At 44.2% G+C, this 144,179-nt stretch overlaps 3 protein-coding genes across 7 annotated transcripts; 2 read left to right on the forward strand and 1 right to left on the reverse strand.

The window, feature by feature from the left end:
• Nucleotides 1-7,104: 7,104 nt before the first annotated feature.
• Nucleotides 7,105-12,084, forward strand: PTMA (prothymosin alpha). 2 transcript variants are annotated; one of them, XM_080669601.1, is made up of 5 exons: nt 7,105-7,638; nt 10,200-10,271; nt 10,504-10,597; nt 11,090-11,163; nt 11,345-12,084. In XM_080669601.1, exons 1-5 carry the CDS (start codon nt 7,594-7,596, stop codon nt 11,390-11,392), a joined length of 333 nt encoding a protein of 110 aa, XP_080525727.1. In that variant the 5' UTR covers nt 7,105-7,593; the 3' UTR covers nt 11,393-12,084. The 2 variants fall into 2 exon arrangements, with proteins under 2 accessions (XP_080525727.1, XP_080525726.1); XM_080669600.1 differs by having other exon boundaries at nt 7,414-7,638; nt 10,501-10,597.
• An 11,705-nt stretch (nt 12,085-23,789) lies between these two features.
• Nucleotides 23,790-76,577, reverse strand: PDE6D (phosphodiesterase 6D). Its single transcript, XM_080669602.1, has 5 exons — nt 76,352-76,577; nt 28,442-28,530; nt 27,734-27,859; nt 26,926-27,031; nt 23,790-25,153 (listed from the first exon to the last, which is right to left on the reverse strand). The coding sequence occupies exons 1-5, from the start codon at nt 76,399-76,401 to the stop codon at nt 25,072-25,074; spliced, it is 453 nt and encodes a 150-aa protein (XP_080525728.1). The 5' UTR covers nt 76,402-76,577; the 3' UTR covers nt 23,790-25,071.
• A 399-nt stretch (nt 76,578-76,976) lies between these two features.
• On the forward strand, nt 76,977-103,545 carry COPS7B (COP9 signalosome subunit 7B). 4 transcript variants are annotated; one of them, XM_080669010.1, is made up of 7 exons: nt 76,977-77,168; nt 83,962-84,139; nt 88,832-88,907; nt 92,306-92,394; nt 94,588-94,790; nt 99,109-99,214; nt 102,351-103,545. In XM_080669010.1, the coding sequence occupies exons 2-7, from the start codon at nt 83,978-83,980 to the stop codon at nt 102,507-102,509; spliced, it is 795 nt and encodes a 264-aa protein (XP_080525136.1). In that variant the 5' UTR covers nt 76,977-77,168; nt 83,962-83,977; the 3' UTR covers nt 102,510-103,545. The 4 variants fall into 4 exon arrangements, with proteins under 4 accessions (XP_080525136.1, XP_080525138.1, XP_080525137.1 ...); XM_080669011.1 differs by lacking the exon at nt 76,977-77,168 and adding an exon at nt 82,175-82,305; XM_080669012.1 differs by lacking the exon at nt 83,962-84,139.
• Nucleotides 103,546-144,179: the final 40,634 nt, after the last annotated feature.

The raw sequence follows: 144,179 nt of genomic DNA on the forward strand, positions 1-144,179 counted from the left end.
AAGGGAGAGGGAGTGAGAGATAGAAATATTAATGATGAGAGAGAATCACTGATTGGCTGCCTCCTGCACGCCCCCTACTGGGGACCAAGCCCGCAACCCAGGCATGTGCCTTTGACAGGAAATGAACCTGGAACCCTTCAGTCAGCAGGCCAACACTCTATCCACTGAGCCAAACCGGCTAGGGCTAAGGAAATTTTTTAATGCTTGTCCCTCCCTGGTTTGAGCTGTTTCATGTTGGCTCACTTATTAATATTAATTATTCTTTTCTAATTGGCCTTTTATCTGTTTCTGCAAGTATTCATGAAAGCCCCTGAATGCAGACGCAGCCTTGTTTAATAGTAGTGGTGACTTCTGAAGAACATTTGGGAATATATTATCCTGACAATCTTAATTGAGGAAATCTCCAACATACCACATATGGCCCAAGAGGGGGTCTCAAAACCAGGTCTTGCACCTCAGAGTGCTGTGGCCCTATGAGCAGCCCAGGACAGAGCAGGTACAGGCAGCCATATTGTTCTCTCCCTGGGAGACAATATTCTTTTTTTTTTTTTTTTTTAATATATTTTATTGATATTTCACAGAGAGAAAGGGAGAGGGATAGAGAGCCAGAAACATCGATGAGAGAGAAACATCGATCAGCTGCCTCCTGCACACCTCCCACTGAGGATGTGCCCGCAACCAAGGTACATGCCCCTGACCGGAATCGAACCCGGGACCTTTCAGTCCACAGGCCGACGCTCTATCCACTGAGCCAAACCGGTTTCGGCAGGGAGACAATATTCTTATCTCCATTCAGCAAGTGGGAAAACTGAGACTTACCAGCAGCCCAGTGGATGGGGAGGTCTCTGGCCCATGGTTTTTTGTTTTTTTTTAGTTTTTTTAAAAATATATTTTATTGATTTCCACAGAGAAGAAGGGAGAAGGATAGAGAGTTAGAAACATCAATCAGCTGCCTCCTGCACACCCCCTACAGGGGATGTGCCCGCAACCAAGGTACATGCCCTTGACCGGAATCGAACCTGGGACCCTTCAGTCTGCAGGCCGACGCTCTATCCATTGAGCCAAACCAGTTAGTGCTCTGGCCCATGCTTTTAAGTAACACTCTTTTTTTTTTTTTTTTTTTTTAAATATATTTTATTGATTTTTTACAGAGAGGAAGGAAGAGGGATAGACAGTCAGAAACATCGATGAGAGAGAAACATCGATCAGCTGCCTCTTGCACACCTCCTACTGGGGATGTGCCCGCAACCAAGTTACATGCCCTTGACCGGAATCGAACCTGGGACCCTTCAGTCCGCAGGCTGACGCTCTATCCATTGAGCCAAACCGGTTTTGGCTTAAGTAACACTCTTAAAGCACCTAGTGGCAAGAGTGGCCTAGAGAAAGCTGCTGAGAGCCAGTCATGGTCACGATCAAGACCTGGCCGGCCATGAGGTAGCACGTTGAGATCAATGAGATACCTGAGCTCGAGTTCTCCTCTCAGACTTTAAATGCATGGAGCTCACACGTCCCTGGAAAAGGTTTGAATTCTGAGGTAATTTTATATCCCATTTTGAGATTTTCCTATCGAATCATTCAACTGAGAGCTGCACTATTTTCCCCCTGTGAGCGTCTCAGAAAACCTCTTAGAAGGAGAACATTTTTCAAAGGAGCCCAAGGGATCTCCTCCCCCAGTTCTAGAGACTCTTCCTCCCACCTGGATCTAGAAACTAAGACTCGCATGTTTACAGTCGTCACCGCATGTGGCAGGTGTCACCACACATGGCAGGTGAGAGCCCGCCGGAGGGTGTGGGGCCACTCATGCCCGCACTGCCAGCTTGCTCTGTGATTTTGCTAAGCCCTTCAATCCCTCTGCTCTGCCCTGTGCAAACCAAATGCTGTCCGCATCACCCTGGGTTCTCCACGGCAAAGAGAAGCAGAATCTAAGTGAGAGGCCGTCTTTGGCCTGAGGGTCACAGGTGACAGGTGACAGCCTTGTGGTGGCTATAGATTTCTTCAGAAATGCCATTCTTACTAGCATGTGAATAAGGACTGGACAGTGTGCCTGGGAGTTTCCTGGTTGTAGCACTGGGAGCTCTCCCTCCAGGAACAACCCGGACAGTTGGTCACCCTGGCTGTACTCCCCTTTGGGGTGAGAGTGAATAAATCCTGGCTGGGCATGTGTTCTCCTGCCCTTATACCTTCTCCCCCCAAACAGGACTGGGGGTGGCTTCTCTGCTTGGGGTGACAAGAAGGTAGAAAAGACCCATTTGAGATTAAAAGAGAAGAGGAAAGAGGAAGCTCCGAGATATCAAAGAACCTGCCTCTCCTCAAATTCAAGCTTACCTGGGCAAACAGATCCTCAGCTAGGGCCCATTTGAGGCTCCTGTCTCTTGGGTTCTCCTGTGAGGCCAGGTGGCAGGAGGTGACAGGTGTGCAGGTGCCCAGTTAAATGCCTCCTGACAGTCACAAACAGGTGTTTAACATTTCCTGGGGCACACTGCTCTCACAGGCGAGGAGACTGGGTGTGTGCCTGCACACGTGCTCCCCCAACTGGCACCCTCACCTGCCTCCGTGCTGCTGGGCCCACGCACTCCTGAACGGGTAACCAGAGCTTAAGCAAAACACCCACGGAGTTCGAACTATGCAAATAGACACTCACACACTCAGATGGATGCAGGGAAGGGGAGGGAGGCTGGGAAATGGCAGAGGAGGCAGAAGATTCCTGGGGATACGGCATGGGGCGTGTGTGCAGGGAGTCCAGAGGTGGCGCCTCTGCTCAGGGGCCGGTGGTGGCCGTGTACACAGTACACACACTTCCCCCAGGCTCCTTTCCCTGTCTCCAGTTGGGCTCCAGTTTGGCATTAGTTTTGGGGCAGGCCCTGAATGTCAGGAGATGCCCCCACCCTCTCCCTGCCAAGCAGGGGTAGCCAGACCTGTGTGGGTACCAGGGCCTCTGGCACAGCTTCCCGGGAGACCGGGCAGGCCCGGGCGTGATGCACAAGGGAGTAGGTGTATGGGGGTGGCTCTGAAAAAAGCCTAGCTGGGCTCGGCAGGGCGGGAGAGTTGAAAGGCCCCTGGCAGCTCCCCAAGCTCTTGTGCCTGGGCAAGGAAAGCACAGCCTGAAACTCCTGGTTTCTGAAGGGTGGGAAGGCGGGATTTTTTGAGGCCTGCTCCATTCAGGCTGCCTCCCAGATTCTGTCATTCCTCTGAGGCCAGAGGGGCTGCCAAGCATGTCGGGCACCGAATCATAGGCTTCCAGACTCAGCTAGGCTGGTGCCCTCATTTCCCACCGAATATGGGAAGAATTTGCTGAAGACATTGTTCCTTTGACCAGGGTTCTACAAACACTGTGAAATGAATCCTCTTAGGTACAGACAGCAGCTGGAAATGGGGTCCTAAGAACACTGATGGTTTTCCTGGAGGTGCCAGACACTATTTTAAGCACTTTCTGGATATTAACCCCTTCAGATCCCACCATACCCCTAGAAAGTAGGAACCATTATTGTCGTCTCCGTCTTTTAGAAATGAGAAAGTAACTTGCCCAAATTCACACAGCTAGCATGTGGCAGGGCTGGGATTTGAACCTAGGACACTTTAAATTCTTTCTGTTTCTTTGGGAATCAAGCAGACAACCATTTAGGAATAGGCTGGAAATGGCTTAGGAGTAAGTATTGCAAACTTGAGTGACTACAAGGCCAGGCAGGTGAAATAAATGTGTGACTCAGGCTGGACAGGGAGGCCTGTGCTCCAACTGGAGAGTGTATAGGCAACCAGAGGTGTCCCTATGCAAATTCCCTAAAAACAAAACTTGCCTGAGGCCATTTTGTGGCTAGCTTAGAGAAGCTCTAACCTAAACCCAGTGCACTTGGGGCTGAAAACAGACCCCAGCCAGGAAAATGTGGCCTACCAGGGCATACCACTTGTTTTGGGGGATGGTTTGAAAGGCTACAGAAGCAGCAAAGGGTAGAGATGGATCAATGACTTAAAGTAGGGAGTTGCCTGTCACTGGAGGAACAAGGCTCATGTTAGCCTAAGTCCGTGGTCGGCAAACTGCGGCTCTCGAGCCACATGCGGCTCTTTGGCCCCTTGAGTGTGGCTCTTCCACAAAATACCACGGTCTGGGCGAGTCTATTTTGAAGAAGTGGCGTTAGAAGTTTAAATTTAAAAAATTTGGCTCTCAAAAGAAATGTCAATCGTTGTACTGTTGATATTTGGCTCTGTTGACTAATGAGTTTGCCCACCACTGGCCTAAGTCAAATGCCACACTCCTATGGCTAGGAGGAGGAGGTCCAAGGAGGATACTCCAGCTCCAGGGCTCATCTAGCACATGGATCCCTCCATTCTAGGATTTTAGCTTCAGCCCAGTCACTCTAAGTTCCTTGCTATAATCCTTTGATCTGCTTTTCTGACCTGTTAAAAGGAGAGTGATAGCCCTGACTAGTTTGGCTCAATGGATAGAGCGTCGGCCTGCGGACTGAGAGGTCCCAGGTTTGATTCCGGTCAAGGGCATGTACCTTGGTTGCAGGCATTATCCCCAGTATGAGGTGTGCAAGAGGCAGCTGGTCGATGTTTCTCTCATCAATGTTTCTAACTCTCTATCCCTCTCCCTTCCTCTCTGTAAAAAAAATCAATAAAATATATTTTTTAAAAAAGAGAGTGATATCATATTAGAGGCCGAATCTATACATGTGCTGATTTTCAGTTGGTTTTGACCTACAAAAACATCAGTTTCTTACGATTCAACCCTGTAATTGTCCTACCTACCTTGCAAGGTGCAGAGAATAAAGGAAAATGCTTAAAGCCAAAGGCTCACTGCCATGTACATAGCAGGTGCTCAGTGAGTGCTTGGTGAATGTAAATGCTGGTTCCAGAACCAGGTGGGCATAGCCTTCCTTCCTCACTTCTAGCCAAAGCCAACTTGATGCAGACAAGTCAGGCAAAGCAGTTCTTTGAGGGAAATTCACATCCATACAGCTCCTCCTGGATACTCCCACCCCCCCTCCCCACCATAACAGCCAGAATTCAGAACAGTCATCATAGCCAGTTTTCAGCTGTAGACAGAGACAACCGCCCCAGGCCACCAGACAGGGAAGACGATTCAGTCGCTTAGATGTGGCACAGACCAAGCTCACGCTGCATCAGGTTTTGCGGACTACACGATCCCCTCGAGTGTAGCTAGAGCTTAATGGATGCGCTCCAGGTAGAAGGCGCTCTCCGGCGCTATTGACCATGCCGCACAAACGCCTTGGAGAATGTGGCACAAAGGAGGGGGTGGTGGCGGCTACGGCCAAGGAACTCCTTTCTCCTGAGACGAAGAGTGGCCCCAGGCCCGCGCCTCAATAAAGACAGCTGGCGGTGGTACCGAGGGGACCGAACAACAGTGGGGACGCGTGGTTCCTCGGGGACACCATTGTGAGTGCCACGGATTGGCGCGCGCCCACCTTGAGAGAATCCCACCGTCAGCCATTGGGACTCCTTGGACAGGGCGGAGACGTGGCGAGCGTTCCCTCCGCCGCCGGGAGGGGATGGTAACCGCCGGCCAGCGGGAGGTGGCGTGGTTCCCCCTCCCTGTTCAGAACCAGCCCACGTTTCTACCGGCCAAAGGACAGGGAGGGCGGACCTCGCTCCCCCAATTCTGTCGGGAAAGCCCCACAGGACAGCGAGCAGGCTGGCAGATATGATCGGGATGAGGGACTGACGCGTGCGGGACAGGGTGAATGGGAGGGGGCTCAGAGCCGGCAGGCGCCCAAGCCTTTTCCCGGCCAGGTAGCGGAGTCGGAGGCCCGTGGGGGCAGCCGGGAGAGTGCGTGGTAAGCTCAGAAAATGGGTTTCGCGGTGGAAATGGGGCCAGCTGGCCCCTGACCTAGGAAAACCAAGAAGGGAGACTCAGTCTCTCCTCTGCACCAGACTTACAGCTCTACAGAACTTGGCAACCTTCCCTCTTCTACGATCCCAGACTCCGGGTTTTCTCCATTCCCAAATCGGCGGCCCCAAGAGACAGACAGTGGAACCTGCCAATGGAAGGACGCAAAGCGTCAACTTTGTGTTCGCCCGCCACTCTCAGCCAGTGTGCGCTCGTTTCTCCGGAGTCCCGCCTTCCGTGTGGGGCGCCCCCTTCTGGCAACACAGGGATGAACCCTATCTGTCGCCATGTTGTGTGTGGCAAAGATATTTTTCTGGAACATACTTGCACCTCTTCTAATCTTTCCTCCCACACAGCTGGTTTCTTAAATCGACAGCCAAGTGAGGTGGCGATAAAGAGGGTGCAGCCTACGGTTTTACGATCCTCTGCTTGGGTTGGATCGACACGTCACGCTACGCTCGCGGAGCCCAACGCCATTTTGAGTGTGGCGGCTTGATGGTTCCCTTCTCCGGGCTCCGCGTGGACCCCTACAGGGCGCCCCAAACTTCAAGGAGCCCCCCAAGGATTAACCCATCTGGTCTAAGGGATGATTATTGCCCCCTTATACTCCCTCGCATTCATGTGTCCCTCGCAGCCCCTTAAGTGGGAGGGGAGACTAGATGGCCGGGCTCTGGAGGAAAGCTCCCTGAGGCTGTCGCGACGGCAGTGACCGTCGGGGCAGGCGCTATCTAGAACCCTGAGACAACGCCCGTGGGCTGCCCAGCTCGGATAGTAGCCCGCACCGGTCCTCCAGGCCCTTCGATGTATGAAACACCGAGTGTGTGTGCTTGGCATGGAGCCCGCTCATCGGCTGTTTTAGGGGGTGCACGCAGGGGCAAGTGGTGGGTAAAGGTGGTGACATCCCCAAAGATTCGGAGCCCCCGCGGCTGGGCAGAGGGGGTGAACAAAGTAAGAGAGTCATGCGGGCAGCCCAGGTGCGCGGGTCTTGGCCTCGCAGCCATCAACGCTTGTCGTGGGACCTATGCCCACTTGCACTGGAGCAATTCTTGGTCGAAGGTACCCAGGCGTGTGGGGCAGGGATCTCTGCGGGCACTGCGCAGGCACCGCCCGGGGTGAGCGCAGCCCAGCACCCAGTCTTCCCCTCCCCCTCGCTGGCAGCCGTCGTACGCGCAGGCCGCCACCTCCTCTGCCCTCCCCCACCTTCCGCGGGGAGGGGTGAAGGGGGGCTGGGCGGGCAACTTTGCCGCGCTTTGGCTTTTGGCGTCGGCTGCTCCAGCAAAACAGCGGCGAGAGCGCGCGCCCTAAGGTCGCGCGCGCGAGCCCTTCCCCCGCGGCTTCGGCGCCGCTCAGACCCAGCAAACGCAGGATCTGAATGACGAGCGACCGGCGATTGCGCAGCGCGGGACGCACCGAGGCACTGCCGCTTTAAGCACGCTTGCCCATTGTTCAGATTGGAGCCAATGAACGAGCGCCCGCTCCCTAAGCTCAACCAATAGCATTTGGGTAAGGGAGGCCGGGCGCCGCCCACTAATCTATATTAAAGGTTCTGGCGCCGCGTGAGTTCCCCACTGGCTGCTCTGAAAAGCCATCTTTGCATTGTTCCTGTGGCTTCCTCTCCGCTCGCTGCAACCACCTCCGCCGCGCGACTCCTCCACCGCCGCGGACTCCGGCAGCTTCTTAGCCAGAGTCCTCCAACTCTCGCTTTTTTTAAAAAAATCCTCTGCATAGGATCACCGGCGTGCCCCACCATGTCAGACACGGCCGTGGACACCAGCTCCGAGATCACCACCAAGGTGAGCTGGACGCCGCCCGCCCCTTCGGGGTCCGCGCGCTGTCGTCGCCGGAGCGGTGTTTGGCACGCGGCGGTTGGGCTTTCCTGAACCCGCTGTTGCTCTCTCCCGCGGACAGCTCGGCCTAGGCCCTCGAGGCAGCCCACTCTTTGTGTGTGCGGGGGAGGGGGCGGGAAGTGCTGCGGACAGACGTGATGCCGGTCGTGGAGTGGGCCGGGCACCCTCGGAGACTCGGGGAGGGCCAGAGCGGAGGCTGAGGGGCTCGAGGAAAGACTGCTCCTCGGCTCTGGAAACTTGCTTCACTCTCCTGAGCGGTGGCGGGAGGAGAGGGGCCCAGCTAGGGGGTCGTCGGCCAGGCGGGCGCACGGAAATAACTTTGAAACTCCAGTGCGTTTGGAATCGGAAGTGTTGGGGGGGCGCGTATGCGGGCTGGCTGCGGGAAGTGGCAGCTCTGCGGTGAGCGCCCGCCGGCGGCGCTGCTCTTTGTTTGGCGTTAGGTTGCCTCGTTTCGCGCCATGCAGTGGGACCGAGGTTTATCTGCGCAGAGCTCTGATAAGTGGAGTGGGAGGCGGGCCGTCCGCGACGTCAGTTTTCTCCGTGGAGATGTTAAGGTCTTATCCTCCCTAGGTGTTGGGAGGCGGGGGTGGGCGTCCTCCCGGGGGCAGTGCGCCGGGAGCAACCGCCCAGTTTTATTAGTACACCAGCGGAGCCGGGCTTGGCGGAGGAGAGAGCCCACGCGCCAGAGGGAGGAAACAGAAAGTGAAGGAGCTGCGCCCCGGGGCGACCATGGGCGCCCCCCGCGGCTGCCGAGAAAGACGGTGCGCTCAGCTCCTCCCGGGGAGACGCGGACGAACAAAAGCTGCGGCCGCAGGTAGCCCGCTGTGGGGTCGTGCGGGGCGCCAGGGTAGTCGGGATCATTGCCGCCCTCAGTTTTGAGGTCCACGCGTTTGGCGCAGCTGGGCTTCTGCGCGCCGCGTCGGTCCCTTTTCCGGCCCTGGGAGTGTCTCCGTCGTCGGCGGGAGCGCGACACTTTAAAGCGGACCAGGTTTTTTAGCCCTCGGCTCTTGGCCTCGTCTCTTAACGGCCCCGAGTCACCTTGGCGTCTCCTTAACCCTAGTGCCCCTGGCGTCATCTCTGGCTCTCACCCAGGGGCGACTCTCCAGGCAAACGCGGGCTTGCGACCGGCTTTCTGAAGAGGCTCCCTCCGAACCGCTCTGGGCACAGCCAGAGTCTAATTTAGATGGGAAGATTGTTCCTCCCCCGTGCGGGCGTACGCGCTTGCTTTCCTCCAGGGTGATTTCCCACTAGGGGCAATAAATAGCCGGGTGGAGCGCGTCCCCGACGGCCTCGGGGCTGCGATACCGAAAAAGCCCGGCAGACTTTGGGGCGGCCTCCCGCGGGACTTTGCCCGCCAAATGCAGAGGCGCAAAACCCCGCGTTTCTAGGACTGCGGGGTGGGGGTGTTGCGCAGTCGTCCGGAGCCCGGAAGGACTGGTGCACACCTCAAGTGCTCGGCGGGGCCAGCGCAGCCCGCCGGCTACGGGTCTCCAGGGTCAGGGGCACACTCGGCGGCCCCGGGCCACGTGCTCTGCGCGCGCGGTGCGTGCAGAGCCCGCGCGCAAAGCTCGCCGGGCGGGGGCTTTGCGCCTGCGCAGTGCGGCCTCCCCGCCCCCACTCGTTCCCTAGGGCTTCAGCCGCCAGGGGGCGGGAGTGGGCAGCGCCCAGTCGGGTCTGAGTGGGGCGGGCCGGGGCAAACCGGGCCGACAGGTGCCCCGAGGCCACTTTCTGGACGTCGCCCGGGGCAGCTCGATGCCTGTCTGTTGGCGGTTGGCCCAGCCGCACTATATGGAAAAAATTACGGGGCTTCAGGGCGTCCGCAGCGGCACTGCCCTTTGGAATGCCGGCCGTCTTAGCTCCCTGAGGTGCGCGGGAGGGCTAGAGGCATTTGGGGCCTAGGCACTGGTTACCTTAGCCCGAACACGTTTCCAGACAACGATTTGCAGCCCCCTGGGATAGCTGTCAGATATGGGGAGGTTGGTGGAATTTGGATTTTTTTCAAAGGCCTGAGCTTGCCAGGTCCTAGACTGGTGGGCTTGGGGCTGGAGCTCTGCTGCAAGGACTCTGGCTGGTGAGGCGGCCTCCCCAGTTCTGCCTGTTAGCTCCTTCCCTTCCTGGGTTAGTCCACCCACGGGAACTCCCGAAGTGTTAGGGTCCTCCCTCTGCCTTATTTATGGCGCATACCTGCTGCCTTCCCAGAAGGACTTGTGAGAGGCGGAGCTTCCTCTGGTTGGAAACAAGTCCGATGAGTGTGTGAGAGAGTTCCCCGGGCTCGTCCACCCAGTCAGACGGGTTTGGGGCTGTGGTGCCACATGGCCTTTTAAGTGTGTTTCTCAAGGGCTGAAAAATCGGACGACAACCTGACCACAGACACTGTATTTGTGGCCTTTTCTTCCACTGGGTCCACGTGTTAAGTGCGGCGCTTTTAACTTGGGCATCCGATTAGCACTGTATAATACCTGGAGTCTAGGGCCCCTTAAAAGACTTTTTCTCCTTCCTCTTTGAAGGACTTAAAGGAGAAGAAGGAAGTTGTGGAGGAGGCAGAGAATGGAAGAGATGCACCTGCGAATGGAAATGCTGTGAGTGTCCACCTTGCTCAATACCTCCTAGCTGCTCCTGGCGCGAAAGTTCTCTTCCTGGGCTTAGTCCAGGGTCGGGGAGGAGGCTGGGCAGTGTTGTGTCAAGGTCACCTGGTGTCTCTTCAGGGGTCTAAGGCTGTAGAAGTGTATTGGGCAGGGTTTGGGGCAAGGGATGGGGGCAGCAGTGATGTTCTGTCCTAGGTAATAACTTGGTATGTTTTCTGTCGAGGAGAATGAGGAAAATGGGGAGCAGGAGGCTGACAATGAGGTAGATGAAGAAGAGGAAGAAGGAGGGGAGGAGGAGGAGGAGGAAGAGGAAGGTGATGGTGAGTAGCCTTGTCTGCCTCCTCTTTTGGGGGTACCTTTCCCTGGCTTGTGTCACAGGGGGAGGAGTTGGCTCTCAGGGTTGGGGCCAATGGACTACCTACAACTGGGTTTGTACCTGTGGAGTGAGGGCCTGCCTTGTTTTAGATTAAAGCTGTGCCTCACACTGTCTCACCCGATGGAGAGTTCCCTCCACCCACTGATCTGTGGGTCTGGCCTCTCTTAGGTGCAGCTGCTTGCACCTATGGGTCCTCTTTCTCCCATCTGAAGACAAGTGCCTGCATGAGTGGTGTGGGTACCCCAGCCGCCCTGTCAGACAGCAGGGACATTACACCTGGCAAATCTGTTACTGGGAGATTCTTAAGGAATGCAGTCCAGTTTTCCTGCTCCTTTCCCCCAAGTTTTGGGTCCCACTAGGTGGAAGGGGAGCCAAGACCCTCCCTGGTTGGTTGGTTCCTGAAGGGTTGTGGTTCACCTGGGGTTTGATTGTCCAGGTGAGGAAGAGGATGGAGATGAAGATGAGGAGGCTGAGGCAGCTACAGGCAAACGGGCAGCTGAAGATGATGAGGTGGGTTCTGGCTTTTGAGGGACAGGGTTGGGGGCTGAGGGGACTCAGTTGTATTTGGGGTGCTGGGTATTTCTGAGTTGCTCTAAAGGCCTCTGGAACTATCAGCAGGAGCTGAGGGCAGTTGGTGGGAGGTGGGCCCAGTGGGGTTGAAACGGACCTTAACAATATTTTTCCTGCTCAGGATGACGATGTTGACACCAAGAAGCAGAAGACTGATGAGGATGACTAGACAGCAAAAAAAGGAAAAGTTAAAGGCCTCCGTGACCTATTCACCCTCCACTTCCCGTCTCAGAATCTAAACGTGGTCACCTTCGAGTAGAGACTCCCGCCCGCCTGCCCACCCACCCACCTCGGGCAGTGCCACCTGCAGATGACACGCGCTCTTCACCACCCAACCAAAACCACAACGTGAATTTGCAACAGGGGAGAAAAAAAGAACCAAAACTTCCAAGGCCCTGCTTTTTTTCTTAAAAGTACTTTAAAAAGGAAAATTTGTTTGTATTTTTTATTTACATTTTATATTTTTGTACATATTGTTAGGGGTCAGCCATTTTTAATGATCTTGGGATGACCAAACCAGCCTTTGGAGCATTCTCTGTCCTACTTCTGACTTTACTTGTGGTGTGACCATGTTCATTATAATCTCAAAGGAGAAAAAAAACCTTGTAAAAAAAGCAAAAACAACAACAAAAAAACAATCTTATTCCGAGCATTCCAGTAACTTTGTGTATGTACTTAGCTGTACTATAAGTAGTTGGTTTGTATGAGATGGTTAAAAAGGCCAAAGATAAAAAGGTTTCTTTTTTCCCTTTTTTTGTCTATGAAATTGCTGTTTATTTTTTTTGGCCTGTTTGATGTATGTGTGAAACAATGTTGTCCACAATAAACGGGAATTTTATTTTGCTGAGTTGTTCTAACAAAGCTCTGTCTCAAGCCTGTTTTTTCTTGTTTTGGTTTATTAAAACCTGGGGAGGGGCAAAAAGAGATGGGAGATGATCTTGAACTCAGCTCCAGCTCTTGACTGGGTAGGGATAGGGGTTGAAGTCTGGGAGGAGACGGTTGTGTCTTTTGGGCATCAGCGTCTGGTGGGGAGGGGCACTGGAGTTAGGAGCTGAGGGGAGCTGCTTACCAGGTTTGTCTCCTGGTGGTACCAAAAACCTTTTCCTGGGACCACATTATTGGATGCCAAGTGAACCTGCGTGCCCTGGAAGGTGTCTAGGGCCTCAGACGAGGCACAGGCCAGGCGTGTAGCAGCCATTCTGTGGATGCACTCTTCCAGTGGGACAGCTGGCCTTTCCCTGTACAGGCCTCACTGGATTCAGTTGTCTGCTGAGCGGCTCCCCCTGATGGTGGTAGGTGGCACCTTGTCCCTTAGGACTTAATTTCCAGGGCAGTGATACAGCCTTGTCCTCATTCTGCAAGCTCTGGCCTCCTACTAGAAAACAAGTTCCTTGGTTAGTCTGGCAGGCCATCCTGCCCCTTGAGCATAGCTGAAGATAATAGGTGGGCCAGTTTTGACTAACTGGAGGAAGTGTGGTGCGACCTCAAGTTCCAGGCCTCGGAGGAAAGGTGACGGTTAAGAGCCCACTAAGAACCTTCTGGGGCCTGTTTCCTAGGCTGGGGTCCACAGGTGAGCTTTATAGGCAGAAGCCTCCTGTAATCTAGTGAGGGAGGTTTGACAACCCAGCTGTAGAGGTACAGGGAACGGGCTGATGATGCCAAGGTGGAGGCTGCAGGATACTGTCAGAACTAAACATTGATCCTGCTTTCATCTGTGCCTCCTTTGTCTCTCCTGAATAGTCTTAAACACATCTCTGGTGTCTTGGGGTACAAGTGAAATACTTGTTTTGGGTGAAAGAAAAGTGGGGTTTGCCCTAACGGGTTTGGTTCAGTGGATAGAGCGTCAGCCTGCGGACTGAAGGGTCCCAGGTTCGATTCCGGTCAAGGGCATGTACCTTGGTTGTGGGCACATCCCCAGTAGGGGGTGTGCAGGAGGCAGCTGATGTTTCTCATCGATGTTTCTAACTCTCCCTCTCCCTCTGTAAAAAAACAAATATATTTTTTAAAAAAGTGGGGTTGAGGGTGGGGGACACGACCCCCCCCCACACACACACTTTATAGCCTGGAGTTCTGACTATAGGGCTGGGTGTGTACAAAGATGGGTGGGGACTGAAAAGTCATGCACCCTCCCTACCCACCCTGCCCCTTCTAACACTGTCTATGTGTGGGTTCCTTTTCTCACCTTGGAGTGGGGGCACACTGCTTTATCACAAAAGAGTCTCTGGGACCCCAGCCCCTTCTAATGGGAGACATTGGGGGGTATTTCATCCACACCTCACACCACTGGCACCTGGGTTAAGGGGAGATGCTGGGAGGGAGAGAAGCAGGCACACTTAAGACATCACCTAGGGTAAAGCATCATGATTCAGTGATCGATTGGATGTTGGAGGCAGTTCCCATGGAGGATCCCCCAGGCTTTGGCCTGAGCCCTTGAGCACAAGAAGGAGCCATTTACCACAGGGAAGGGGCCAGAGATGAAGGTCTGGAGGGCAGGAGAGAGACCAGGGCTGCATCAGACTAACTGAGGCCTAGGTGTGAATAAGGCAAGCCAGGGCGAGGGCACAGCTCAAGAAGAGACAAGGCTCAAGTCACACACCAGGGACCATACCAAGCTGGGCACTGCCCCTCCTGGTAAAGAAAAACAGACCAGGACCCCCTCTTGCTCTTGCCTATCCTGTGCCTCACCTCCCTTGCTCACCAGCCAAATCAGCCTCTTGTGTCCACAGCAATCTTGGTCCTCCTTTATAGCCTTTGCACTTGCTGTTCCTGCTACAGGTATGTCTGACTTCCAGACTTCTCATGACTCTCTCCATGTTAGGTCTCAGTGCCAATGTTATCTTCCCAGACGCCTTCCCTGGTCCCCAGTTTAAGAAGGCCCTTCCCAGTTCTGGCCCTCCGTTGCAGAGCAGTTCTCACAATGTGAGATTATATATTTACCTGCTTGTGTGTTTTGGCCCACTGAGGTCAAGGGCCACTTCTTTAAAGAAAAAAATTTTTTATACACACACACACACTGAGTGGCCAGATTATTATGACCACCTGACGTTTGTAGGCAAATTAGCCATACACTGCATCGTATGGGATATGGAAGCCGAAGGCCTGTTTGAATACCTTTGCTGTCTGCAGTTACCAAGATAAAATGTCTCCAATTTGCACAGGAACACAAGGATTGGACAGTCGAGCATTGGAAAAAAGTCATGTGGTCTGATGAATCACGTTTCCAGTTGCATCATGCAGATGGCAGAGTGAGAATTTCACGGAAACAGCATGAAAGCATGCACCCCACATGCATGAGTACAACCCTTCAAGCTGGTGGGGGCAGTGTTATGTTTTGGGGCATGTTTTCCTGGCATTATTTGGGCCCTTTAATTCGTGTGGAACAATGTCTGAATAGCACAACATACCTAAGTATCGTTGCTGATCAAGTTCATCCTACATGTTGATGGCGTCTCCCAATGGAGATGGCTTCTTCCAACAAGACAATGCATCATGCTACTGTGCTCGTATTGTGCAGGAGTGGTTTCAAGAACATGAGGGAGACTTTACCTTGCTTAGGTGGCCCCCACAATCACCAGATCTCAATCCAATTGAGCATTTGTGGGACGAAGTTAAAAGAGCCATCAGGCAGCTGGTTCCACATCCATCAAATCTCACAGAACTGGACAGTGCTATTCATCAGGCATGGTGTCAGATTCCTCGCATCACCTTTCAACATCTCGTGGAGTTAATGCCAAGAAGAATCGCTGCAGTATTGAAGGCAAAAGGTGGCCCAACGAAGTACTGATGGGGTGGTCATAATAATCTGGCCACTCAGTGTATATATACAGTATATATATTTCAGAGAAGAAGGGAGAGAGAGATAGAAACCAGTGATGAGAATCATTGATTGGCTGCTTCCACTGGGGATCGAGCCTGCAACCCAGGCATGTGCCCTGACCAGGAATTGAATCATGATCTGGTTCATAGGTCAATGCTCAACCACTGAGCCAAATGGCCAGGCCACTTTTTTTCTTTTTAAAATGTTTTTATTGATTTTAGAGAGACAGGAAGGGAGAGGGACAAAGAGATAGGAACATCAATGAGAAACATTGATTGGCTGCCTCCTGCACGACCCCTACTGGGGATCCAGCCCGCAACCTGGGCATGTGCCCTGACCAGGATTCGAACTGGTGATCTCTTGGTTCATTCAACCACTGAGTCACTTTTGGGGACAACTGGCTGCTGACTTTTCAAAGTAAGACTGGCCAGCTGGGCTAGGGGCCACTTCTTATTCAACACTTTCTCCCCACATGGTAAGTATTCTGTCCATTCCATTCATTTGTTCATTCATTCATTAGTTCGCATATATACCCAATGCTTTCTGTGCTAGACATTATTATAGCCTCCAGAAATAAAGAAAAGAACAAGAGAGACAAGCCCTCCTCATCATGACATGACTGGTGGGATACCACCTGTCTCCACCACATTTGTGGTTTCTCCGGATGCCCAAATTCTGGGAAGGCCTCACCCCTTCACAGGGGCTAGAGCTTAGCTGTCTTCAGTGGGTCACTCAGGCCCCAGAATTCCCATTCCCCCATTGAATTGTTCCCAAACTGCTGCCAGGGTCAGGGTTAGATAAAGGCTTTGTAGGAGGGACCTTAGACCCTGTGTGACCACCTTACACCCTTGCACAAGTTGGGCTGCTGACTTTTCAAGGTAAGACTGGCCAGCTGCTCTCTGTCCTGCTGCCCAGGGCAGCACAGTCTTGCTAATGTTCCCAGGGCCTGGAGCCCAGGGGGACCTTAAGGCAGAAGAAGGGGGTTAGGAAAGCCACATAGCAGGCAACGTGAAGGGCTGGGGTCAGGTCTAACCCAGCTCCCTCAGGCTGTGGCCCTGCTCTGCTCAGAGCTACTACTCCGCAACTCCCCAGAAAAGAGGTGAGAAGCTGCCCCATACACAGACATGGCAGTTAATATGGGGCAAATAACTGAACCTTACTGAGTCTTCATCTGTTCCTCTGCACAATGAGAACAATAGCATGAGGCATGAGTCAGGGTCCAGGGCTGCCTCTCTTGGGGTCCTACATTTGCACTGAGCTCCCTGTTGTACCCTTTGTCCAAGCACCCCTTCACTCCACCAAAAGTTTGGCCTGGAATAGTCCTTGCTGACTCCAGCAGAACGCACTTTCCTCTTGTCCTGAGCCTGGCACATCACATGATTAAACACTGCCTGGGAACCTGTCCTCAGGGTCCAGGTCACCTCCATCCTACTTCCAAAGTCTCCTCCGACAGCAAGGACAGATTGGAAGATTCGTGAGAGATGGGCGCCCTCTCGTGGCCACAGAGGAACTACAGGGGGCTCCCCTGAGTTCTGCTCAGTCCAGGAAAAAGCCCTTCAGTGGGCCCTGGGCCCTGGGCCCAGGGGCAGCTCATCGAACAGGCCACCGCCCCACAACATCTTCCTCCATCTCTGTTGCTAAAACCTCAGTCAGACATGAGAGCCAGTGGTCATTTCCCAAGCCTTCCTGGGCATCTAAGGGTCCAATAAGGCACGATCCTTTTCCTAGGACAGTGGTCGGCAAACTCATTAGTCAACAGAGCCAAATATCAACAGTACAACGATTGAAATTTCTTTTGAGAGCCGAAAACCGACTTCTGCACATGGACCACTAAGTTTCAATCGCACTGTACGTGCGCGCCCGCACGTGGTATTTTGTGGAAGAGCCACACTCAAGGGGCCAAAGAGCTGCATGTGGCTTGCGAGCCGCAGTTTGCCAACCACTGTCCTAGGAGACCCCAGGCTTCCTCAGAGCTGAGGCCACAGTTGGCTCCTCCAAGGTCAGCAGCCATCTCTGGGTTTCACCCCCTGGGCTCCTCTTGTTTAGCTCCATTAAATTGCTTGCTGTGCAAAGCACCGTCCTCAGGAAGGCCCATCTCTTAGTCATTTCTGGGCCCTGTTGTAGGACTCCTCACAGTGGCCGCTGTTCTGATACAGCTGCAGGCCCCTAGGCTGCTTGGAATTGGGGTTTGGCTTTGGCGGCCAGAGGCACCCAGCTGCACTACCTGGCATTTTCTGAGCTTCCTGCCAGGCTACCCCAGGTCTGAGAGCCAGGATCTGGTGTCACCTCTCCTCCACTGTCAGCGCTGGCACAGGGTCCAAAGGCCTCCTATATCTTAGTCTCCCCAAGGCCCCAATGCCCCACCTGCTTCTACCAGCATCTGCTGTGGCCTCCTGTGTTCTGGACGCAGGCCATTCCATGGTCCCTTCCTGGTGGAAGCTGCTTCATGGGGATGGAAACCCTGGTCCCAGCTTTACTCAGGGTACTCCAATTTTGCATGTGGCTGCTTATCTCCTCCTCGCCCCAAACCCAAGACCAGGCCAGCCAGGGAAGTGGCAAGGTTGTCCCCAGGCCCTTCCCTCCAGGGACATCAGCCTATGCTCACAGGGTCTGATCTGAGAACAAAGGTGATGGAAGCTCAAATTAGGAAACATTCTAAGACCACCTGGGGCATTAACCTTATGTACTGGGTGAATGGTATGCATTATTTATGGAGAAAGCCTAGCAACCAGTGGCTGGTGTGAATTCTGTGAATGGACCCAGCTTGGAGGGTGCGTGCGCTCATGGGCTCTCTGTCAAGTCTGCTGCCTGTAGCAACATGAAGGGCCAGGTGGTCACTTGAAACAACCTCATTTCACATGCATCCATACATCCTTGCAGGAAGGAGCTGCTGGTGAGGATTCCAGAAGGTACCAGGAGACAGCTGTTGTTTTTGACACCAGCAGCCATCTCTTTACCCTGCTTTGGCAATAATCCCCTGAAACAGTATCCAGTTTTCCTTCAGGAGAACTTCCCCTCCCCAACTCTCAATCAAAGCGGAGAGGAGGGCAGAGCATGTGACTTGGTCCTGGCCAATAAATGCCCTGAGGCCATCTGGCCATACTGATTGGATAGAAGTTGACACATGACCTAGTTGATCCAGTAAGAGTGAGCCCTGGGATTTTTTTTTTAATTTATTTTTTAATCCTCACCTAAGGACATGTTCGTTGAGAGTGGGGGAGAGAAAGGAGGGGAGAGAAACATTGATGTGCGAGAAACATGAATTGGTTGCCTTCTGCATGCACACTGATTGGGGTCGGGGATGGAACCTGCAACCTAGGTATGTGCCCTGACTGGGAATTGAACCCACAACGTTTTGGTATACAGGACCATGCTCCAACTAACTGAGCCACTCTGGCCAGGGCCACCCTGGGATTTTTTATTGCGTTTCTGGGAAGGGAGGAAACATTTTTGTCCCTTTTGGAGACTTGAATTTAGGCAGCTGAGAGGCTGAGGCTGCAGCCCACACAGATAGGGAGCAGAGTTGAGTTATGAGGTTTTCTGTTATCTATAATTGAGTTATATCAGTAAACAGGAGAACACAGGGCTCCAGGTTTCAAGGCCAACCAGGCCTCCGTGAACAAAGACAGTTTGAAAGAGATGAACACAGAAGTGTGGGGGATCTCTTCTGTGGTGTGGTCTCCAGGTTAAACAGAGAGGTGAATCGGCCTCAGAAGGGGTTGTGATGCTCATGATCCATCTCTCAACAGGATCAAAGATTACTGCTTCAATCATTCCCAGCCAGGTTGGGGGGAATGGCCCAGGCTAATCTGAGCTGCCCATCATCATCCCTCTTTTCCAGCCCTCAGTGATAGCTGGTCCTCTGACCTCTCAGGGACACACTGAATTTCCAGTGTTTCCACCCATGCCTCATAGTCAAACAGTCCCACTGAACTAACTCAATTGCTCTGTGAAGTCCTGGATAAGGGACGAGACCCCCATCTTCATGCAGCCTGGCACCTCCTAACTCTCTCTGCCTGAAGGTATGCCTAAGAGATGAGATCCATCTTGTTTGGAAGAGTGCTAAGGTAAGCAATGTTAAAAGGGCTTTCTTTCTGTGTACTCACTGGGTTTTTAACATACCAAGGAGTCTCCAAGAGGAAGGTTTAACATGCAGCTTGTCCCAAATTTATTTATTTTTTAAATATATATTTTTATTGATTTCATAGAGGAAGGGAGAGGGATAGAAATATCAATGATGAATCACTGATTGGCTGCCTCCTGCACGCCCCCTGCTGGGGATTGAGCCCACAACCTGAGCATGTGCCCTTGACCCAAATAGAACCTGGGACCCTTCAGAATGCAGGCCGACACTCTATCCACTTAGCCAAACCAGCTAGGGCTGTCCCAAATTTATTTTACTTGGATTTTTTTTTTAAAGAAAGACTTATAATATTGAAGGATATTAGTGCCCAGAAAAAAGCTGATCTGGCACCAGGACCCTCACCAAGGTTCAGGGAATATTTGCTGAACTAAACAGATGACCGGAAAGGATTCCTTTGGGAACTGCTGGCCAGAATGGTGATGTATGCTTCTAACTCTCTGAAAGGCATATTTTAAAACCAAGGGCTTACCAGAGGTTCCCAAACATTCTCTGCTCACTATATTTTTAGGGTCTCAGTAATTTTTGCAGTTACTTTATTTAGGCAAAAAACCAAACTAATAATTCCCTTTATTAAACACTTAGGTCCAAATGACTTCAGTATTTATGTCCTAACACTGGCTGCCATATTATTTCTTGTGGAAAAAAAAAAAGCCATAAAATTGAGAGAAAAAATATTTTTATTTCATTTATAACCACAATGACCTCCTAATGTGTGTGCCTGTTGGGCACGGCACAGCTTCTTAATCTTTGGAATCAGACTGGACACCACCATCCTTATTTTCTAGTCACATTATTTTTGAAGGGTAGTAGTTGCTTCTTATCACAAAAACCTTCAAAAACCTGGTTTACCAAAGATACCTCATAAAAAAAGAACATAGTGTGTTCTACTGTTGAAACTGAACTATCTCGAGCTAATAGTTTGAGCAATATATGACAGATGTCTTGTATCACTGTATTTCCTTTGAAAATTAAAAGATCCTGCAGCACCTCTGTGAGTTTGCTGCAGAGCTACAGGGTGCCTTTGTGTACAGTTTGGGAATCAAATGTATTCACCAAATCTCTGCTTTTCACTCCACTCCATTCTGCGCCTCAATTTATTCAAAGCTACAGTCAAAGCTGCTCAGTTTCAGACCAAATAAAAGCACCAAAAAGAATTGCAAAGCCAGATGATGTCTTCACTTTGAGGACCATTTTAACAGGGCACTCTGAAAGCCACAAAACAACAACCAGGTCACTAAGCCAGAAGTTCTAAAAATAACTTGGTAATACAAAGGGATTGACTGTCAGATACACATCTTGGGGCTCTCTCTGGTTGTGAAGGATAAATCAGAAGGGGAGGCAATGCCATCAGCTGGACCAGCCCCAGATGGTTATAGGAACTGCAGAGGGGGGAAGGGGGAAGGTGGACAATGGGGGACATGTTTAGGAAGAAAAGTCAATAGGCCTGGACCACTGCGTTGTGGGACAGCTCATCCTTCCCCACGAACTTTCTGAAGTTCTCATCTTTCCCCCACACCTGGGCAGATATTTCTATTCACCCCTCCCACCCATGGCTGGGGGTGGAGAACAAGGACGTCACCTCTTTGTCCTGCTTCCTCATTTCTCCTCCCCATCCTACACCAGGCTGGAAGGGGCAGGCTTCTCTTTCTCGCACAGGGCAGGGCCTTTCCTATCATATTCTGTTCTTTGTGGGAAACTAGACAATTAAGTGTGCACACCTGGTTCCTGCTTTGTTGATGATAGTTTAAGGGTTTTAAAAAAATATTTTCTTTCTAGTAGAGCCTGGCTTTCCAGGCTGTTAGCTTGGTGGGGACTGGTCAACCGTTTTGGTGGTCAAAAGCTAAACGCCAACTACTTCCTGTTTCATCACCTGCTTACTCCAGGCGGATAGTGTCATTGCTCTGTCCTGTTTTCTTCAGAGCCCTGGTTACTATCTGAAATTATTTGCCTTCTGTCTCCTCACATTAGAATCTAATGGTAGGGACACACTCATCTTGTCTAGTAAATATCTCCATCATTTAGAACAGTGTCTGCTATATAAAAAGTGCTCATTAAATATGTGTGGAGTGAATGTATTATGTGTAATGCTTAAAGAATGCACACATAAGGCCCTGGCGGGGTAGCTCAGTTGGTTAGAGCATTGTCCCGATACATGAGATTGTGAGGTCAGGGCACATATGAGAATCAACTAGTGAATGCATGAATAAGTGGAACAACAAATAGATGTCTCTCTTTCTCCCTTCCTCTCTCAATCAATAATAATAATAAAAAAAAGAATGTGCATGTAACAAGTTCTCAATAGGCAATAGTTAAAAAAAATAAAAATAAAAAAGCTACCAACAAACATTTTAGGGACAAGGTAGCTATAAAAAAATGAAGATCCTCAAAGGAGCAAGGAGCAGGACACCCAGGAGAAGGGCTCCTAGAATCCAAGAAGAGAATTTCCAGGAGATAAAAAAAAAAAAGAAGCCATGTAGCAGATAAAGCAAGAAGGACTGGAAGGGGGCAGTGAGTCAGTGGAGTTCATTGATGCAGCAAAGGAGAGGAGGCCACTGACTGAAGCCAGACCTCAGTGGGTTGAGGACTAACAGAGGTAGGGAATGGAAAGAATGAGTGAAAAGACTTCTAAAAGCTTGAATCTGTAGGGAAAGAGAAAGATGGTGCAGGAGCTGAAGGTGATGCAGGATTGACAAAAAGCCTTACTTTAAAAAACTAGAGGTCCAGTGCATGAATTCGTGCACAGGTGCGGTCCCTTGGAGTGGCCTGCAGGGATTGGGCTGAAACCGGCAGTTCAATGCCGCCTGCCACTCCTGCCTGCAGCTTCCGCTCATCTCGGCCCCGCTGCGCCTGCCGTGGGCTCACGCCCAGTCAGTCCTGATTGGGAGAGGCTCGCGCCACCATAGCAGCACTTGCCAGCTGTGAGCTCTGCACCTGGCACCTATCCTGAGGGGGTCGGGGGGGATCTGGGGCATAATTGGCCCTCCAGGCAGGCAGTGAGAAGCCCTTGCCCGCCTGGGATCCGGATCCATCCTGCTGACGTTCAAGCCGGTTGTCGGGAGCCAACTGGCAGCTGCTTTTATATTGTTTCTTCCTTGTGGAGCGTCTAGGGAGGGGAAGTGGACCTGGTGCCTGAGGCCAACTTCCAGGAGGCCAGTGGCGCTGTTGGAATCGTGCCAGCAGCACTGTTAAGATCGTGCCAGTGGTGCCAATCCATCGGTGCCTGGCCCGTTCTCCGGAGACTGCAGGACTACTGAGGGAGTGAGTGGCTGCTGTCGTGCTGGTGGGCTGCCAGGAGGGGTTGGTCAGCTGAGCGGCACTCCTGCTGTGGGAGCGCACTGACCACCAGGGGGCAGCTCCTGCGTTAAGCATCTGCCCCCTGGTGGTCAGTGTGCGTCATAGCATGGTCATTCAGTCACTTAGGCTTTTATATATATAGATTATTTATTTGGGGGGATGACTGGAATATGTTTTGTAGGCTGAGAGTTGAAGGATCAAAGAGAGAGGGCTTTCCTGATTATTCTGAATTGTGTATAATCTCTTCTTTTAAACTCCTTTATGCCAGGCATTTATAATTACTTATCATATCCCTCTAATTAGAGACAAAGCTCAGCAGAGGCAGACCTGTGCTTCACATGACATCTCATTGATACATACAGTAGGCCTTTGTGGCCTGGATGTGGCTATACCCCCTTTGGTAGATTTTGCTTCCTCCAACCCCCTCACACCAAATTGGCCAGACTCAGTGCTTCACCACATGGAGTCAATACTCAAAACACTGGCAAGTCATGCAGATGGGGAGATGGATGAGAGGGTTTACTGTTCATCACACAGTAAACCTTACCAAAATCCTCTAAGTAGAAATCTACACTCGGAAGAGTCTCTAAGTTCTCTCAAGTCTTCCAAAGCTGTGCTGCCTGGGATTCTTCTCTTCCCCACAGACTCGATGGGTCCTATTGATTGCACTGAGCAACGGAATGCTTCCCCTCAGCCTGCCCAGGTCAGACTGGAACCACTCTTGTTCCTTAAGCATGCTGCTCAAATAACTGGGCCATAATTCATTTTGTTTTTCTCATAGAAGATAGCAAAGAAGGGTATCCCTGACAGTTCTGGCTGGCTGAGTGACTGGAGAAGGGCAGTGAAGGAGGCTCTAAGTAGATGGAAAAGCATTCCCTGGGAAGTCCTTTCTCCACTGGAATGTGTCCAGGCCCCTGAGAGCCCTGCCTGTTGGAATTCTGGGAGCAGACATGGTTCAGGAAAAGGAAAGGGTATGAGTTCACTCTGAGAACAGATGGCATTTTCAGAAAGCAAAAGGAAAACTTCACTCATTTTTACCTTATCTTATCCAACCTTTGATAATTAAAAATTAGCTTTTAAGACAATAGATCTACTATGAGGGACAGAACTGTTCCTGAAAGATGGCAATATACTAAAAATGTACAGCTCCTCCCCTCCACCAATGCAAACAGCCCCTTCAGCAACAGAGCAGGGACTACGGCAGAGGGCAGGTCTCTGAGTGTATTCTCCTCGCCCCGGGCCTTACTACCGTGGTAACCCGAAAACTTTTAATTGGTATTTTATATTTATTGATTTTTTTTTCTTAGAGAGAAAGTGAGGGAGTGAGCAAGAAAGAAACATTGATTTGCTGTTCCCCTTATTTATGCATTCATTTGTTGATTCTTGTATGTGCCCTGACCGAGCATTGAACCTGCAACCTTGGTATATCGGGACGATGAGCTACCTGGCCAGGGACTAATTTTTGGTATTTTATAAAGGATAGTGGAGGCTACTGGTAACTCAGAGGAAAGATCCTAAAAAAAAACCCTTTTAAATGTTCTCTCTCACATCAGACTGGAAAACACTATAGATGTATAATCACTTCTCTCCCACATGAACTTCTCTGACTGATTTTCGCAGCCTCCCAGCATCCCACAGCATCCCAGGTGCTTTCCCAGTGTTCTCCAGTCAACTTCAGGAAGATCTTTTCTTCATTCTGTAACTTATTCTCTCATTTAGGAATATGAGTCCCTACCCTACCAACTTAGAACAGCTACTCTTTCTGGAAACCTCTTAAACAAATGAACATTATAAAGAAATAGAAAACGTTAAAAACAACAAACCAATAAAGACAGGGTGCATGTATGCTGTGAAAGAGAACCACTAAGTATAATGTCTAAAAGACAAGTATTAAGGTAATAGGTCTTGCTATTCTTGGAAATCAGCAACTGAAGCACTCATGAACCGTAAGATCTATCAGCCAGTCTCTGGAGTAAAACAGAATTGTGATCCTATGGTCTGATAAATGTCATTTTCTCATCATGGAGCCAAGTTTGTATTCCAGAAAAAGGAGAGATGAAAGCAGTGCCATGTTAAAGACTAAGAATATTTTAATTCATATTTCAATTCATTACATAATAATATCACAGTCTATTTTACAAGTTAAATGTATGAGAATGTATGAAATAGAAAAGGTAGGAAAAGACTAAATATGGGTCAAGAACATGAATTTTTTCAAAGCCAGGGGCCAAAAGAAGATGTGTGCCCTGTAGGACCCAAGGAGGAGGCAGGGAGGGTGACAGGAACAGCATCGGCTCCTGCACTGGCTCCTGGTGTGTGTCTGTCCCATGTTTACCCTGGGAAAGAGTCGAGGCTTGCCCTCTGCCCTGGTTTGAGGTGGGGAGTTAGCCTGGTCAGTGGAAGATGGCAGCTTGAGGGAAAAAAGCCATCTGGTTACCTATGCAGAGCTGGTCCCCTTGTGGCCGCAGGTGGGTTTTGTTGTAGAGGGAATTAGGGGTGGAAGGTCAAAAATCAAATGTGTGGAGGAAAAAAGTAAACAGTTTCCTCCGTTCCCCCCAAAACCCAAATTCTTGAAATGCAATACATTCTTCTCTCAAACGTAGAAAAGTCTCACTCTGGATGTGCTTACGAGAAGATCGTCGTCAAAAAACTTTGTCTCTATGATAACATTCCCACTGTGAGTAAGAAGAGATGGCAAAAGAGTGATGTGTTAGGCAACAGATTTCATTTCCAGAAAGTGATTTCAATCTGGGTTTGACGGGCCCCTGGACATATACCCACATAGCACCTTGGCTTGGGGATATTCAAATCTGTGTCTACATGGGATTAGAAGTCTAATATGACATTTAACTTATGTGACAAGGTTTGTCTTCCTCAAGTTCAGAAATCAGAAGAGAGCATTTCTTAATCCTTGGTACACTTCAGGCCCTTAGTAGAGTGCTCTGCACAAAGGGTGCTTATAAATATGACTGATTTTCTGATACACAGAGGTGGTATCTTTCCCTACAACACTGCTGTGGGTTGGTCTGTCCTTCACTATTCTCCTCACTTCGGGTAATAGCACTTTGCTCTTCTTTTGGGGAACCACCCACCTCCAGTCCAAGGGTCCATCAAGTGGCTCCTCCCTCTCCTGGCAAAAGGGTGGACAAAGGATGTAATTTGGGCCAATCAGGCTCTCTCCCTTCCCTATGGCTGCTCCTTGAAGAAAACATCCACAGATTTTTGCCACCTGCATTGTTCAAGTTGCCCAGAGCTCAGCCCTTTCAACTCTATCATGTTAGCCAGGGTCAATTTCTATGGCGGGCAACGAAAGAACCCCAAATGATAGATCTGTGTTGGGAACCGAGTTAAGGGCAACAGAGGTACTGTTTTGGGGTTCTAAAAAGTAATATATGACTTCAATAACCTAAATATATTATCAAAGACTTACTGGTTCTAGTACCTAAAAGAAATCAGGCCTGGCCAAGAAGTCAGATTATGGTTAATAAAATCTAAAAAATGCCCTTTTACATACTATGCTGTATTTTCCCAGGGCAATTAATAGCCAGAAGATACATTTTTGCTGATAATTAATTATAAGATAGGTAAATAAGCAATTCAAGATCTGACTGGTTTATAGAATATAAAAATACCTACTGTTGTAATAAAAAAAAAAAACTACTAAAGACTTATATATAACTTCTATTTACAAATTCAACATGGCTTTCATAAAGGGCCTGTTTAGAGGGATGATCCAACATTACACAATTACCTGTGTGAATAACTCATTACTAGGCACTTTACTAAAACCTTTGAAAGACAAATATCTTTTCCTAAGATAAAATGGTGGGTGGGTAGTTATTGACAGTGTTTTTGGACAAAGGACAAAGTGATTATTCTTTGAGTAGGAAGCACAGCTATTAATATGGTAAGGTATAATGAAAAACTGAAACCAAACATTTCCTCTAAAACAGAATTAGGACTTTACCAGATTCTGTTAAAGGCCATTCAAACAAAGTACAGAGTATCAGAAGTTTGGTAGTCAGGAAAGGGAGGAAATTAGCATGGATTTAATATAGTATATATTATATGTCAGCTTCCTTCCATGGCATCTCACTTTATTCTCACTACACCTCTGTGAGAATTATTAATTCTATATTTAGAGAGAAGAATAAGGACCAGAGAGGTAAAACAGATTGTCCAAGATTACATAACTAGTCAAGTTTAATCAGGAATTTACTCTAAAGGTCTAAAGTTTTCTATCCTTTCCATTTGATCACACTGCCTTTTTCATATGACAAAAGTCAGTACCTGTAAACTCAGTACCTGTAAACTCAGATACCCCTGGATACTCTTTTAGCCTCTTTTTAAAGTAGGTTGCCTGCCCACTGAACAGGACCATGAGTCCCACCTGTCTGGAATGCCTGATTCTAGACACATCCACAGTTCCTGAGGCCTGCTCACTCACGTTAGCACGCTGGCGGTCATCATCTGGGACTCGGGTGCTGCCTCTATCAGGGACTGCCAGGTGTTTGTGGAGTTTGGGATCACAAAGCCAAACTCGAAGGACCACTCTGCGGGAAGAAGGAAAATTGGATCAGTGGGCATCCCAGATAGAGTCTCAGGGCTCCTTGTCCCCCTCCTTTAGAGCGAGCCTCTTTTTTTACCTTGAGAACCAATGAAGCCATCAGAAACCTCCCAGCACAGAGGCATAAAAACGGACTCCCTTAGGCTGTCCTCTGAACCACACCAGAGGCCTAGTCCCTATGCTCTTGAGTCTAAAGAACTAGGACCAGTGGGTGAATACAGGATAAGCAAAGTTTTCTTAGAAGTAAGGCTGGATGTAAATAGAAGTACAGAACAGAAGTATAAAATAGGCCTTTTCACTTGGAATTTTAGCTCAAGGACACATATGTGCACTCATACTTCATGGTGAAAACTCAATGCTGAGTGGCCCTGCCAGTCAAATCTGTGAGACTGTGTGGAGAGCATTGTACCAGGCCCTAATCAGCAGCTTCCCTGTGACCGTCAAAGCAGGCACCAATGCCTGGCCCATAGTGTCAGAAACCTTTGGTTGAGCTCAAAGCCCCTTATAGTGCCAGCTTTGTTTCTGATTATTCTCACTGGGGGTCCCCAATCTTGCAGGGTGTAGGAATCCTGTTACAAACTGAGTTGCAAAATGAATGTTATCAAAGCAGTGTTTTATAGTTCATTGGGTCTTGCCTTTTGTCCCTGTCACCCTAAGCCTGGATTTCAGGCACGGAGCAGCAGAATACCTTCTAGGCATTGCCCTTTGAAGTAAACTTTTTGTTCCAGGCGGAATTTTTCCATTTGTTCTGCTGAAGAGAAGTTCAATTCTCGAGACACTGCCTTGCACTTGAGAATTTTCTTCGGAACACGGGCTGGTAAAGAAAAAGAAATATTGAAGCCATTCTAAATTAAAGCACGTTACTATGGTGCTTCAAGTTTCTGGAAACTGATTTAAATTTTCTATGTTAAATTTCAGAGAATGCCTTGGTAACAGAATTACACTTTTTAATTAAAGAGGTCCCCAATTGGCAAAGTGTATTTGACTGAAAGATCATTAAGGCACATCAGATTTAGTGTGTTTAAAGGCCTTACCTAGCTACTGTCATCAGGAAAGGGGCTGAATGGGCACCTTCTCTCTACTCTGTTCTATTGGTTTTAACCCCTTAGTTTTTCTTTTTATTTAAGGGAGATGAAAATGCAAATTTTACTTGGGGAAAAAAAGTTGAGTCTTAGTTTATATCTTTAGGTATATTCTAATGATAAAATTTCAACACAAAGTGGTTCTGGGAAGTGCGAGACAGAAACAAGAAAGAAACTAGAAATCTCAGTAACATGTAGATTAATGTGCTGTGCCTCCAGGGCTCACCCTCCTATTAGGTCTGCATTGACTTAACTCTATAATGCTTAGGCCCTGCTCCCCAATCATCAAGAGCTCTGCAGACAAAGGAAAGTACCTTCATGCTCCACTCCAGGGACTGATAGGTCTTCTGTTCCTTGCCAGAGTATCTTCCCTGTCTCAGCATCCCGGAGGTTCATCCAATTTCTGATCAAATATATTGAGGAAAAATAAGGCACCAAAAGTGACTTCTCCTTTGTACTTGGCCTAACTGCTAAGTGCCATCCAAGCAAATAAGTTTGTGTAGGCGAGTCCATAAGACATGTAAAGGAAGAAGCATGAAACCTGGAGGAGATATTTTCTTCTACAACATAAGAACCAAAGATTGCACACATCTAGAAAGAGGTAAAAAATGAACAGTGCAGCTCCGCCGGTGTGGCTCAGTGGTTGAGCATCGACCTATGAGCCAGGAGGTTATGGTTCAATTCCTGGTCAGGGCACATGCTGGGGTGTTGGGTTCGATCCCCAGTGGGGGGCATACAGGAGGCAGCTGATTAATGATTGTCTCTCATCACTGAAGTTTCTATCTCTCTGTCTTCCCTTCCTCTCTGAAATCAATTAAAAAAATGTTAAAAAAGGATACTCAGAGAACAAAAAAAGAAATCTAGAAAAACATACATTTTGATAGCAGAACCAAACAGTTCAAATGGAAACAAAGGTTTTTTGTTGTTGTTTAGTTTTTAAAAACTATGGACAAATCATTAAAGGAAAAGAAAATTAATATTATCCATGCATGGAGGCTAAGTTTGAGAAAGATAGTTAATATGGCTAAGTATGAGAAAGATGGTTAATATTTGTAAAGAAATTGAGCTTCAATTCAAATAGTTTATATAGCTTATGTCTTTTTTTTTTTTTGCTGTCTAGCAACCAAATCCTCTTCCCAACAGCACACTGCAGCCTCCCTTCCCCAATGGGAGGCAGTGACTGCTTTGCACTATAGCAACTAGAAGATCCAGAACCTTTTTTCCTGGTCCCGGTGCTGCTGGAGGCAAGGACATAACTAGGCTCAGACACCTGGGTACTTCATTCTGGGGTTCTGAAACTGTAGTCACACAGGACTTGAGGAAAAGCCAGCAGTTCTTCGGGGCGGGGGTGGGGACGGGGGGACAGCAGGTAGTGCCAACCTGGCCATTCCTGCAGTGTGACCACTGCTATGGGCCCTGGTCCTCCACTGCCAGTCAGTTTTCACAGCTCCAGAGAGCCTTTGAGCCTTTCCCACTGTTTGGGTAGTTTGCAGTTGACAACCCTGAACAACACAGGGATAGAGAGTTAGAAACATCGATGAGAGAGAAACATCGATCAGCTGCCTCCTGCATACCCCCTACTGGGGACGTGCCCGCAACCAAGGTACATGCCCTTGACCGGAATCGAACCTGGGACCTTTCAGTCCACAGGCCGACGCTCTATCCACTGAGCCAAACCGGTTTCGGCACCATTGATTTCTTTTAGAGAGAGTGGAAGGGAGGGGTAGAAACACACAGAGAGGTTTTGATCCAAGATGGCGGCATAGGTAAACACCTAAACTGCTGCCTCGCACAACAATTTCAAAACTACAACTAAAAGACAAAATGTCTATCACCCAGAACCACGGGAAAGCTGGCTGAGTGGAAGTTCTACAACTAGAAGGAAAGAGAAAAGAGCAGTGAGACGTGCACAAGCGCTGAAAAGCTGAGGTACGGAGGCACGAGAATCGGGCTGGCGGCGGTCGACTGGGAGCGCTGCTTTTTTCAACCCGAAGGGGGACAGGCTCCCGATTACTCCGAACTCCAGTTTCTGGGGAGACGCGGGGAACCCAAACTCCACGGGGAGAAGCTGGACTGTCTGCCACTGGGTCGGAAAGTGAGGGTGGCTTGCTTGCAGGGCTGCGCACAGGAATAATTGTTTATTGCGCTGGGGCACTGGACGTGGAGACGCCGTCGGAGACTCAGAGCCAGCTAACTGGCAGCAATTGCTATTTGCCACGCCCTAGCCTCGTGATGCCCTGAGACCCCGCCCTGCACAACCTACAAACCCACCCAAGCTCCAAGCAGCGGCTTTAGCATATAAATGGCCTGCCCTATCGCAGCTTAACCTAGCAAACTTGCAGCCCGGGTCAGACAGCTCCAAAACCTCCAAACCCCAAGCAAAGAGGAGAAAACAGTAGTTCTCGCTGTAGTGCCTGCTAGGTGGCCTCAGACAGTAGCTGACCTGCACCCCATTGGAGATCCAGAAGCCAGTGTACCTAGTGGTCAGTGTGAGACACCAGATTTCAACTCCTCACATCCATAAGAGACACATTCAAGAGGCAGACTCAGTGAGCACCAAAGCCCCACTGAGACAAGTCCTGCACCATAAGCGTGTCTCCAGCGCAGCAGTTCTTCCATTATAGACACAGTGGGTCCTCACAGCCAATTGGCCTGGAGGTCAATTCCTCCCAGTGTACCAACAGCAATCAAGGCTTAACTACACCAAGACTTTGCACTCAGCCCATAAAGGGGTGTACCAAAGGCGTCCACCTCAGGTGATTGGGGAGGCTGAGCTACTGGCCCCTATAGGTCACCTACCACACAAAGCCACTCCATCAACACAGGGTAGCAGCAAAATGCGGAGACAAAGAAACATGTCATGAATGAAAGAAATGGAGGAAAGCAAACTGGACGACATAGAGTTCAGAACCACATTTATAAAGTTACTCAAGAATCTTCTAAAAACTGCTGAGGAACTTAGTGAGACCTTTAAGGATCTTAATGAGAATGCCAAAAAAATGGAAAAGGACCAGTCAGAAATTAAGCATACACTGTCTAAAATAAAGAATATACAGAAACTCAACTGTAGAGCAACGTACCCCAAGAATCAAACCAAAGATCTGAAATATGAGGAAACCAAAAACACCCAACCAGAAAAACAAAAAGAAAAAAGAATCCAAAAATATGAAGATAGTGTAAGGAGCCTCTGGGACAACTTTAAGCGTACCAACATCCGAATTTTTGGAGTGCCAGAAGAAGAGAGAGAGCAAAATATTGAAAACCTATTTGAAGAAATAATGACAGAAAACTTTCCCTACCTGGTGAAAGAAATAGACTTACAAGTCCAGGAAGTGCACAGAACCCCATACAAGAGGAATCCAAAGAGGACCACACCAAGACACATCATAATTAAAATGCCAAGGGCAAAAGACAAAGAGAATCTTGAAAGCAGCAAGAGAAAAACGGTTAGTTACCTACTAGGGAGTACCCATACGACTGTCAGCTAATTTCTCGGCAGAAACTATGCAGGCCAGAAGGGAGTGGCAAGAAATATTCAAAGTGATGAACAGCAAGAATCTACAACCAAGATTACTCTCCCCAGCAAAGCTATCATTCAGAATTGAAGGTCAGATAAAGAGCTTCACAGACAAGAAAAAGCTAAAGGAGTTCATCACCACCAAACCAGGATTACATGAAATGCTGAAGGGTATTCTTTAAGAAGAGGAGGAAGAAGAAGAAGGTAAAGATAAAAATTATGAACAACAAAATGACATCAAATACATACCTACCAACAAGTGAATCTAAAAATCAAGTGAATAAAAAATCTGAAGAACAGAATGGACTGGTGAATATAATAGAATCAGGGACATAGAAAGGGAGTGGACTGACAATTCTCAGGGGGAGGGGGGTATGAGGGGTGTGGGAAGAGATTGGACAAAAATCTTACACCTATGGATGAAGACAGTGGCGGGGGGTAAGAGAATGGGGTGGGGTAGGGAATCAGGTGGAGGGGAGCTATGGGGGGGAAAAAAAGAGTAACACCTGTAATAATCTGAACAATAAAGATTTATTTAAAAAAAATAAAGTAAAAAAAAAAAAAAAGAAACACACAGAGAGAAACATTGATGTGAGACAGACACACATTGATTGGTTGCCTCCTACCCTCTTTCCCTCCCCCTCCCCAATTGGGGCTGTGAATCAAGCCTGCAACCACGTTACGTGTCCTTGACTGAAACAGAACCAAGGCTCTAAATGTGGCTAGTAGGTCTAACACGGTTTTTTAGGATCATTATGTATGTAATGGTACTACATTTAACTCATTGGAAAGATTATTTCTACATTTTGCTGTTGTATAAGAAAAGTTACAAAAGATAACTAAAGGTTACCCAGCAGAGTGCCTTGAATGTGATGGGTATACTAGCTTCCTGTGCCCTCCACCTGCTTGTGAACCCACCCCTCCTCCACACACACACACAAACCCACTGCTTTGAAGTTGTGTTGGCTGTGCTACTCTCCGCCTGGAGTGCATTCCTAACAAGGTCTCCTGTGCTCATTACATTGCCAGGTACTGCTGCTCTTCTATATCTAGGTGGTTTTCTCTCTGCTTCATATTTCTAAACTCCACTTTTTTTTAAACAACTAAATTAAAAAGCAAGTCAAAAGTATACATACTTATTTAGGTCATGTCTTACAGTTCTAATGACTACAAATGTTTACCCATTTTGGGGTCTCTTTTGGGGTTAAGAGAAAGCTTCCCCAACTGGAGAAATAAAACAATAGATAGTACTGCTCTAGCAAGTCCATTCTGAGCTCAGATCTAAACAGAATGGCGTTAGCCTTAGTTTGTTTGGCTCAGTGGATAGAGCGTTGGCCTGCAGACTAAAGGGTCCCGGGCACATGCCCAGGTTGCGGGCTCGACATGCAGCTGATCAATGATTCTCTTTCATCACTGATGTTTCTCTCTCCCCCTCTCTGAAATCAATAAAAATATATTTAAAAAATAAACTGAATGGCCTTAGACATTTAAGCCTAAGGTTTTCAGAAGACACACAACTCATTCGACCTCCTTTCTGCATGCTTTTCATTCTTCCTCTACAGAGACTCTCTTATGTACCAATTCAGCCACAGTGGACACCAGACTTTCTTAAATAACAAAAATAAAATTACTTCTAAAGTTCCAGGCTCATATTGAAGTGGGAGCAAGACTACTGAAATAAGGGGCTCCCCTCACAAAGCAACAACTGGATCAGACCTAGCAGCTTCCAGAAAAGCATTATTGCCATTGGCCCAGGTCAGCAAAGAAAAGCCTTAATAAGTAATTCAAAATTAAAGAAATAAAAACAGAGCTCCATCCAACGATGATGGGCTTGAGGCCACTTAGAGCCCCTCCACGTTCTGTAGGTTTAAGGGTGAAAAGGAAGGCTCTGAGTTCATGGTGGAGATGCAGCCATTTGGGAACAGCTTTATAAATATTAAAAATACAAATCCATGATAGCCTACTAGTAAAAAGAAAAAAAAAAATTGAGGTAGGTGTCTTAGAAAAATAATAAGAAAAGCTGGTCCTCTAAAGAGGGAGCATATTTGGCTAAAAATGTTGGAAATGAAAGGTAAGCTTTGATGGCTGGTCATCATCTGGCTGAAAACATTTTTGTTATGACAGCTTTTTGCCAACCAGATTTTTCAGAGAATTTAAGACTCAAACGGCAAGTCACTTCCAATCTTGAGAGAGGAGAGGATTAGGTGGACAAGCTTTAAGGAGAGGGCCAGGAGGACTATTTATAAATACCACCTTCTGGGTCAGCCAGGTCTTACATGACCAGACTACCTGGCATCCATCACCCAGACCGCCTGACATCCAACTGATAAGTGTCTTGGACCAACTAAGAATACAGAACTGATTAGTCTCTATAAGAACTTATAACTTTCCTTTCTTCTTCAGTACACTTCTGTGTTTTTGTCTAATTGTGTTTTCAAACTCTAAGACCCTTGAATATATCTTTGTTGTTTATTTCTTAAAAAAAAAAAAAAAAAAAAAAAGCTCCCTGTGATTTGTGCACAGGACAAGCACAATGGAACATTCCTCGACTGGGATGCCATGGCTCAGGGGAAAGCTGTCCTTGGTGGCCTTTTATTTGCAACTAGACAGACAAAAGAAGCACTCTCATATGTAAAAGTAAGAGCATCTTTAAAATAAGCTTCAGAGCCAAAACAATACACTTCAGAGCAAAATCAATAGTTTGTAAAGTGTCAAGCCTTAGGAAAGATTAAAAAAAAAAGTAAATGAAGATAAACATTATGGAAGAAAAAGAGACTTGGCTCACCACAGAAGGTAATATAAGTCATCTTATGTTAAAGAATAGATATGATCTGGTATGACTTCAGTCCAGAGCAGGAGCTGGGGACAGATCTGAGGTAGGAAAGGCATTCATGGAGGTGGTGGCAGAGTGGGAGGGGAAGGCTTGGGGTTTGGAAGAAACCAGTTAGATGAATGGGGTACTAGGTAAATTTCCTCTAGAGATGTGAATGCAGGGACTGGAATAAAGAATTTAAAATATTTTGAAACAACCATCTAAAAGCATTTTGGAATGATACACTGCCTCTTGGAGCTTTAATTAGTTTTAAATGAAAATGGTTCACATCTGTTTTTATATATTAAACAGAACAGAGCCACTGTGCATGCCACTACCTCACTGGCCAGTTGAGGGAAGAGGGAGCAATGAGGGAGATTAGGGGAGGGGAAGATAGTAGAGAGAAGGAACAGGGAAGGCAAAGATGGGAAAAAGGAAGGAAACACAGAACACACACAAACAGAGGGAAAGGCATAAGAGTGAGAGTGAGAGAAAAAAAGTTACTCAGAAAAAGAGACAGAGTGAAGAGACAGCACCAAGACAGAGGGGAACAAAATAGAAGAGCTCAGCAAGTTGAGGATAAGACTCGTTTTTCCTACTTTAACATAACACTGGCTTATAGGAGTTGTCTTGGTTACTGCCTTTCACAGAACGATTTGGAATTGATGGGAAGAGGAGGAAGACTGCACAACTGTTCAGCCCCTCTGAAAATGTTAATTGGCTGATTCACAGTTTCTTGTAATTTACCATCCAAACTGTGGTACTTTCCAGAGAAGGAAAGAGGGTGCTAACTGGATAGCAAAGTTATATGAGTTGTTCATGTAAAGTGTTTAGAACAGTGCTCGGTGCATTATACTATTATTATTTCTTTATCATCTTTCTATCAGCCTGCTGATGGTTTTCCTTGCTTCTATTTTTACTTCCTCCTCTAATCCATTCTCCTCACAGAAGGAAGTCGTTTGTTTCTTTTTTTTTTTTTTTTAAATATATTTTTTTTATTGATTTTTTACAGAGAGGAAGGAAGAGTGATAGATAGTCAGAAACATCGATGAGAGAGAAACATCGATCAGCTGCCTCTTGCACACCTCCTACTGGGGATGTGCCCGCAACCAAGTTACATGCCCTTGACTGAAATCGAACCTGGGACCTTTCAGTCCGCAGGCTGATGCTCTATCCACTGAGCCAAACCGGTTTTGGCGGAAGTCGTTTCTTAAAATTGTAAAATAGATGTCAATCCCTGTTTTCCTTTGTACTTAAAACAATTTTGAGTTCTTTGCACAGTTTACAAGGCCCGCTCAGTCACAATGCTTTAGCCACAATGGACTCCTTTCTTTTTCTCCAACGCACTACTACAGAGTCTCTTCTGCCTGAGGTGCCCACACAAGTGCTCTTCCCCTTAACTCTTCAGACCCGCAGGTCCTGGCTTGTGGCACCTCCTCAGACTCTTGGGACTACTCAGTCTACAGTGGTCTCTGAAACCAGATCTGCCTGACTCCTAAGAAAATCACTGGAAAACAATGATTTTTTCCCCCTACTATTTGCACTTGCCGTTAAGCTATATCTCTTAAGGCATTTTCTCTCTTTTATATTGTTGATATAATGATCTTCCAACTAATTTCTCTCCTTCAATCTCTAGCCCACTGTTTTGCAAAGTATAGTTTGATGATCTTGTTAAAAATGTTGTTTCTTCAAAACAACGAGGTACCATCTGACACCTGTCAGAATGGCTATCATCAACAAATCAACAAACGACAAGTGCTGGAGAGGATGTGGAGAAAAAGGAATCCTCGTGTACTGCTGGTGGGAATGCAGACTGGTGCAGCCACTGTAGAAAATAGTATGGAGATTCTCCAAAAAGTTAAAAATGAAACTCCCATTTGACCCAGTAATCACACTTCTGGGAATATATCCCAAGAAACCAGAAACACAAATCAGAAAGGACATATGCACTCCTATGTTCATAGCAGCACAATTTACAATAGCTAAGATTTGGAAACAGCCTAAGTGCCCATCAGCAGATGAGTGGATTAGAAAACTGTGGTACATCTACACAATGGAATACTACGCTGCTGTAAAAAAGAAGGAACTTTTACCATTTGCAAAAGCATGGATGGACCTGGAGAGCATTATGCTAAGTGAAATAAGCCAGTCGGACAAAGATAAATATCACATGATCTCACTCATATGTGAGATATAATGAACAACATAAACTGATGAACAAAAATAGATCCAGAGACAAAGAAACACTGACAGAATGTCCAACCTCAGATAGAAGGCAGGGGAGGTGGGGATAAGAGATCAACCAAAGGACTTGTATGCATGCACATTAGCATAACCAATGGACATGGACCCTGGGGCAGTGGGGGGCGGGTATGACGGGGGTGGGTCAATCGGGGAAAAAGGAGACATGTAATACTTTAAATAATAAAAAAATGTTGTTTCTTAGGCCTCATATCAGACCTATTTAATTAGAATCTCTCTAGAGGCCTGGGAATGCTCATTTTGAAAAGCAATTCTTACATGCAATAAAGTTGAAGTATCACTTGTCTAGTCTTTATAATCTAACTAGAGGCCCAGTGCATGAAATTTGTGCACTGGTAGGGTCCCTAGTGGCTGCCGGCCAGGGCCTCCCTTCCTTCCCCCCACCGGCCACGCCCCCTTGTCAAACTCCCAGACGAACTCCAGGTCAAGGGGACAATTTGCATACTACGCTTTCATTATATAGGATACACTCTGACTAGAATTACATCCCTAAAATACAAGCTGGATCATATCATCACTTCAGAGAACATTTCCTAGCTTCTTAGTTTAGCACTTAAAGTTATTTACTCTGTGGCACAAACATCTCTCCAGTCTCCCTTTCCATTTCATACCCTCATAATACGCCCCACTCTCATCTAGGCACAGTGACTTCACCATGCACTCATGCACCTCTCTGTGCTCCACTTGGACACTTGTTTGAAGTCTCTCCCCAGAAGAGACAGCAAAATCAAAAGAGTTGACCCAATCAAGTGTTATAATCACCACAAGGCTACATCAGACAAGCTGATTAAAGGAGGTGTGAAGAAAACTTTCTTTACCTTAAGGGGACCCCTGTGGAGGCAACTGTGACAGAGGGAAATGGGACTAACAATGACATGGTAATTATCATTGGCAGAAGCTGGGTATAATTTTCCCAGATGTACCAACTGCAGAGAAAAGCCATCCATATCACTCCAAGAAAATCTCTAAAATATATCAAGTGTGACTAGTTCACTTCTACCACTGAGAGAAGAAAAATACCTTTGCCATAAACACTGTGCAGCAAAACTTGTTCCAAAAAGTAGCACAGTTTCTCATTGTGTGATGAGACTAAGAGAAAAGCAATAATGCAGATGTTAAGTGCCCTAAAAAGTTACACAGCCCAGGATTTGGAGTGATGGTCAGACTGTGAAGCTCAAGCTTTTCCCTCTGTCCCCTGTTGCCTCCTTCTCATGATAAGGAATAAAGCAACAATAAAACAACCATCTTATTCTTGGTGCTCTACCGTAATCTTTCTTATCCTTTCCTCCAAAGATTAAAGTTCACTCTTGTTTCTATTGCCACTTTTAAAAAATTACCGTGTCTTTTTCTTAATGAAATGAAAAACAACTTATTTGTAAAAAGACACAGAAAACTAAGTCTTAAGCACTTCTATAAACATCCAACTGCTCAAACCAATGGCAACTCTGATTTCATTCAGTCTCATGAAAGTGATTCACAGGTAAAATATAGCTTTTAATCCTTTCAACCATTAGCACAGTTCAGTCTCCCTTAGTATGCTTATTCTTGTATATCCTGAGTTTTATCGTCATTGGCTGGTGTAGAGTTAAAGATGAATATTAGGTGATGGAAGAGGAATATAAGTGTTTAACAATGGATTAAAAGAAACATTTTGTATTCAGGGAAGAAAAGGAGTCAAGAAATATTGAGCCAGGAGAATAAAGGTGCTATGTGTAAAGTAAGTCATGATTCATGCTTACTGGTAAGGAGAGATCAACCAAAGGACTTGTATGCATGCATATAAGCCTAACCAGTGGTCATGGACAACAGGGGGGTGGGGGCATGCGTGGGGAGGGGTTTGGGATGGGAATGGGGGGATGAGGACAAATATGTGATACCTTAATCAATAAAGAAATTAAAAAAACAAACAAACAAACAAACAACCAAAAAAACCCAAAAAACACAATCATAGGGAATTTAGTACATGCTAATAGGGACATTTTAAATTGGTGGCAAAATAATGAACTATTAATTAAATAGTGTTGAAACAAAAGGATAGCCATATAGAGAAATTAAATTAAATCTCTATCTCATTCCTTCCATTCAAATGTATTTCAGATAGATCAAGATTTTAAAAATGAAGAAAGGAAAGGAGGGAGAGAGGGAAGGAGGGAGAGATACAAGGAGAAAGAGAAAGGCAGGTGGGAGGGAGGAGAAAAATACTAAGGGAAAATGTGAGAATCTTTTTCATAATCTGGGATGGGAAAGATCTAATCTGACAAATAAATCCAGAAGCCTTTGGAGTCGCTTCCTTCTCTGACCAAACATGCAGACTGCCAGAAGTCTTACTTCAGAGCTACTGTGTCATTGTCTTATTCCTCCCACTTAAAGCCTACTTCTTTTAATACACAATTTATTCCTCAATCTGATTTAAAACCAAACAAACACACTCAGCTTTTAAACTAAAATAAACTTTTTTTTGCAGGGGCGGAGGGGTACTTAGTTTTCACTGTGTAACTTTTTATAGTGTTTGAAATTTTTAAAAATCCGTCCATTAACTAAAAATAAAAGCATAAATAACTAATAAAAATTACTTTTTTGGGGGAGATTAATCCTCACACGAGGATATTTTTTTCCCATTGATTTTTAGAGAGAGTGGAAGGAATGGGTAGAGACAGAGAAAGAGAAACACTGTTGTGAAAGATCCACATCAAGCCTGCAACCAAGGTATGTGCCCTTGACCAGAATCAAACCCATGATCTTTCAGTCTGCAGGCAGACACTCTAACCACTGAGAAACTGGCTAGGGCTAAAAATTACTTCTTAATTATTAACCAAAGACAGACCTAATTTTTCATATTTTAGGTTACTTGAATTTCTTTCTCTCATTGGAAGCTTTTCTCTAATGATGATTCGATCTCATTACTCTAATATACAGTAACTTCTCGCTGAAGGAGAGGACTCTAGTAAGGTCTGTTGAATTTGATTAGATTAATCTTTGCCACAGCTCTGTCATACCAACTTTGGCATTGTTGGTTTTATTTCACTAAAGGCAGAGGCGTGAGGCTTCTTTAAACACAGGGGCAGAATTACCAGGTCTCATATTTGTACCTCCTGGCTAAAACAGAGACTATAATCCTACCTCCCTAAAAGAATTAACATTTAAAAAATCAGTTCCCACTAGCCAAATGGCCCCACCCCCAATGCCTATTTCTTGTCTTCTTCCTGTCTGATTTTCTAGTACTGCTCCCCATAAAACTTCCCCTTATTCTTAACTCTCACAGTGCTTTTAGCAGGCATTTTGTGTACTAGTTACTGCCTCCCTAATTTGATTATAGGCTTCTTGAGGGTAGAGGTGTTACCTTTCATTAAGTTGATAGCAAAAGGAGGAAATTTTTGGCTGTGAGTTCCTGGCATTTGGTCGTGTCAGTCAGTAACTTTTCCATTGTACCAAAAGGACTTAGCAAAGATTTTTCTCTTTCTTTTGGGTAATATGGGTAAGAAGGATGAACAGTTATTAGAAATTATTAGGTTTGAGGTACTCTACATAAGGACAGTCAATGTTAATTTTTTATAGAATATATTTTCTTAGGAATAATTTTCATTTTAGAATTGTTTGAATTAAGGCAAAAAAAAGGGACTAATTTTTTTTATCCTCACCTGAGGATATGTTTATCTTATTTATATAAAGAATAGTTTATTGATTTTTAGAGAGAGAGGAAGAGAGAGGAAGAGAGAGAAACATCAATGTGAGAGAGCAATACTGATCAGCTGCCTTCTGCACACTCCCTACTGGGGATTGAGCCCAAAACCTGGGCATGTGCCCTGACCAGAATCAAATCGGTAACCTTCTGGTGCACAACCATCTGAGCCACACTGGCCAGAGCCTGTTTATTGATTTTAGAGAGAGGAAGGGGGAGGGAGGGAGGGAGAGGGGAGAGGGAGAGAGAGAGAGAGAGAGAGAGAGAGAGAGAGAGAGAGAGAGAGAGAAATCAATTGGTTGCTTCCCATTTGCACCCTGACAGGGGATGGAACCACCACCTAGATATGTGCCCTGACTGGGAATTGAACCTGCAACCTTTTGGGATATGGGTCGACACTCCAACCAACTGAGCCACTCTGCCAGGTGGGACTAATTTTTTAATCAATATTGTTTTTTATTCTACTTTGTAAAGTCCATTTATCTTGTTTTCATGGCACTTATTAACAGTATCTTAGAGCAGTGATTTTCAACCAGTATGTTGCAAAAATGTTTACTTTGTTTTTTAAATTTTATTTTACATTTTTCCCCCCAAGAATTTTTAAAACCTGCGATACCTGACTATTTAGTCAGAGGCACTGACCTCTTCTCCATTAGAATGTCAAATAAAAAAAAATGACAACAGGCAACACAATAACCAGCCAGTGTGAATGAATCAAAATTATACCTAGTTGTTTTTTTTTGTCAGATTGGCAAAAAATATATTTTTTTGTGTGTCACTGAATTTAATAATTAGTTTATGTGTGCCATGAGATGAAAAAGGTTGAAAATCACTGCCATAGAGTTATTATACAGTTCTTATTTTTTAGCACTTGATTCTTATTTTTAGTCTATTTAAATATAATCAGCCGAAACCGGTTTAGCTCAGTGGATAGAGTGTCAGCCTGCGGACTGAAAGGTCCCAGGTTCGATTCCGGTCAAGGGCACGTACCTTGGTTGCGGGCACATCCCCAGTAGGAGGTGTGCAAGAGGCAGCTGATCGATGTTTCTCTCTCATTGATGTTTCTAACTCTATCCCTCTCCCTTCCTCTCTGTAAAAAATCAATAAAATATATATTAAAAATATTAATGGAGTTACAAACTGAAAATTCCTCAAAATATGTAATTTGGGGGGGTCTGAATGTATAATATTGTGAAAAGTGAAAAGAGCAAATTAAATAAGAAAATAAATTTATAAAAAATATATATATATAATCAATTTCTACAAATAATCCTTTCCTACCATTTTCAGAACAGTTTAGAATTATAAACTTTGGAAAATAGAAATCACTAAACTTTGGAAAACAGAAATCACTACAAATTCAAAATGGGGGCACATTCCTAAAGCTGTGCCAGAGAAGCCAAGATCATTAGCTCTATTATCATGAAACTTGAGCAGGTGCAAATGTATCATTTTAAAGTGGGATATTATCTATACATATAAAGAAGTAATATGCTAATTGTCCGTTACGGTGTCCCAGTAACGACCAATTTGCATGTTGACAGACCAGCAGGAGGATGCACACGCAGCAGGGGGCGGGCGGCTGGAGCCAAGTTCCTGGGGGTCTGAGGAGAGTGCCTGACAGAAGCCCGGACTGCAAAGAAGGAAGAGGAAGCGGCCACAGGGAGCTCTTCCAATCCCCCTGCACAGACACCCTACCCCAGCCCCCACAACCCCAGGGGGATGGACAGACACCCTACTCCAGCCCCTGTACAGCCGGGGGGATGGGGACACTGACTGGACAGGGAGAAGACCCTCAGGAGTAGCTGCAGCCCACAACTCTAACTCTGGATCTCTTCCCCTGCCACCCCCGCCAGGGGCGCCCATAACAATAGCACGCAGGTGACCACCAGTTAGCAGCCCCGAGGCACCTGGGGCCCTCAGCCTGCTGCTGCCAGGCCCCCTCTGCTGGGGCCGGGCATACCTCTCCTCCCTACAACTCCAGACCCGGGTGGAGGCAGGCCTGAGTGGCTCCCCCAGGTCAGACCCTTCCCCCAGACAGCAGCAGCGCCGTCTCTGCAGCTGAACCTCACTGGGGGTACAGCTAAACCCGCCCTCCTAGCCCACCTGGCTCCCCCCTGGCCTGGCCCCCACCCCGCTCCAGGAGATTGGAGCCCTGCCCTGAGTAGGTACAGCTGAGAAACAGCCACGTACAATTTAAAGAATGGCGCCAAGTGGGAAGGTTTGACAGTTACTCCCCATTCAGCCTCGCTGCCCCTAGCGCCCCCCTAATGCCCAGCCCCGCAACAGCACCTCCAGAGATGACCACCATTACAGGGCTGCTGGCCAGAGCCCGCCCCGCTGAATCCTCTGCAAAGCTTCCATAGCTACAGTTCCAGGAAACAATCATGCCCTCCTCTCCTAATCAGCAACTGCTACCTGTGAGGGTACCCGTGGACTTAAAAATAACCCCTTCCCATTTAGACATCACTTACTTGAAGAAACATTTCTAGGTTTATTAGCTCAGAACCTTCTCATGACAACCCAGTGAGGTAGGTGAAGAAGAAATTACAATTCCCATGGTATATGCTTATGTATTCAGAAATGAAGTTCAGAGAGGAAAAATGTCAAGCCCAGGGGTTCCCAAGGTGCAGCACACGCCCCACGAGGGAGGGGGCAATTTGATTTTAAGTGGGGGCAATTCGAGAATGAGTTAAGTGATTTTTTTTTGCATTTCTTATGGTTCTAGGGGCCTCATCTACAGTGTATCTTAATAAAAGGCTAATATGCAAATGACCGAATGGTGGAATGACTGGTCACTATGATGCATGCTGACCACCAGGGGGCAGACACTCAATGCAGGAGCTGACCCCTGGTAGTTAGTGTGCTCCCACAGGGGGAGCGCCACTCAGCCAGAATCCGGGCTAATGGCTGGCGAGCACAGCAGCAGTGGTGGGAGCCTCTCCTGCCTCCATGGCAATACTAAGGATGTCTGACTGACTTAGGCCTACTAAGCCGTCAGTCGGACATCCCTCCAGGGCTCCTGGACTGCGAGAGGGCGCAGGCTAGGCTGAGGGACAACCCCCCCCAAGTGCACAAATTTTGTGCACCAGGCCTCTAGTTATAAATAAACTAGTAGCCCTGCGTATGAATCCATGCGCCAGGAGGTCGCTGTCGCCCTCCTGTAGCTCTCCACCCGCTGCCCTGCCCTCTTGTAGCTCCCCCTACTCCCCCCATAGCTTGCTGCCCTGCCCCCTCCTGTAGCTCTCTGCCTCCCACTTGCTTGCTGCCCTGCCCCCTCCTGTTGTCTCTGCCTCCCACTTGCTTGCTGCCCTGCCCCCTCCTGTTGCTCTCTGCAACCCCACTCCTGCAGATCCGTGATCCGGTCATTACACGGTCGGTCGTTATGCCTCAGGGTGTAACAGATAATTAGCATATTCCTCTATTATATAGGGTAGCAGAATCAGCCTCCTTTATATTTTCATATAATTTTTAGAAAATTGCTAGCTTTTAAAAACGAATAAGTATAGCCCGGCCAGTGTGGCTCAGCAGTTGAGCATTGACCTAGGAACCAAGAGGTTGCCAGTTTGATTCCTGGTCAGGGCAATTGCAGGGTCAATCCCCAGTGGGGGTGTGTTCAGGAGGCAGCTGATCAATGATGTTCCTCTCTCAGTGATGTTTCTATCTCTGTATTCCTCTTTAAAAATCAATAAAAACATATTTTTAAAGAAATTAATGAGTATATCTGTTTGCTGCTCATCTGAATGTACACATTTAGCTAGAAAAAGGTGTTACATCTAAGATTCTGTGAGATGCCCTAATGTAAGAGCCCAGACAGAATACTTTTCTATGCAGGTGCATTTAATTTTAGCAATTTAAAACAGTCATGTGAAAATAAGGATTTTTTTGGTAAATTAAATGATTTACAAAGCTTTGTAGGAATTTACTGTTTTAAAGGTACTAAATGAATTGTTTTATGAATGGAGTAACTTTTCTTTGATAAAGCCCTAATTTGAGAGTTGTAAGTGAATTTCTATTCCTGTGATTTCCTAAGGCCATGATAAGTCTTCATTGTGATAGGGAATAATTCCAGTCATGTTAGATGATAATTTTTAAAGATTATACCCCATTTAGACACACACACATTTCAGATACTGAACCCCCTAAAAAGCCAGAACTTAATTTGTCACACCACCATAATATATCTTTACCTACATCACAATACCTCTCTCTTTAAAAAACGTATTTTATTGATTTTTTTTTTTTTTTTTTTTTACAGAGAGGAAGGGATAGGGATAGAGTTAGAAACATCGAAGAGAGAGAAACATCCATCAGCTGCCTCCTGCATACACCCCACTGGGGATGTGTCCGCAACCAAGGTACATGCCCTCACTGCAATCAAACCCGGAACCCTTCAGACCGCAGGCCAACGCTCTATCCACTGAGCAAAACCGGTTTAGGGCAATACCTCTCTCTTTAAAAAAAATTCCTTTCATGTCTTTATAAAATTCCTTTTTTCCTTCTTTAAAATCCGAAGACCCTGAAATGCATCACTGTAATATCAATGACACCTTATAATAACTTTCAATATTGCCTCAAGCAAGGATCAAGATCAAACTATCTACCGCAAACTTTTAAGGCAGCACTAACTTTGACCAAGAGAACCTGAAACTGCTATATTAGTAACTGCTGGCAGGGATGGCTGCTGTCAATTTGCTCCTGTTACATTATTTTCCTTTGTCTCAGTCAGAGCCACAGATGAGGGCGACAGGGTTTGCTTTTGACTTGTAACAACAGCAGAGGTTATGGATTCCCTCCGCTGACTAACTTGACTCCTGGCTCCTCCCCTGGAAACATTAAAGCTGGAGACAGAACACACCAAACAGGATGAGTAATCTGCTATTCCATGAAACTTTCAGTTGGCTCCTTGGGGAACACAGAAATGTCCCTCAGAAGGAACAAAAGGAAATTTTGTGGAGCTGGCTTTGACAAAAAGTTCTTTTCTTTGTTTTGTTAATCCTCACCTGAGGATATTTTTTCCATTGAGTTTTAGAGAGAGTGGAAGGGAGGGGGAAGAGGGAGAGAGAGAAAGAAAGAGGAGGGAGAGAGTGAAACATCAATGTGAGACACATCAATTGCTTGCCTCGCACATGCACCCCAACTGGGGTCAGGGATCGAACCTGCAACCCAGGAATCGAACCCAAGACCCTTGGTGCACCGGCTGATGCTCTAACCACTGAACCATGCCAGCCAAGGCTACCCTTTGTTCTTTGCTCAACATCTCATTTCTTTTAATACACATCTACTGACTCTGACGGTAAATAAGATAGCTAAAAAGCAGCTGGTCGGTTACATGACTGTTTTGCATGGCTATTCAACAAATGAACTCTTAGGGTAATTCTAAAACATGTTATCCAGGTAAAACAGTAGTTAGTAGGACTATATCAATGTTCACTTACGATTTTGATAATATATTATGGCTATGTAAGATGTTATCATTATGGGACATGGGATGAAGAATACATGGGAACTCACTGTACCATTTGACAACTTCTTGTGAGCTAAAATTATTTCGAAATGAAGTTTAAAAATAAAAGAAAAATAAACAAAGACACCCATATTTACATCCACACTACTACTTTCTAAGACAACATTTAAGACTGTAAGGGTATGCTTTTCTTTATGGCCTTCAATATCCCATTGCTGTTTTACTTACGTTTAAACCTTATCACTTGGGTTTTTCCCTTAGTAATATCAGAGTAAATGATATTCCAGTAATATAACAAAACTTTCAATAGGGAAATTAAACAAAGAGAGGCCAGGAGGGGCCTCTTTTGACTGGGAATTTATTTCTCACCCTGAGAATTACTGGTTTCAAGGTGGGGAAAGATATAGAAGAGTTAATAGTTATGGAGAGAGCTGCTGAGTTATGAACAGCTGGTGGTGGGTTTGAACCAGAGTAACTAGAAAAACAATGGTACTTTATAAAAATTAAGGAATTTAGAGAGAAAATTGATTTTATTTTAGAGAGGAGAGGAAAACTGTTGATAACAGTCTGGTGAAGGAGGATGCTAACTGGGAGGGCCTTCAAGAACCTCAAGGATGAAATGGAAAAAAAAAAAGTTAATGTAGAACATGTAGGTGGCAGAGGTGGGAAGTACACTAAAGTATAAGTCAGGCTACAATAATTAGTGTGGTGCTAGCACAAAAATTGGCAGATTGATATACTAGCAAACCTATCTGTGATCCCAACATATGTTGACTTTAATATATGCTAAAATCCAAATCAGTGAAGAAAAATGGTTAATTATCCCACATTACTTACTATAATATATACCAATTGACCACAACAGTGAGAATATAAAGAAAATATAGGTGAATATTTATAAGACCTATGAATGAGGAAGGCCTCTCTAAGCAGAAAAACAAAAGGAGAAATCATAAAAAGAGTAAAGCATATATAATTCCACAGAAAAAGTTCAGAATCTGAGTGGTTTCAGCAAGAGAGGCAGGACACTAGGGCTGGGAACTGAGATCAAGAGAGATAAGTTGATCCAAATGTTTTTAAATTTTTACAAGAAGAATGTATTTGTGCATTACCTGAATTAAATTAAATTTTAAAAGTATTTCAGAAAGTAAAAATATAGAATAACTTCTATACTTCAGAGTCATAAAATTCAGCCAAATGAAAAACTAGAAAAATATTTATAATACAGCAAACAAAAGGACAGGGTCTTTACTATATAAGGAGCACTTATATATGAAAAAGATAAACCAGCTCAAAAGAATACTATCCAAAACATAGGCAAAACGCAAATTTTCACCTATCAAACTGGCGTCCTGAGCCTGGCCCTTAGAGTAGGTGAGGAAGAAAGAGCTGTCCTCCCCAGGGTTCCTAGGGATATGGCCTCCTTGGGAGCTGGTCAGGTTTCAGTGTGGGAGGCAGGTGGGAGGGATGCTCAATGAAGAGCTCCAGAAGGGAGGGGATTTTGTTTAGAATGAAAGGAGCTTTCTGACTGGGTGGTGCTGGGAGAAATTGGTGGAATATACTATAAAGCAAGGGGAGGAGACTACCAGAAAGGACTATTGCCTGGAGGAGTCTGCATTTTGGGAGGTACAGGAAATTTACAGAAATGAAGGTCATTTATAGCTTATTCTCAAGGTTTCCAGCTTTGGCAAAATTATTTGGGTGCCAAAATTATTCTTGAGGACATTGTCTCTTTGGGCATTGACCTTCATGACCAACCCCCCACCTTCCTTTCCAGTCAGTCACCAAGCCCTGCTGTTTCTTCCACTGAAATGCATTTTCATGTATTTCCCCTCCCCCGCAATCCAATCTACAAACTACCGCCAGACTATTGTTTCTAAAATATCAGTTGGAATATGTCACCTCCTTGCTCAAAACCCTCTCAGTGCTTTCTATTGTCACAGGATCAAGTGCAGACATATGTCATTGTCTGACACCCTTAACTATGAGGTGTCTCCAGTTCACCTCAAAAACCATATGCCTGGGTTGTGGGCTTGATCTCTAGTAGAGGACCTGCAGGAGGCAGCCAATGGATGTCACATTGATGTTTCTCTATGTCCCTCTCCCTTCCTCTCTAAAATCAATAAAATCATATTTTAAAAACCCCACAAAAACAACCCACCTGATTCAGCCAAAGTAGTTCAAATCATTAACCTGTCCCTATAAGTGACACTATCCCTCGAAACCTTGTTTTATGCTTTTCCTAAGCCTTATTCCCACCTGAAACACCCTTCCCTTTTTACTTCTCCATATTCTAGCATTCTTTCATGTTCAGTTTCAGTCTCTCTCCTCCTACCAGTAACTGGTATACCATGTGGTTAAGGCATAGGCCTGAAGTCTCACAGCCTTGGTTATAATCATGGCTCTGTCATTTAATAGTTTTGCGACTTTGGGCTTAGTTTGCAACTCCAAAAAGCAATAAAAACTTATATGGCCCTGACCGGTTTGGCTCAGTGGATAGAGCGTCGGCCTGCGGACCGAAGGGTCCCAGGTTCGATTCCGGTCAAGGGCATGTACCTTGGTTGCAGGCACATCCCCAGGGGGGAGTGTGCAGGAGGCAGCTGATCGATGTTTCTCTCTCATCGATGTTTCTAGCTCTCTCTCTCACTTCCTCTCTGTAAAAAATCAATAAAATATATTAAAAAAAAACTTATATGATTTGTGTGAAGATTCTATGAAAATTAATTAATGTATGTAAAACTATACAGTGCCTGGAATACAGTGAGTACTCACTAGGATTAGTATTAATATTATTGCTAAAATCACTCTTTTCTCTTGAGTATAGTCTTTTTTGTGTGCACTTTTATTTTATCTCTTACATTTAAAGTTCTTTATTTAGTTCTTGTTTCTTCATACTTTATATACTTCATCTCATTAACACTCAGTGTGCCAAAGCCCTGTATAAGGCGCTTTATGCACAAAACCCCATGAGGTAGGTATCATTAACTCTATTACATTGTTTTCTGAGTGGGAAAATTAAGTTTTGGAGATATTGAAAACTTTACCAATATTAAACAGCTAGTTAACAGTGGGATGAAGATGCAGGTGATTTTCTGATTGATTGAGTTTTAAGATTGAAAATTGCCTAGGAGTTCTATGAATGATCACTGAGCAGCCCTAATGAGCCAATTCTGTCCTTTCCTTACCTGTAGAGAGAGTTCCCTCAGGGAGAACTGATCACTGTCACTAGATCTGGCATTAACATCACTCTCCAAACAGCCAGAGCCTATGCTTTCCTCTAGGGACTGCCACCACCCTTTGACTTTCAGAGAGAAAGCACACTAGAAGCTCCATGCTTTGTTACAAGAGAGAAAAATATCATTTCCAGAGTGAGAAATCATGCCATCTGGCATCAAAAACAAAAACCAGGTTTCCATCAGCAAAAAGCATTCTTTATACTCTTTAGTTTCCTGGGGGGGGGGGGGGGGGGGGGGGAGAAGCTCTTAAGAGAAAGAGCCGAGCCTTCTGAGTACAAAAGAGGCCAACTTTTCCCAAAGGTAACATTTAAAAGAATGTGAGTCTGAAGAGTCAGAAAGACAAAACCCTAAAGGGCATGGGAAGGACAGACCCCACAACTATTTACTCATTAATCTATTACATGAGAGTACAACTATATACAACTAATATTTTTTTTTTGGTAAAATTGAACACAAAAATGGGCCATTATATTAACTGATATTGCAATTATGTTTACAAACTGATTTCCAGTGGAATCATTACAGATTAGGCCTCTTTATGAGTCTAAAATTTTCAGGCTGAAAATCACAGTCTCTGAACTAAAGATAAAATTTTGTCTTGCTAACTCTCAAACTGTTTTGGCTGATAAAGTTTAAAGAACTTCTCAAAAAAGGCAAACAAAAGAAAGCAACAGCCATAAAACAACAATAAGAAGCAAACTTCTTATGTCCAGGAAAGTTAAAGGCTTAAAAGCAAGCCATGTCAAACTTGCAATCCATGGGTTGCATGTGACCCACAATGAATATTTTTGCGGCCCAGACAATATAATGGTATGTAAGAAACGTTTTAATAAAAATTTTGTAACTTAATTTTTACAATACCCTGTTATACATAATTATCCTATATAATAAAACCCTAATATGCAAATAGACCTAACAGCAGAATAACCAGTCGCTATGACGTGCACTGACCACCAGGGGGCAGATGCTCAACACAGGAGCTGCCCCCTGGTGGTCAGTGTGCTCCACAGGGGGAGTGCAGCTCAGCTAGAAGCCAGGCTCATGGCTGGCAAGTGCAGTGGCAGTGGCGGGAGCCTCTCCTGCCTCTGCTGCAGGCGGGCAGTAAGGAGCGAGGGGTCCTGGACTGCGAGAACCCCGGACTGCAAGAGGGATGTTTGACTGCTGGCTCAGGCCCGATCCCCAGAGCAATTGGGCCTAAGCTGGCAGGTGGACATCCCCTGAGGGGTCCTGGACTGAGAGAGGGCGCAGGCTGGGCTAAGGGACCCCCACCCGAGTGCACTAATTTCGTGCACCAGGCTTCTAGTTAATAATGAACTACAACGTTTGCTAATGACTGATTACTATAATCGTGTTGCATTCATTTTCCTTATGTGCCTTATGCGCAGGCGCACCATTTCTCTCCACTAATACTAGCAGCGAATATTTTAGCAGCCGATTGCCACGTCATTGGTCTTGGACTGACTCGTTTGGTGTACGCAACAGGAAATATTTCACTTTTGGAGAACAAGAAAAATAGGTTTATTTGCATTACGCTTATTAATTTGTACAGTTATTCAGTGTCTGGTAAGTTAATGTTCAAGAAAAAAATATTAATTTTTATTAAAATGTTCTATTATTTTATGTTAACGATTACTCATTTATTTCAGCCCTTTGTATTCAGCATGTCTCTATTGAAATAAACCTACGTTTCTATGAAAATTGAAGTTTTTGTTTTTTTGCGGCTCACATAAACTTAAACCTTGTTTATTTGGCCTGTGTTAGCCTTTGAGTTTGACATGCTTGGCTTAAAGGGTAAAAAACAAAAGGTTCATCTACTTAGGAAATAAACATGCCTTCCTGCTCTACTGTCTCTAACCACCCAGGATAGTTTGGAGGTCAGAAGGAGTGGAATATACATCCCCATCAGTAGGGGACAGTCCACTGTCTGCCTCTGGAAACCCAAAGGCTCAGTATATGAAACTCCCTTAGTTGGGAGTCTGGGATTGATGGATAACAGGGATTCAGAGGTTTCCCCTTTGTTCATCCACTTGTCAAATTCTCCCCAGAGGCTCTTTATTTGCGGAAGGAAGGCAAAGAACTTTATTCTTTTTTTTTAACTTTTAATATTTTTATTGATTTCAGAGAGGAAGGGAGAGGGAGATAGAAACATCAATGATGAGAGAGAATCATTGATCGGTTTTCTCCTGCATGCCCCCCACTGGGGATCAAGTCTGCAACCCAGGTATGTGCCCTTGACTAGAATCTAACCCAGGACCCTCCAGTCCACAGGCCGACGCTCTATCCACTGAGCCAAACCAGCTAGGGCAAGAATCTTATTCTTTACAACATTTTTTGTTATTCTCTCTTACAGGTCTAAAAAGGATTACATGAATCAGACTAATTAATATTGTTAAGATGACAATACTTCCAAATTGATCTATAGGTTCAACTTAAACCTTATCAAAATCCCAGTTGGTTTTCCAGAAATTGACAAACTGATTCTAAAATTCATATGGAGCCCTATCCAGTTTTGCTTAATGGATAGATCATTGGCCTGCAGACTGAAAGGTTCCAGGTTCGATTATGGTCAAGGGCATATGCCTGGGTTGTGGGCTCAATCTCCAGTAGGGGGCGTGCAGGGGGCAGCTGATCAATGATTCTCTTTCATCATTGATGTTTCTATCTCTCTCTCCCTCTCCCTTCTTCTCTGAAATCAATAAAAAAATATATTGAAAGAAAAAAAAGATATATTTTTAAATCATAGATCTGATAAGGGAATTGTATCCAGATTATACAAAGAACTCTTATAATTCAATAATAAGACAATCCAACTAAAAAATGGGCAAGAATCTGGATAGACATTTCTCCAAATATATACAAATGGTCAATAAATAATGAAAAGATGCTCAAATCACTAGTCATCAGGGAAATGCAAAACCTCAAGAAGGTACCACTTTATACCTTCTAGAATGGGTGTTATAAAAAGACACAATAAAATGTGCTGATTAAAATGTAGATAAACTGGAACCCTCATACACTGCTGGTAGAGATGTAAAATGGTGCAACCACTTTAGAAGAGTCTGGCAGCTCCTCTAAAGGTGAAACAGAATGACCATATGGCCCAGCTATTTCAATCCTAAGTTTATGTCCAAGAGAAATGAAAACATATGTTCACACAAAACTTGTATATATATGCACATATCAGCATTACTCATAATATCCAAAACTGTGGAAATAATCCAAATGTTCATCAACTGATAAATGAAAAAATAAAATGTGGTAGATTAACACAATGGACTACTATTTGGAATGAAAAAGGGATTAGATACTGATACATGCTACAATATAGATAAACCTTGAAAATACTATCTTAAGTGAAAGGAGCCAGAACAAAAGACTACATATTCTATGATTCCATTTATGTGAAATATCTAGAATAGGCAAATCTATAGAGACAGAAAGTAGATTCATGGTTTCCCAGGCCTTGGGTGGAAGGGTAGGGGAAATGGGGAGTGATTGCCAATAGACACAGGGTTTCTTTTTGGGGTGATGAAAATTCTAAAAGATTGTGTTGATAGTTGCACAACATTGTAAATACAGTGAAAACCATTGAATTGTACATTTAAAATGGGTGAATTGTATGGTATAGTGGATTTACATCATATATCTCAATGAGGCTGTTATATATTTTTAAGAAAGAATTATAGAGATATCAAGAAAAATTCTTCAAAATTAATAAAAGGATAATATTTCAAAAGGCAAAAATCTAATAAAGAATCAGAGAGACACTTACTAAGCATGTGAAAAAGGGGTCTGTAAGAATACAAAGGATCTAGCACAAAGCTAAAATGTATTCTTGATCTGGATCTATTCTGAAAAACAAAAGAAAAAAACATTATATGTCAATTATACCTCAATAAAACTGAAAAAAGAAAACACTAGGGAGAGTCTAACACAACCTGTTCCACTTTTTTTTTGAAGTTTTATTTTATAAATGACAAAAAACATCTGGTCTGCATATGAACTCTGTAGATAAATGAAAAACTTAATAGTTATTTCTCATGCCCAAATATACCTTCCACTCTAATGTTTTCTAAACCATTGCTTTGATAGTAACAAAAGAAATACAGAATCGGCTATCAAACCTACTAAGGCTATTAATGAAATCCATAATTCATTTGCATAGTCTCTTTAAGTTTACAAATTACTTTTACACATATTATCTCAGCTGACCCTATCCTTTTAAAAATGAAGAAACACCCTAGATATATTAACAGACTTATTTAAAGCCTCATAACTAGTGAGAGGTAGAGAGAGGCCATACTTTACTAAGCCACCTCCTAAGTTTATAAAGAAATCACTCTTTTGTATAGAATATTCCTTTTTTTAAAAGGTTTTTACTGATTTTATTATTATTTTTAATCTTCACCCAAGGATATTTTTCCATTGATTTTTAGAGAGAGTAGAAGAGAGAGGGAAAGACAGATTAATACCGATGTGAGAGAAGCACATAAATTGGTTGCCTCCTGCACAAGCCCTGACCAGGGCCTGGGCCTGGGCGGGGTAGGAGCCTGCAACCAAGGTACATGCCCTTGACTGCATTGGAACCCAGAACCCTTCAGTCCTCAGTCCAGCGCTCTACCCACTGAGCAAAACCAGCTAAGGCTAGAATATTTCTTTATTTTACTATATTTTTTTCTCAGTGAATTTTCTCTTACATATATTTTCTGAAACTAATTTTAAATAGCAATTTGGTATATACTGAAACATAGTTTAATATACAGAATAACATATATTCTACACTAATCTCAATAATATATTTCATTTTTTAAAAATAAAAAAACTTACTCAGGATGAACAAACTCCAAACTGACTACCACAAGTAGCTTTGGACTAATAGTTAAGAAGTCAAAATAATGCTTTAGGGCAATATAAGACAATCCAAAAATCAAACGTGTCTTATTCATTTAATTTACTTATTATATCAGTGACCAGAGAAATATTCTTTCCTTAACTTGTGTTTTCATATCTTATTTAAGAGTTAAGGCCCTAGCCCAGGTGGCTCAATGGTAGAGTGTAGGCATGCACACCAATGGGTCTCGAGTTTGATTCTGGGTTAGGGGCACTACCTGGGTCGCAGGTAGATCCCAGGCCCTGTGCGCATGCGGGAGGCAACCGATGGATGTGTCTCTCTCACATTGATGTTTCTCTCTCTCTCCCTCTCCCTCCCTTCCACTATCTCTAAAAATCAATGGAAAATATCCTTGGGTGAGGATTAACAAAAACAAAAACAAAAACAAAACAAAACAAAGCAAGAGTTAAGACACTATGATATTCTGATTAACATCCAAAACATAATATCATTGTGAACATAAATAAAATGTGCTTTAAAAAACCAATCCCCAGAGAAACCAAGATGGCGGCATAGGTAAGCACCTAAACTGCTGCCTCACACAACAATTTCAAAACTACAACTAAAAGACAGAACGGACACCATCCAGAACCACAGGAAAGCTGGCTGAGTGAAAATTCTACAACTAGAAAGAAAGAGAAAAGCTCACAGAGAATTGGAGGTACGGCAAAGGGTCTTTGTGCGCGCAGAGAGGAAGGGCGGCTGAGAGCCTAGCTGACTTTCTCTGGCGGAAGGGGGAAGGAAGCCCCCGACCACACTGAACCCCAGTTCTGACTGCACTGAACCCCAGTTCCGGGCGAGCCCCTGGGGACCCACGCTCTTACGGGGGGAGTCTGGACTCTCGGGCAGAGACTCGGGGGCTGGGGAAGGCGGAGGACTGAAAGCGTGCGCGTGCCAGTGCGCACAAAGGCTGCGGAGGTTGCCACAGGCTTTCCCCAGTGAAAGGGAGTCGGAGGCTCCTGACTGCACTGGGCCCCAGTTCTGACTGCACTGGACCCCAGTTCCAGGCGAGTCCCTGGGGACCCACACTCTTGTGGGGGGAGTCTGGACTCTCGGGCGGAGACTCGGGAGCCGGGAAGGCAGAGGTCTGAAGGCGCGCACATGCGGGCAAGGGCAAGGCTGACGGGAAGCCAAGACTGAGACTCCACCCCATCCAAGCTGAGCACAGAGGCTATTGCAATTTGGCAAGTCTAATCCTATAAGGCTGTCTCCAGCACCAAACTTCTCCCAGCATAGACACAGCTGATCCTTACAGCCAACTGGCCTAGAGGTCAATTCTTCCCAGTGATACCAACAACAATAAAGACTTAATTACAACAAGGCTGTACACACAGTCCACAAAGGGGTGCACCAAGAGTGTCCACCTCAGGTTAACTGGGGAGGCAGACCCACTGGGCCATATTGGAAACCTAGCACACAAATCTACCTTACCAACTCAGGGAAGCAGTGAAAATGCGGCGTCAAAGAATCAGATCACAAACGAAAGAAATGGAGGAAAACAAACGACTGGATATAGAATTCAAAACCATGGTTATAAGGCTTTTTAAGAATATCCTAGAAAAGGCCGATAAATATAACAAGACCCTCGAAGATATGAAAAAGGACCAACTAGAAATTAAACATACACTGACTGAAATAAAGAGGAACACAAAAATCAAGTCAAAGAATTGAAATACAAAGAAGCAAAAAACACTCAACCGAAAAAGCAAAAAGCAAAAAAAAAAATCCAAAAAGTTGAAGATAGTGTAAGAAGACTCTGGGACAACTTCAAGCGTACCAACATCAGAATTATGGGGGTGCCAGAAGAAGAGAGAGAGCAAGATACTGAAAACCTATTTGAAGAAATAATGACCGAAAACTTCCCCCACCTGGTGAAAGAAACAGACTTACAAGTCCAGGAAGCGCAGAGAACCCCAAACAAAAGGAACCCAAAGAGGACCACACCAAGACACATCATAATTAAAATGCCAAGAGCAAAAGACAAAGACAGAATATTAAAAGCAGCAAGAGAAAAACAGTTACCTACAAGGGAGCACCCATACGACTGTCAGCTGATTTCTCAACGGAAACTATGCAGGCCAGACGGGAGTGGCAAGAAATTTTCAATGTGATGAATAGCAAGAACCTACAACCAAGATTACTCTACCCAGCAAAGCTATCATTCAGAATTGAAGGGCAGATAAAGAGCTTCACAGATAAGAAAAAGCTAAAGGAGTTCATCACCACCAAACCAGTATTATATGAAATGCTGAAAGGTATTCTTAAAGAAGAGGAAGAAGAAAAAAATAAAGAGAAAAATTATGAACAACAAATACATATCTAACAACAAGTGAACCTAAAAATCAAGTGAATTAAAAACCTGAGGAACAGAATAATCTGGTGAATATAATAGAATCAGGGGCATAGAAAGGGAGTGGACTGATAATTCTCAGGGGGAAAGGGGTATGGGGGGTTCATGAAGAGAATGGACAAAAATCATACACCTATGGATGAGGACAGTGGTGGGGAGGTAAGGGCAGAAGGTGGGGTGGGAACTGGGTGGAGGGGAGCTGTGGGGGGAAAAAGGAGAAATAATTGTAATAATCTGAATAAGGATTTATTTAAATTAAAAAAAAACCAATCCCCAAATTTTGATATAATTTTAAATAGGTTTCATAATTATGTCCCCTCTAGAAAGTGCAGAATAGCCATCTACTATATAGTTGTTAAACACTAGTGTTAAGTAGTGATCAACTTTTAATGGGTGAAAAAAAATCAAGTTAACCCAGATTTGAATATGTCCAAAGAGTTTTGGATTATAACAAGGTTGAACTAGACATTTCATTTGTCCAACATTTAGACATGCTCTCTGTGCATGCTCCCTGGAGTTCTCCTCCAGGTAGGAAAAACCACCTGGTAAAAGAATAATTACAATGCAATGTGAGAAGGACTATCAATAATGAAGGCCTGTACAAAGTACCATCTTTGGCTTGCTTGTGATCTGGTCTTGTGAGATAAGATAAGTATCAGTGTCTAAAACATGCCTCCAAAGCTGAATATACACTCATGAACCCATATCACCTTTCAATACTGTGCCATGCCCAGTGTCTGGTCTCTTCCTGATTTGCATATCCAGGCAAGATAGCCAAGGCTGATAGCACTACCATCTCAAGTTAAGGCACAAACTCAGAAGTAAAGGCACAAACTTAGATCTAACACTACTCAAAGGGAACACATATCCCTAGTCGGCGAGTATAGCTCCTGAAGGCTTTAGTTTGTGAAATGCCTTGGAATCTTTCTCCTCAGAATGCTAAGTTTAAAAGCTTTGTTAATTCTGTAAATGAAATATTGAGCCTATTTCTCTGAAACTAAAGACTGCATATTTCTGAACCTTTTATATATTGATTTTGGTTGGGAAAAGGTTAAATGAGGTAAAAAGGTGACAAACAGAACTTTTCTCTTGCAGAGTAAAATATTATTCATCTTTAAAAATATTCCCCAATACCCAGCTCGTGTGGCTCAGTGGTTGAGTGTCGACCTAAACTAGGTCACTGTTGGGTTTCAGGTCTGGGCACATGCCCAGGTGGTGGGCTTGATCCCCAGTGGGGGAGGGGGGGCATCTGGGAGGCAGCTAATCAATGATTCTCTCTCATCATTGATGTTTCTTAAAAAATTTTTTTTAAAAAATCTTTATTGATTTCAGAGAGGAAGGAAGAGGAAGAAAGAGATAGAAACATCAATGATGAGAGAGAATCACTGATTGGCTGTCTCTTGCACACCCCACACTGGAGATTGAGTCCACACCCCAGGCATATGCCCTGACCAGGAATCGAACCGTGACTTCCCGGTTCATAGGTCTACACTCAACCACTTGAGCCACGCCGGATGGGCTCATTGATGTTTCTGTCTCTCTCCCTCTCCCTTTCTCTCTCTGAAATAAACAAAAATATATTTTAAAAAATAGAAATAAAAGATAAAAAAGTTCCCCAAATGCAGAATGTAACTCCTTTCTTCTTTTTGTAAAGAGATCATTAGCAAAATTATTCTCTTCCCATATAATGCAACTTAACTGGGTTACGGACAGAACAATTTTATAGGAAGATTTAAAAATATATTATTTTTACTGATTCTAGAGAGGCAAGGAGAAGGAGAGATAGAAGCATCAATGACGAGAGAGAATCATTGATTGGCTGCCTCCTACACACCCCACAACTGGGGATCTAGCCTAGAACCTGGGCATGTGCTCAGACTGGGAATTGAACCGTGACCTGGTTTATAGGTCGACACTCAACCACTGAGCCAAAATGGCCGGGCAGGAAGACTTTTTTTTTTTTTTCTTAAGTTGTAGGACTGGTATTCCCAGAGTTTGGGAAAGAGGATGCACTTAACTTGCTTTGATTACAACATAGGTTGGCCAACTACACATCATTGAGGTTCCCTAAGGATTTTCCAGCTTTCCATGTCATAATTTCCACAGAGGAAGCTGTAAGAGATGCTAGTTGTCTTGAAACACAATTCCAACTAAACCAACAAGGATTTGAAGAGGAAGTTTAGAAATATAATTCCATCCAATAGGACACGTAAGTTGCAATCCAAACATCATTAAGAATTCCCTGTGGTGCAATATCTTTTGGGATGGTAAAGTCCAGTTCTATGTGTTAGGTTTAATAGCTCAAACAAATGCTGGTACTCATTTAACCATAGTTAGAAAAACTTCTGGGAAGGTCTGATCTGACCTCACTGCAGTTTCAACATCTCCATCTAAACATCTTGCCTTCTGTGGACAAGAAAAGCTTCCAAGTACTAAAGGTTTCCAAGAGTTAATCAGTCAGTCTCTCAAAGGCCCTACCTAGTCAGTATGTAAACATACTTGTTAAAGTAAAAATCCAGTCATCCTGGGTCAGGATTCACTTTAAGCAATATAAAAGCCAGTGTACATTATATTTAAAGGTATGAGAAAATATTTGTAATATACTGATATATGAAAAAAGGATAAAAATTTAAAAAAATTAAAAAGCAGTTCACAAAACACATAGAATGTGATTACATTTACTAAAAAGTATATATACACATGTGAGGATTTTTAACCAACAGAATTCATGGCTATTACAGAAAGTTTGGAAAATAGAGGACAAAAAAATATAGCTATAATCCTATAACCCAGATATTACCATTTAATATTTTGGGGGTCTATATTTCTAATGTTTTTCTATTCATATATACATCCTCCCAATAAATGTAATTTAAAAAATATAGGTGAGTTGGTTTTTTTTTAGTTATTAGTCTTGCCTTGATTTATGCCTAATGATATCCTAAGAAACTAGGGAAAATTATAAATTCATGCACAAGGGTGGTTCTAAACCTTGGCTGCATATTGGACTCACTTGAGGAATGTTTAAAACTCCCAATGCCTGGGCCACCCCCCAGACCAATTAAATCAGAATCTCGGGAGAGGGAACCCAGGCATCTGTCTTTTTCAAAATTCCCCAGGTGATTACACTGAACAGCTAGGGTTGAGAACCACTACTTGATCATTTCCCCTCCTTTGAGCAAAACATGATTTACAGCAATGATTTCTTAAACTTTGATGTATATACAAATCACATTCAGATCTTGTCAAAATATAGATTCCGGTTCAGTAGGTCTGGGGTGGGACCTGAGATTCTTCATTTCTAACCAGCCACTGGTCCAAAGACCAGACTTTGAGTAGCTTTAGGGTTCTGGGGAAAAAAGCCTTTTAAAGAATGGAAAGAAAAAATTATAGACACTAAAGCCATATTCTCAACCATCACATAGGGAAGGGTGGTCTACAGTAGTTAAATAAAGAATTCATATTGCGAGTTAAAGGACGTTTCTAGGAAATAAGTTCTTATAAAACTGAAAGTCTGAAATAGCAACACATTTTTCAAGGGAAAACAGTCACTGGGGCTTAAATATTTTGTGTGCACAAAGGATGGAAGGCAAGCATGGGGGAGAAGAGAGGTGGGCAGTGAGAGAAAAAGATGAAATGTCTAAAAAATTGCTTGAAAAAAACAAAACCTTTGGCTACAGTGCTAGAAAGGGATAAACACTATAAGGGAACTTGCAGAATTTATTTCTCTGCTAAAAACATGTTTGGGAACTAGTACAGCTAATAAACTGAAGTTGGTGCAGATTAATAACCACCTTCCATCAACGCCCTCCTGGGGACATAAGAAGAGACCCAGGAGTATAAGTCTCCCCTGGCAGTGCTTTAGGAACCAACAACAAACAATGGACTATTTTCCCAAATGCTTCTCTTACTGTGCAGAGAGAACAAGAAGCAGCTCAAAAGATAGGGGCTCTTTGCAGCTTCTTGGCAATACAGTCTCCAAATTTCTAAACTTCACTAGAGATATAACAACAACAACAAAAAGGAAAATTTTTTTCCCTGAGGGCTTTCCCATGGAAATTGAAAATGTTTAGCATATTTTTAGACTGACAAAGTAAATATTTAAAAATATTCATAAGTCCCCACCAGATCATTATTCCTCCAAAATAACTTCTAAAAATAATAAAATAGGAAAACTTTCATATAACATTATCTGGCCCTAGCTTGTTTGGCCCAGTGAATAAAGCATTAGCCTGTGGACTGAAGGGTCCCAGGTTCAATTCCAGTCAAGGTGCAGGCTTGATCACCTGTAGCAAGCATGCAGGAGGCAGCTGATCAATGATTCTCTCTCATCATTGATGTTTCTCTTTCTCTCCCCCCTCTCCTTTCCTCTCTGAAATCAATTTTAAAAATATACATGTATAAATAAAATTATCTGGAGCAATTATATAAATCAGCTGGTACACTTTATCAGACACTCCTAATCAAATGGGCCATACCTAAGAAAATTTCTGTTTATATGAACAGAAGAAACTAAAGGGGAAGACTTTACCAAGAATTCTGTTGTTAGATGATTCATGTTACACATCTCTTGCGTGTAAGAATCTTTGGCAGTAACATGCACAATAGTAACAGTATCACTGATCTATAATGATCATGGCTAACAAGTACTGAGTGCCAGATATTGGCTAAGTTCTTTATCCAGATCTAAATTAATCCTCACAAACCTATGAAATAGGCATTATTATAGTCTTATATGGATGAGGAATCTGTGGTTTAGGGATGGCAAGTAACTTGCTCAAAGGTCATAAAGCCAATAAGTCATAAAGTTGGTTGTTGAGTGCCTTATTTCAACATCCGTTCTCTTTTTAACATCCATATAACATGATCTGCTATCCTGTCTGCCCAGTCTGTACCAGGGATAGACTATTCTCAAGACCTGGGTATAGAAGAGGAATACGTCATGATCCCTAAAGCTTATGGTATAGGCCCATGGTCGGCAAACTGCGGCTCACTGTTTGGCCCCTTGAGTGTGGCTCTTCCACAAAATACCATGGCCTGGGCGACTCTATTTTAAAGAAGTGGCGTTAGAAGAAGTTTAAAAAATTTGGCTCTCAAAAGAAATTTCAATCGTTGTACTGTTGATATTTGGTTCTGTTGACTAAAGAGATTGCCGACCACTGGTATAGGACAAGCAGTCCCTCTAGGACATGAGGATAGAAAGGTACTTCCAAATATTGCAGGATATAGGATACCTTTTGGTGTTGTGAAATGCCAGCTCAGATTATGCTGCTAGTGTATTCCACAGGGCAGAAGTCATTCACTTTTGGGTTCCCTAATTCTTGGTCTTTTATTATATATCCTTGATGAGTAAAAGACATATTTATAAAGAGGATTTGTTGCATGACTAGAGGCACTTTTCTAGCTTAGGCAAGCTTCCCAGAAATTATTGAACCACATTAAATTGTATAAAATCAATGAAGTCACAACAATGTTCAGGTAACAGATCTAGTACCAGTTGAGGAGTTGGTCTTTTCCACATTCCCATGGTGAGAGATATCACCAGACAATCTGTCCAGTCAGGACTAGGAAAACAGATATTAGCCCAAGACTCAGATTCTGGTCTCTCTTCTGAGTTTCTATAAAATCTCCAAAGGCTACGGGAAACCCAATTGATTGTATTAGCCTAATAATGGCTATAAAGTTAAATAATTCTTAATCTATGGTTCATTACCAATTCAGACAGATAAAGTCCTAATTCTTGCATTTCTCAGAGCTAGCTTCCTAACAGTCTTGTTTAACTTGATAATTGTACAGTATAAGACCAGGGAAGCCCTAACCAGTTTGGCTCAGTGGATAGAGCGTCGGCCTGCGGACTCAAGGGTCCCTGGTTCGATTCCGGTCAAGGGCATGTACCGTGGTTGCGGGCACATACCCAGTAGGGAGTGTGCAGGAGGCAGCTGATTGATGTTTCTCTCTCATCGATGTTTCTAACTCTCTATCCCTCTCCCTTCCTCTCTGTAAAAAATCAATTAAAAAAAAAAAAAAGACCAGGGAAAAGATGAACAATATTTCTAGACTTATTTGGCACCTGACTATATTCATTGCTTATAATTAGTCCTCAAAGAAAGAGGAGGCAATGTAAAAAAAGTAGTATTTGAGTACCTACATTCAATACATATGCCAAGCGCTGTACTAAGAGCCCCTCTTTTCCATTTTTCAATTTTATATCATTTAACTAGAGGCCTGGTGCATGAAAATTCATGCACTTGGTGGGGGGGGTCCCTCAGCCTGGCCTGAGCCCTCTCGCAGTCTAGGACCCCTTGGGGGATGTCCACCTGACAGCATAGGCTGGCTCCCTGGGGGATTGGGCCTAAGCTGTCAGTCAGACATCCCTCTGGCAGCCTGGGAGCCCTCGGGGGATGTCCGACTGACAGCTTAGGCCCACTCCCACAGCCACAGTCGGACATCCTTAGCGCTGCGGAGGAGGTGGGAGAGGCTCCCGCCGCCACCACTGCACTAGCAGCTGTCAGCCCGGCTTGTGGCTGAGCGGAGCTCCCCCTGTGGGAGCACACTGACCACCAGGGGGCAGTTCCTGCATTGAGCATCTGCCCCCTGGTGGTCAGTGCGCATCATAGCGACCGGTCGTTCCGCCATTAGGGTCAATTTGTATATTACTCTTTTATTATATATGATACTGACACCCACATGAAATAGTAGTGCTCTCAGAAGTTGAATACATTTCTCAGGAACTTACAGCTAGTAAATAACATAGCTAGCATTCAGACAGAGCTTTGTCCACACTACATACTCTTGGAAAGAAAGTGGCTTTAGGCAGTTGCAGAGTCCTGAGTATCTTTGTGAGGACAGGCCTCCAGAGCTAGAAGAGCTGAGGGAACTGTTGAGAGAGTAAGAAAAGCAGGCAGACCCCCAAATATACCATGAAAATGGTTCTTTTGCCCTTCCTAATAATGTCCTCTTGGGATATGGCTAATAGAGAATGAGGATGATGTATTGAGTTATTGATGCTGTACTTATCTACAATGGACACAGAATCCTATATAATAAAAGCCTAATATGTAAATAGACCGAACAGTGGAACGAATGGTGGAACAACCAGTCGCTATGATGTGCACTGACCAGCAGGGGGCAGATGCTCAACGCAGGAGCTTCCCCCAGCCTGCAGGCCCCAGGCCAGCCAAGGCAGGTGCCAGTGGGGCCTCCCCGCCCCCATCGCCCAGCCGGTTGCCCCACAGATCGGCCCTGATCACTGGCCAGGCATGAATTTCGTGCACCAGGCCTCTAGTTCTACTTATAATAACAAAACTTCCCTATTGCCCTAACCGGTTTGGCTCAGTGGATAGAGCGTCGGCCTGCAGACTGAAGGGTCCCAGGTTCGATTCCGGTCAAGGGCATGTACCTGGGTTGCGGGCACATCCCCAGTAGGGGGCGTGCAGGAGGCAGCTGATCGATGTCTCTCTCTCATCGATGTTTCTAACTCTCTATCCCGCTCTCTTCCTCTCTGTAAAAAATCAATAAAATATATATTTTAAAAAAAAAAAAAAAAACAACAACAACAAAAAAAAAACTTCCCTATTATAAGTTGCATTCAAACATTAAGTTCACATATTTCAAAATAATGACCTCCTTTGAATGCAGCTATGTGTTTCAATATTAAGAAATAGATCTCCTACTTTCCTATCCCCTGAATGACACCATAAATCCCTCGTATTTTCACTGAACTGAAAATTTGCAGTGTTGTAAGCAATATGAAATTACCTTAACTGACATAGAAGGTTTGTTAGTTACAAAGTTTTTGATAAAAAGACTTATTACCCTATTCAACTAATCTTCTGAGAAGACACATAAGGAAATGGGAAAAACCTCAGGCAGGAAAAGCATATGGTTTATATTATTACATGTAGAGATGTTTTGATTAGAAGACCATGGTTAGTATTTTAAATCAATTCTAGCCACCTGCAGATTTGCTTGTGAGAGCTAGATCAGGTAAATGGGTTGACATTTTTCTGCAGATATTTAGAGTTAAGTTTTACATATTTGGCAAGATCAAAATGAACATGTCTCAGAAATTGAACCAGGTGATTTGCTAGTGTATATCCGCCTCACTAGAGAGCCAAAGGATCGACCTTCAGAAAGACTGATGAGAATAAGGTTGTTTTGCATCAAGGGTAACATTATTACAGTATTCTTTACTTTCTCAATCAATTCCCTCCAACTCTCCAAAGAGTTCCTATTACTATAATCATGCTAACCATCTCATTCACGTATTTATTCCCAAAACATGCACTGAAGTTCTACAGCGTATCAGGCACAAGCTGTATCAGAGAATTCTATAGCTATGCTACTCAAAATATGGTCCACAAACTGGTGCTAGTTTGTGAACACATTTGTTATTAGCTGTGACAAGATAAGTATTTAAAAAATTTAATAGCAATCTGGCAGAGTAATTTGTTTGATTTTAATAATAAAAACTTTTTACTTTTATTTTGTATGCCACTTTTCTAGGAATTTATTTTCACTTAGTTCCTAAAAATATCAGCCTGTGAAGGATTGGAAGTTAAAACCTGGTTCTTTACCAGTGATAATATAAGAAACACAGTCTAGGATAGAAAGACCTCTGCTCTGACAGGGTCTCAGTTTAATCTTATGTGAGTGTACAATACAATCCTTCTATCCTCAGACATACACATTTCTGAGGAATATATAAAGTTTAGGCTTTGTAAATAGGTTTGTGGAATGTTGATTTTTTTTAAAAAAAGGGTTATAAGTTAATAGAGAAGGGTGAGATAGGAAGATAGTGTTAAGTAGAAAGGACAATTTTATACAGAATAGGAAATCAATAGGTAACTGGGAGGGCAGTAAGTATAATAAGTTACTATAAGCCTGGGGTAAAGAAGTCAAGAGAGTAAATAAAGATTTATTGGAGGGAGGAAGATAATCAGTCTAGCCTCTGCTATTCAGTCCATTCTTCAGAGTCACCTCTTACCCTAGCCTCCAGATGCACCCTATCCCCCAGCTATTCGTAAAGACATTATATTCTTGTGCTTCAGTGCTTAGCATACACTGTTCCACTGGCTTAGAACAAGCATCCTACCCTGCAGTATGCTCCTTAATGACCCAGTGCTATGTCAACCTCCTCTCTGATTATAGTCCGATATACTTCGAGGCAAAGCTATTTGATCCTTTCTCAGTGCACCCGCACACTTGTTTACACCTGCATCGCAGTACTTATCAGAATGTACTACACATATAAGTTTGCAAGTCAAATTCCATTGGCACTATATTATTTATCCTGTCTTCTTGGTACTCAGCACATGATTGACACTGTGAATTAAAGAGCAAGTCAGGGGGGTTGATTAGAATTCTCTTTTGAGCTGAGCAACCAGAAAGTAAGGCTCACTAAAGAGTGTCTAGAAACCAAACCAGGAGAACTCCTCATTCTGGGCTCAGCAGGCTGTGGAAAGGGCAACTTAGAGCTGGAGCTCAGCAAAACACAAAAAGCAAACTAATCAACCCATCCCCCAAGAAATTCCCTCTAAGGAGAACAGCTAAGTCACTCAGCCGAATTGCAGGTAAAAACGTATTAGAATTTAAAAGCTCATTCTGCATTAAGTTGAATGCATGACTTGGCAGAGTACCTGTAACTTATATATGGGCATGTGGTTCATTACCTGTCTGAGGAACTTCAAGGTAAGTAGAATTTTCAGGCAAAGTGGCTGACTAACCACATAATGGTGTATGCTAATGTCTACCACAGCAGACCAGAGCAATATGAGGCAAAGCTTCAATCCAAGATCACAGGTGTAAAGAAAAACCTCTCCCTTCTCGTTCCTCTGGGGGTGAAGCAGCAATAACTATCAGTAAAAAAGGGGAGTTTCTATTTAGAAGTATCTTGAGCATTTTCATCATAGGAATGCCTTTCTTTGCTTTCCTATTTTTTTTTTTTTGTTGTGTTTTCTTCTTCTTGTTCTCTTTAACTCTCTGCCTTTATGATCTCTCCCCTCTCAAACTCTCTCCTCCTTGCTCACTTTTGGAACTCATTTCCTTTTCTTACTCTTACTTTCATGAATTTTTAAATATCATTTCTGTCAAAGCCCTTCTTCTAGGCTTCTTCTGCACAAGCATTGGTTATACAGAGCATCCTGTCTTTTAGTACATTCTTAAGCACCAATTTAATTCGTGGATATTTAAACATGTCTCCACCAAAAATTTCCCAGTGATTTTCCTTATGGTGTTTTTATTTATGGGGGACAAGGTAAGAAAATTTAAATGGTTTCCCTGAGAAACCAGGTTTCAGTATCCTTGAAACATAATATGCAGCACTGTAATCAGTGGTGAGATCCCTGTGAAATAATACTCTGGCCCTGGCAAAGGTACTATGCTTGGAAAGCATACAATCAAAATTCAAGCTGGCCTGGGAAACAGAGGAGGTAAGTAATTTAGTAATGAGAAAAAGATCACTATTTGAAACGTAACACTGTCTTCTCACTAGCAAAGTCAAACAATGAAACAAAACTTTCTTTCTCTAGTAGGTTTATTATTCTACTGATATGTGCCATTATGTACCTGAAACTGGTCAGAAACAAGCTACAATAGACATATCCAAAGATATTCCTAGAGACCCCCTTTGCATTTTTATTAGCTTCCCAGAATTTCCTGATTGAAGAGATAATACAAGGCCTTTTCCCAATGGCACATTTCCAAAAGGATCAGCCAGTTTCTTATATGTTTTTTGGAGGCATAAGGACATTCCCTTGAATTCTATGAAAATCCAGTCAAAGGTCCCTGAATTTTACTTAGTTTTAGTAATAATTATTATTTTTAAAATCCTTATCCAAGGTCATGCTTAGAGAGAGGGTCAGAGAGAGAAACATCAACCAGTTGCCTTATGTATGCCCCAACCAGGGATCAAACCACAAAGGTATGTGTTCTGACAGGGAATTGAACTGGCAACGCTTTGGTGCACAGGATGACAACCAAGTGAGCCACTCTGGCTGAGCAAAAATTTATCTAGTTTTTAAAAAATGCTGCAGTATTGAGAGGGAAATCAACTTCCTTAAGTTGTAACACTCTTAATAAAAGCATAGGCAAAGATGATTTTGGCTTTCAAATGGGACATATGTGTCACCTAGGGGGCTTCCTTTGCTATCAGTCCAAGAGCCACAGTTACTTCCCAAGATGGTGAAAAAAGGCTTCAGATGTTTAACCTGGAATAAAAAAAAAAAATCACTAAGCCCTGGCTGGTGTGGCTCAGTTGGTTGAGTGTCATCCCATGCACCAAGAGGTCAATGATTTGATTCCTGGTCAGGGCACATCCCTGGGTTGCAGGCTCCATCCCCAGCAGGGGTGTGCAGGAGGCAGCCTATCGATGTTTCTCTCTCATCAATGCTTCTCTCTCTCTCTCTCCGTTCCTGTCTCCCTAAAAATCAATAGAGACATATTTTAAAAATCAATAAGACTCTGGCTTTATCAACATGACACCTACAAATTTGAAAAATAGAAAGCAACTTTAAAGCAAAGATAAATAAATGTTAGCACTGTAATATTAAGCAGGATACATTTGTAGAGCTATGGTTTTTAAACTGAGTTGGCATATGTTCATAGTAGCATAAGAGCTAAGATTTGGAAACAACCTAAGTGCCCTTCAGCAGATGAGTGGATTAGAAAACTGTGGTACATCTACACAATGGAATACTACGCCGCTATAAAAAAGAAGAAACTTTTACCATTTGCAACAGCATGGATGAACCTGGAGAGCATTATGCTAAGCGAAATAAGCCAGTCAGAGAAAGATAAATATCATATGATCTCACTCATATGTGGGATATAAAGATCAACCTAATTTGATGAACAAGAACAGATCCAGAGACAAATGGCAGGGGAGGGAGGTTAGAGAGCAACCAAAGGACTTTATTAGCATAACCAATGGACACAGACACTGGGGCGGTGGGGGCTTGCCCGGGGTGGGAATGGCTGTGCGGGGGTGGGGGGTTAAGCGGGGAAAAAGGAGACATATGTAAAATTTTAGACAATAAAAAAAGCATCCTAAAAATAATAAAATAAATAAAATTGAAAAAAAAATAAAGTGAGTTGGCACTTATTATTTTATTATTTAACTTATTTCATAACATCTCTATAAGGCATATGGAGCAAGCATTATCCTTCTTTAATAGATGTTAAGCACCTTGCACAAAGTTGGAATGCTTAAATAAGTAATTTCAATTCTTTAATAAAATCTCTCTACTCAAGCTACTCCCTTAATCTCTGCTTTCCTAAATCACCAGATTTCTTGAAAGAGTAATCTACTTGCTGACTTTATTTCCTCACCTATTATCCATTTTTGAATCTTGGCAGATTATAGTTTGTTTCCTCAAGTATCTGCCATTCTGAAAAAGATCACCAATGACCTATACGGTATCATGGGACTCTAGTTGGAACCTTAAGTATTCTTTGAATGCAATTTCCAGCAATTCAAAGGACTTGTTTTTGATCCTCATTCTTGATCCCAACTCCCTTCTGAAACACTCTTTCCTCATTTTTTATGCCTTCACTTTCCTTCCTCTGTTACTCTCCAGTATCTGAAAAATTAAACTGCTCAATACCTACTCATTTTTCAAGATTCCATTCAAATGACAATTCTGAAGTCTTCCACAACGCCTCCAACAGTAGTCATTCTTTCTCTGAGTTTCCATAGTACTTTACTACTAGGCACTTATTACATTGTATTCTGATTGTTGATTTCTTTTTCTATCCCTTATACAAGTTCTTTGAATATGAAAACTAGCTTATCATTTTGTATCTCTTGTGTTCAGCAAATTACCTGACACAGACCCTGCTAACAAACATGTGAATGAACCGCCAGTAAGTGGCAGCACTACGGACAGAGGTCTTTGCCTTTGCTCTTCGCTAGAAGATGGCTCAAAAACAAAGGCTTATTGTTAAATTTCTCACCTCTTATTCCATGAAAGTTATCAGGCTAGAGCAGGGGTGGGCAAAGTTTTTGACTCGAGGGCCACAATGGGTTCTTAAACTGGACCGGAGGGCCGGAACAAAAGCATGGCTGGAGTGTTTGTGTGAACTAATATAAATTCAAAGTAAAGGAGCGGAGGGGAGAGCAAGAGAACCAGATAGAATAGCCGGATCCGGCCCGCGGGCCGTAGTTTGCCCACGGCTGGACTAGAGTCTTAGATTTAGGCCCTTTTAAAAAAGCTTTCATTTAGCAGCGACCTGCCCAAGAACCATCATTTCCAAATAGAACTGTCACCCAGATAGTGGTGCCACACATGGTATAGTTATGACTCTTCTGTGATTTGCCCATCCACTTAAAAAATATTTTTAAAAAAATTAATTTCAGAGAGGAAGGGAGAGGGAGAGACAGAAACATCAATGATGAGAGAGAATCATTGATCGGCTGCCTCCTGCACACCCCACACACCTAGGATCGAGCCCATAACCTGGACATATGTCCTGACTGGGAATCAAACTGTGATCTCCTGGTTCATAGGTCAAAGCTCAGCCACTGAACCATGCCAGCTGGGCTGCCTATCTATTTTTTTCTCCATTATGTGAGGACACAGGGAGAAGGTGGCCATCTGCAAGCCAGGAACTGAGCCTCTACCAGAAACCAAATCAGCTAGCACCTTGTTCTTGAACCTTCCAGCTTCCAGTCCTGTTGTGAAATAAATGTCTGTTGTTTAAGCCACACAATGTATGGTATTTTGTTTTAGCAGCTCTAGCTGACTAACACATGCTGTTTAAATACTTTCTGGAAAATGTCTTTTTTTTTTTTTTTTTCCAGGCAACTCTAATTGTTAGAAAATTCTTACTTATCCTAGGCTAAATCTTGCCCTTTGTATCTGAGAGTTGAGGGAAACCAAAGAAAATAGGGGATATGTCCATAATGGAAGAGAATAATTTTCAAGTGAAAAATAAACCTGTGACTTAAACATGAGAAAAAAATTTTAAACTCAAAATCAATAATACAGCAAAAAAATTAATTCCCCTGAGGAGCATTATGGTACATTGTAGAAAAATAGTAGTTAAGGTTTAAATTAAGGTTCTGCCTTTATCTGAGTGATAGCCTCACCAATCCTTAATTTTCTACCTATGAAGTAAGGATAATACTGTATAGAGTTGTTGTGATAATGTATCAAAGTGCTTTGAAAAGCCAAAAAAGACTATAGGAATGCAAGATATTGTTAGGCATCCCCTTTCTTCTTATGGCTATATATATATATTTTTAAATATATTTTATTGATATTTCGCAGAGAGGAAGGGAGAGGGATAGAAAGCTAGAAACATCGATGAGAGAGAAACATCGATCAGCTGCCTCCTGCACACATCCCACTGGGGATGTGCCCGCAACCAAGGTACATGCCCTTGACCGAATCGAACCCGGGACCTTTCAGTCCGCAGGCCGACGCTCTATCCACTGAGCCAAACCGGTTTCGGCTTGTGGCTATATTTATGTATTATTTATATTAGAGCGATTTATGTTTAGTTCTGTATACTTTATCTAAATTCAGAGCCCATAACTGCCCTCTGTGACTCTAAATCAGTGGATCCACAATGCGCTAAACATACTTCAATAGTATCTAACAATGGTCTGGAAAACAAAAAGGAAATAGCTTGCTTTAATTACATCAAATCACAAAAAAAATGTTTTGTCTATTTTAGGTGTAGTGCATATCTCAATGGAAATACTTGCTGAAAGGCATTCTAATTAATCAAGAAAGATTGTCACCAAATCAAAGAATTGTAGTGTTGGAAAAGGATTTGAGTCCTCTGAAGATCATCCACACTAATACCTTATCTGATGCATACATAATTTCCTTCTGCAATACTCTTGATGGACAGGCATCCATCTGCTGTTTAAAATACTTTCTAGAAAATGTAGTTTTTTTGCAGGTAACTTTAATTGTTAGAAATTGTGTTAAACTCTGTCCCCTGTAACTGCCACTCTAGAGTCTTGTATTTCTTTTAGAGCCACATGAAACACATTTAATTCTTATTCTTTAGAATAGTTTTTTAAACTTTAAAGGATTTTCAAAAATTGATTTTAGAGAGAGGAAGGGAGGGAGGGACAGAAATATCAATATGAGAAACATTGATCAATCCTGCATGTGCCCCAAATCTGCAACCTGGTTATGTGCTCTGATCAGGAATTGATCCTCTGACCTTTTAGTTTAGGGGAGGAAGCTCCAACCAACTGAGGTACACTGGCCAGGGCTAGTTTTTTAAACTTTAGAAGAGAATACTCATGTTCCTTGCCCAACTCTTCAGGTTCAGGTTAAACTTCTCAGTTCTCCAATTATTGTTCAATAATATGGCACATTTTAAGTCCCTCTCCTCTAGAGCAGGTCCACTGTGCACACCCCCTTCATTGTACCTAAACAAATTCCCTATGTGTGTTCTTACAGTGGGACTATCACCTTCTTTGCCATAAATAGTGTGCTTCTTTAGTCCAGTCCGCTGAGATCTTTATGGATACTGGACTGTAGAAAAATATATATGCTTTCTATCTCAGCTTCAAATTACCAGCAGGTCAATAGCAAAAAAAGAATGCTGCTCTTAAAATTTGAGTTTTAAGCATGCAAGCAATGGTTAGAACAGTCAGATACTAGATAAGATGGCTGTTAAAATATATTACAAAGATGCTAAAGCTCAGGATTAAGGACAAATCTATACATTCCGAAGTCAAGTCCTTCTCTATCATGGGGATTTGTGGATGCAGAGTGCTGGTAAAGGAGGCTTGTGAGGCAAAAGTGAGGTTAAGCCTAATAAGAACCTAGAGCTGCCAAACGTCAGCACCATTGCTAGCCCTTTATCAAATACAGTAATAACCAGAATTTTCCATTAGAGTCTTACCATGTTCTAGTCCATTTCTCCAGAAGTCACTAAAATGTTTCACTATAAACCATATTCGCAATCCTGGAAATAAATTTAGGTTTGAAGAAGACTATAAGTATCTAAATTATACTCCAAATTCCTCCCAAATAATGCAAAATAACATAATCAACAGGACATTATATTCACTTAATCCATTCAGGATAATAGTAACAACCTCTCAGAGTCTATGCATGAGTGCCTTGGAAAACATACTACCAATCACAATCTACATGAAGTCCATGACTGGACAATCTGTGATCAACAGTGTTCACTGGATGTATGAGTGGTATGTTTTGGTTGCTTTACCAGAACTGGGGTTGATAGTCAAAAACTGTATTTTAGGAAAGTATAAATCTCAAACTCATTTTTAACATTTAGCCAAGGCATCTATTAGGTAATACTGACATTCAAAAAAAGTTTGACAGTCTACTATTCTTAGTAAGGAAAACTAAGTGAATAGAAGATGTAAAACAAACTATTTTTGACTGGAAGTAAAGTCAAAGATCAAGGTGCTACAACAAAGAGGATATGTGGGATCCAGGGCTAAACTATAGAGAGGAAATGCAAGAATACAAGTGAAAGGTGTTTTTAGAAACCTTCTGAGCCAAACTAGTTCTCTTTGGCCTGGCTGGTTGGCTCAGTGGTTGAGTATCAACCATGAGGTAATGGTTCGATTCCCAGTGAGGACACATGCCAGAGTTGCAAGGCTCAATCCCAAGCAGGGGGCGTGTAGAAGGCAGCTGATCAATGATTCCCTCTCATCACTGATGTTTCTCTCTCTCTTTCTCTCCTTCCTTTCTCTGATATCAATAAAAACGTATTAAAAAAAACTAGTTCTCTTTTGGCCATAAATTGGAATGTGATTAATTCCTAGAAAACAAGATAAACACTAGGTATACATCAATCCTTATTAACTAAATCATTTTCTCAGAGGCAAATAAAAATATTATATTTTTCTCAGTTAGAAAAGAGAATAATAGCATGAAGACATTGGTTATATCTCAGAAAAGTAAGTGGCTTTATAGCAACATTATCTTTACTGTTATTATTAGTAATAATAAAACAAATAATAACAGCACTTAACATTTATTTCTTACTTAATATGTGCCAGGCAATGTACTAAATATTTTATATACAGTCTCATTTAATCCTCATGACAACTCTCACAGGAAATGCTATGCATAGTGAGTTTCATAGTTTGGGTGCTCTGCCTAGGGTCACAATAACCCTATGAGATAGGTACTATTTTTATCCCCACTTACAGATGAGGAAATTGAGGCAGCAGTTAAAGAAGTTGCTCAAGGACACAAAACCAGGAATGCAGGGCTGGGATTCCAATGCAGGCAGCATAGCTCTACAGTCCAGTATCACCTCTCCAGGGACCTAGTGATTGAGGGAAATATAAACTAAAAGAAGACATCATTTGTTTTCCAAACTGGCCCAAAATTTTTAAAAACCAACATAGTCAATGTGGTAGGAGAATATAATGGCAATTAAAAAAAACTTTTTATCCCTAACCGGTTTGGCTCAGTGGATAGAGCGTCGGCCTGCGGACTGAAAGGTCCCAGGTTCGATTCTGGTCAAGGGCATGTACCTTGGTTGCGAGCACATCCCCAGTAGGAGGTGTGCAGGAGGCAGCTGATCGGTGTTTCTCTCTCATCGATGTTTCTAACTCTCTATCCTTCTCCCTTCCTCTCTGTAAAAAATCAATAAAATATATTAAAAAAAAAACTTTTTACAGAAATAGACACTCTAAAAGAAAGTTCAGAAAAAAATTCAATAAAGGTGGACAACAATCAGGTAGTTGCTTAATAAAACAATTTTATTTTTCCTGAAGGTAGTATCAAATCTTAGAACTCCTTTACTTCTCTCTCTCTCTCTCTTTTTTTTGTTAATCCTCACCGGAAGATATACTTTTTCTATTGATTTTTTACAAGAGCGGAAGGGAGGGAGGGAGGAGGAGACACAGAGTACACACACACACACACACACACACACACACACACACACACACACACATATCAATGGGATGTGTCTTTCTTTCTCTCACCAATTGGTTGCCTCCTGAACTTGCCCTGACCAGGGTGGGGGACCAGATGGCAACTGAGGAACACACCCTTGACTGGGAATCAAACCGGAGACCCCTCAGTGTGAGGGGGCCAATGCTCCAACCATTGAGCAACACTGACCAGAGCTCCTTTTCTCTCTTAATTCTCAGATGCTGAAAAAGGCTACCAGAGGATAAGCATTCCACTGCTCCCATGCTAACTTTTTTAGTGTGGCTGCTCCCCTTGTAACTTAATCAACCTATATCAAATTCCTTGGAAATGTGTTTCTTGACCCACTAATGTCATTACTGACTTGGTTAATTCACCTTCCTTTCTATTGGGCTGATATAGGTTCTGCTTTCTACTGTTTTCCATATTTGTCCCTTAGCCTTTCTCAACAGGTCCAAGAACCAATGTGAAAAGCTCAAACTTTCCCTTTCTGCTCTGTTCAAAAGTTGTTAATAAGACCCCCTCCTTGTTTTCAGCAATATGTTAATTCCAAGCTGACAAAATATTGCTTCTGAAATATCACAATTCTCCATAGTCTCTGGCTTACTGTCTACAGTATACATGTTAAATAACAATATAAATTACTTAAGGGAAAAACAAAATCCATGTCATAGCTTTTCTAACACTTCAGTCATCCTATTCTACTTATAGGTGCCATTATGAAGAGAAACATGGTAAGGTACATGGAGCTATATAAAACTACTGAAATGGCAGTATGCAAAGGTGATGACTTCTATTGTGTTTTTTTTAAAAACAAGCACAGCAGATCAGCTTTCATTTGGAAAGCTTCATTTGTACATTCAAAATGTCTTGTAACTTTTTTTGCATTTGTGTGCTAAAATTTACTAACAACTTGGTTTCTGACTGTGACAAAGCCATTACAATTTGTGGGGTTGAAATGGGCATTGTGAAAACACATGGCTCAGAAAACAGTGGTTTACTAAACCTCAGGGGAGGAGCCCTAAAGTGGTGACCATGTTTTCACTGAGAGGAATTAAAGAATGTTCCATTTTGTATGCATACGTTGTAAGAAGAGATTAAGGTCAGTAGGAAAATATAAAATTGGACTGTACAAGATTGAGTATTTTTCATCTGTATTACATGGTTACAGATTTAACACTCCATTAAACACAAAGCTTCCTCGCTGCATTAAGGAGAGGTTGCACAAGCGGAACCACAACAGGCCCGAGGCAATGATTTCTATACCCTACTACGGTATATCCTACTGTGTCCCCAGCGTAATCAAGTAATTGCTGGACAGCTCCACCTTGTCTACCCGAGCTAAGATACCTTTGCCAGGAGTCCCACAGCAAAACTAAAACACTTCAAGGTATCTCACGCACAAGCCTATGGTTCTCATTTTATTGGAAAGAAAGCTGAGGAGCTGAGGGAGAAGCAGCACAGTCCAAGGCCTCAAAGGCCAAGACAGAGTTAAGATGAGGGTGATGCGGGACCTCTCTTCCCCCCCACCCCGCCCCCGCACTTCCTCTGCTCCAGCCCTGTGGAGCCACAAGTGAGGAAGAGAAGTTGTGGAAACAAGACGGGGGTGGTGTGGGATGGGGGAACCCAAGAGAGTTTAACACAAGCGTTTGCATATGTCCCACACAAGGACCGTCGCTCCAAGTCACTTTTCCCTGCTCCCCCCGAGGGGCTTCCCGCCAAAGAGGCCACTACTGAACTTCCAGGCCAACCCTCCCCCCCGCCCCCGGCTCTTCCCTGGGAGCCGCAGCCGCTTCGCGGCCTCTGGGGGCGGGCTGGATCTCGGACCCAAGCCGGCCTCCCTGACACCCGTTGCCGGTGTCCGGCGCCTTTCCCAGCCCAATTCCTGGGCTCCTTCGCCTCCACCCCCGCGGGCCTTCGTCAACGTCCCTGTCCTCTCTCAGGACGCCCCCTTCCCCACCTCCAGCGCCCGGTCCCATCGGGGGCGCGGGAAGCCTTTCCTTTCTTCTCCCCCGCCTCCATCCTTCTAGTGCCCACCTGGCGCGGCTCCCTTCCCTGGCCCGTCTCCTCAGCGAGCGGCCGCCTCCCAAGTCCTCCCGACCCCGCCCCGCTCCCGGGCGGATACAGTTTGAAGCCCCTCAGGATCTCCCTGGCACGCTCGTCCTTGGCTGACATGATGCGGCAGCCGCCGCCCGCGGCTCTTCCACGCTGGCCCGACGGAGCCTCGCAGACGGTGCCCTGGAGCCGAGGACTGAGCCACAGCCCCGCCTGGAGACCTCGGGCGAGCAGAGGCGGCGGCCAGACCTGGACCGGCCTCTCCCTCCTCTCAGCTCCCGCTCCTGATCCCTTCTCCTTCCCCTTAGCCTTGGAATGCCCGCCCCAAAGCCAATAGAAAGCTCGTCTCGGAGATTGGCATCCTGCTCATCCAATAGAAACACTCAGCGGCTTCGCGGGGGGTGGGGGGAGTTGATGAGCGTCGATGGGAAGGGCCCTCCCCGGGAAGTCCCGTAGGACAAATTTTTCATTCGTTCTTGTTGCCTAGAGTTTGCCCCCCGGGAGGTTTGGCTTCAGATCTGCAGAGGCTCGAGGGGCTCGCTCCCGCAGCTGGTTGCTGAGATGATGGCAGGTTGCACTGTGAGATGAGCCAAAGACTACATTTCCCAGCATTCTAGGGGCGCCCAGGGGAACCACAGGTCCCGGCGCGCAAAGAGGCCCAGGGACTACAAATCCCAGCATTCCATAAACCCTATACCCCTGTAACTTAGACTCCAGTGTGCCGCGCAGTGTGCGCAAATTCATAAACCCTCTCTCAGGTTTGGTGGTTTTTGAATCTCGAGAGTTGGGACCAGGCGAGAAGACCCTCTTCACTCTAAAAGAAGATGACAGCCCACAGAGAGGTAACTTCTGTTTACATGGAACTCAGAAATCTCCTGCAATTCATGGTAAGGCTGCAAACAAACAAAAACACTGATTAAACCGTGAAAGATATGTAACAAAATAACTCCTTCAAATCATGTTGGTTTTATGGTCTGGAGCGTCTTTTACGCGTTTTGCGGGGGTTTCTATTGTGTTCCTGCGTTGGACTGGGAGAGAGTGATTGTATACCCAAAATATAAATACAGGAAAGGACTTCAGAGAATTTGCTAATCCGACCCCTGTTGTTTTACAAATGAGGAAACTGAGGCCCACAGAAGCGAAGAGATTGTCCACCGGTCACAGTAAGTTGGGGTAGAGTTAGAATTAGGCCCTAAGTCTTCTGACCCGCTGTCTGAGCTTTTTGCACACCAGGCTGGCGATATTTTTAGCAGCATGGCTATGTGATTATTAGTCTCCTTGGTGAAATTTCCTCATACAGGTTGAAACACCCAGAGATTAGGTAAGCATTTATTTGGTGGATTTCCTGTAAGTGTGATGTTTGTTCATCTTCAGTCTAGGTAGGACTTTGTGTTTTGATTCATTCTTTGTTGCTCAAGGTGACATTTAATGAGATTTCAGGAAGTAGGAATAGTTGTAGTGTAAGTTAAGGTTTCCTTGGAGATTTATTTCTTTTTCTAGGCCTTCCTTCCTCTTTTTGTTCCCCTTTAACCCATATGGGCACTCACCCAATTTTTCCTTCCATTTAATTCAACAAACAGTTTTCTCAGCTTTCCTTATTTGCCAGGCCCTCTGTCAGTAAAAGGTGAAAGACATGGTCACTGCCACAGGAAGATAATAATCTAGTTATGGAAATAAGGAGACTCCACTGAGATTTGAGATGGAGCATGATAAATGACATAAAAGAAAGGACATCAGAATGCTACAGAGGCTGTAATGAAGAGATGTATTCTAGCTGGCAAAACTTGATAGAGGAGGTGGCATTTGAATATGAAGGATAAATAGAATTTTTTTTCTTGGTTAAAAAATTTTATCTTTAGATTTTTAACATACAGTAAGGGCACAGTTTTTGCATATGTATACACCTGTGTCACCACCCCGCAAATCAAGGTATAGAATTATTCCAGGACCCGCTGTGTCCCTTACAGTCAGTACAGCATCTTCCTATCCCAAAAACCACTCTTTTGACTTCTATCACCATAGATCAGTTTTATCTGTTCTTGAGTTTCATTTAAATGTAATTATACAGAATGTACAATATGAATGTCTTCTTTCATTCATCAATATTTTTGTGACATTCATCCGTATGTAGCAGTAGCTTTTTTAAAAAAATTGCTGAATAGTATTCCATTGTATGGATATAACACTGTTGATGGACATTTAGGTTATTAGTTGGCTTTTATTAACAAAGCTGAAATGAGCAATCTTTATTATAATTTTTTTTATTGATTTTTTTAGAGAGAAAGAGGAAGAGAGAAAGAGACGTTGATATGTTCTTCCACTTATTTATGCAATCATTGGTTGATTCTTTTTTTAAAAAATTGATTTTAGTCCTAGCTGGTTTGGTTCAGTGGATAGAGCATCGGTTTATGGACTGAAGGGTCCCGGGTTCAATTCCGGTCAAGGGTATATGCTCAGGTTGCAGGCTTGATCCCCAGTAGGGGATGTGCAGGAGGCAGCCGATCAATGATTCTCTCTCATCATTGATGTTTCTCTCTCTCTCTTCTTCTCTGAAATCAATTTTAAAAAACTGATTTTTAGAGAGAGAGAAATATTGATTTGTTGTTACACCCGTTCACAAATTCATTGGTTGATTCTTGTATATGCCCTGACTGGGGATCAAACCTGAAACCTTGGCATATCAGGTTAACGCTCTAACCAACTGAGCTACTGGGCCAGGAGTTGTAATGAGCATTCTTATGTTTCTTTCTGTGGACTTGTGTATTCATTTACAGGAGAGGAGTTGCTGGCTGTGTTGATCAGCAATAGTAGATGTTGCCAGTTTTGCAAGTGTTTGTAGCAGTTCTCACCTTCACCGGCAATGTAAGAGTTCTAGTTGACTTTTAACCTTGTCAATACTGGGTGCTGCCAGTCTTTTATTTTTAGCCATTTTGGTTAAAGGTGGCATCTCATAACATATAGTTCTTATTTACAATGTCTCTGGTGTTGAGGGCCTTTCTATGTGCTTATTGGCTATTTGGATGTCTTCTTTTGTGAAATACTTGTTCAAATCTTTTATTTATTTTTTTAACTGGGCTGTTTGTCTTTTTGATTTATAGTTCTTTTTATAGCCTGGATGTGGAATTATTTGTCTGACATATGCTTGAAAATATTTTTTCCAAGTCTGTAGTGTGTTCTTTCACTCTCTTTACTGGTGTCTTTTGATACACAGAAGTTCTTAATTCAAGTGCAATAATTGTGTTTTCTTTTATGATTAATGCTTTTTACATAAAGTTTAAGAAATCTTTGTGTACAGGGTTGGTAGTATTTTATTTTAAAAACTTTTTTTTAGCCAGTCATCTTTTATTAAGTACAATATGAAAGGATTCACAGGTGCTGGACAAAGGTCATGGTCAGGAATGTGGAGTCCACATTGGGCCCTCTTCAGTGGTGCTCTTCAGTCACAGCTCATGTTTGAGTTCCTTATACGAATGGCAGTAGTAGTTGAAAAACACAGAAGCTGCCAGCACCATAGAAACCCCATCGATGTTCCCTTTTTTGACATTGGTATACTTGTTGTAATACCAGTAGAAACCTCTTTGAAATGCTTCACCAATGCCTTTAGGGGTGAAATCTTGCATCAGTATTCAGCTTGGCAGCTCCCATTTTGACATCCATGAGTTTCTCCTCCTTCAGTGGTACTAGTGACATCTTCTTGGAGTTCAGGATATTGTTGGTGGGATTTTAGCAGGGAATTATGAGGGAAGAGATTTGCAAAGAAGATAGAGCAAGCTTGAGGTCCTGCTGTGAATAAGTGAGGGTGTAGTTTGCAGTGGGCATGGGAAGGCCTGGAGTTTGGGCTGTAAGAGGGTGAGGCAAGACAAAGCTGGGAGGGTAGGCAGGAGGCATAGTGCAAAAGGCTTTAGCTGTAGCCTTGGAGTCTGGACATTGTTCTGGAGGAAGTGGAGGCACTGCTGGAATATTTATGGTAGCGTCTATGGTCTAAATGTCTCTAACAACATCCCTTCTTTTACATGCCCAACTGCCACTATCTTTCTTCAAGATCTCACAGTCTCTTATCTGGAATACATCAAGTCACTCAAGGGTTTCTCTGCTTCAGTTCTCTCCACATCCAATCCATTCCTAGAACAGCTGGTGTGATCATTCTAAAATGGCAATTATTCATAGCTATCCACAGCTTAAAACCCCAAACTTGGCCCCCAGTGCCCTTAAGATAAAATAAAACCTCTTGTATATGGTTTTCACCCTTTGCGATTTGCTTGCTTATTCTTCCTGGCTCAACTAAAGCCTCATCTCCCCCAAGGAGAGCCTTGCCTGTATTCCTAGGTGCCTGTGGCAACCATCTATCATAGTCAGATAGGCCTGTCTCTTCCAGGGGACAGTAAACTCTCAAAGGTAGAAACTTTGCTGTATTTAGGTATTTACTGGGTATGGTGCCAGGCCTGTGGTTCCCAAGACCCTGGATGACCTGATTCCAGCTCTGTATCCCTAATTTCTGAAACCTTGGTTCCAGCTATTCTGGGTTTCTTTTCTGCATCAATATATGTTGCACAGTGCAAGCCTGTAACTGTGATCACTGCCCCCTTTTCTTCCCATTTTTGCCTTGAAGATGCCTGTTTTTTCTTCCTCCTCAACATACTCACCTGTGCTTCCAAAGTGTTGTCTCTCATAGCACTTAACACATTGAAGCTTTTGAGGGCAAGAACCTTGTTTTTTCTTCATATAACATTCTAGAAAATAATAGGTGTTAAAGAAATTTTTTGAATACATGAATGGGTTGGTGTTAGGCTCCTTCACATCTGTCCTGATTTCTGCACTCTGTAAAGCACAAAGGGCAAATAGAGGTCTTTTCCTCATCTTCAAGACCTGAAAGCTGGGGAGTCCTCCTTAGGGTACGCCACTTGAATCTCCTTTTCAAGTGCATTTTCTTTCTCCTAAACTCTAAGGCTCCCCACAAGATTTGCAACCAGTGGAGCAATGGGCAGCGGCATTGCTGTCTCCAAGGCCCCATTTTTTTCTGACTTTTCAGTGAGCTGACAGCAGCCCCGCCTTGGCTCACCTCTTTCCCATAACATTTCTAGAGAGCCAAAGCAGGCCCGCCTAGGTTCTCTCCGGTTGTTTCTTTTATCTTAGGCCCTTCCTTGTTTCACTGTTCCCAGCTTTAATAAACATATTGTAAAAAAAAAAAAAAAAAAAAGACCTGAAAGCCTGTAGTGTATACTGTACTTTAGCGGAATCAGCCTAAGTATTCAGTTATGTAGCCATCTTCCTTTGCCAACTTCCAGTGGAGTTGGTAAGTCCCAAATGCAGCCATGAATATCATTTTGGTCACAGTCATTGTTGACTCAACCCAGCTCTTGCTTATTTTAAAACATTTTCTGAATAGATGTCAAGAACATGGTCTTTGGCTTCAGATAGCCTAGGTGCCAAAGCAGACTGCTACTTACTGGCTTTTGGATTTTTAGGCGTAGTTAATTCACCTGAAAAATGGGGATAATATTGTAGGCCATAGAATTATGAAAATTCAACAAGACATTGTACAGCACTTAGCACATGGAAAAAGGATTAATAAACAGTTAGTCTCCATACGCCAGGGTAGCCGCAGTCGCCATAGGGAGCTCCTGGGAGTAAAGCTCCACCAAAGGCGTGGATTTCAGATCCAGCAAATGGTGATGGTGATAGTTTGGGGCCCAGTACCGCCTGAGCGGTCGCCAACCTTTCGGACCTCGCGGACCACGGGTTGGCGACCGCCCACCCCGATTCCTGGGCTACAGACACACAAGGACCCCTTCCCCAGCGAGGAGAACCTAGTGTAGGCGGAACTCGAGTGCAGCAGCGGGAGGCTTCCGGGGGAGCGGTAAGGGCGACGGGTCGGCGGAGGTAGAAAAGCGTCGGACGCCGGGTCGATCATGGACGCTTGACAACCTGCGGGCAGGCGCCGGGAGGCCGAGACAGCGAGCTAAAGGACGGAGAGACCGCGAAGACAGGTCGGGGTCAGCGAGAAGGCGGGACCCAGCAGGCCAGGTTAGTCGGGGCTGTTCGGCTTCACGCCCGCTGCCGGGAAAGCCCGCGGCCACACTGCCCCGCCCCCGCCCCGGAGAGCGCGCCCCGCGGCTCCTCACTCCTCACTCGCCGCTCTGTCTGGAGCACGCCGCAGCTGGTCCGCCCTCCCTGAAGTCCTTCCCAGCCTGAGACCCTCAGCTGCCACACCGCGGCTCCTCTCGCTTCCCCATTCCCAAAGGCTGCTACTTTGCCCCTCTGCTAGCCATCAAAATAGTGCCCCCACGACGGGAGTTCCTCATCTCTGCGTCTCTAGCCTCCTCCTCGGGCCCGCCCACTCCAGAAGAAAGCAATTACCAGCGTCTTCTTACCTCTTTGCCCCCATGGGCTTTGCTCTTTAGGCCGATTTTATTTTATTTTTTGAAGAACCGAAATTTCTGCCCATTTGTCGAATCCGTCTCCACCCCAGTCCCTTACATTCAATCGCTTCACGTGTTCCACTTGGAAAGGTTTTCGTTCATCCTCTCCTAGCCATTACCTACCCCTCTTCTTCCTCCCACCTTCTTACTTTCTCTCCTTCTCTCCTCCTCTCCTCTTTCCTCTTGCCTTCTCAGTAACCTTTATTCCCTGGCACTTCACTTTTTTTGTTTGTTTCCGACAAACCTTAGGTAACCTTAAGTGAGGCGACATACTTATTTCTCTAATACTGTAAAAGGGCTGCTGCTGCCTGCTTCCCCAGGAAAACTTAGTTTCTCTTACACCAAGTTATCGTTCTTTGAATTGTTCTCTGCTTCAGCTTACTGTAATTCTTCTTCATTTTGTCATACTGCCCCAATACGTACCATTCTTGGAGGAGTTATCTTTTCTTATGCAGGATTCCTGTACAGTAGGTGTGCGCTGTGTGCGTTCACATGCACTCAGCATGTGATTAGATTATGCAGTTGAGGGACTCTCCTGCCCCTAATGTCTTCAGGATGGCAATATAATATCTTCATTGTTTTCTTGATGTTTCATACAAATTCTGAAGTCAAGTTTGGTAAAGTGTCACATATCAAGTAGGAGGCCAAATTGGGGGATTTTTTTTTCATGGACTTACACACCATGTATTTTCTTAGTTTGAATATGTTGTTGCTTATCTTTCAAGATGATTTCCTCCTTTTTTCTATGCTTCAATAACTTTTCTGATTAAATGAGGCATCTTTCTTGGTCTGTTTTTGGGTCTTTTCCTTATCTGTACCTGGCTGCAGGTGAGGGTCTAATGACACACTGGAAGCTGTAACTGATTGCTTTTGCTTACATCTGCCACCTCTGTGTATGGGCAAGATTTTCTTAATGAGTCTATAAATAAGGTGAATATAAAACAGGTACTGAAAAACTCCCATGTGTTTCTTTAAGTCCTGGTTAGGTTTAAGGGTTAGAACATGCTGCCTTTGGGAGAGGGTCAGATGGGGATAAAGTGGCGTTTGCTAAGTATGTTTCAAACCTCAGCATAAGGACAGAAATCCCTTTAACTCCAGGTTGAATCCTACCCATCTCACTAAGTGGTCATAGCATCTAGACTCTGTTTTATTTTTCCTTTTTAATACTATAAAATTATTCAGATATCTGATCCAGCATTAAATAAGCATAGACTTTGCAAAGGAGAAGGAAAAATGATGGAAACACCTTTATTTTGGACAGATCTTAAGACCAGAGAATGGCAGGTGAACAGAAACCCTCAAGTAATCTCCTGGAACAGTTTATTTTACTAGCCAAAGGTACCAGTGGCTCAGCCCTTACTGCTCTCATAAACCAAGTCTTGGAGGCTCCTGGAGTCTATGTCTTTGGAGAACTGCTGGAGCTGGCCAATGTGCAGGAGGTAAGAACAATTTCTCTCTCTCCTTTATTCTAAGCCTTCATTTGAGTCTTCAGGTTTCCAAGGAATTTCAGTGCCAAAGCATTGTGGACCTGTGAGGTACCCTGTTGAGGGAGAGATGGGAATTGGTGGGACAAGGGAAGAGAGCAAGGATAATGTCTTGGACTCCTTCTAGGCAACATTTTCATCTGAACTAAATTAGATTGGGTTGCTAATCTAATTTTGAAAGATAGGGAAAAGATCCAATTAAACCTAATAAGTTAGAAACATAGAGTGTAATCATAGACTGATGTTTAACAGGGGTAATTTCAGGCATTCTTTTTTTAAAAATATATTTTATTGATATTTTACAGAGAGGAAGGGAGAGGGATAGAGAGTTAGAAACATCGATGAGAGAGAAACATTGATCAGCTGCCTCCTGCACACCTTTCACTGGGGATGTGCCCGCAACCAAGGTACGTGCCCTTGACCGGAATCGAACCTGGGACCCTTCAGTCCGCAGGCTGACGCTCTATCCACTGAGCCAAACCGGTTTCGGCTTCAGGCATTCTTAAGGATAAAACATCCAGTGCAAATATAGACAAGGAAGACTGGTCATGTGTATAATAGCAGAAAATGTTTGCTGTTGAACCTGAGATAGGCATGAATAAGAAATGTATTTTTCCTGTGGAAAAGGGCAGTGTTGTGTAGATGTGTAAAGTAGATGTAGAAAAAGGATATGACTGACAAGCTGAGAAGTAGTCCTTTTTGCTTGTTTGCTTCTTTGTTTGATTGTAGTTATTAAAACCTTGGATATCCACGTTTGGTTGTTGTGCCTTAAAAATGAGATGATCCAGTGAAGAATGACCGGGTCGAATAAAGAGATGTAAAGCAACCTATACTTTTCAATTTTCACTTCCCACTTTGGATACTTTTATATAGTTGTCCCTCAGTATTCCTTGGGGGATTGGTTCCAGGACCCCCCTCTGATGCTCAAGTCCCTTGTATAAAATAGCACAGTGTTTGCATATATAGCAGGGTATGCTATCACATCACTTCATTCACATGGATTCATCGTAGTGCTTGGTGCCTGGCTAATTCAAGGCTTGCTTATTGGAACTTCCTGGGACGTCCCCTCCCCCCCAAATATTTTTGGTTTGTGGTTGGTTGAATTGCCAGTGTGAAACCTGTAGATATGGAGAATTACTGTATTTATTTATGGATTGATATTTTTATACTTACTGACTGAAATAGGTAGAAGTCTGGTGGCATCTTTACTACTTTGGGGGTTGTGTTCAGGCACTCTTGGTGGGGTGGGTTGGCTTCCTTTTTACCATCACAGCTTCTTTCTGGCTGCCAGGATGGTGCTGGCTCTGCAGATGGCTTCCATCACAAATCTGGGCAGTATTTGTTCTTGTGGATTGTGTGTATGATGCGGCTGAGGGTGGCCTGGTGTTCTTATTTTTGGTGGTCCACACATAGGAGGTGGTTGTCTTTTTTTTTTTTTTTTTTTTTTAATACTTGATATTTTTTTCTATTGCTTTTTAGAGGGAGTGGAAGGGAGAGGAGTGGAAGGGAGGGAGGGAGGCGGGGAGAGAGAGAAAAACATCGATATGAGAGACACATCAATTGGTTACTCCCCGCACAAGCCCCGACCGGAGCCAGGGAACTTGCAACCCAGAAATGTTGACCAGAACCAACTCTGGGTGTGCGGGCCAACTCGCTTACCTCTGGGCCCACCAGCCAGGGTGGAGGTGGTTGTCTTTTGTTGGCTGGTTCTTCACTTCACGACCACTAGGACACTTCTGCTGTTGGCTGCTGGCTCCACACCTACAGCTTTGTGGTGAATCAGCCCATTGTAGTAGGAGTTGCAGGCCTTCAGATGACTGGCCTTGCTGCTGTACATCTGTTTTTTTAAAAAAACATATTTCATTGATTTTTTACAGAGAGGAAGGGAGAGGGATAGAGAGTTAGAAACATCAATGAGAGAGAAACATTGATCAGCTGCCTCCTGCACACCCCCTGCTGGGGATATGCCTGCAACCAAGGTACATGCCCTTGACTGGAATCGAACCCGGGACCCTTCAGTCCGCAGGCCAACGCTCTATCCACTGAGCCAAACCGGTTAGGGCTGCTTATTCCTCTTAGTGAGGATATTGGAGCAGTTCCCTATGACCATCCATTGTAGGCACGTGGACATAGCATCATTTCTTCTCCCTGCAACAGCTGGAGACCAAAAGAGCTGCTTTTATTTTTTTAATTGTGAATTTTTGTTTAATATCAGTGTTGAGGCTATGCTCCATTGTGCTCACCCTTGTTTCCTTACAGCTTAATATGTAGATGGACACACAGTGGGCTTTCAGTACAAATTTAATATATCAGAGATGGAAAAGGAATGTTAGGAGAAAAATTGAAGAGAGCTGGGTTCTTTTTTAAAAAATAGACTATTTTTTAGAGCAGTTTTAAAAAAATATTTTTATTGATTTCAGAGAGGAAAGAGAGATAGAAACATCAATGATGAGAGAGAATCACTGATTGGCTGCCGCCTGCACATCCCACATGGGGATCAAGCCCACAACCCGGAAATTGAACCGTGACCTTCTGGTTCATAGGTCAATGCTCAACCACTGAGCCATGCTGGCCAGGCTAGAGCAGTTTTAGATTCACAGCAAAATTGAAAAAAAGGTAGAGATTTACCATATATCCCCTGCCCTCACACATGCATAGCCTCCCCTGTTACCAATATCCCTCACCAGTGTGGAGCCTGCATTAACACATCATTATCACCCAAAGTCCATAATTTACATTGGGTTCACTCTTGGTGCTGTACATTCTATGGGTTTGAACAAATGCATAATGCCATGTATCCCCTATTACAGTATCATACAGAGTAGTTTCACTGCCCTAGAACTCCTCTGTACTCTACCTGTTCATCACTCCCTTCCCTCTAACCCCTGGCAAACCATTGATCTATTTACTGTCGTCGTAATTTTGACTTTTCCATTATCTATAGAGCAGCGGTCACCACCCTTTTGGACCTCACGGACCACCAGTTGGCGACTGCTGCTCCAAAGATTTCCTTAAACCAGTGGTCGCCAACCTTTTGGATCTCACGGACAACCAGTGGTCTGCAGACCACCGGTTGGCAACCGCTGCTATAGAGGGAATCATATAATATGTAGCTTTTTCAGATAGGCTTCTTTCACTTAGTAATATGCATTTAAATTTCCTCTGTGTCTTTTCATGGCTTGATAGCTAATCATTGAAATAGAAGAGATGACTAAGGGATAATCTGTTCCTTCAGGTTCATAAAAAGCCTGAATGAATATGCCAACTAGTTTTGTAATTGTGAAAGATTGGCTAAGAGGAGTTGGATGAAAATTAAAACTGGAAAGACCTTATTGATTTGGGCCAGTGGGAGAACTTTTGGAGCATCTGCTTTAGAGGAAATAGTCTGTTACAGCTAGTTTTGTAATCATCTGTTTGAAAAGTAGGGACTGGATTAGATGGTCTCTTCCACCTCTGATTCAGGACCTCAGGAAGTTAACAGACCTGAAAAGGTAGACTGGGATATTAGGATGCTTGCTCTAATTTGGAGTGTTTAGCAAATCCCCTTTACCTCCCCGTAGTTTGTTTTGTTTTTTTCCATATGTAAGCCTGGAATAAGCTAGTTGACTTTCAGTGGTTTGAAATAACAATTATAGTTTCTTGGAACCCTTTATTAAACTTAATAAAATGCTTTTATTGATTTCAGAGAGAGGAAGGGAGAGGGAGAGGAATAGAAACGTTAATGATGAGAGAGGATCATTGATCGGATGCCTCCTGCACACCCCCCTACTGGGGATCGATCCTGCAATCCCGGGCATGTGCCCTGACTGGAAATCGAACCTTGACCTCCTGGTTCATGGGTTGATGCTCAGCCACTGAGCAACACTGGCTAGGCTTGGAACCCTTTTTAAAAGATGCTTAAAATTGAGTAGTATTTCATTGGTGTCCATAGAAAAACTTGGGTATTCCTCTTTAGACTTCACTGAGTTTGGTAAATTGGAAGAGTAACAGGTCCATATTTGTGAGTAAAAGAAATACCTAGTTAAGGTAATTGACAGCAGAGCAGTTCAGGAAGAACGCATTCTCTTTCGTTTTTCTTCTAAAGAAAGGTCTTTGACACCAACATTAGTGAGGAATAAGTAATTTTAATGAAAAGTTTTATTTAGGGTTGGCTGATGTCCTGGTTTCTTGTTCCAACCTGGCTCTTCTGTCGTACCTTATGCTGTGCTAATCTCTCCCAGTGTCACAGTCCACATAGAGTCCTGAAACTTGGAACCAACCCTACATTTTGTTTAATTTGGATTGATAGTGGCTCATGCTGTACCTGCCAAGGTGGTGTGTAGACAAGGTTGCTCCAGTGTTCATTTTAATGGCAAGGGAGTCTTGAGAAAACTTGAACTGCTTCTAATACTTACTGCTTTGTGTGTCTGTTGAAGCAAAAGCAGTTCCGTGGGCATGCTGTGTGAAATGTAAAAAAAGGAATTCCTGAGAGAGAAAAGTTAAATTGGGGGCTTTAATAATCTTAATACTTTTTTTCCCAAAGAAAGAGTTGGAAGGGACCAGCTAATAGAATACAGAACGGTGGTACATGGTCACACGCCTTCTGCTTGAATACTGCCAGTGATTGATGGACAGCTTGGTCTCTGAACTGTTTCTTTTCCTCCTCAGCTTGCAGAAGGAGCTAATGCTGCGTATTTGCAGTTGCTGAACCTGTTTGCCTATGGAACATACCCAGATTACATAGGTGAGTTGGTTAAGATCCTCCAAAGACTTTTCTCAGTTATATCCCTCTGTTTAGATGTGTTGCCTCCAAGAGAATCACCAAGGTTTGGGATGTAAAGCATGGGGTGGGAACTTCTTGACCTGGCTGTTGCCCATTTTACTGTGCTCTGTAGGTGAACGTATATGAGGACTCTTCCTTCTCACCTTTTTTTTTTTTTAAATAGATTTCATTGATTTTTTTTACAGAGGGGAAGGAAGAGGGATAGAGAGTTAGAAACATCGATGAGAGAGAAACATCGATCAGCTGCCTCCTGCACACCTCCTACTGGGATGTGCCCGCAACCCAGGTACATGCCCTTGACTGGAATCGAACCTGGGACCTTTCAGTCCGCAGGCCGACGCTCTATCCACTGAGCCAAACCGGTTAGGGCTCACCTTTTATTTCTTTCTTTTTAATATATTTTATTGATTTTTTTACAGAGAGGAAGGGATAGAGGGATAGAGAGTTAGAAACATCGATGAGAAATATCGATCAGCTGCCTCCTGCACACCCCCTACTGGGGATGTGCCCGCAACCAAGGTACATGCCCTTGACTGGAATCGAACCTGGGACCCTTCAGTCCACAGGCTGACGCTCTATCCACTGAGCCAAACCGGTTTCGGTCACCATTTATTTCTTAATGGGTAAAATGGGGACTATGTTTATGCTCATCCATAAATATAGCCCTTGTTTATTTTCCAGATAAGATTCTTGAGGACTGGTGTTTGTAGAACACTTGGAGTGTTGTGAAATGTCAGAATACCCACTTGTAAAGTAAACATTTTAAATATTATCAAAATAATATTGCTATACTATATTGAAGAAAATTTGGAAAATAGGGGGGGGAAGTCACTCATAGTTGTACCAGTGTTAAACTGCTGTTAGCGTTATGGTGCTGGATTTCCCCCCTCTGCTTGCGTTTTCTATTATGTATGTGTAATTAGATTATGTACACAATTTTATACCTTGCTTTCCCCCCCACTTATTTCATAGGTATTTATTCATGTTTTAAGTCTGTGAAGTCATTTTTAGTATTTCACAATATGCTACTCCGTAATTGACTTAGTCCATTCTCTTCTGTAGGTAATGAGTCATTTAAAATTAGAATCATAAATATTAGGAATGAGGTGCATGCATATCCAAATGCTAACTTACCTCCCACCCAAGCCATTTTTGTCTGGCTTCCCTGGCTTATTTTAGTGGCATGACAAAGGCCTGGTAGTTTATTTTAGTGGTGTGACTCAGAACATACCCTACTATATCCCTGACTTACCCTCTTTATTACTCTCTTTCTTGCTCATCACTTCTGCTTACTCTTTGCTGCTGTGAGACTATATAGTTTCCCACTTGCCAGTTTTTCCTGACCTTCACTTTGTTCCAATGAGGTATCCTCTGTTTCTGTCCTCACTGTAGAGGCAAAATTGCACAGACTCTGGAACCAGACTGCCTGCATATTCTAGCTCCACTTCCATTGGTCGTGGCCTTGGAAAATTAAATAATCTTCTCTGCCTCAGTTTCCTTCTTGATAATAATCCAGGTCTATAGTCCTCTACCTGTACTTCTTTGGCAAAACGTTTCAGAATTTAGAATTTGTGGGAATTAAAAAAGGTAATATTGTGCCGCGCCAATACAGCCAAGGGTTCGGCGAGCCAGAGGGAGGGCTGGTGAAGGATGAAGAAAAGACAAAGAGAATAAGCTGGGTCTAGGTGGATCTTCTGTGCCTAAGACCACAGAACAGATCCAGATTGCAAGCTGATGCTTTATTTTATAGTCAGAGGTAAACAAGGTAATTTACAATGTTCTTGTAAGTTTCACTTGTTTTGGCAGCACTTGCTGCACCTCCCACAGCCCATTAGCTACCCAGGAAAGATCTAGGGAGCAGTCACAAGATCAGGCTTAATTATGCTAAGAGGGCTGGTGCCCTCTAAGCTGGAACTTGTTTGCGGCCTTGCCAGCAGGTCAGTCCCAGGCTTAACCCTATAACTGCTCCCTACATAATATGATGCATATTCATTTTTATGTAACGCCTTTGAGGGGTGTGGGCAGTCCCTGTAGTCAAACACAATCATAATTTGTTTAATCCTCACTCAAGAATATGTTTTCTATTGATTTTTTAGAGAAAGAGGAAGGGATTGAGAGAGAGACAGACAGATAGACAGACATCGATGTAAGAGAGAAATATCATCAGGTATCTCCCCTATGTGCTCTGACTGGGGAGTGAACCTGCAACCTAGGTATGTTTCCTGAGCAGGAATCGAATTGTAACCTTTTGGTGTACTGAACGACATTGTAGGCAACTGAGCCACCCGGCCAGGGCTGCAATCATAGTTTTGTAGCAAAATAAGTGAAATGTTCACAAGTGGGATAAAAAGCCCACCTTAATTCAGGTCAGGAATTGCTAATAGATGAATTTTAGTACCATGCTCAAGGAAAAATAAAATCAGTTTGGATTCACCCTTTTGGAGTCCAGTATTATGGATAAGGAATTGAGAGCATTTAGAATCTATCTAATGGGGTTGTTGTGAGGACTGGATGTGTGTATATACCTCTGGATCTGTGTGTGCATCTACACTAAGTTAAGCTTGTCCTGTATGTTACCTGTGGCTGCCGCCATGGCTATTGTTAGCGTCTTTGCTATTACTGAAATTCTGCCTATCCTTCAAGGCTCATCTCAAACTTTTATGTTTCTTTTTCCCCCTCTCCTGTACCTCCCAATGTGATTGGACTCACTGGCTCTCTTTCTCCTACCCCTTTCTCCCCCTCTTTCCAAGCTCTGTCTCTCCTTTTCTCCCACATCCCTTCCCCCTCTCTTCCTCATCCTTTTGCTCTCTTGTGATAGTTTGGACCTTCTATTAGTTCTGCCTTGCATTTGTAGCTGTTGAAATATCTACTTGTAACACTGAGGGTAAGTCTAGGGCCACTGAGTTACATAGCTCCAGGTGGTTAGTGCCCCTGGAGATGTGTAGTGCAGCAGTCCTGTCAAGGCCCATCTTATTTATCCTCAGTGCCCCTGAATCATTTAAGATTGTGCCTTGCATAGAACAGATGCTCAGTGAAGATGTGTTGAACTTGACTGAATGTCACAAAGGGTACAAATAGTACTATTCCATTAGGATAATTGTCATCATTTTGTGCATTCATGCCTGGATTTTCAGGAGTTTAAGCTCCTTGTGTGTAGAGACTGAGTCTTGTCTTCTTTGGAAGCACATGGTCTTCCAGAAAAGACAGGAAGTGCTCATGGAACATTTGCCTAATGAATAAGTGAAGAGTCATGAATGACTTAGTAGTAGATTTGGTGTGAGAAAATGGTGTGCTTATTCCATAAAGAAATCCTAATTTTATTTTGTGTCTTGATTTTTGTGGTGGGTGGGACTGAGCAGCCAACAAGGAGAGCCTGCCAGAACTGAGCACAGCTCAGCAGAACAAGCTGAAGCACCTTACCATCGTGAGCTTGGCGTCGAGAATGAAGGTACAGTTCTGAACCCTTTCCTGTCTCCTCCTCCCCTGAGGCAGGTCTGTAATTGGCATAAATGGGGGAATTCCCAGCTACACACAGTAGAGTCATAGCATAAATGCATAAGATTTGCTCGGCAAAGGACAAAAGATAAAAAGATAATTAAAATAGTGTTGACAATAACTCACCCTCCCATTTAGGAAAATATGCCCAGGAGTGATTGTGAATCAGCAGATCTCAGTTCTGGCATGCTATGGTGCCTCATGTGGTGTGAGTATTTGCCATCCTAAAGGGAAACTGCTGTCTAAAGATGGGTATTTTTCAAATAGCAGGGCATCTCAGGGCAAGTTAACCACTTCATTTGTTGCTCAGTGTACAGTTGCTGGAGGAAAACTTGCTTTGTTGGACTTACTGAGAAGTAATTTTTAATATGCTGCCTTCCTCTAGGGCAGTGGTTCTCAACCTTCCTAATGCCGCGACCCTTTAATACAGTTCCTCATGTTGTGGTGACCCCCAACCATAAAATTATTTTCGTTGCTACTTCATAACTGTAATTTTGCTACTGTTATGAATTGTTATGTAAATATCTGTGTTTTCCGATGGTCTTAGGCGACCCCTGTGAAAGGGTCGTTCCATCCCCAAAGGGGTCGTGACCCACAGGTTGAGAACCACTACTCTAGGGATTTTCTTATTTATTTTTGTTAATCCTCACCTGAGGATATTTTCCCATTGATTTTTTTATAGAGTGGGAGGAAAGGGGAAAGACAGAGTGAGAGAAACACAACAAATGGTTGCCTCCCGCATTGGGGCTGGGAATCAAGCCTGTAACCAAGGTATGTGCCCTTGACCAGAATCAAACCCTGGAACCCTTCAGTCTGTGGGCCAACACTCTATTTACTGAGCTAAATCAGCCAGGGCCCTCTGGGAATTTTCAAGATTAATTATACTAATTGGAGTTTTTGCCTTAATGCTAGCTTTAGACCGGATCCTTCTGTAAGATGTCACTCCATTATATCTGAGTTCTCTGCCCCCACTCACTTTAGCAGCAGCCTTGCAACCAGCTGCTCATAGTCATTAACAAAGAAGATCCAGATTAGGTTAGCTTATAGTTGATTTGACTCTCTGCCCAATCCCAGGCTGAGTAAGTTTTTGGGGGGCTATGCCTTTGAAGAATTTGTTTTTGGATTTCCCCTCTGTGATGGAGCTTGAGAGGTATATGTTTGTTCTTGTATTGCCTTTTCAGTTGCTGAAATCACTTTACCTGATCTAATCACAAACTTCTGATTCTTAGCCTGACATTTCAGAGGAGAGACTTATTTTGTTAGGGAATGATGACCTGACTGCTATTTATTTATTTTTGTAAGTGTACCAAAGAGTAGTAGTAACTTTTTCCTTTATTTTTGCAACCTGTCATTGTAAGCTTACCTATCGCCCCTGGATTTCAGACCTTTAGTCATAAAAAAACACTCTAGGTAGGTGTGCTCTCTCCTCTGTATCCATTTCCTCCTGCCAGTTTCTGCAGATTTGATCACTATGTTAATTTCCAGACTAAAAGTAATGTGTCAGGATTTGCAGAAAGCTGGATGTTTAGATATCCAGTTGTCTTGGAGTCATGCAGAATGTTGGTACAGCCCAGTAAAGGACTGTTGTTGGGAATTGACATTGGTTGCAAGAGTCTGAGAAAACAACTGTAAGCTTGAGGTTGACTGAGCTGACTGTACCGCTGGTCACCTGTAGTGGATGTGTTAGCCTGCATGTGTTTTTGCTTGTGCCCTCAGTTCTCCTCGCCAGCATCTGAGATTGTTTGGAGTTTTGTGATGAGCTGGCATTTTATGCAAAGTCTGCAAGCTTCCAGAAGGTGGCAGAGTGGCATATACCAAGTATATACCAAGTATTTCCCTTTCTCATCTGGAAAGAGTCTTTAGGATCCCAAAGAGTTTGCTTTAGAGCATGAAAGCTGAAGGTGGGGCAAAGTCCAGGAGGCAGAGAATCTTGGAGAACGCATTTCTAGATGGGCTAATGGGTTTTGTTTGGATCCCATAGGTCTTATAGCTCATTTATCTATCTCTTGTTGCCATAGATGTTAATAATTATCATTACACTGAATTTCCCAAAGCCCAAAGGCAGCTGTTGGCTATGTCAATAATACTTGCATTTCTTTAATGTTTGCCAGTGGTTTTTGTAAATATCACATGGCCTTATCTGCAGTGTATCCCCTACTCCGTGCTGCTGAAGGACCTGGAGATGCGGAATCTCCGGGAACTGGAAGACCTCATCATAGAGGCTGTCTACACTGACATCATCCAAGGCAAGCTGGACCAGCGAAACCAGCTTCTGGAAGTGGACTTCTGCATTGGCCGTGACATCCGAAAGAAGGACATCAATAATATTGTCAAGACCTTGCATGAGTGGTGAGGCTGAAAGATGGAGGGGTCCCTTCTCTCTAGGGAGGGGGATAGCTAGCCTCTGCTTGGAGAAATATGGTCTCCAGGTATTAGCTGGGGCTCCCTGGGATCTGGGGTCTTAGAGAACAGTAAGCCAGAGAATTAGGGGCTACATTTGTGACTATAGCTGTGTGGCAACAGGAATCATTTCAGGCCTCTTAGTGCCTTGGTTGTAAAATAGTCTTGTCCTAGTATAGCTGGGGACTATTTAATGGTGGGCTGTAAAATGCCCAGGGTTGGCAGGTAGAGCCTCTGAAGCCTAGCTATGTGACACAGACCCTGTACTTTGCAAACTCAGGAAGTTAGTGTTGATAAGATTCTTTGGGTAAGAGAAACCATGTTCAGCATCAGTAACATTGGGGTAGTATTTATAAAAACATTGTGAGGGGTAGTGAAGACAAGGAATGGGTTATTCTAAGTTGGAACACAGACACACTATATTAATATAACTATATTCTGGTATATAAAAAGAAGTGGGATATTTGCACGTACTTTATTTTAATAGAATTTGATGTGTGCAAGAGCTATTTCAGGTTCTACAAGGGTTGTTATGAAGTTATTTAAATGATTTGGGGCTTATAAAGCCAGATGGGCTTAGTTGGAGATGAGGTTTTAGCTGAGTTTTGAAGGAGGGCCAGGGGTAGAGCGTGGTTGGAGCTGAGGAGAATATGTTCCCAGGCAGGCTCATGGCATTTTGGAGGTCAGGAAGCAGAGTAGGCGAGCTTTGTGCTGAGTGAGAGGGAAATTATTTTCCATAAAATGGATGAAATCTCTGGCTTATCCTCAGGAGGAGTATATCCAGAGATGAATGGCCCAGCTTTGACTCTCTGGGGTCTAATGCCCCCCACCCCTACCAAGTTTCCCTCACTTTAGCTACTATTGGGCCCCAGGGCATGTGCAGCCCACCCCTCACCCCAAGTTATAGCCCAGGTGTGACCCCAAACACTTTCCCTTTACAACCTCTGACCAAAGCAAGAGTTTTTAGAAGACTGTAGAACTGTTAAAGCAGAATAAACGGGAAATAAACTTAGAAAATACCCCTAACATGAAAATGGTCTGGCGTACACATTCTGGTTTTCCAACCACTACAGTTGGATGTCTTAGGCCAGTGGTCGGCAAACTCATTAGTCAACAGAGCCAAATATCAACAGTACAACGATTGAAATTTCTTTTGCAAGCCAAATTTTTTAAACTTCTAACACCACTTCTTCAAAATAGACTCGCCCAGGCCGTGGTATTTTGTGGAAGAGCCACACTCAAGGGGCCAAAGAGCCGCATGTGGCTCGCGAGCCGTGGTTTGCCAACCACTGTCTTAGGCTGTTTTTGAGATGGCTGACACAGTTTTCACATCTATGGTCTGGCTTCCTATGTTTTTATTTTTATTTTTATTATTATTTTTTTAATAAATCTTTATTCAGATTATTACAATTGTTTCTCCTTTTTCCCCCCATAGCTCCCCTCCACCCGGTTCCCACCCCACCCTCTGCCCTTACCTCCCCCCCACTGTCCTCATCCATAGGTGTATGATTTTTGTCCAGTCTCTTCCTGAACCCCCCATTCCCCTATCCCCCTGAGAATTATCAGTCCACTGCCTTTCTATGCCCCTGATTCTATTATATTCACCAGATTATTCTGTTCCTCAGGTTTTTAATTCACTTGATTTTTAGGTTCACTTGTTGATAGATATGTATTTGTTGTTCATGATTTTTTTTTTTTAATATATTTTATTTATTTTTTACAGAGAGGAAGGAAGAGGGATAGATAGTCAGAAACATCGATGAGAGAGAAACATCGATCAGCTGCCTCTTGCACACCTCCTACTGGGGATGTGCCCGCAACCAAGTTACATGCCCCTGACCAGAATCAAACCTGGGACCCTTCAGTCCGCAGGCTGACGTTCTATCCACTGAGCCAAACCGGTTTTGGCTGTTGTTCATGATTTTTATCTTTACTTTTTTCTTCTTCCTCTTCTTTAAGAATACCTTTCAGCATTTCATATAATACTGGTTTGGTGGTGATGAACTCCTTTAGCTTTTTCTTATCTGTGAAGCTCTTTATCTGCCCTTCAATTCTGAATGATAGCTTTGCTGGGTAGAGTAATCTTGGTTGTAGGTTCTTGCTATGCATCACATTGAAAATTTCTTGCCACTCCCGTCTGGCCTGCATAGTTTCCGTTGAGAAATCAGCTGACAGTCGTATGGGTGCTCCCTTGTAGGTAACTAACTGTTTTTCTCTTGCTGCTTTTAATATTCTCTCTTTGTCTTTTGCTCTTGGCATTTTAATTATGATGTGTCTTGGTGTGGTCCTCTTTGGGTTCCTTTTGTTTGGGGTTCTCTGCGCTTCCTGGACTTGTAAGTCTGTTTCTTCCACCAGGTGGGGGAAGTTTTCGGTCATTATTTCTTCAAATAGGTTTTCAGTATCTTGCCCTCTCTCTTCTTCTGGCACCCCCATAATTCTGATGTTGATACGCTGAAGTTGTCCCAGAGACTTCTTACACTATCTTCAACTTTTTGGATTTTTTTTTTTGCTTTTTGCTTTTTCGGTTGAGTGTTTTTTGCTTCTTTGTATTTCAATTCTTTGACTTGATTTTTGTGTTCCTCTAGTCTGTTTTTGGGTCTCTGTATAATATTTTTTATTTCAGTCAGTGTATGTTTAATTTCTAGTTGGTCCTTTTTCATATCTTCGAGGGTCTCGTTATATTTATCGGCCTTTTCTAGGATATTCTTGAAAAGCCTTATAACCGTGGTTTTGAAATCTATATCCAGTCGTTGGTTTTCCTCCATTTCTTTCGTTTGTGATCTGTTTCTTTGACGCCACATTTTCACTGCTTCCCTGAGTTGGTAGGGTAGATTTGTGTGCTAGGTTTCCTATATGGCCCAGTGGGTCGGCCTCCCCAGTTAACCTGAGGTGGACACTCTTGGTGCACCCCTTTGTGGACTGTGTGTACAGCCTTGTTGTAATTAAGTCTTGATTGTTGTTGGTATCACTGGGAGGAATTGACCTCCAGGCCAGTTGGCTGTAAGGATCAGCTGTGTCTATGCTGGGAGAAGTTCGGTGCTGGAGACAGCCTTATAGGATTAGACTTGCCAAATTGCAATAGCCTCTGTGCTCAGCTTGGATGGGGTGGAGTCTCAGGGCGGAGCAGACAGTCTTGGCTTCCCGTCAGCCTTGCCCTTGCGCGCACTCGTAGATCTCTGCCTTCCCCAGCTCCCGAGTCTCCGCCCGAGAGTCCAGACTCCCCCCACAAGAGTGTGGGTCCCCAGGGGCTCGCCTGGAACTGGGGTTCAGTGCAGTCAGAACTGTGGCTCAGTGCAGTCAGGAGCCTCTGACTCCCTTTCACTAGGGAAAGCCTGTGGCAACCTCCGCTGCCTTTGTGCGTACTGGCACACGCGCGTCTTCAGACCTCTGCCTTCCCCGGCTCCCGAGTCTCCGCCTGAGAGTCCAGACTCCCCCCGTAAGAGCGTGGGTCCCCAGAGGCTCGCCCAGAACTGGGGTTCAGTGCAGTCAGAACTGAGGTTCAGTGCGGTCGGGGGCTTCCTTCCCCCTTCCGCCAGAGAAAGTCAGCCAGGCTCTCAGCCGCCCTTCCTCTCTCCGCACACAAAGACCCTTTGCCATACCTCCAATTCTCTGTGAGCTTTTCTCTTTCCTTCTAGTTGTAGAATTTTCACTCAGTCAGCTTTCCTGTGGTTCTGGATGGTGTCCGTTCTGTCTTTTAGTTGTAGTTTTGAAATTATTGTGCGAGGCAGCAGTTTAGGTGCTTACCTATGCCGCCATCTTGGTTTCTCCCTCACAGCTATTAAATCTTAAGTGAAGGGTATGTGGGTATTCATTGTACTATACTTTCAACATTTTTTAGGTTTACAATTTTCAAAATAAAAAGTAGGGAAAAGAAAATGAGGCGGGTGACAGTAAGTAATTTAAATTTCTGAGAAAGGGGACAATCTTCAAAATATATGCTTTTAGAACATAATTTTTTCTCTCAAGACATGTAAACTCTCCTAATGCCTTTTATCTCACAATGTGTAAAACTTCACCATGGGATACAGAACTTGAAGATTAAGGCTGTATTCTAAGAAACTAGCTCACACCTCCATATTTGTCTCTTTGTGCCCTATGTTATATGCCCTGTTTAGAAATGCTTCTTTTGGAAGGAGTATGGGGGTAAGAGCCCTGGCAGAGGGAGTGTTACAGAAAGCCCTTGTAAGGAGTTGGGAGGGAGATTTTGGAGTCTGCAGGAGAGCTCCCAGACCTTTATATGGCTTAGGATTGGCTATCTCCTTTGCAGGTGTGACGGCTGTGAAGCAGTTCTGCTAGGAATTGAGCAGCAAGTTCTGAGAGCCAACCAGTACAAGGAGAACCACAGCCGAACTCAGCAGCAGGTAGAGGCAGAGGTAAGGAAGAGAATTTTGTTCCCCTTTTCCAGAGGATCCCTGTTTGTTCCTTTATCTTGTGACTCTTGTTGTAGATGAAATAATCATCAACAGACAGGCACTGGCTGGGTGCTGGGGTAGAGATGAGTGTGACTCTTTAAGTTAGGATTTAAAAAAAAAAATAAAGAGCCAGGACACATGGATTTGTTATGGCTCACTGATGCAAAACACTGCTATGGAGATTCCTGCTGACAGAACCTGAAGCTGCCACCAGGTGGCAGTAGGGATTAGATTAAGTTCAAGAGAAAGTAATTTGCAGAAAAGGCTAAAGATCCCTTCAATACCAATCTACTGATTTACTAGTAATCATCTAGAAAATCTGGAACAGACCACTATGAGAGGAAAGGGAGCATGATCAAAGCCTAGAGCCTTGCCATTTTTTCTAAAAGTCGATTTTTATTATTTTTTATTGTTTTTATTATTATTATTTTTAAAGTCGATTTTTAGAGAGAGAGGAAGGGAAGGGAGAGAGAGAAACATCAATGTAAGAGCAGAATGTTGATTGGCTACTTTCTTTCTGCATATCCCTGACAGGGGATTGAGCACCAGCCTGACCTGGGCATGTGCCCTGACTGGGGGTTGGACTGGCAGCCTTTCGTTGCACGGGACAATGTCTAAACAACTGAGCCACACCGGCCAGGGCAAGTTTTTTTCATTCAGTAAATGATGATCGGCGTACTGAGTGTAGGTTGTTGATCATTCCCCAGCAAAGGCTCACTAAATATTTGTTGACTAGAAAAGAAATCTACAAAGAACTAAAGTATAATTCTGTTGGTATTTATGCTTCTGTTACACTTGACCTAATTTTTTTAGCCATTCTATCAACTGAGTTGGTGATCTTTCCTTATTTGTCCTTAAATTAGATTGCTTTTTCTCCGAGGGAAAAACTTGATGTTCCCCCCCTCCCCCCCCCCCCCGCCAAATTCTTATAACAGCAGCTTCCCTTTGGTGAGTTGTAGCTTCAAGAATGTTCCCTCTTAGTGCAGTCAGCTCTCACTTATTGCCTAAGAATATTCTCTCCCTTTCACAGAAATAACACATATTAATAAGTTACAATTCTAGCATACCTGGGGAAGATAGAGTAATAACATTGTGATCTGTTTCATAGTCTCTGAGCAAGTACTCTGGAGGGAAGGAAACAATTGGTGGAAGCATCAGAGCATCTCCTTGTTTGTATTTGACTTTGGAGCATGTTTTTCCTCATATTTGTATGTGCATATGTCTGATGTTCTGTGGAATGTTAATATATAGCTACCATTACATTTACAAAGTAGGCTTTGTTTGAGTCATGTAGGTAATAAAGTGTAATTGGACAAAGTAAGCCCAGTTTTCCATGATGCAGAAAATCCCCCAGGAGTTAGGTTAGTGACAGTCTTGAGGCCTGTTGGCACCAAAGGGTGCCTCCTGGTTCTTTCTGGAGAATGTTCTCTCCATCTCCCAGCTCTTTCCCACTGTGGACTCTGCTTTTATCTACCTTTGCTTTGCCTCACAACTGAGTGACGTTTTACTACCCAGGAAGCCCTTCTCTCTTCTTTTTCCATGTAGGAGGAGGAGGTACTGCTAGGCAAGTATAGATTGGGAGGCAGGTCAGTGTGGGCTAGAGTGGTCAGGGCAGGTTTGTGGGAAAGGTGCTTGACTACAGGGAGGGTCAGATGTCTAGCTAAGGAGGAAGCTTGCCCAGGATAGAATAACAGGGTGCTTCAAAGGCGAGATGAATGACTGCTCTGGCCAAGACACAGTGGACTGGCGTGGCTTGAGTGAAGAATGTGTGTTGGAGGAAAGGAAGGTACAGGATCATGAGTGGTGTTTCAGATATGGAGAGAGAACCAAGCTTTCCCTTGGGGATACGTCTCATTTCTTTTCCTTGCATGTGACCAGGGTCACTGAGCACCCAAAATAAGGACTTATTGGGAGGGCAGTACGCGAGGAGGCATTTGAATGAAAAGGGGGCAGGATGAGGGGAATTGTGCTTTTGTCTGTTTATTTGGTGAAAAGCTTTTGACAGGATTCTGAATCAAAGACTTTTACATGGAATTGAGTTATCAAGAGATGGGGAGTCTGCATTACCCTGGTGGGGAGCGGTGGTAGGGATGGGAAGAGAACACAAATGGGCCCTCTGTGAATGGAGTGGGGTGAGAACCTGTGACATCAGATTACGTTAAAGGATGTGAAACGGAGTGCTGAACTTTTTTGGGGGGAAAAAATATATATAGCCAAAGAGGCAAACAGCAAAGTGTTTTAGTCAGTTGAACTGGGGGACTATTGAGAGGCTGATGGGAGGGCTGTCTTGGTGAGTGGGGTGCATCTGCTACAGTGCTAAGTCTGCTGGTTGGGCTGGCAGGTCAGGAACTGAAAGCTCACTTCTAAGACTGTCCTCCACAGATATTCACAAAAATATGCAAAGGTAAACATAGAAGGGTGTTGTAGGAGCTCTGTATTTGGTGAACAACAAACTGGGAGCTAATTTGAAGATGATAGAACATTCATAGCAGAATAGTACACAGATGGTACAGAGAATGTGTAGTCTGACATGGGAAAGTGTTCAGGAGTTGCTTAAATAGATTTGAGCCCCTCCTTCGTTGAGTGAAGAAAGGTATCCTGAAAAACAGTAGGGTGATAGCATTTTGCTAGTTTTTTTTACTACATTTTCGTCATTTATCAGTTAGGTGGCTGAAGTTCAACCTCTAGTTGTTTATTCAGGAAGCGCTTGGGGAGCAGAATCCCCAGAGTTTTTGTGGAAATATTTGGTTTCATACATGAACAGTAGCAATCAAATTCTTTGTCACCCTTCCTTTTTCGAAGGCCATTTTAACCACTGCTTTCTTTCACTTGTTTGCCAAATGGTCCACTTCCACATGGCTTTTCCCCTCTATTCAACGAAGCAGGCATTAGTTCCACTTTTTTGTTTGACTCATTTCCACATATCTCCCATGATTAGCCCCAGCTTGTTTCTCCTCATCTGGTTAAAGGTAATTTCACATTTTCTTGCAGAGGATTCTGGCTTCTTCCCTAGGTGGCCCCCATTATAATGAGAATGAGTTTCGGTGGGTTTCTGGTGCTTACAGAAGGAGCACACAAATTCTGTGTCTCCCTCCAGGTTACCAACATCAAGAAGACCCTCAAGGCCACAGCATCCTCCTCGGCTCAGGAGATGGAGCAACAACTGGCCGAACGGGAGTGTCCCCCTCACGCCGAGCAGAGGCAGCCCACCAAGAAGATGTCCAAAGTGAAAGGTCTGGTTTCCAGCCGCCACTAGGGCCGGCTGGGGCAGCTGGCACTCACCAGGCCTGGGCAGGTGGGGAGGGGACACCTAGGGCCTATTTCCTCCTCTCTCTACCTTCAGTGAGTTCCAGACCTGCCCGTCCCCTCACCAGCGCCTCCCCATCCTGTTGGTACTGTTCCAGAAGAACCGTTAACTCCTTTCCCTCACCCACGCCCTCCTTCCCCAGTTGTTCCCTTCAGACTCAGGGGCTCCACTGATGCCATCCCAACAGGGTCAACACTGCCCAGCTTCCCTCCAGGAGGTTCTTGTCTCTGTTTAAGGGCTTGTCTCTCCCAGTTTTTCTTTTGCTCCATGTCATTTGGTCAGGCTGGTCACAGCCAGAGGCAGCTTTAACCAGCCCACAGGGATGACTGCAAAGGAGGCTCCTCTGAGTGAGGAGGGGGCACTCCTTCAGCCCCATGTACCACAGTACCCACAATGGTGCAGGCACTCTAGCCAGGTATCAAAATGCTTTGTTTTCCTCCCTGCCTTGTCCCTCGTTGGCAGCTCCAGTCAGGCCGTGGAGGGATGTGATGCTGGGCTATGTTTACTCAGCCTCTTAAGCCCAGCTCAAATCTCTCATTAGTTGGGAGCACTAGGTTAACTGATGTCTGGTATCTGAGCACCAGTGGAGGGTGCTGTGGGTCTGCTCGGTGGCAGAAACTTCTTCCAGCTTGGTGTTCTCTGCTGCCTGACTACTCAGACTGGTTTTCGGTGTGAAGGCCCAGCTGCCCCCTGGGACTGTCTGCCAACACTTGCTCTCCCCAGATCTTTAATTACTCCTGGCTGCATCTGTGGTGGGGATGGTGGTGCTGATGCCCAGCCTGCTGGGGAAGGACCTGTTGCTGCTTCTGTCTGTTTCTTTCCACCCCTCCTTGGCTGATGACCCAGAGCCCTCTGATGATGGCATTCTCCTGGCAAGAGAAAAGGACTTGACTAGCCTTTCTGAACTTGAACAGTTTCAGGTTATATTTTAATTTTTTTTTTTTTGTACAGGTTCTGATTCTAATACATTTCAACATGCTTTTTTCCCCCTCGTGTCAATATTTGTTATAGATCGCCGGGGATTTTTCACTTGATTGGAGGGTGGCGCGTGCGTGCGTGCGTGCGTGCGTGTGTGCGTGCGTGCGTGCGTGTGTGTGTGTGTGTTTAAGGGGAAGTGGAGGTCTGGACTAATATTAAAGTTCACGGAGGGAAAAAGCACATTTTAGAACAAAAATTAAAGTGCAGTTACTGTGTGACTGGTGTGCGGGGTTGCATAGCTGGTACATCTGGAGGAGTTGGGATCAGGGTGCTTCAGGGAAATGTCCTGCTGTGTCAGTACCTGGAGAAAATCCATATCTCCTTTTCCAACATGTCCAGCAACTGCCTGCTGCTGATCAGATGTTAACAGTTATTCTCATTTCCCCTTTAAGCTGGTCCATGTGCCCATATAACATTATGTCCAATGGGAGAGTTTAATTCCCAATGTATGTTTCGTGAAACCTCTTGACAGATGCTCTGTGGAAAAGGGGTTCTGTTGTTAAATAAATTTGGCACATCCTACATCCCATATCCTCATTGGAAATTCATTCTTGTGGTCTCAGAGAAGGCCTGGGTGAGGTAGCCTGTTCCCACACTGATGTCACCACTAAATCCTTTGGATACCTTCTGGAACACATTTTGGGGAAGTTTTTAAAAACATCATATTTCTCAAAAATACCTCTCAGCTTTATAGGTTTTTCTATAACTACAGTCATGTGTTGCTTAATGATGGGATATATTCTGAGAAAAGCATTATTAGGCCATTTCGTTGTGTGAACGTCATAGGTGCACTTACACAAACCTAGATGGTCTAGCCCAGTGGTCGGCAAACTCATTAGTCAACAGAGCCAAATATCAACAGTACAACGATTGAAATTTCTTTTGAGAGCCAAATTTTTTAAAATTAAACTATATAGGTAGGTACATTGTTATTAATTTAATTAGGGTCCTCCTAAGCTGACCTTTGCTAAAATCTCAAGGGGCCAAAGAGCCGCATGTGGCTCGTGAGCCACAGTTTGCCGACCACTGGTATAGCTTATTGTTCTTCGGTTACAAGCCTATAAAGCATGGTACTGTATTGAATATTGCAGACATTGAAAAGGTACAGTAAAAATCAGGTATAAAAATAAACAGTGGTACATTTACCATGAATGGAGCTTGCAGGCCTGGAAGTTGCAATGAATGAGTCAGTGAGTGAGTGTGAAGACCTAGGACATGACTGTACACCACTGCAGACTTTATAAGCATTGTACACTTGGGCTACACCGAAGTGATAGAAACGGTTTTTCTTTAATAATAAATTAACCTTGGTTTACTGTAACTTTATCCTATATAATGAAGAGGTAATGTGCAAATTGACCATCACACCCTCACAAGATGGCTGCCTATGACCAGGCCAGCAGGGGGGTTAGTGAGGGACAACCAAATGACTGAACAGGCAGGCTGCGTGGGGCGACCAGGCCAGCAGGGGCTTAGTGAGGGACAACCAAACGACTGAACAGCAGGCTGCGTGGGGTGACCAGACCGGCAGGGGGGTTAGTGAGGGACGACCAAACGACTGAACAGCAGGCTGCGTGGGGCGACCAGGCCGGCAGGGGGGTTAGTGAGGGACGACCAAATGACTGAACAGCAGACTGTGTGGGGTGACCAGGTCAGTGGAGGGGCCATGAGGGGTGACCAGGCTGGCAGGGGAGGCAGTTAGGCACGATCAGGTCGGCACGCAGACACAGTGAGGGGCGATCAGGTCAGCAAGCACAGGTGAGCAATTAGGAGCCAGCGGTCCAGGATTGTGAGAGGGATGTCCCGGATTGGAGAGGGTGCAGGCTGGGCTGAGGGGACCCACCTCCCCTGCCCCCTGTGCATGAATTTCGTGCACTGGGCCTCTAGTTACTTTATAAACTTTTAACATTTTACAAACTTTTTGGCTCTTTTGTAATAATACTTAGCTTAAAACACACAACTGTGCTAAAATATTTTCTTTATATCTTCTATAGCATAAGCTTTTTCTGTTTTTAATGTTTTACTTTTCTTTCACTTTTTAAACTGTTTTATTAAAAGCTAAGACACAAACACACGTCAGCCTAGGCCGACACAGGGTCAGGATCATCAGTATCACTGTCTTCACCTCCACATCTTGTCCCACTGGAAGGTCTCCAGGGGCACTAATGGGCATGGAACTGTCATCTCCTGGGATGTATTTCTTTTGGACCGCCTCCTGAAGGACCTACCTGAGCTTCTTCTTGAGGAGGTGTCACTCTTAAGAAAGTGCTAAGATGCTATGAGAGCCCCATCGTCATCAGGTGATAGGAATTTTAATCTCAGGAGATCAGTGTCCTATAAGCCATCTGTCATTGACTGAAACGTTGTGCGGTTCATGACTATATTCTTTCTAGACCCAGAATAGGCACACGTGCTTTTCAGCAAGTCTTTCATCCTTGTCTTTCCCACTAGTGAGCAGAGAGGACGTATGGCTTAACTAGTAGGAAATGTGTGGTTGTTGTTTGTCCCATGGTCATGAGGAGCTGAAGGTTCATCTCCACAGTTTTGCTGCTTCCTTCAAAATAGAAATGACAATAATGAGAACACCTTTGTAAAGTGCTCTACAGAGTGCCTTCATGGACAGTAAGTCATTGAATCTCTTCTACCCAGACCATCTCCTGCCCAGTAAGGGTATTATTGCAGTTATCCTAACTTGACATATGAGCAAATGAAAACTCAAAAGTTTCAAAGTATCCCATGATAAGTGTCAAAATGAAGACTCCTGGATCTCTTGACCAGGCCAGCGGGGGGGCGGGGGGCGGGGCGCGTGAGAGGTGACCAGGCTGGCAGGGGGGACAGTTAGGTGAGCAATTAGGAGCCAGCAGTCCAGGATTGTGAGAGGGATGTCCGACTGCCAGTTAGGCCCAATCCCTCTATTATATAGGATAAGGTTGTATGTGTTGCCACCTCTGTGTTACATTCTAATTTAGCCTGCTCCCCAAACTAACACTTGGCACCCTGCTTGTTCCTCTGAGGGCTCATCTTGCTTTTAACTGACACCAGTGCACCACAGTCTGCTTCCCAAACCCACTCAGCCACTTTATAAGGAGGCTGAGAGTACGGGGCTGGGGCTCCAGGAATTCTGGGAATAGCTGGAATGTTCTTTGCTTTGTTGGGACTCTGGTAGGAGGCCGGGACTTTGGGCTTTGCAGTTTCCCATCCTGCATGCTGTGACAGCAGGGTTTAGGTTTGAAATATGCCTAGTTATTTTACATGTAAACAATGTTCAGAAGATGTATCCTCATCAACAGGGATTAAAAAGAATTAAATAATATTTAATACTAGTGGCCCGGTGCACGAAATTCATGTACATTAAAGGAATTAATTAGAGGAAATATTTTAATATTGCTATTTGTCAGGGACACAGGCAGACAGTGTCACGTCCCTGGCCAGGGACGCAGGCAGGCAGCTTCACCTCAGCGCTGGGTGGGGATGCACTCAGGCAGCACCACATCCCAGGTCAGGGACGCAGGCAGGCAGCTTCACCTCAGCGCTGGGTGGGGATGCACGCAGGCAGCGCCACATCCCAGGTCAGGGACATAGGCAGGCAGCTTCACCCCAGTGCTGGGTGGGGATGCACGCAGGCAGCGCCATGCAGGCAGGCAGCATGACGTCAATGCTGGGCAGGCCTGCGCATGCCTCTGCTGGTGGCCACCTTCACCGGGGGCCACTCCACCTCAGCACAGGGTGTGGATGCCGCGGGCCTGCTCATGACCCCTGGCCGCGCAGCCTCCAGGCTGAAATATGCCCAGTTATTTTACATGTAAACAATGTTCAGAAGATGTATCCTCATCAACAGGGATTAAAAAGAATTAAATAATATTTAATACTAGTGGCCCGGTGCACGAAATTCATGCACATTAAAGGAATTAATTAGAGGAAATATTTTAATATTGCTATTTGTCAGGGACACGGGCAGACAGTGTCATGTCCCTTCCGTTCGGGGCTGCTCCCAGGCCAGGTGGCGCGGCATGCCTGCTCGTGACCCCCGGCCGGGTGGCCTCTGGGCTGGGCGGCGCCGCTGGTGTCCGCTTCCACAGGGGGTCACTCCTGGGCTGCACCTGACTGGTCGTGACTGTTACGGCATCCAGGCTAATTAGCATATCCCTCTATTACTATATATGGTAAGGTTGGTAGTAGTGCCTATGGACTGGCTCTAGCCTACCTTGGACCCTAAGCTGTCTGCTTCCTGAGGTCCTCTATGGTCTTTATTGTTTGTCCGAGAGGCATCATGGTTCCTACTTGGCTAATGTTAGGGAAGTGGTCAAAGCCCTCAATATGGCCTGCTTTTGTGTTCCCAATTTGAGATGACCACCATTGATAGTAGGACTCTCCCTGCAAACTTTTGAGTCATAGGAAATAGGGTGGAGACCAAAAATCTAAGATGATAAACAGCTTGTGATAATTTTACATATTTGCTATTTTTTTCATCTCTCATGTGCTGGGTTGCCTGAAATCAAACTACTTTCCAATTCTTGTACTAGAGTCACTATTCTAACAGCCTGAAACTTCAAACATTTTTAAAAAAATATATTTTATTGATTTTTAAAAATATATATTTTTTATTGATTTTTTACAGAGAGGAAGGGAGAGGGATAGTTAGAAACATCGATGAGAGAGAATCATTGATCAGCTGCCTCCTGCACACCTCCTACTGGGGATGTGCCTGCAATTCAGGTACATGCCCTTGACCGGAATCGAACCTGGGACCTTTCAGTCCGCAGGCCGATGCTCTATCCACTGAGCCAAACCGGTTAGGGCTATTTCATTGATTTTTTACAGAGAGGAAGGGAGAGGGATAGTCAGAAACATCAATGAGAGAGAAACATCCATCAGCTGCCTCCTGCACACTCCTTACTGGATATGTTCCCGCAACCAAGGCACATGCCCTTGACCGGACTCGAACCTGGGACCCTTGAGTCCGCAGGCCGACGCTCTATCCACTGAGCCAAACCAACCAGGGCCAAACATTTTTTTAATGCAGCCATTAGTTGATTTAAAGAAAATACATATTTTTATTGATTTCAGAGAGGAAGGGAGAGGGAGGGAGGGAGGGAGGGAGGGAGGGAGAGAGTGAGAGAGTGAGAGAGAAACATCAATGTGATGAGAATCGAACCATGACCTCCTGTTTCATAGGTCGACGCTCAACCACTGAGCCATGCTGGTCAGGCCATTAGTTGATATTTACTGGACCTGAAGGACTGTCACACTACTTGGGTATCTGAGTTTCAAATGTAGCCTATTCAGCTCGGTCTGTGATTGCACCTGTGTCTTCTCTGGGGACCTGCGCAGCCATGAATATCTGCTTCATTAAATCTTGTGTTGGAGATTACAGGTTGAAATATACTTTTTAATATGCATAAATTTCACCTTATATCTCCTTTACATTACCTGGAGGGCATTAAATTGGTGTCCTTTAAGGCCCCTCTCCTAGGCTTGCTGATGGCTACCCTCTCTGTGTCCTCCCAGGACCTTTTCTCTGGTATGCATCCCCGGTGTCTCCTCTTCCTATAAGGACACCAGCCATATTGGATTAGGGCTATACCTTTATGACTTCATTGAACCTTAATTACTTCTTGAAAGTCCTGTCCCCAAATACTGTCAGTGTGGAAGGGTGGTAGGGGGAAGGGTTTCAAGCGACAAAGACAGCTTCTTGGGCGTCAGCTTCAAAGGAACCACCAGCTTGGTTCTCAATTTTGAAATGCCTGCCTGGTTGACTTCTGGGAGAAGATAGGGGGCACCTCTCCTGAGAATGTGGCTGTATAAAGATTGGTTCTTCGGGTTATAATTTTGTCATTTAGTTATCTGATAACTTCTTTAGGAAAAACTAGAAGTGGAATGTTTGAGATTTCCAGTGGTTGGAATTTTTAAGGCCACTGATAAATGGAGCCAAAGAACACTTCTAGAAGGCCTTGCTGACTTAAACTCCCCCAGCTTTGGAAGCCAGAGCTTTACAATGGGGTGCCGGGTGCCAGAGCCTGAGTGGGTTACAGAGGGTGACCTGCTGAGGTGATCACCTTCTGTGTGTGGCCTGTTGTGCAAGCCCTGCATCTGAACCCTGTACAGCCCTAGATATTACCATTCTTTTCCATTATCACCAATCTGATTGAAGGAGTAGTAACTCCTTGATGTTATATTGTTCATTTATTTACCACTTTTTTGTATGTTCATTATCCCATCACATTTTTTCTTTTGTGACTTTCTTCTTTTCCCTTACTCATTTTGCTACTGGAGCTGTTGATTTTTTTATACAGATTTGTAAGTACTACCTAGAAACTGCCTTCAGAGGGCAGCAGTGCATCATGGTGCTGAGGGTCTGGAGCTGGAATCTGAACTTTAAAGATATATTTTGCACAAAGGGGAGCCTGAGTCCTGAGATGTGGACTCAGAAACTTAGGACAAACACAGACAAGGCGGTTAATTTACTCTCCAAATTGAGTTGTTTGTCTGGAAATCTGTGGGTGGGGTAGAAAAAGAAGATGATGTTGAAAGGTCAAGACTATAGGTCCCAGACTAGTAACTGAATTCTGATAGGAGACATCAAGGAGCCCTAAGATAGAAGGCACTTTTTGTGTGGTTGTGCCACTGCAGGGGTACCAGGTTGTTACCAGATATGGTGTGTGTGTGTGTGTGTGTGTGTGTGTGTGTGTGTGTGTACGTACGTGTATATGTGCAAATACTCACCCCACTCTCCAGAAAGGTAGCTGGATAAGCTTTCATATATGCCAACCTCTCCGTTTGAGCTGTATTGTTCTCAGTCTCATTGGGAAATTGAAGCAGCTGAGTAGGAAGGGTCTGGGTGGTGATGCAGAAATGTGGGGTTGGGGAGGGATGAGGACCTGTGAACACTGCCCAGGCCTCCTTTCGCCCTAGGAAGCTAGATAAGCCTCAGGAAGATGTGAAGCTCCTGAAATCATATGCAGAATCATCTATGCACTTCAATCATTTTTTAAGATTTTAATTTTCAATCAATTATACATTCAGAAGTCCTTGAAAAAGAGTGGAGAGGACTCTTGTACCTTTTACCCAGTGCCCCTCAGTGGTAACATCTCCTATAATTTTAGTATATAATAAAAGCATAATATGCTAATTAGACCAGACGTCCTTCCAGACGACCTTCTGGATGAAGCTGGGGCTGCTAGGGAAGCCCGGGTCCTGGGTGCCAGAGGGAAGCCAGTGCTGGCAGCCAGGGGAAGGAAGGCCTACTCTTGCACGAATTTCATGCATTGGGCCTCTAGTTTTAGTATAAGATCTAAACCAGGAGGATGACATCGGTGCAATTCAGGCCTCATTTGGATACAAGGGGCAGCCGGTAAACGTGGTATGGATGAACTCGTGCATGTTCATGATATTGTGAGCTATGTGAGCGGTCCTGGACTGTCATCTTCTGGACTTCTTGATTTGTGCAAAAAGTATACCCATATTTATTTAAGTTATCATTAGTAGAGTTTTCTGTTACTTGCAGCCATAACATTCCAAACATACATACAGTTGCAAGGTGCAGAAAACCTAATGCAAATTGGTTTAATTCAAAAAAAAAAAAAAAAAAAAAAAAAAGGAAGGGGAGGAATATTCGTTCATGTAATAAAATCCAGAGGAATAACTGAACTGGCACCAGCGGCTCATGGAGAGGGGAGGTGTTTGAAAAGAAATTGGAAGTGCTATTTCCAGGGGGGGGGGAGGGGAAATAGATGCTGGGCAGTAAACCACAGTTGTCCACTACCTCCAGCAGAGGTTTTGTGTCCCTCCTTGGGAGTGAGTTCTTGCACAAGCGGGGGAAGGAGCGTGTGACAGCTGGGCAGATAGCCCAGGAGGTCTCTAGCACAGTAGTGGTTCATGTCTCTAAGACACTTCTGCTGCCTATATGGTCTCTATATACCTCAGGATGTTAGGCTAGTCATGGTGTCTCAATCCATCCACACTGGCTTAATGTAGGTCTGCAGGAGACAGTGGGCCACCTAGTCATGGTGTCTCAATCCATCCCCACTAGCTTGATATAGGTCTGCAGAAGACAATGGCTGCCAAGGAACTGCTGTGGTTGAAACAGGGTTGTAGGTTTCAGCTGCATATGTTAGGTAGGAGTTGGGATGTATTTAGATAGGGCCTCCGCCCTCATCCACACCACGTTTACCGGCTGCTCCTTGTATCCTCAAGCTGCCCAGTACAGACATCAGTTTTCTGCTCTATTCTTCTCCACCCCCACTATTAAGTCCACCCATTCCAGTGCACCCAGAGGTCTTTAGAGAGAGACTTTACCTGGCAAGACTGCTTCTAGTGCCCCATGGTACTCAGGTTTATGGAAAAGGTCAGTGTTTCCCAAAGTGTGTTAGTCATGCCATTCTGGTATGTGACTTATTTTAATAGATATGCATCAAATTTTAAACATTCCTTTAAAAAGTCTTTTTACTGTACAATAAAATAGAGATAGAAAAATACACAAAACAAAGGTAGAGTTTAATATATTATTATAAGGCAAACACCCCAAATGCTCTTGTAATCGAAGAGATGGAATGTTGCAGCCACCAGCATCAACTCTATGTCCCCGTCCCAATCATAGCTCCTCACCCCAACTGCAAGATTAACTATTGCCTGGCTTTCATAGTAATCATTTCCTTGTATTTCTTTATAGTTTTATCATTTGATCATGCATTCCTAGAAACTGACTCAGTCTTGCCCACTTTAAAAATTGTATCTTCTCCCTCTCTTTTTTTTTTTTAAATATATTTTATTGATATTTTTACAGAGAGGAAGGGAGAGGGATAGAGAGCTAGAAACATCGATCAGCTGCCTCCTGCACACCTCCCACCGGGGATGTGCCCGCAACCAAGGCACATGCCCTTGCCGGAATCGAACCAGGGACCCTTCAGTCCGCAGGCCGACGCTCTATCCACTGAGCCAAACCGGTTTCGGCTCCCTCTCTTTTAATCTACAGGTTCCCCCTTCATCCTTTCCTTTTATCTGTTGAAGAATCTAGGCAATTTAACTGTAGTGTTTCCCCATAGTCTGCTCCGCTGCCCTCTGTATTTGCTGTTCATTGTCAGCCAGATCTAGTAGCTCGATCAGACTCTGCTTCTGTCTCTCTGGTAAGACTCTAGGTGGCCGCATAGTGTCAGGCTGCTGTTCTCTGTGCCATTCATAACCATGGATGCTCAGTCCTTAGATCCATTAATTCACTGGGGGTCCAAAATGCTGACATAAATTGTTTTTATTGTGCTGTGATTCACGTTTTATTGCTTATTAATTTTACCATTCCACACAATTTATAAGCAAATAGGCTTGGAGAGAATATATGGAGAGTGTTAAACAGATGATGGCAACATTGATGAGACTGTTCCAGTGTTTTGCATAAGGTAATGAGAAGAACCACAGCTGCCACCAGTACAAAATGATGGTATTTTAGTTTCATTATTTCTTTTTCATTTAGGTGCTGGAATTCTTTATAAACAGATGCTGCCTTCTATCTACCATGAGGTTACCCAGTGGTAGAGCTCATTTAGGAGAGGCAGGATAATAAATGCTTCCTTTCCCCCCTAAATTTACCAGTTTGCAAAATAATAAACTGGTTCCTTATTATCTTCTGGAGGTGACCAATTTATTTTCAGTATCATTATGTACTCATGGATTGAAATAAATTTGGTGAGTTTCAATTTATTGGAATCATTACTGTGATCAAAGCTCTGCTTGTCCTGTCTTTGGCCAGTGGGAACCCGTGTTCTACCCTAGTCTATGCATAACCTTTCTCTGATGGTTCCCATGTTGTTTATGTCAAGATGTTCCAGACTCCTTTGAACATTCTCTCCTCAGATCTGCAATCAGTCATTTCTCCACATCGCCCTAACTTTTTTTATTTTATCCTCACTCAAGGATATGTTTTTAATATTTTTTTTGTTAGTCCTCACCTGAAGATACTTTTCTATTGCTTTTTAGAGAGAGTGGAAGGGAGGCGGGGAGAGAGAGACAGAGAAAGAGATAGAGAGAGGGAGAGAAACATCGATGTGAGAGAGACACATTGATTAGTTGCTTCCTGCATGTACCCTGACCAGGGCTGGGGGTTGAATCTGCAACCCAGGTATGTGCCCTGACCACGGATCAAACCTGCAATCTTTAATGTATGCGACAACATTCCAACCAGCTGAGCCACATGGCCAGGGAAATATTGCCCTGACTTTATGGATTCTATAAGAATGCTCATTGCTGCTGGTTTGGTCATTGTTTCTCAGCCCTTTCAGTGGGCAGACTAATTGATATAGATAGAATGATAGATAAAATACCTCATAAGTTTGATAGAATGATAAAGTACCTCATAAGTTCATACTGTTATTTCCAATTAAGTTTTAGGACTACAGATTTTTATTTAGTCTCTTTTAAAAATTGCAGCTCTAGCCAAAACGGGTTTGGCTCAGTGGATAGAGGTCCCTGGTTCGATTCCGGTCAAGGGCAGTAGGGGGTGTGCAGGAGGCAGCTGATCGATATTTCTAACTCTATCCCTCTCCCTTCCTCTCTGTAAAAAATCAATAAAATATATATATATATATATATATATATATATATATATATATATATGTAAATGTAAAAATTACAGCTCTATCTCTTTCCACACTGAGAATCCTGATTTTTAGGACACAGGATAATCATTAAAATATCCCATAATTACTCATTTGTTTCAGGCAACATTACACACACAGCAGGGAATAATTCTAATGCTCCTACCACCAGAATAATAACTGGAAATAGTTTTAGAAGTTCTCACTGCAATTTTTATAGCTGCTAGCTGCTCTATGTCTGCATTGATCACTCTTATATACCATATTCTCTTCCTTTTTTTTTTTTTAACAAAAAGTGTATTTTTATTGATTTCAGAGAGGAAGGGAGAGGGAGAGAGTGATAGAATCATCAGTGATGGGAGAGAATCATTGATCAGGTTGCCTCCCTCACTCCCCCCACTGGGGATTGAGCCCACAACCCCAGCATGTGCCCTGACTGGGAATTGAACCATGATCTCTGTGTTCATGGGTGGATGCCCAACCACTGAACCACACTGGCTGGCCCCGAATCCATTCTTCATTGTCACCTCTGTAGTAATGGAGCTGGACCCTGTAACTGTTTATTCTTTGAGCGCTGGCCCGGTGTTCAACTTTGCTGAAGGGCACTGGAGGAGGAGGGGGTTTCTCTTCTGGATTCTAGAGTGTCTCATGCACGCTTCTGCAGGGCGTGCAGCCTCCCAGTGCTCAGCTCAGCAGATCCTGGTGGCCAGGGGCACAGGCCACCTCCCCACAGAGAGCTTCCCTTGGCACCCCCTGGGGTGGCTCCACAGCCCACTTCTGCACCTTTCAGTGAATCGGCTCGGGCATCTTTTGAGGTCTTGATCTCAACCCTAGGATGGGGGGGGGCCTTTCCTTGGTTCCTCAGTCCCAGCCCTACATGTAGAGGCTTCTCCATTTTTCTGCTACTCATTATATTCTTTAAAGTTCCTTTTACTCCTTACTAGCCACTTCCCTGTTACGGTTGGAAATTTATATAAAACTTCCCCTTTTTAAATCACTTTGTGGTTTCTCTTTCCTAAATGGGTCTTGACTAATGCAATATAGTATGAAATCTTTTTTTTTCTTTTTTTAAATTCAGGAAAGTGAATTTTTTTTTAATTCAGATTTTATTTCTGAATTTTAGTTTTTAGTATTTATCCTGTTCCCTTGCTATGAATTTCATTTTCAGGGACTCTTTTGCCCATTTCCAATATTTGTCATTTTCTCTTGAATCTTTTTCATGTGTTCTTTTCTTTTTGATATAAAGCTTTCCCTACTTTTTACATTCTGTTTCTCTTACATTTCTCCTAATTTAATATTCATATCTGCAATTATTTTTTCTTTTATTCCTAAATCTGTCCTAAGTGCTGCCACCTCATTTCTGAGTTTTTCTCATTCTGACTTTTGTAATGCTCCCCCACCCCTTGATTTGGAATAGTTAGTACAGTTTTGCTCATTGTCTGTAAGGATGTTATTTTGCTCCTTGTTCTCTTTTTCTCTTCCAGACACTTTGGATGGGATTGGATATTGACACTTTGTGTTCCTCATTTTTTATGTGAAATTATTTCTAAACTTTTGGAATGAGAGGCTGAGGAGGCGTTTCTAACTTTTGTTTTCATAAAGTGTTAAAAAGTGTATGGCAAACTATTAGAACTAATATACAAGTTCAACAAGGTTGCAGGGTATAAGATCAGTATACAAAAATCAGTAGTATTTCTATACAATTGCAATGAATAATCTGGAAATGAAATTAAGAAAACAATTTCATTTGCAATAACACCAAAAAGAATTAAATGCTTAGGAATAAGTTTGACAACAGAAGTGTAATATTCTTAAAATGACAAAGTATTATTGAAAGAAATGTAAAAATTCTAAATAATGGAAAGATAGGTGTTCATGGATCAAAAAAAGTCTTAATGTTATTAAAACAGTAATGCCCCCCAAGTTGAACTGCAGACTCAATGCAGTCACCATCAGAATCCCATCTGGCTCTGCAGAAATTGACAGGCTGGTCCTAATATTCATGTGGAAACTGAAGAGGTCCAGAACAGCCAAGACAATCTTGAAGAGGACTTCTTGATTCCAAAACTTGCCAAAAAGCAACGATAATTAAGAGAATGTGGTGGTGGCATAAAGATAGATATATAGATGAGTGGAATAGAATTCAGAGTCGATAAATAAGCTTCACATTTCCAGTCAATTTATTATTGGCAAGGGTGCCAAGACAGTCAACGGGGGAAAGAATCGTGTTTTCAATAACTGGTGATGGGACTCTTGGATGTCCACAGGAAAAAATACTGAAGTCTATACCCACTGCACACCAGATACAAAATTAGCCCCAAATGACCTAAATATAAGAGCAAAAACTATAAAATTCTTAGGAAAAAACAGAGATAAATCTTTGTCACCTTGGATTTGGTTACGGCTTCTTAGCTATGATGTCAAAAGCATAAGAAGCCAACAAAAGATAGGTAAATTGGACTTCAGAAAAATTAAAAGCTTTGTGCTTCAAAAGACACCAACATGAAAGTTAAAAGACAACTCACTGAATGGGAGGAAAGATCTACAAGTTTTATGTCCAATAAGAGACTGGTATCTAGAATATGTAGAACTCAAATATCTAGAACTCTTTCACCTCAATAATAAAAGACAACCCACTTATGGAATAATAAAGGTATTTGCTCCTTGTCCTTAGTTCCTGGCACAGAGCTCCTAAAATGCTTGGGAATTCCCTGAGTGAAAAGGGTGATAGAAGCAGCTTTTGTTCTAATGAGATGACCTTTGGTGTGCTCCTAGGTAGCTTCAGGATGTGGGCTGGTTTCCAGAAAGATCCAGCCATAATTAGAAGGTGGGAACTTTCAGCCCCATCCCCCCAACTTCTAGGGAAGGGAGATGGGCTTGAGATTGAGTTAATCACTACTGGCACAATCCTGCATACATATGAAGGCTCCATAAAAACCTTTTTAAGTGACAGGGTTCGGAGAGCTGAGGTGGGGAACCTCCCAGGCTGGGAGGTTCGTGCATTCCAACCCTGAGAGGACAGAGGCTCCTGTGTAAGGGTAAGAGGGAGACACCCCAACTTTGTAGCCACGTTGGACAGAAGATAGGTAACTTGGGGACCCCCCTACTTGAGGCTGGCATTTGACATGAGAGCAGTCTTTTGGGACTGAGTTCTTAAACCTGTAGAGTCTGACACTAGCTAGTGTCAGGATAGGATCGACTTACAGGACACCCAGCTGGTTTTGGAACATTGGAGAAGTGAGGTTGGAAAAGATAGCATGTATTTGGTGTCAGGAGGGGTAAACAAAAACCTCTCAACAATAAAGTAAAATAAATTGGGCAAAGGGCCCAATAGGTGTGGCTCAATGGTTGAGTGTCAATCTATGAACAAGGAGGTCACAGTTTGATGCCCGTCAGGACACATGCCCAGGTTGTAGGCTTCATCCCCAGTTGGGGGGCATGCAGGAAGCAGTTGATCATTTATTCTCTCTCATCATTGATATTTCTCTCTCTCTCTCTCTCTCTCTCTCTGTCCCTTCCTCTCTGAAATTAATAAAAAGCATATTTTAAAAATGGGCCAAGATCTGGATGGACATTTTTTCAAGGAAGATACACAAATGGCCAATAAGTACATGAAAAGATGCTCATCTTTTATCTGGGAAATGCAAATTAAAACTTGAGATACCACTCCACACTCACTAGAATGGCCATAATCCATAAGACATAATATACAGTGTATGTTAATTTTATCTAAACAAAAAAAAGATCAGAAATGAAAAGACAACGAGTGTTGATGAACTTGTGGAGAGATGGGAAGCCTCATACACCACTGGTAGTCAAATAAATTGGTGCAGCCACTTTGGATAACAGCTTGGCAGTTCCTCGAAAAGTTAAACACAGAGTTACCATTTGACCTAGCAATTCTAAATCTAGATGTATTATAACCAACAGAATGGAAAACATGCCCACACAAACCTATATACAAATGTTAGCCGTTTTTCCTTTTTTTAAAAAAGTATATATTGATTTTTTACAGAGAGGAAGGGAGAAGGATAGAGAGTTAGAAACATAGATGAGAGAGAAACATCGATCAGCTGCCTCCTGCACACTCCCCACTGGGGATGTGCCCGCAACCAAGGTACATGCCCTTGACCGGAATCGAACCTGGGACCCTTGAGTCCCCAGGCCGATGCTCTATCCACTGAGCAAAACCGGCTAGGGTGTTAGCCGTTTTTTCTGTTGGGGATGGTAGTGGTCAGGCATGGGTCAGGCAGAGTTCTGATCAGGGCCATCCACCAGGCCATCTGCTCTCTAGGACAAATCCACATTAATCAAGATGAGAATGATGCATCAACCCAAAACTCCAACTTAGTTCATTTTTTGGTGAGAAGTGTTGTGCCAAGGGCATTGGAAAACACCTGGCGCCATGATCCACGAATTATTTCCTCTGGTTGACCTACATTTGGAAAAGCAAACCTTCAACAGAAGATTGTTGTAAGCAGATGGAATCAGGACAAGGAACCTTGAGGTCAACAACTAATGGTAGAGACACATCGTATCTCTAAGTGGTAGTCTTGTCCATAGGTCAAGAACTCCGTAGGTTATGGGCAGAGCCACTGCCCACTAAGACTGCTTGGACACTCCAAAATGTACAGAGAACTCATACAACTTAACAAAAAGGAAGATACTAGTAAACAAAAAATGGCAAAGGACTTAGACACTTTTTGAAAGAGGACATACAGAAGGCCGAGAGACATATGAAAACATGCTCAGTCACTAATCATCTGAGAGATGCAACTCAAAACAACAATGAGGTACCATCTCACACCTGTCAGAATGGCTATCATCAACAAATCAACAAATGACACGTGCTGGCGAGGATGTGGAGAAAAAGGAACCCTCGTGCTGGTGGGAATGCAGACTGGCGCAGCCACTGTGGAAGACAGTATGGAGTTTCCTCAAAAAGTTAAAAATGGAACTCCCATTTGACCCAGTAATCCCACTTCTAGTACTATATCCCAAGAAACCAGAAACACCAATCAGAAAGGATATATGCACCCCTATGTCCATAGCAGCACAATTTACAATAGCTAAGATTTGGAAACAGCCTAAGTGCCCATCAGCAGATGAGTGGATTAGAAAATTCTGGTACATCTACACAGCAGAATAGTACACTGTTGTAAAAAAGAAGGAACTTTTACCATTTGCAACAGCATTGATGGAACTGGAGAGCATTATGCTAAGCGAAATAAGCCAGTCGGAGAAAGATAAATGTCACATGAGCCCAGTCATATGTGGGATATAATCATCAACATAAACTGATAAACAAAAATAGATCCAGAGTCAAATGACGGGAGGGAGGGGGTTGGAGATCAACCAAAGGACTTGTATGCATGCATATTAGCATAACCAATGAACACAGACACTGGAGCAGTGGGGGTTTGCCCTCGGGGGTGGGAGTGGCTGGGGGGGTCAATAGGGGGGGAAAAGGAGACAAAAAGACTGCTTGGACAGGCCCCACTATGGTTCCTTTTGTGTGGTCAGTGACCTTCAGGAGGACACAGTTTTTTCTGAGATATGTTCATCCATTTGGGAGGTTCCCAGTGTAGTCTTCAAGACGGGAGAGCCATTCTAGATCTTTCAGATGGGCTTGTGTGCTCTTCCATATTCTTTCCGGGCTCTTTTTGATAAATCTTGGAGGGCAGTCATTCTTTCCTGTGTTCCACATTCTTGGGCAGATTGGAAAAGCCTTATTGTAAGTACCAAGGAGTGCTGTCAAGTGCTAGTCCATAATTTAGCCCTATAGCAGGGCCTCTGGGTAGGGGACTTCCTGCAGGTCTTGTGCATGGCCACTGGGCTTTCTTTGTATATCTGCTCTAACCTCCACTTGGTCCTGACAGCCTTCAAGTGGCACTTAACATCCATCTCCCCTTGCTAACAGCTCTCCTCTCCTCCTCTGCCCCAGCCTCCCTTCCTGGAAGTAGGCTGTGCTGAATGCTGGTTCTCCTGTTTTCTTCTCTCTTCATAGCTCTGAGACAGGCAAACTGAACATTGTTTAGAATGTTATCTGAAGATAAGATCAAAACTGCTTTCAAATTCTTTTAAAGCTATTCCATGGAATACAGATTGCTTGTCAGCTTTATGAACAGTGAGCAGCAGTGAGTCTGGTACACCAGTACATAGCTGAATTAATCAGATTGTCATTCAGAAAAATTGGTAAAAGACTCCTAAAAATGCTAAATGTTGGAAAAACTGAAAATGACTTTTTAAAGAATTAAAGAGAAATCAGTTTAAACTGAAAATTCTTATATGAAATTTTATAAATTTGGACTATCGTCACATAAACAGTGTAGTCAAGACTAAACTAGACTAAAATTCTAGTTTCAATAATTTTAACATTTCTTAAAATGCTGGTAAGATATTAAAGAAGAATATTCAATATTTAAAAAATATATGACCTAAAACAGTGCATGGAAAATCTGTACTAGCTCAGTTTGGTGAATTGACCATTTGGGAACCAATTGATAAAAGATGGCTTCTCATGGAATCTATTGTGAGACCCACGGCTCAGTGTCAGCGGCCCTGGAGAGTCATGGGTGGTTCTCTGTCTCCATCTTCCTGCTCTCTGTTTCTATGTATCTCTGTTATGTCTCTGTCTCTATCTTTGTCTCTGCCTCTGTCTCCCTGTCTCTGTCTCTATCTTTATCTTTGTCCCTCCAGGGGACAGTCAAGTCCCTACTCTCTACCCCAGTGCCCCAGCTCTTCTCTAAACCCCAGCAACTGCCTTCAGCTCCGCATTCTTCAGCTGGCAGGTGGGTCCAGCCTGCCCAATGCCCCTCTAAGCCTCACTCCCCACCCCCTGCCACTCAGTGCCCCTTTACTCAAGGGCTCCACTCAGCCCTGTGTTGTATTTCAAATTCCTGCAGAGAGAAACTGCCTGGCTGCCTCAGGCCAGGTATCTCACTTACCAGGTGTGGCTGTGGCCACATGGACCATGCCTTCTAGGGCATGGAGGCTTTTGTAAAAAGGAAGTGCAGCCGGAGGCGGTGATGTCACCTGGGGTTCAGCCCAGTCCCTCCCTTGCCTGGCACTTCCTTATTCTTTCCTTGGACTAAGTTCTAGAGGTGCCCTCACCCCACACCATTCTGCAACAATCATCCCTTCTACTTGTGCTTCTCTGCCTTCTGGCTCTGGCTAAAAGCGTCTGCTTTGCTCCTCACAGCACCTTGATGTGATAACACCAGTTTCCTGGTCTATTGTCTGCCTCCCCAGCTAATACTAGGTCCCAGGGCAAGGGCTTTGTCTGGTTCACTGCTCCATCCTGGTCCCTGCAGTCGTGGCTGGTGCTTGGTGACTGTCTGTAGAACTGTCTGTAGCAGGGGTCCTCAAACTTTTTAAACAGGGGGCCAGTTCACTGTCCCTCAGACCGTTGGAGGGCCGGACTATAGTTTAAAAAAAAACGATGAACAAATTCCTATGCGCACTGCGGGCCCGGGACAAGTCGGCTGCTAAGCAGGACAGGCAGCGGCACCCCGCGGGCCGGATAAATGTCCTCAGCGGGCCGCAGTTTGAGGACCCCTGGCTGTAGAATGACTGAAATAACACTCTCATCCTCCCCTGTGGAGAAATGCCTGAGACCTGTCTGGGAGTTGCCCTGGGACCATTTTGGAAGCTCAGGGACCAAAGGTACCCGCTGGTGGCCAGTTCTCTGTCCCCACCTACCTTCTACCCAGATCTCCCCTCCCCAGGAGGAGAGGTGGGAAAAGTTATGTCCCTATTTTTCCAGATGTGCTTCAGAATCATTTGGGCCCATTTCCCAAAGATTTCTTTGAGATTTTGCTTGATATTACTTTGAACATCCATTCGCAAAGAAACTATATCGTCACAACATTGAGTCTTACCATGAGCACAATGTCTCTTTATTGTCTTCTTCTATAACTCTCAGCTTTTACATAGTTTCTGCATATTTATTTTAAACTTATTTAAACTTTTGTAGTTGCTATCTTGTATGGCTTCCACCACCCTTTTATTGTCTAATTGTTGGCATAGAGGAAAGGAATTGATTTGTGAATGTTTACTTTGTATCTGTTCACTTTAGTTCAACTCTTAATTAATCCTAAAAGCTTTCCATTTGATTATTTTAGGAATAAAATCACATTATGGACAAATGACCATTTTATCTCCCTCTTCCTTTCTCCGGTCAAACCTCTTTTTCAGCTGTTTCTTACTGTGTTCATTCAGCAGAGTGGATTCTTTCTTAAATAAACCTTTTGTGAGAGAAGACGTTGAGGACTCCACAGAATATTTAAAGAACAAAACCAAGAAAGTGACTTATCTCAGTTTCTGGGATGCTGCCAAGGCAGTACTTAGAGGAGATTTATTGCTCCCAGTGCTTATATTAGGGAGGGGAGAAAAGAGAAACAGTAAATCAAGTTGATAACTTGATGAACTTTGTTCCCTTTGAGTTACAAACCAAGAAAAAGGAGAAAAAGGAAGTAATAAATTTAAACAAAATAGAGGAAGAAGAGACAGAATTGATAAATTTAATCAATAGCACGTGAGAAGAAATGGCTCCATCTGCAGAGTAGGGCAGTTTGGACAGGATGGAGGAAGGGGACCTGTCCTGCCAGGCAGCCCGCCTCTTCCTTCCCTTCAGATACCTGGGGGCAGGTGGGTTTGGGTCAAGGGCTTCTGTTGACCCCATGGCCACCCAATGGCCATGGACCCTGACTGGAGTTCTATCCCCAGCCAGTACGTTGGAAGTACTTGAGATGGGTAGAGAATGCTCAACATCAAGAAAGCACCAGCAGGCCCCTATCCAGGGAGAGGAAGGCACAAGGCTCCAGGCGAGCAGTGAGTGCACCTCATTGTTGGTTTCACACCCCTACTTTGTAAATCCATCCAGTCTTAAACTGCTTATAACATCGTCCTTTTCCTGTATTCTTGTTTTTATGTTATAAAATGTGTCTTTTTATCCTTACCTGAGGATATGTTTATTGATATTTAGAGAGAGAGGAAGGGAGAGAAACATCGATATGAGAAAGAAACATCGATCGGTTGCCTCCCAAATACATCTCAACCGGGTGGAGATCAAACCTGAATTCTGACTGGGAATTGAACCTGCAACCTTTTGGTATATGGGATGATGCTCCAATCAACTAAGCCACCAGGCCAGGGCTGTCCTGCTTGTTTTTAGTAATAAATGAGTGAATGAATGAATGAATGAGTGAATTCACCCTGATGGAGAAAAGAGCTGGGTGGAGTGGGGCACAGTGACCAGTGTGGGCACAGAGAGGGGAGACAGGCTATGCTGGGTTCACACATTCTTTTAACGCGATTTACTTAGAGGATTTAACTATGTTTATTTGAAGGGAAAGTTCTCTAACAGTCAGTCTTAAAAAAACGAATAAGCCATTAGCTAAGTTCTAAAAAGGGAACAAATACAAATTAATAATATGCTCTGGAAAAAAGAATGAACTAATACAAAGCATGTTTTATAAGCAAAATGAGAGGATCGTTTTCTCAGCAGTTGGATTGTATGTTTTTGTAACAAAATGGAAATTCATATCTTCCCAGGGGCTCATCATCTATTCCTCTCAACACAATGTAATATGCAGCAATTTTTTTTAATAGAGAGGAAAAAGCTCCCAGCTGCTTTTTTGAATAAGTGGAGACAGAAAGACATCTTGGAGTAGCTTTGGGTCTGCTGGGAGTCACTAGGTGGCCCTGTGTTTTCAGATGGAAAGAGGGTGGGCCCCTATTTTCCAGGTGGGGGCTGCTGTAGAACAGGCCTAGCAGGCGATGGCCTCCCTTGTGCAAAGTTCTGGCACAAGCAAACCAAGAGCCTGTGGGGAGGAAAAAATGGAGCCTCCAGCCCCTTCTCCCTGCGATCTGAAGTTAGGGAGGCTGGGGGCGGGGGGTCCTCTAGTGGATGTAGCCAAGGTTGCCTGGCCAACAGGGCTGTGCTGCTCCCCACACAGTTAGGGCTGAGGCTGGGATCCCAGGACTCAGACACCTGCTGGTGTGGAGATTTGGGGAGGATCCCAACCTCGTGAAGATGACCTAAGGATACTGAGGCCTTGGAGCCTGGATGAGAGGTACCCTTGGGTCAGGACCAGCAGGGCATCACTGCAGTTGTCCACAGCACCCTGCAGACTTTGGGGCCCATTTTCAGCAATGACACTCAGTGGCAGCCTTAGAGGCAAAGGTGACAGCTGACTCTGCCTGGCATGGGTATGTGCTGGGGAGGCCTCAAGATGGAAGTGCAGAACTTCCTACCAGAAGGAGTTTGTGGACATTGTCTTGTAGATGTGACAAATGCAGGTCCCTCTTAGCTGTTGGGTCAACAGGGCTCTTCTTCCCAATAAGAAGTTGCCACACCTTGTACCCGTGGCTTCTCCTTGGCTGATGCTGGTTGACTTGTGCATGACACCACCTGTGGGCACCCATGCTGCCACGCACTGTGCTGGGCACACAGGACACGTCTCCCCTGTCCTGCAGCTGTGGCTGGAGGTCCAGTGGCAGACTCCTACTCCAGGCACAAGGGGGCACTCAGCTCCTAAATCTCTCAGGAACCTCCGGGGCTCCGTCTCCCGGGCTGTTTTTAAACAGCAGCTTTGTACTGTTTTACTGAAGATGTTGGATGGTGAAAGGGGTTTACCTCTCTGTGACGTAAGCTGCTTCACTGTGACTATTCTTACAGAGTTGAAAACCTCTAGGTCTCCATCACTAGGAACTTCCCTGCGGTCCTCCCTTGACAGTCTGCAACCTCTTGAACATCTGAGGACGGGGCCCCAACATGCCCTGATTCCATTCTGGGGATCCTCCCTTCAAACTCAGCCTCTTTGTAATGCCAAACAATTGAACTATCCCCACTCTGGGTTCTGGGCCTCCCTGATCACCCCAAACCCAATAATATTCTCTGCCAAACATAGGCATTCTCTTCATGCTGACCCACCTCCCCCAGAAGCCCGCATGAGGGGAGGAGGTCTGAGAAAAGATTTCTTTCCCCAATGACTTCTTTCCCCTCCCAACCCAGGCAAAAGTGGCTGCATCACCTGTTTTCTTTTGTAACAGTACAGGTAAGTGTCCTGCATTAGCACCCCTACCACAGGGACCATGGTGTACCCGCCCTGGGGATGAGCTGCTGTGGGTTGATGGCGCCTCTCAAACCAGGTATTCCATCTTCATCCTAGCTTCCCCACCAGGCTTCACCTGCCTCGCAGTGCCTGATCCTGGGCCACCCTTCTCCCAGCTGCCTGATTTGCTCCTTACATTTCCCAGTTCAGATTTCTGAAAGGGAATCTGGCCTAGTTAATTCTCACTCTCCTTTCATGCCAGCACCACAGGCCAGATGCCCACCTGGCTCATCAGCTGTGGCCGGGCTGGTATGGCCATGCTTCCTGGGACCTGCTGCTTTCTGAAAGGACAGGGCGTGGGCACTGCCCTCAGCAGAGTTCCTGGCTGCTCCTGGGAGTGACTGTGCAGCAATCCCCTATTTGCCCAAAGTCATACAGCTGGTTAGTGTCAGAGGCAAGTTGCAAATCCAGGTCTGTTCCTGCCAAAGCCTCATAGTCATTAGCCCCCTATTCTCCATGGGCCTTTCAAAGCTAGGTTTGGAAGGTACAGGAGGGTGAGAAGCAGTCCTTGGGCCAAGACTAAAATATGACCAGCATGGCAGAAATAAGAAAGTGCTCTTTTTTGAGCATTCCTTTAGTAGATACATTTACAACCACCCTATAAAGAATGGTTATCAAGCGCCTAAACAAATTAAAAACCTCTTACTGCAGGATAATGCAAGAAAAAAAAGCCAATAAATCATTATCCGAATGTTTGAAAAGAGGCGTGAATTGCATATTCAAAAAGTCAAGGGAATGGGGTGAGGTCATCTTAAAATGGCAGGAGGGCCCTCAAGTGAGAGCCAGCTGTGCTCAGGCTCCACACCTGGCCCTGCACACAGGCCATTCCGTGTGAGAAATAGGAATGGAATATAAATCATCCCGGGAACCACAGGAAACAAGTTCCTCGCCAAGTAGGAGCTGAAGCAGGAATGCAGTGACATTAGCAGCTCTTTCAACTCTCCACAGCTCAACACTTCAGAGAAATCCTCAAGGGTTGGTAAAGCTCTCTATCCTTTTGTTTTATTTTGTGACTTTTGAAACAGTCTTCTCCGAATCTCTTCTTCCTCCCTGTGTCTTATGGTTACTTCCTGTTCCAGGCACCTGCAAAATAGTCCCCATTTCCCCTGAGTAAGACCCCTGAGTTCTTAAAGTGAGCTTTGTACCCATGGCATCCTCCTTGTAGGAGGACTGTTGGTGAAAGCATTCAATGATTCCAACCAAGACTAGGTTCGAATCCCTACTCTTAATTCTCACCAGCCTAGTGAGCTAGGTCTGTGCCTTGGTATTCTCATCTGTAAAATGGGGATAGGTATAGTAATTACCCAATAGGCTTAATGTGAGGATTCAGTGAGAGGATGGGAAGCATTAATTATTGTAGTCATGGTGCCTGGCACATAGTAACTGCTTACTAAATGTAGCTCTTTTTATTATGAAGTAGAGATAGGAAAAGAATTGGGTGACATTTTGTTAGTTAACAAACCTTAGCCATTTTGGCCATTCCAGGGAAAGGCACAAAAAGGAATGCCAGGGCTGCCTGGTCTGGGACTTGGCATCTCTCCATGGATCTCAGTCCCTTCCAAAAAAACATTATGGCTCAGAGTGAGCCTTTGAGCTGTCATTTTCCACCACTTGCAATAGGTTAGTGATTGTCTACTCATTTGTCATGGGCACTTGTTTTATGGCCATCAGATATTCATTGCCCTTTTAAAAACAGCCCTTGATGTTTTTGGAGGGACTTGCCCCTATCCAATTGAGTGCAGTCTTTGGGGAGCAGTAGGTCAGGAAGTTCCCAACCTCATTGCTAAAGAAGCCAAAGGGGTCTTCAGAACCCATCACAAAACTCAGAATTGCCCACGAGTTCTAGGGGCATAGAGCCTACATTCCATCCATCAGACTCGTTGGGACTCTGAGATACACGAACAAGTAGAGAGACACAGGACAGAAAAGGGTAAAGTTGGCTCACTGCAGGTACAGTGCCACCCCAGTTCCTGCTGTTTCTAAGCTTGTTTCTCCTGCCTTCCCATTAGCCTTCTGAGCTACCCCAGAGCTTCCCTGTATGCTTCCAGCTAGCCAGAACCACAATCTGTCTTGCTTGCAATCAAAGACCCTTAACTGAAATTCATTAATTGAATTCCATTCAGAGTTGTTCAGTTTCACAGTTCTGACAGGTTAAAGAGATGGCGACCACTATTGGTATTCAGGTAATTCCTGACCCATGAATTAGAACTCAGATGGAAGGTGGTAGAATACTGAAAAGGTCACAGAACTTGTGTTTATATTCTGATTCATGTTCATCTGCTTAGCGGTGATCACTCAGGCCTGCTCTCTCTCTAGAACCTTCCACATGTCACATAATCTGGGCTAGGAATCACTGGACCTGTCAGGAAATTGAGGGTCTTCCAGACTCATGGACTTGCAGAGGTCGAGTCAGAACCCAGAACTCTAGACCCTCTTCACTCTTCAACACTCCTTTTATCATAACACGTGGGCACCCATGAACCAGGAGCTAAAGTTGTTAGTAGATAATCAAATCATTGTTTCCAATCTCACATTTATCCCTTTGCTGCAAGGTGCTGAGTTGCCTCCCACTAGAGTAGAAAGAGGGTAATTCCATGCTCCATGCATATTTGGTTTGGCCATGTGACTTGCTCTGATAACTGGAATCTGAGTAGAAGTGACAAATCTGCCAAAGAACATCTGTGTTGCCACATACCACTCTTTTTAAAAAATATATACTTTTATTGATTTTAGAGAGGAATGGAGAGAGAGAGAGAGAGAGAGAGAAACATCAATGATGAGAGAGAATCATCAATCGGCTGCCTCCTGCATGCCCTCCACTGGGGATTGAGCCTGCAACACTGGCATGTGCCCTTAACTGGAATCGAACCTGGGACCCTTCAGTCCACGGGCTGATGGTCTATCCACTGAGCCAAACCAACTAGGGCGCACACCTACTCTTGCACCTTCTGCTACTCACCACGCGAAGAACATAGCCCAGGTGGCCAATGGCTCCAGAATGAGATACACCTGGGAGGAAACTAAAAGTACCCCAGAGCCTGTCACGGGGCTGCCCCAGCCAACTCGCAGCTCTGTGACCATGAGGTACATGCTGCTGCTCTGAGCTACTGGGATTGCTGAGTTTGTTACCAGCATGACTGAGGACGAGTCTGCCTAATACAATGTTCCCGAGCTCAAAGGAAGAGCTCAGTGTGAACAGCAGAGTGTGTGGTTCCAGATACCTGACAGGCTGCTGTCCCAATCGACTTTCTAACTCACCTATCTCCTGGTGCTGTATAATTACATTTACCCACCTTGGCTCTGCAGAGAAGGCACTCAGTTCTTCAGCCTCAGCTGCCTCTTCTTCCCTTTACTAACCTTCCAGTCAAACCACATTTAAACCACATGCACATTCCTATCTCTAACTCCTCTGTTCCACCTAATTAAGTTCCCAACTTCATGAAGACAACCAGCCCCGTCCTATCCAGTCTTCCTTCCTCTAAACACATGTCCTAGTGGACAGAGAGCTCAGCAATGCTTCTTCCCTCTCACACACTCCCCCTCACCCTGGTGCCCCCTCCATCCCTCCAGGTTAGAAGGAATGGCTGGTGCAGCCCTACTTGTTCCTCACCCATGCCTTCTCTGGGCACTCTCCCTGGGCATCCACCCGCGTGATGCTTGGTATGGAGGGGAGGATGTTGGAAGCCAATGGAAAAAGTCCTTAAAGGAGCAACGAAGACAAAGGAAAGAGGCCAGGCTGCCTTGGAGCTGTGACAAGACCGACAGGACGCCAGGCCAAGTTTGTTAACTGAACCGGAGAGCCTACTTAGGCCTGGTGGAGCCCTGACTTGATGCCCAATGGTGGCTTAGCGTTCTTGAAGGCCCTGGCAGGTGGACATCAAGAAGTCAACACATTCAAAGGACAGGGGCAGAGAGGACCTGCCTGGTCAAGCCAATGGAAAGTAGCCACCTGGTTTTCTGCCCAAGGGTTCTCTGCAAGTAATTTACTGAATAGGACTTTTCCTAACTGGCAACAGTGGTCTAGAAGCGGGTCACTCAAGTAACAGAGGAAGTATTCTTGAGGTCAGTGCAGTTCCTGATGCCCTGACTCAGAGCATCAAAACCACCAGAAAACCCGGACACGCAAGACCGCAGGCTCCCATTCAGTCGGGAGAACCTGCAACCCTCTGGGGCCCAAAGCCAGAGAATGTGTGGGAGCCGAGTTTTATTGCAGGAACCTAAATTTAACCAGCTGGAGCTCTTTTTAAACAATCATCCTATTCTTATATTTAAAATAAATTGTGCATCTTTTAGCAGGCACTCAGCGTTTCATTGTTACAATGGAAGATGGAACAGAGTATTCTTGGCCTGGTTGCCCCAGGATCCAGGTTCCTCATCAGGATTTCTCAGCATGTGGTAAAGACATTTATTAGGGCAAATGTGCTTCAGGCCTGACAGATCGGAGCCCACATACCTCCACAGCAAGCAGCCGTCAGCCACAGAGTGGCACGTCAGTCGGAAAACCTTTCCAAAGTGATGTCATTATCTCCTGACTCACTCCCAGGTGCCTGGAGGGACCGAGGAAGTTAGAGAAAAGGGAAGTTTTAGAGTACTCAATGGATTTACCAAAATCTCTTGGTAAGAGAGACTAAAATGCTCCCTAGAACAGTAATTAAGACAGTCTGAAATGATTAAAAAAGAGATAGTTTCAATGTATTAGTTTCCCCCCCCCCCAAAAAAAATAGACTTTAGAATATATAGGAAATCAACATATAATAAAAAGGAAAAAAGAAGCTCATTTCTTGAACAGATCAACAAACTATGAAACCTTCTGGCCAGTTTTTTAAAAATGCATTTTTATTGATTTCAGAGAAGGTGGGAGAGGAAGAGAGAGATTGAAACATCAATGATGAGAGAGAATCACTGACCGGATGCCCCCTGCTGGGGACTGAGCCTGCAATCTGGTCATATACCCTGACCTGGATTTGAACTGTGACCTTCTGGTTCATTGGTTGATGCTCAACCACTGAGCCACACTGGCCAGGCGCTTCTGGCCAGTTTTACAAAGAAAAGTCCACATAATTAGGAGTGAATATAGGGAAACAACCTACGAGGCAGGTCCTGATACCAAAATCGGACAAATCAGCATTAAAAAAATTATGTGGATCAATCTTTCTTATTTCTGAATATTGATACAAAAATCCTAAATAAAATATTCACAAATTGGGTTCATCTGTGTATTAAGCCACAGTTTTATTATAGGAGTGCAAGAGTAGTTTAAAAGTTTGGGAAATTTAGTTTTGTAACTTATTAATAGGATAAAAGTAAAAAAACTTGGTACATAATTATCTTCAGTGCTTTTCAAATTGCAATGGGTGGAGGAATTACCTGGGTGGTGCTCCTGTAAAAATACAGATGCTGACTCTGTAGGTCTAGGATGGTACTGAGTGTGTGCACTCATAACAAGCTCCCGATTCCCATGCACAGCAAAGGTTCAGAAGCAGAGCTCTAGCTCAGCCGCTCTTAACCCTGGGGAGACGTTACAGTTACCAGGAGAGCTGATGCCCAGGCTCCACTCCAGACCCAATAAATCAGAATCCAGATGAGAGGGTACCCAGGCAATGGTATTTTTTAAATATGCTTTAAAAAAATTGATTTGAGAGAGAGAGAGAGATAGACTTGAGAAAGATTCTAGGTGATCCTAATGTGAAGCCAGTATTGAGAGCCACTGACCTAGGCTAATGCTGAAAAGACACTAGACATAATTCAACATCCATTACTGACCAAAATACTCAGAATCCCCCAAACAGGAGGGTGATTCCTTGAAGTGTTTACCAGAAACCAACAGTAAACAGTAAACCTCATTAAACAACAACAAAACAGAAATGCCCACTATCACTGCAACTGTTCAAAAGCTCTAGGTGCTTCAGACGATGAGATTAGGTCAGAAAAAGGAAGTCAGTGTAAACTGGAATATAAAAGACAAAACATGATGATTTCCCGGTAGTATGATTATCCACCTCAAATATAAAATCAGTTTAATAGAGTATCAAAACAATAAGAAACTTAGGCAATGTAGCCAGATTCAAGATAAATAAAAATCAGGGGCCTTTTTAAAAAAACAAAACAAAAGTTTTTATTGATTTTAGTGAGAGGGGAAGAGAGAGAGAAACATCGATGTGAGAGCAAAACATCAATCAGGCTGCCTCCTGCCCTGGAGCCTGCAACCTGGGCATGTGGCCTGATTGGGAATTGAATGAGTGACCTCTTGGTGCATGGGATGATGCTCAACAGCTGAGCCATATTGGCAGGGATCAAGAGCCTTTTCATATATCAGAAATTAGTTAGAAAATATTCTTTGAAGACTCCTTTAACAATCGCAACCCCCACATATAAAATATATCCTAAAATATTTCATAAGAAATGTATATAGCACACATATGCCATACATGACAAACTTTTACCAAAATGACAAAACTTTTATCAAAGAAGATTTTAATAAATGAAAAGACACATCCTTTTTGGGGATGGAAAGTCTTAATAGTATAGAAGTATCAGTTATATCCCAAATTAATAAAGAAACTAATATAACTTTTATCAAGAGCCTGATGTAATTTAAAACATTTTTATAAAGCACTTTAAAATTCATCTGGAAGAGTAGTTTTATAAACATAGAAAAACAATTTTTGGAAACAGCAATGAATTAAGGGAGACTTATTTTTAATCGAGGTATAACTTACATACAATATAATTAATACACTTTAAGTGTTACAATTTGAAGTTTTGATAAATGTGTGCACTCTTGTAACCACCAACCCAATCAACACCAACCCCATAGAACATTTCCATCTTTCTGGAAGGTTCCCTGAAGCCCCTTTAAGGTCAACATTCCCCCAACCCCCTTCCTCCCAACACTGGGCCTGACCCAGGCAACCACTGATCTGTTTCCTGTCACTATAGCTTAGTTCCACCTGTTCTAGAATTTCATCTAAGTGGAATATTACTTAACGTTCTGTTTGTGTCCAGCTTCTTTCACTCAGCTTGCTGTCTGTGAGATTCACCTCCTATCAAATATTAAAACAATTTATTGTGCCTATAATCAAAATAGTGTCATGGCAGCATAGGAATAAACAGACTGGTCAATGGAGTAGGACAGGGTCCAGATCTGACTCTAGGTTTGAGTGGGAATTTGGTAGATCCGACTTTCACCATCCTGCCAGTACTTACCACCACGTCCAAGCTTCTCTGTCCCTCTTTCTTCATTTTCTCCCCCTCGCTGGAGCAAAGCAAGTTCCCCCTTGTCTCAGAGAGAATAACTCAGCCAGCTCGGATGACTGATGCCTGTCACCTTCCCCGTTCTCAAATGTCATCTTTCCCCCAGCGAATCAAGGTGTGTTTCTATACGAAAAGCTCCTCTCCATAGAGGGCTTCTGCTGCCAGCTGCTAAGCTAATAACAAGCTCGCTTCCTTTCACCTGACATTGAACTTCTGAATCAGGAAGCACAACTGGACCTGGATGAGCTATTTAGTATCAGCCATTTATTTAATAACCACTGATAAGGAGCAAAAATATTTTATATAAGCCTCTGGAGTTGTACTTGGAGTTTGTTAATAATGGATATTTCAGAGGTTAAAAGGGGAGACCGTTTCCAGAGGTAAAACAACCCCTTAAAAATCTATGAGGAATTGTATACTTTAGTGAATTGAATGATACGTGAATTATATCTCACTAAAACTGTTACAAAAGATTAAACAGTTCTTTGGCAGCTCTGAAATGTTCTCTGTGGACCAACCAGGCTGTCAGGATATACTAGGCTCCCTCCTACTGCTGCTGTAACAAGTACCAGAACTCAGCGGCTTAAAACCACACAATTTAGCCTACAGTTCTGTAGGGGAGAAGTCCAACATGCGTCTCATTGGGCTCAAACCAAAGTGTCAGCAGGGCAGCATTCCTTTCTGGAGGCTCTAGGGAGAGTCTGTTTCCCTGACTTTTCCAGCTCAGGGTCCCTGTCCATCTTCAAACCAGCAGTGTCATGTCTCTGTGCCTTTCTTCCATAGCCACATCTCCCTCTGACTTACTCATCTGCCTCCCTATCCCTCTGTCAAGGACCCTATTGCATTGGGTCCACCAGATAGTCCTGGGTCCTTTCCCCATCTGGAGGGGCCCCTCTGTTCTGGTCAGGTGGTATGGAGCATGAAACAGCAGGCACTGCCCCTTCTCCCGCATCCCCACCTGCTGCAGGAAGGGGCAGAGCAGCTATGTGCAGAGCCCAGGCTTTCATTGGCCACAGCAGGAGGGAGATCCAGCCACAGAGGCAGCCCAGGCCCCTGCATGGGCATTGCCTTGGGCCTGGATTCAAGCTCCAACCCCTGAGAGCCAGGGGGATTATGTCCCAACCCCACCCAGCTGCTGGGACACTTTGCCCAGCTCCCTTTGGGAGGGTGAATCCTGCCCCAAGCCAAACAAGTACAAGTGGTCCTCATTGAGGGTGGTGTGCTCATCACCAGACCCCTGAACTCTGGTCACAGTCAATGGGCCCGATGTGAGTCCCAGACCCTAGCTAGGCCAATTGGGGTCCATCACTGGGATTTTCCCTTCTGGAGTATGCCCCTAAACTGCAGTCCCTCTCTCATGGTAGAGTTTGGAGGAGAGATGTGTGGGAACTGCCAAACTCGGGCTTCTAGCAGGTCTGAGAAAAATTTGGCTGACACCTAGGGAGAACTAGAAAGACTTGATGCAGGGAAGTCCCTGTGGTCTTGGAATACTGGTTCCAGGAACCTGCCCCACCCCCACTGCCATCTTCCCTGGTCCCTGACATGTCTGGGAGTCCTTTCTGCAAAGCCAGTGGGAGCTGACTACCTTTACCTCTGCAGCCTCAAACCTGACCTATCAGCAAACAAGTAGGATGGGGGCTGGGCCTAGATCTCAAGAGCTCTTGGAGGAGCAGGGGAAGAACCTGAGAGCAAAAGCCTGGGGGCAGTGAGAGGCCTCTGGAGTCCCCAGGCAGAGAGAGCCCCTCATCCTCCTGGGACTTTGCAAGAACAGGGCTTTTCACAGAAGGTTATTAAAAAGCCAAGGAAGAGCCCACACTCTGAAGTGCCCAGTCCATCTTTGCAAAGAGGTCTGTGCCTGCCTCTTGGAAGTCCATTGTGGTAATAATTCTCCAACAAGAGTGATGTGCGTTGGGTCTCATTGTTTTGCTTTAAAAAAAAGAGTTATAACCCCATTGCAAAAAATCTAGAAGGTGAAAAAATCAACAAAAAGTCACCCATAACTACTGTGGAGAGGTAGAAAAATGCTTGTTTTAATTAATTTCCTAGCATATCATCTAGTATGACAGATGCAATGTATTGGAGGAGATAACCCTAACCCAGTGACTCTCCATGTGGCCTCAGGAACAGCAGCAGTAGCAGCATCACCTGGGAACTTGTTATAAATGGTCGCTCTCAGGCCCTACCTCACACCTTCTAAGGTAGAAATTGGGGGGTGGGCCTAGCCTGCTGTGTTTTAACAAACACGATGAGCTAGTCTGGATTCCACGGACTTAAAACGTTGATAATCCTATGCAGTTCTGCCACTTGACCACCAGAGGGCACCAGCAGGCTGTGGTTTCCCTTGCCATGCCAGTTAACTGAAAGACCTCTGTAGACTTAACCATGTATAGGCCAAATTGTACTGTCATTCTGGTCCTTGCTTATATGTGGACCCAGTGCAGTGTGTTTTGGTGGTGGTGGTGGCACATGATTGGTAGTGCTAGTTTTGTTTGAAATATCTTTTAAAGAAATGTAAAAGTATCAGGGTCAGCAACAAAGATTCCCTAATACATAATAACAGTTTACAGTCTATAAAAATCAGGGTATAGCTCCACTGTGACCTGTTCCTCCTTTTTCTTTTCCTGCAGTCCCTGACTTCTTATTTCCAGGGGCAGCATCCCTGGGCTGAGAGCCTGGCTGTCATCGGTGACTCACCTTCCTCCCCTCTCTCAGGTTACCTCTTTGTTATTTTCCAACCATCTGTACTGACATATAATTTACGTATAAGAGGTGTACCCATTGGAAGTGTTCAATGTGTTTTAAGTTCATTGAATTTTTAATAATTTTTTATTGTTGAAAGTATTACATGTGTCTCCCTTTATCCCCCATTGAGCTCCTCCAGCCTGCCCCGCCCCCTTCACCACCATATTGTCTGTGTCCATGAAATTCATTGACTTTTGACAAGTGTAGCCACCACTCCATAGAGGTTTTAAAAAGTGGAACTTATAATAAGCCCAGTTATTTGTGTCTCCTTTTGTCACCACTTTAGAAACAGACTTTCTCTGCTGTTTTAGCACCTGAGGGCCTTTGAACTTACCTGTGGGACAGTGGGCTCCAGGCAGGGGAGCCTCTCTTGGGGTTGCCCTGTGGGCCTTCTAGAGAGCATCCCATAGAAGGACAGGGGGCCAGGAATGACTTGGTGGATCCTTCCCCCTGCCACCTCTCAGAGGCTTCAACTCTCTCCTCATGGCTCTGAGTCCCCTTATCTGAGAACAATTCAGACTTCAGCGATTTCTCTGAGTAATTTGAAAAGCCCACAGACACCTCCCTGATATACCCAGGCTTACATTTTTTTAAAAATTTGCTTGTAACTGAGTGGTTACCCAGGATTTGGCCATAAACATGATTTATACATTGGACACATTTTTATTGAGCATTTATTGTGTAGACTCTAGATACTGGACTTTCAGTCAGAACAAGACAAAATCCTGCCCCAATGAAATTTACATTCTAGAGGAAAAGGCAAGCAATAAACAAATAAGACATAATGTAATGTCAGATGAACAATAAAGCAGGGTAAGGAGGTAACCACTGAGCAGGGAGGGGAGGTAGGAAGGTAATCCAGATAAGATGGTTGGGAAAGGCCTATCTGAGAAGTTGGCATCTGAGCAGAGATCTGCATAAATGAATCCACCAGGAAGATATCTGGGGAAATGGCTATCCAAGCAGAGAGAACAGCAAGTACAAAGGCCCTGGGGTGAAAATAGTCCCTTGAGCTTCTGTGTGAAGAGAGGGGTGTAAGAGTGGAAACAGAGAGAGGTCTAGGAGTCTCATGTGATTGTCAAAACTGAGACAGAGGTGGCTTGAGCAAGGTGGGAGCAGAGCAGGGACAAGATGTGGCCCAATTGAGGATGTTCTTGGCAGATAGGGTCGACAGCATTTGCTTCTGCATTAGCTGAGTTAAACCCCCAGAACTCAGAGAAATGGTTTCAGGTATCCTCCTTAAATTCTGTAAAAATGTTTTTATTTAAAATAATTATAACCTAGGAAAGATGATAGCTTTATATTCATTCTTGTATTCAATACACTTTGCCAACATAGCCCCTGCACATTTTATTGTTCTTTTTGCCATTTATTAAGTATTAACTGTGCCAACAGCTAAGAACCTTAAGGGGGCATCCAATCCTCACCACAGCTTTCTGAATTAGGTATCACCCCATTTTACAGATAAAAAACTGAGGCTCAGAAGAACCAAGAGAGTTGATAGCCACACATATCCTAGATGTTTGTCTTCAGGGGTCGGAGAGACTTTCTCACCGCAGGAAAAGACCACAGGGAGGGCACATTGCTAGAAGACAAATGGAAGCAGTGATCCAGGGAAATGAACTTTGCAGAATCATAAAGAAAGTCTTGAAACTTTGATAGTGACAGTGGCAGAGACGGAGGAGCCATTTCTGTTGTTTTTGAGCAGAAAGATGGGCAAGGGGGAAGCCCTGGGTTGGGAAGAAGTGTTTCCTACAGGGGTCTCTCCTTAATTTTGTCCCTTAGATGAGAGTTGTCCTGAACAGTTCTTGTTTTTGAGATGAAGAGTTAATCCAATCCGTTGCAGGTAGAGGCTGGTCTCTGGAGGCTTTGAGTATTTGCCTGACCTCATTAGTCAGAAATAGCATTTGACAATGTCCTATACTAGAGATTGAGAGGTGTAGCAGATCTACCTAATACATAGTCACAAACCCAAACAGGCAGCCAAAATGGGCAGACAAAAAAACACCCTCCAAATAAAAGAATAAGAGAATTCTCCAGAAGAACAGATAAATGAAATGGAGGTAAGAAATTTACCTGATATAGAGTCCAGAATAGTGATGGTAAAGATGCTCAGCAACATGAGAAAAAAATATAATAACTATGAAAAAGAACAGTCGGAAATACAGGCTGACATAATACTAACAAAGACCACATTGGAAGGAATGCACAGCTGTAGGAAAAGCTGAGGATCAGATCAGTGTATTAGAAGACAGGGTGGAAAAAATCACTCAATGAGAGAACCAAAAATAAAAATAATTAAAATACAGGAGGACTGCTTAAGGGAGCTGTGGGACAAGGTTTTGTTTTTTTTTCTTCTTCCCAGCCTCACAATTTCTTTACTAGGATGCTGTTCTCTACCAGTAAATGCCAACAAGAGGGTACTACTGAGCCTAATTTTTTACTAGGATGCAGTTCTCAGAATGCCCACAAGTGGGCACTATTGAGTCTAATTCCTTACTAGGGTGCAGGTCTCAAGAATGCCCACAAGTGGTTGCTATTGAGCCTAATCACTTTCTAGGGTGCTGTTCTGAGAATGCCCCAAAGAGGGTAGAATTGAACCTAATCAAGACTGGGTGTTGTTCTCTGAAAGACCAAAAGAAGGCACTATTGAGCCTAATCCCTTACTAGGGTGCTGTTCTCAGAATGCTCCAAAAAGGGTGCTATTGCGCCTAATCCCTAACTGTGGTGCTGTTCTGAAAATGCACACAACAGGGCGCTATAGAATCTAGTAACTTACTAGGGTGCAATTCTAAAAATGCCCCAGAGAGGGCGCTATCGGACCTAAACACATACTAGGGTGCTGTCCTCTGAATGCTGGCAAGTGGGCGCTATTGGCCTAATCCCTAACTAGGGAGCTGTTCTCTGAACGACCACAAGAGGGTGCTATTAATGAGCATAATCACTTATCAGAGTGCTGTTCTTAGAATGTCCAAAAGAAGGAAGATTAAAAATAGCCACAGTGTAAGTGGATGCTACACAGACATGGTCCCAGGACCAAATTGGAATTACAACTGAATAACAAAAAAACCCAACATACTGAATAATCCATTGAAAACTTGCTGGAGAGAACCCTAATAATCAAAAAAGGAAACTGGAGACTGCATAGAGATTTGCAGGAAGGGTGGAGGTGCAAAAGGGCTGGCCGGATTCTCAGAGAGCAGCCAAAGTTCGGGAGAGATGTCTTAGCTCTGGAGTGTGTCACCAAGAATTCTGGTGTCTAGTCCCCAAGCTGGGCCCCCCAGCAGAGAGCACCAGAACTGAGAAAGTTGTCCCCATAGCATCTGGCTGTGAAAAGCAGCAGGGTTGCTGTATGCCAGGAAGAGACGGCTGGAAATGCAGGTACTCTCTTAAAGGGCCAACTCAAAACATTTCGTGCACAGTCCCTTACCTTGTGCTCCCATGGAGGCAGGGCAGAGTGGACTGGAGCTATGTGAGCAGAAGTCAGGGTTGAGGCCTCTGAGGTTAGAGCTCAGAAAGCAGACACCAGTTTCCTGTGCTGTCATTCCCTCACATTGAGGAGGTCACCTTTCTCAGGTAGACCTTTCTATGCAGACAGTTCTTGCCTGAGGGGGAGACAGTTGTCTCATTCTATTGGAAAACACCTTGTCCCAAGGTGTGGAGTTTCTAGGCCCATTAAGAGACTGAGAATGAGAATTAGCCTCCAGGCAGAAGCAATTGCCCCACCCTATTGGAAAACCTCTCGCCACACCTGAGGACGATTGCCTGAGGGCTACTTATAACATATTGTGATATGGATCACGAGAATTCTTGTGTTTTCATATTATACAGTGTTTTACAAAGTATCATACTTTATTAATTTTTAAAAATATATATATATATATTTTTTAATATATTTTATTGATTTTCTACAGAGAGGAAAGGAGAGGGACAGAGAGCCAGAAACATCGATGAGAGAGAGACATCGATCAGCTGCCTCCTGCACACCCCCCACTGGGGATGTGCCCGCAACCAAGGCACATGCCCCTGACTGGAATCGAACCCGGGACCCTTCAGTCCGCAGGCCGACGCTCTATCCACTGAGCCAAACCGGTTTCGGCTAAAAATATATTTTATTGATTTTTTTATAGAGTGGAAGGGAGAGGGATAGAGTTACAAATATCAATGAGAGAGAAACATCAATCAGGTGCCTCCTGCACACCCTCTACTGGGGATGTGCCTGCAACCAAGGTACATGGCCTTGACTGGAATCGAACCTGGGACCCTTCAGTCTGCAAGCCAATGCTCTATCCACTGAGCCAAACCGGTCAGGGTCAAGTGTCATACTTAAAAAAGATATTAGCTTGTAAGAACATGTAATAAATAACTTCAAAATTTAATGGGTATTTAATTTTAAGACATACCTTTAACATTTATGTAAAATGTTTTTTATACTCATTCAATAGAAACTTATCTGGCCACTGGATAAAGCTAGCAATAAAACTACTGGTGCACAATGTGTTAACAGTGAATCCAATCAGTCTGCAGGTAGAGGCTGGTCTCTGGAGGCTTTGAGTATTTGCCTGACCTCATTAGTCAAAAATAGCATTTGACAATGTCCTATACTAGAGATTGAGAGGCGTAACAGATCTACCTAATACATAGTCACAAACCCAAATAGGCAGCTAAAATGGGCAGGCAAGAAAACACCCCCCAAATAAAAGAACAAGAAGATTCTCCAGAAGAACAGATAAATGAAATGGAGATAAGGAATTTACCTGATATAGAGTCCAGAATAATGATGGTAAAGATGCTCAGCAGCATGAGAAAAAAATATAACTATGAAAAAGAACAGTCGGAAATACAGGCTGACGTAGTACTAACAAAGAACACATTGGAAGGAATACACAGCAGATTCAGAAAAGCTGAGGACTGGATCAGTGTATTAGAAGACAGGGTGGAAAAAAATCACTCACCGCTAGGCCAGCCACTTTGGTTTCACCTGCTGATAACAGAATGGGCCTGCTCACGGTCCCCTGCCCCTTTTGTGAGTGCCACCCCCAGGGTCACACCAGGGTGTCATCCATGAGAGTCACCAAACTTCCCATTTGCAGGGATCAGCTGGAGCCTTCACTTTGCCCTTTGCTTCCACAAACCTTCGCTGAACATCTAAGACATGCTAGTAACTAGCGAGGACGCTGAACTTCAAACCAAGACAGACCCATCCTGGCCCTTGAGGAACTTGCAGCCACTTTGGGGTTAGTAGAGCATCGTGGCTCTGCCCAGGTGGGATTGCTCTTATGGGCTGAGAGTTAATGGCCCTCTGGCCATCTTTGTGTTAAAGTACAAAGGCCTTTGTCGCTAGATTTAGGAGGAAGAAAGAGTTTGGGCGAGTTTCGGAGAGTGTCAGGAGCTATTGGGTGGCATATAAGGACAATGCAAAGGACAGAGATAAGGATGTCATGAAGAAGGAGGCCATGCCTGGGGTCATCTGTTACCCTCCCCGACTCCTCCGTCCTCTTCACCTCCTCACCTCCTCATGCACATGGGCTGACTTCAAGGCCCAAAGGCCTGAGCACTGGTGGCAGTAGCTGAAGTAGCAGCTCACCAAGACTGTGGACCTGGCCCAGTATCACTGCTTGGAGACCCAGAACTTCCTTCATCCAGCCCCAGAGCTCAGGGTGGCCCCAGCGGGGAGTTCTGTGCCCCACAGAGCAGCAGCACCCCTGAGGGACATTGACAGCATGGCTGTGGCTGTGTCCGCTTTGAGGGCCTGTGAACCATAGACTGTCAACCGGAGGAAAAAGGAAGAAAGTGTGTGGTGTCTTTGGGGTTTCCCTGGGACCAGGAGTGTGACTAGGAGGGGGAAGCAGGATCCTCAAGCTGTGGTCATTCGGCTCTCTCTGTTAATGGGACAGGGTTTGTTGTTGTTGTTGTTGTTGTTCGTAGTTTGGGAAGCCTGGGCCCTCAGATGGGGGACCATGCATGTGCCTCGTCTTATAATCATAGCCCCCTGTTTGCCAGGCACAGAGCAAAGGTCCTGGCATGCTCCTTTCCTGTTACCCTTGCAGCAGCCCTTCGAGGTAGGAGTATCGTTCCCACTTGATAGAAGAGGAGGCTGAGGTTTCACCTGCCAAACCTCCCAGCTGGCAGGGGTGGTGCCAGGCCACCTGACACCTGGGCTGGTCCACCCACCTCTGCCTGCAGCTTAGCAAACACCACTCCTGGGAAAGGTCCGGCCTCAAACAGGGCTGGGTTCTGAGGGCCTGACTTTATTCTGAGTCTTGTGAAATTTTTCACACTCTCCCTTTTGAAATAACCTTATTTTTAAAGTAACAGATTTATTGAGATATAATTCACATACTGTACAGTTCACACATTTAAAGTGTATAATTCAGTGGTTTTAGTATATTCACAGAGTTGGGCAACCATCACCACAATCAATTTTAGAATTCCATAATAATTAGCAATCATTTCCTCTCACCCTCCCACTGCAGCCCAAGACAACCACTTGGAATGGACTTTCTGTTTCTATGTATTTGCCTCTGCTGGACCTTTCACGTTGATGGAGTCACACAACATATGACCTTTTGAATCTGGCCTCTTTCACTTGGCCTCATTTTCCTAAAGTTCATCTATGTTGTACCATGAATCAGTACTTTTATTTTATTATTATTATTTTAAAATATATTTTATTAATTTTTTACAGAGAGGAAGGGAGAGAGATAGAGAGTTAGAAACATCGATGAGAGAGAAACATCAATCAGCTGCCTCCTGCACACCTCCTACTGGGGATGTGCCCGAAACCAAGGCACATGCCCTTGACCGGAATCGAACCTGGGACCGTTCAGTCCACAAGCTGACGCTCTATCCACTGAGCCAAACCGGTTAGGGCAGTACTTTTATTTTTTTAAAGTTGCCAAGTAATATCCCACTTAATGGATATACCACCTTTTATTTACCAGTTTACCAGTTGATGGACATTGGGGTTGTTTCCACTTTTTGGCTATTGTGAATAATGCTGCTATGAACATTTGTTTGTACACACACACACACACACACACACACACACACACACACACACTACCTTTTCATTGCAAGCAATGCAACTATAACCAAAGAGTACAAAAATAAAAAGTCAGAGTCCTCTGCAGTCCCCCATCTAGAGATAGTACCTGTTACCCTTTGGCAAACATCCTGTCAGATGTCACCCTATTTCCAGCCTCAAAAATTAATCCCAACCTTTTCTTTGCTTTTAGGCCCAGCCTTTCCTATTTTCATGGATCATGTAGGAGCCTGGGTAAAGATATAAAGCACAAATAAAAATAAAGTAGGGTGGACAGTGTTCACATCAGATAAGATAGAATTTACTAGGAAGTGAGCAGCACATACTGAAAGAACCCTTTAGAAGATAAAAAAAAAAAGTGAGACTGCAATGTATCAGAACTTTGGGATAGGAATATGGCTGTACTCAGAAATAAATGTTCAATTAAAAATTTTTAAAAGTACAAAAAAGTGTTAAGAAAACCAATATAAACAATAGTATGAAGTAAAAAACACACAAGCAAAGCTAAACAGTTTGGAAAATAGCAAAATAATGGAATTACTTTAAGACCTTGGATTCTAGTATTTTGAAAAAGGGGGGAAAAAAACATAAACTTCTGCTTCTCACAAATCTAAATACAATATGTTAGTAAAAACAGTTCCTGGTCCCCAAGCTGCTTTTGGAGAGAGCCACATATACTGGAACATGTAGGTGTGGACCCAACCTCGTAGCACTCCAAAGTGAGACGGACAGGCAAGGTGATGCCCCAACCAGGAGGAATCAGGAAGAACTGACACTAATAAAGTGCCAGAGAGAGAAACACCCAACCCACCTTCGGCTTATGGCCCCTGGGCTGAATGCCTCCATCAGGACAGAGCAAGCATCCAGCTCCCAGGGTCCTGTCTCCATTCAGCCCCAGGCTCTGAGCCAACCAGAAGCTGGTCAGCGACTCTCTGAATTCTGTAAGTATCAGGCTATTTTCATGCCATTTCTAATGTTTTACCACTTTCCCAACATCTTCCTCATACCTTTAGAATTTGCAGGGACAGGGCTCCGAAATGTATTTGCAGAAGGATCTAGAAGACAGTTTCAGGAAATCGTAGTGCATTCTACATAGAATGCAGGAGGACATGGTTTCTATGAACGAGGAGCTAGAATGAAAAGGCAGCAGAGTAAGGGAAAAGGAAATAAGAGATGAAAGGGGGAAAGAATGAAACACAAAAAACTTTTTGCAGAGAAAAGAAAGCATGCAGAAAATGAAATGGTGAACTCAAAGGCCACACTGCAGTTAGGAACAGAATTAGTGCAATGGAAGATCAAGTCTGGGATGTGAAAACAAACCCAAATTCTAGAATAGGACAAAGGGTAGACCAGGGTTGGGGATGGGGAGTCTACCTGTGCTGGAGTCAGGCAGGTTCATAATGTGGATCTGCCCAGGGATAGGGGTGGGGGGAAGGTAGGGGCTTGCTGGGTACCCTCTTTAATCCTATTCTTTCCCTGTAAAAACCATATCTGTCCAGGGCCTGGACCAGGGTAGGATAGAGAGCATTAGGCAGTTGCCAGCAGGGAGGGGACACGGTTGACTGGCAGTCCTGGTGGGACATGGATGGAGGGCTGGTGGCCCTCCAGACAAGCTCAGTGAAACTATGAATGTGGGCCCACTCCCAGAATCAGAGCCATCAGTCATACAGTGGCCACATTTCTGACCCAGGCAATCCTCTGTGTTCTGCAACCAAGACAAGGGACTGTCTCTGGCAAGGAGCTATCAGCCCCCTACCTGCCAGAGGAGCGTGCTGCATCCCTGCAGAAACCAAGGCCCTTTGGGGCTGTTGAGTCTGTTTGCCTCCCACCTACCTGTCCTATCAGGCTACTGCTGCAGGCTCATCACCTGGGCTCCCCTCTGGCTGATGTCTGCTGGGTT

Source organism: Plecotus auritus, assembly GCF_963455305.1.
Source record: "Plecotus auritus genome assembly, chromosome: 5".
NCBI lineage: Eukaryota > Metazoa > Chordata > Mammalia > Chiroptera > Vespertilionidae > Plecotus > Plecotus auritus.

Coding starts and splice junctions, on each gene's coding strand:
- PTMA (XM_080669600.1), top strand. CDS start 7,594: ATGTCAGACACGGCCGTGGACACCAGCTCCGAGATCACCACCAAG. Junction 10,598..11,089: donor GGAGGAAGAGGAAGGTGATG/GTGAGTAGCCTT, acceptor TTGATTGTCCAG/GTGAGGAAGAGGATGGAGAT. Junction 11,164..11,344: donor GGGCAGCTGAAGATGATGAG/GTGGGTTCTGGC, acceptor TTTCCTGCTCAG/GATGACGATGTTGACACCAA.
- PDE6D (XM_080669602.1), bottom strand. CDS start 76,401: ATGTCAGCCAAGGACGAGCGTGCCAGGGAGATCCTGAGGGGCTTCAAA. Junction 27,860..28,441: donor CCCTGGAGTGGAGCATGAAG/GTACTTTCCTTT, acceptor TTTCTTTACCAG/CCCGTGTTCCGAAGAAAATT. Junction 27,032..27,733: donor CAAAGGGCAATGCCTAGAAG/GTATTCTGCTGC, acceptor TTCTTCCCGCAG/AGTGGTCCTTCGAGTTTGGC.
- COPS7B (XM_080669010.1), top strand. CDS start 83,978: ATGGCAGGTGAACAGAAACCCTCAAGTAATCTCCTGGAACAGTTTATT. Junction 92,395..94,587: donor GCTTGGCGTCGAGAATGAAG/GTACAGTTCTGA, acceptor CCTTATCTGCAG/TGTATCCCCTACTCCGTGCT. Junction 94,791..99,108: donor GTCAAGACCTTGCATGAGTG/GTGAGGCTGAAA, acceptor TCTCCTTTGCAG/GTGTGACGGCTGTGAAGCAG.